The sequence below is a fragment of the Oenanthe melanoleuca genome, chromosome 3, assembly GCF_029582105.1.
Source record: "Oenanthe melanoleuca isolate GR-GAL-2019-014 chromosome 3, OMel1.0, whole genome shotgun sequence".
In the NCBI taxonomy this organism is placed as follows: Eukaryota; Metazoa; Chordata; class Aves; order Passeriformes; family Muscicapidae; genus Oenanthe; species Oenanthe melanoleuca.
This window is the reverse complement of record NC_079336.1, coordinates 31,928,105-32,050,000: the sequence shown is the minus strand read 5'-3', so window position 1 is coordinate 32,050,000 and position 121,896 is coordinate 31,928,105. Positions and strand designations below refer to the sequence as shown.

At 39.2% G+C, this 121,896-nt stretch overlaps 2 protein-coding genes across 4 annotated transcripts; one reads left to right on the top strand and one right to left on the bottom strand.

The window, feature by feature from the left end:
- Window positions 1–272: 272 nt before the first annotated feature.
- Window positions 273–21,256, bottom strand: TPBG (trophoblast glycoprotein). Its single transcript, XM_056486949.1, has 3 exons — window positions 21,040–21,256; window positions 3,817–4,432; window positions 273–3,407 (listed from the first exon to the last, which is right to left on the bottom strand). Exons 1-3 carry the CDS (start codon window positions 21,254–21,256, stop codon window positions 2,132–2,134), a joined length of 2,109 nt encoding a protein of 702 aa, XP_056342924.1. The 3' UTR covers window positions 273–2,131.
- A 7,324-nt stretch (window positions 21,257–28,580) lies between these two features.
- On the top strand, window positions 28,581–83,044 carry IBTK (inhibitor of Bruton tyrosine kinase). 3 transcript variants are annotated; one of them, XM_056487570.1, is made up of 29 exons: window positions 28,581–28,781; window positions 36,256–36,923; window positions 40,202–40,298; window positions 40,635–40,759; window positions 41,601–41,711; window positions 42,863–43,033; window positions 44,136–44,253; window positions 45,990–46,170; window positions 47,397–47,520; window positions 51,399–51,576; window positions 52,272–52,446; window positions 53,265–53,855; window positions 55,249–55,335; window positions 56,251–56,333; window positions 56,436–56,473; window positions 58,229–58,322; window positions 58,710–58,811; window positions 59,562–59,679; window positions 61,313–61,373; window positions 62,063–62,190; window positions 63,705–63,817; window positions 64,427–64,575; window positions 64,775–64,938; window positions 66,075–66,167; window positions 67,291–67,446; window positions 72,404–72,556; window positions 79,056–79,121; window positions 79,234–79,366; window positions 81,715–83,044. In XM_056487570.1, the coding sequence occupies exons 2-29, from the start codon at window positions 36,600–36,602 to the stop codon at window positions 81,838–81,840; spliced, it is 4,059 nt and encodes a 1,352-aa protein (XP_056343545.1). In that variant the 5' UTR covers window positions 28,581–28,781; window positions 36,256–36,599; the 3' UTR covers window positions 81,841–83,044. The 3 variants fall into 3 exon arrangements, with proteins under 3 accessions (XP_056343545.1, XP_056343544.1, XP_056343546.1); XM_056487569.1 differs by having other exon boundaries at window positions 67,288–67,446; XM_056487571.1 differs by lacking the exon at window positions 79,056–79,121 and having other exon boundaries at window positions 67,288–67,446.
- The last annotated feature ends 38,852 nt before the right edge of the window (window positions 83,045–121,896 follow it).

Below are 121,896 nucleotides of genomic sequence, written 5' to 3'. Positions count from 1 at the left end.
AGCAGTAATAGTTCTTCACACTAAGGTTTTTCACACTATCCTTAAAATATGGGCAGCTAATATTCAGATGGGCAGCCTGCTTGATAAGAATCCACAAACTTAATTCATATGCCGTTAACCAGATATTGCTCATACATTCAAATTACAGCAGGAGAAATGCTATCACTTAATTCACATTAATTGCAAAATATACTGACTTACAAAACAATAGTTGTACTTAATATCCATTATTTTTTTATTTTCAAGGGTAAATGCACATAAGTATATTTAAAAAAAAATCACTGCTATTAAACAAATCCAATTTAAAGCAGTAGAAAATTAGTCAAAAGCAAGTTGTGCTACTTGCTTCGTCTGAAGTCACAAGATGAAAAATGCTTTTGAATAATACCGATGCCCAAAATAGCTTATATGTCTTCAGACACTTTAAAGACTATTTTATATTTATGAGCTCCTACAAACATATATATCTACGAGAAAACTGTCACTTTTGAAAGCAAAAGGAATTAGCCAGCAATTCATAACATTTGAGAGATGCTCAAGAGCTTCAAGTAACCGTGACCATGGAAAAAGCTCCACAGATAAACTGGTATATATCAAGTCACATCACACTTTTACAGCTGGTGTATTTTTTTTTTTTTTCATTAAGAAACCATAAATAGATTAGAAAAAGTGCACTAATTATTGGCAGCCACTGCAAGGTTCTTGCTAACCTTTCTATTTGTGGTCCGAGTTGCATCTTAAATTAGGCATTCTGAAGGATTTTTTTGCATGCTTTATATATTTACAAGAAAATGCATTCCCGAGCAAGTAGTAAGCAACACACTATACTGAAGTGCACCTGTTAAATGCATTAAGATAAATGTAAAGTTCCATCAAGTAACTGGATGTAGATCGCTACAGAACCTCACAAGCACTTAGACCTTAAAAAGGAAACAGCAATCTAATAAATGCTGTATGTGATGCACAAGCCTAGAGCTTGCTGACCGCACGACTGAGCTGCATTTAATTTAGTTCAGGACACATAAGTATGTTTTTTTATAATAAGCAATTCCTTTCAGGTAAAATTTCCTTTAGCTTACCAACTCCACAATTTAATTTTTTTTTAAATTTGGTAGAGGAGTCCTTATGAAAATTCTATTAGCTTGTACCTTCCCAGGAAAGTGAACCCTACCATGTCTTGACATTATGCAGGTGCTTTCAGAGAGCAGTCTGAGGGGTTTGTGCCAAGTGGAACTGCTCTCGTTGTTTAATTCTCATTATAATTCTCCTAGCATATATCACAAAATCACCAAACATTTATGGCTCTATACACAATTGTATAAACTTTTAATCATATTACTACTGCGGGGCTATTACTTCAGAGACTATAGTGCTATACACATTCTTAGATGTCCATACTTTTCTCATTGAAGAGCAAACACGACAGTTCTTGTAAGACTGTTTATTGAATTTAACAGTTCAGACTGAGTTTAGATGGAGTTTAGATGCCGTTTGTATAAAAAATTCTGTCAAGTCACGTAAACTGCAATCAAAAATAACTACAAAATAGTAAGAGACTTACTGAGATCATAAATTTCCTAACATGTAAAACTATACAGTATTTGTGCATGCTTGATATTTGATTTCCTTCTGAAGAGCAGTTAAAAGGAGATTGTTTGGTTTTTAAAATCTCAAGATAGTCTATGAAATGTAATCATCGCATCTCAATTCAGATATACAAGATCAAAACTGGCACACAGGAACATGTAACTTTTTTCCCAAAAAGTTGAGGCAGCTTTTGTTGAATGGCGTCTGCATCAGTAAACGTTTTATAAACTCTGGTGGCTTTGGATCATCAGAGAGAATCCTTTTTTTTTTTCTTTTGACATCTTGAAAAAAATTTCCAACAGGTGCAGACAGGTAAAGAGGAAAATAAGTAGCAGCTTGTTTCCTACACACGGCTGAACACCGTGCCCAGCAGTCCAGTGTCTCAAAACAAAAATTGACTTGACATCACAGGGAGGCATGTCCCCCTCAAGTTACAAGCATGTCTGAGACTTTTCAGGGGAGATGGAAGCAAGCACAAGGGTAAAGCACAAGTCTACTTTTCATGCATAGGTACTTTGCACTGCCCTGCATCTGGGGCACTTCGTCAGACATCCGAGTTGGAGCTGAGGTTTGTTAACCTGGGGTCTGCATTGATCTCGTATCTGTAGTGGTAGCCCTCCATGTGATCCCTACAGGCATCTCTGATGTTGTGCATCCACTTTTTGATTCCTTTTCGGTTCAAGTACAAAACTAGGAGGAATATGGCCCCAATGAGAGCCAAGACTATCCCCAGGAAGACGTACGAAGTCTGTAGCTGGGAAGGCAGGTCTGTGGGCACGGAGCAGTTCAGGTCCGAGCCATTGATCTTCAGCAGGGCTTTGCCCAGCATCTTGTCAGGGGAGGCACAGGTCAGGGCTTCCTTGCCCTCCACCTGGTCGCTCTCCTTGAGCCAGGCCAGCAGGTCCTCGATGGCACAGTCACAGACCCAGGTGTTGCGGCGCAGGACGATGTGCCGGAGCGCGGGCAAGCTGCGGAACTGGGCCAGGGTGCTGTTCCACAGCACGCCCAGGGAGTTGTCGCTGAGGTTGAGGCTCTGCAGCTGGCCCAGCCCCTGGAAAGAGACGTTTCGCAGGCCCACCAGGGAGTTGTTGCTGAGGTCCAGCTGCCGCAGGGCGGGCAGGGCGGTGAACATGCCGGCGGGCAGCAGCAGCAGCCCGTTGTCGGCCAGCTCCAGGCGGCTGAGGTTGCGCAGGGCCCCGGCCTGCAGCAGGGCGGCCAGGCTGAGCAGGACGCCGTGGTCGCGCAGGGCCCCGCGGAGGGCCAGCTCCTCCAGCGGGCTGCCGCCCTCCCCGAAGGCCTGCGGGCTGAGGGAGACCAGCGCGTTGCCGCTGAGGTCCAGCTGCCGCAGGGCGGGCAGGGCGAGGGAGCCGGCCTCCACGGTCCGCAGGTGGTTGCCGCTGAGGTTGAGGGAAGCGAGGTCGGGCAGGCGCTGGGCGGGGAAGGCGCCGGCCGGCAGGTCGGTCAGGGGGTTGCCGGTGATGAAGAGGCTGCGCACGTAGGGCGGCAGGTCGGGGGGCACCGCCGTCAGGTTCCTGTTCACGCACTTCACCGTCTTGGCCGGCTCCGAGCACTCGCACAGGGCCGGGCAGGCGCCGGGCTGCGCCGAGCCGCAGCCCAGCAGGACGGGCAGCAGCAGCCCCAGGCAGAGCGCGCCGCGCCCCGGCATCGCGCCCGGCCCGGCCCCGCACGCAACTTTTCCCTCCGGGCGCCTCCGGCTCCGGGCGGCGCGGCGAGGCGGGGGCCGGCTCCGGGCAGCCCTTCCTTCGGGGGCAGGCGATTCCCCTCGGGGGCTGGCTCCGCTCCGCTTCCCGCAGCGAGACCTGCGGCAGGGAGGAAAGGGAGACAGCAGCGGCGGGGCGGCGCGGCTCCTCTTGCCCGCGCCCACCCGCCCTCCCCCCGGCCCGCGGCTCGCCCCCCGCCCCCCGCCCCGACACGCGGCTCGCCCGGGCGGCCCCGGCCCCGCGGCAGAGCGGGAGAACACGCGCAGGAACAAGTTTTCGCCCACTTCCAGCTCACGCCGCCACCTTCCCACCCCGCCGTCGACTCCACCGGAGCAGCACCGGAGGAGGAGGGTCTGACCGCCGCCGCCCACCGTGTCCCGCGGCTCCCCACCGGCCGTCCCTGCCCCGGGGCTCTTCCCCTCCGCTCCGCGGCCGCTACAAACTCCCGCCCCAAAACCCACCGCGGAGCGCAGCGGAGCCGAGCCCGGTCCCGGACCCCGTCCCTCACCTTCCGCCCCGCGTACAGAACAAACTCGGCCGGAGCTCGCCGCCGACTGCCCCCAGCCCCGCCGCCAACTCCGCGCCCACCGTCGCCGCGCCTGGCCCTGCCTCCGCTGGCAGGAGAAACCAAGCGCCGCCCGGCCAGGGGGAGCCGCCGCCCGCGCCCCGCCCGCCGCCCCCGCGCTCCCGCTCGGCCGCCGCTGCCGGGCTGCCTCTCCCCGCAGCCCGCCGGGGGCTCCGCTCCGCGTCCCTGCCCCGCTGCCCCGGCCCAGGTGGTGCTGCCGGAGCCTCACCTTGCCGCCATGTGGAGCCGCGCCATGCGGGCTTCAGCTCGGCTGGCTGGGCGCGGAGCGGGTCCCGCCCGCCTCTGAAGGGAGAGCCCCGCGCTCCGCTCGCAGCGCGCTCCTGTGCCTGCCCCGCCGCGCCTGCTGGGCGCCGCTCCCCGTGTTCCCAGCGCGGGCGCGCTCCGGCCGGCGGCAGGATGGGGAATCCCGCCGGGATTCCGGCGCGGGGGTGCCGTGCCGGCTGCTGGCGGCCACTGCCCCCTCCGCCTACCCAGGGATCGCCTTTCGGGCGAGGAGGGAACGACAGCGGCCACAAAATACACCCAGTGAGCTCCAAAGCTAAAGCAAATAAAAAAAAAAAAAAAAAAAAAAAAACCAAACCCAAAAAAAAAAAAAAAACAAAAAAAAAAAAACAAAAAAATCCCAAACAGAAATAACACCAAAACTACACTTAAACCCACCGGAAACTTTAGAGGTCTTAAAATAAATAATAATAGTGATTTTTAAGAAAAGAAATGGACCTGCAAATCGACAGCTCGAGATTGACACTTAAACTTTATTATGGTGAGGAAAAGCCTGTAAGTACCTGTCTGCGTGTAAAATATTTACCAGCTTCGGTCGCTGCGGCTGTCCCAGAACCGTCCTGGCAAGGCTGAACAACGCGGGTGTAACAAAGTCTGGTTTGCTTATGTTATTCCACAGAGGGGTATTTGAGGAATTCGTGAATGGTGTGAGTTGCCATGGGGGCTGTATTTGGCCACTGGTCCCTAGAAAGTGATCGAGGTCATTAAATAACACCTAATTAACACAAAAGATCCACCAGTGTATACAAATAACCAGTTTCAGCAATGTGAAACAGAACGTTTTGAGGCGATGACTCCTTTGGGCTTTCCTTTTCCTTCTGATGACTGCCTACACAAGATTTCCTTCTCCCCGTATGTCAGAGTTACACTCCTTCTGCTTTCCTGATATTCCTTTTTTTGGTAGAGTCAGCAGGAATCTCAGAGCTGCCAAAAGCCATAGGGGAAATGAACAGATGAATCCAGTATGAAGTCTTGACAAAATCAGTCCCAGAATCTGGAGAGTAATGAACTAAAACACCAGTTTCTGTAGGACTGTTCTCCTCTCTCTAGCCTGACAGTGGTGTTGCTGTGCAGCAAAATCTGGGTTTGGGGTGACAGGCAAGGGCTGTCCACCTGACAGAGCAGCATGCTTTTTACGTGAAGATTATGGGGAAAAGAAAATACGGAGTGGCTGAAGTAACAGTGATACAAATGAGATCTTGGGCTCACAAGCAGTTCCAGAACTTCGGGAAGTTTTTGCTTTGATGTTGAAAAATAGGTAAAGATATTCTGCATTTTGTAAGAAAAAGGCTTGTTCTTGTAATCTATGAACATTCTTTGAAAAAAATAAATACCTCTGCTCCTGAATTCTCCAACTAGACAACAGCCAAATTCAGTGATCAATAAATAGTTAACAAAAGGAGATGGCTTTTAAAAATAGGTAACTGAATATGTTATCAAAAATAAATCATAGAAAAAATACTAAATCAGCGTAACCAGAACCACCTTTTATAAAATGTTTAGATACAATTTAATTTGGAATTAAATAATGCAATTTAGAGCAATTACACTGATCTGATCATTGTGCTGACCATAGTTTTCCTAGCAGTTTGGGCTGCTCATGACTGCCTAGATGGGGCTGTGCCTCTTGTCCTTCACAGCAGGTTAGCTCTTTGGGCAGGGTATATGGTTTCTTTCCTTCTCTGTGGAGTGCTCACTGACAGGTGCTTGAATGTGTTGCAGTAATGCAAATAATAGATAACAAGTATTTTCCTATTTTTTAATATTACTCCAGTAGTAAATTGTACCTGCTAAAGCTGCTTAAGCTTGCAAGAGCAAGGAAACCACTTGTAATCTGATTTCTTTTCTTATTTAAATAAAATATTTCTTAGACACATACTCATGAAAAAAATTGTACTTTCTCGTGAATTCATTTATACTAAGTGGATTTCCTGGATGTGTTTGTAATGTATACTAGGAAAATGAAAAAAAAAAAACCCAGCCTTGATGTGGTTTCAGGTCAGTTTTGACTGTTAATGATTGATTTGTGAATTTTCATTGCACAGCCCATAGAAACTCATCTCGTGGTTTTTTGCATAAAGATTATGCAAAACCTCTGCCTGAGTTAAAGTATAATTAAAAATATACTGTCTTGGCTAAAGGACTCAAACGGGAAGTTAATTTACCATTAGAAACTGTTCCTGTGGCTGATATTTCCAGGGGTTGACTGGGAAGTTCATGTTAAAGGGTGCAGGGGTTGAGACAGTGCTTCAGTCTGCTGCTCCAGACTGAGGCTGGATGATGTGCTGGTCATCTGGAATCATGAAGGAAACCTCTGACCATCCTTCTCCAGAAGGTTAAAGCTTGCTTCATGTGACAGTGATGAGATCTGCTTGCTTTTGAAAATCAGAACTCCAGTAATTCAGCTTCCACAAAGTAAAAATGGGATACCCACCTAAGGGGCTGCAGAGTCACAGGGACAATCTGTGATAACTCTATTACTTGACCTTTTTGGCATTGCTATTCCCTATTTAAGGCTCTCAGCTTAGAAAAGAATAAAGTATCATTTGTAGATGCTTATGTCACTCCACTGTCCTTAGGAAAATCTGAAAGATTATTTTAGATATTGAAATTTAAAGCTGTTAATTAAGTTCATTGAGATGGATCCCACCTTAAATAATCTTCTCAATTCCCCCTTGGACACATACTGAACAATTCTGGATACCCCTTTTGAGTGGCCTGACTGCAGCTGATGTCCAAGGAGTTGGAATAACTTGAGGTAGGACTCTATGCAATAGCAGTCATATTTTTTAATTTTTTTTTTAAATTTTCCTTATCAACAGGGAGATTTTTGTTTCTTCTGTGAAATGTTTCTACATTGCCTCAACATTGCATGAAGATACTCAGCACTTCATAGGAAGTGACCTTGGAAGGGTATTTATAATGTGCTAAAGATAAGAAACCAAGTGATCAATTGCACAGAGACCAGAATTCTTTTCTTCTACCCAAAATATCTTCCCACAAAAGTGGAAGAACAAGCTGCAAGTTCCGTCTGCTTCCTCACATAGAGGGATCCAGCAGGTCCTCCAAGGGACACCTGTTTCCCTTGAGGCTTGGCTTCCTTTGAACAAACATCATCAGAGTCCTTAAGATTGTGTCATAAAACTACGTAGGCAACAAAATGTTGCCTCGAATTCTAGTTTGAATTTTATTCAGCATTCACATGTTCACACCCATAAACATTCAGGTTCCAGTTTTCTTTTTAGGTGCACTTAAATTCATGTGATAGTTTGATTTAAGCTGTATAGAAGACAATCTTCAAGGAATCTATGTTTGCATTTTCTTGAATGCTTTCCATTTTTTATATTGAAAAAATGGAAGTTAATTTAATACAAAGAATGTTGATTTTTAATACTGTGAAAACATATTGAAGTTTGCCAGAACTAACAGAAAAAAGATTTTAGCCAAAAGTAACCTTTTTTGGGGGTCTTTAAATATATTAATTGGGTGCTTGTCACAGTGCACAGTTCTAACTTCTAGAGACTCCTGCATGCTTAGCTGGAAATAAAAGGGACCATAGGAGACAAAATGCCCCCAACTGAAAAATGCTCCCAACACTGAAAACAGCTGAAACTGAAGACAGACTCTTTAGCTGGTCCCTAGGTTTCCCAGTAGTGTTTTATTATTAAAAGCTGTTACTCATATGAGAAGGAAGCAATGGTGACTTCCTCCAGCAAAACCAGCTAGCAGAGCTGGAGTCAGGAATGTACTAAAAAAAAAAAGATTTGGGAAGAGGACTTTCTGTATTCCAGATGCTGCCACTGTGTGCTTATCCTTCTGACAATGCTCCAGCTGAACATGTTTTGACATGTAGAGCATCTGCCACACGAGCCAAGCTGAATAACTGCTTACAAGTTCATCACAATATAACTGAGAGTTTAACATTCTTAAACAGGTCATGTTAAATTTTCAATCATACTTTTATTCTTTCTTTGCTCAGGAACAATGCATGTCTTACTTTTAAGTTCTCTTTGATGGATTCCTATATGAATTTTTAAATGGTGATTTCTTTTTCATTATTCTAATTTTAAGTATGCAAGTTTAGTTTTAAGACATAGGCTATTTTCCAAGTAAATTCTACTTAGATAATTCACTACAGCCAGTAAAACTCTTCCTTCTACAAAATAAGCCTTCTGATTTTAGTCCTTCTGGAAGGGCCAAAATGACCTGTTTTCTGATTACTCTTTATTACTCTGATTCACAGTGCAGGGTGGATGAGTAGGCTTCAGCTGAAAAGCTTGTGCATTCATGTCCTCTTGGGATGTCAATCTAGATGTCTGAAGGCAAACCTGGGAAATTGGCTGAGCAGATTATTTGTTGGATTAGCATTGCTCTGGGCCATGGTGACCTGCCTTGCTACACACAGTCATTCCCAGCTGATGCTGAACTCAAAATTCTATTTTTTTGACCCACTGGCAATGTTGTCTTCACTACAGTGTGTAAGGAAGGCACCATGCTGTATTGAGGTGCTGGGTTCCAGGTCACATCTGCTCATGCTTTCTTGGGGACTCTGAAAGGATGGCATAGGTTGGGGCAGTCCCTGAGCTGTGGTGGGGAAAGGAAGGGAGAGCTGAAATACACTCTTTCTTCTTTGTCTCCAAAAGCAGAAACCCAGATCTGCAGGGAATTTGGGCCAATGTGTTCCTCACACTTCTCTCGACAGTCCCACTCATTCCTCACTCTGCAGGCAGTGCTGTGCCAAGGTTTTGCAGCCTCTTGTGGTGCCAAGGGTGTTTCCTGGTTTGCCCTTGTTTCCCTGACAAGTAAGGGTGGCTGACTCCAGCACTCAGGGTTGTGGAAGCTCTAAACACAGAGGACTGCAAGCTGGGATTATTTCCATGGAAAGCCTTTTTCATGAAAACCTTTTCATCTGTTGAAACTGGAAGTCTTTGTAGGGAAGAGTTGAATTTTACAAATTCCCCATTAAAAAAAACCCAAAAAACAAAAAAGGCATATAAAAGGCTCAGCAGATTTGAGAACATATGGGGTTTGATTCTCCCCTGTCTTACACATTGTGCCGTTGTTTGCAATCTGACAAAGCAGACTTAAAATGCAACCTCTCTGCCTGGGTAGGATTCTCCTCCACAAGTATGATTGAATACACAATATTAAAAAGCTTGGTGAATCAGTTCCCTGCTTCTTTTCCTTCATGATTTCCTTCATGCCTGCGTTTGACCACTGTGACACATGTAGGTTGATACAGTCCTCTTCTACTAAACTCTTCCTGTCTTGCTTTGCCTTCCCATCCTTCTCCAACTTTAGCTGAAGACTTTGCTTTCTGGGCTACATCTGAAATGTTTTGAAAGGAATGCATTCTTAGAGATTGGAAGAGAGTGGGAGGAACAAGGGATACAGTAATTTTTTTGTGGAGGTGGCATATTCTGTCAGCAAAGGAGGAAGATGATACCTTCCTTCCCCTTTAGCATCACTGACTACACCTGAAATTCTGCATTCCATTCTGGCATCCTATGACTGGAAAAAATGAGAAGAAAGGGAGGAAGGGAGGAAGAGAGAAAGAGAGAGGAAGGAAGGAAGGAAGGAAGGAAGGAAGGAAGGAAGGAAGGAAGGAAGGAAGGAAGGAAGGAAGGAAGGAAGGAAGGAAGGAAGGAAGGAAGGAAGGAAGGAAGGAAGGAAGGAAGGAAGGAAGGAAGGAAGGAAAAGAGAGAAAAAAAAGAAATTTGAAGGCTAATGCTTGCTGGCTTATATGGAGACTAAAATAAATTTTAAAAGTTTAGGCAAAGACCTGCCCAAGCAAAAAGGCTACAGAGGACACATCTGTTTCAAAAAAGGCTAAAATTGAGTGAGGAGGGGAGCTAGTTGTACTTCAAAGTGAGCAGGGGAGATTGGATGATATTCAGGAAATAAAAATGCATGCTTAGTATAAAAAATAAACTTGCCTACACTATAGAATTCTTTCCTTAGTACACTGTATTAGTGGTAGTTTATTGTTCCTTGTTAATTTCAGAATTCATAGTAAGTTCCCTGTGCTACAATCAGCGAAATAAACTGGTGAAGACAGGACTCTAATACATGCTTATATTTCTGTCATGTCTGAAAAGAGTCTCAAATATCACAATGGCAGCTCGATGTATGTGAATCTGTCTGTACAAAGGGCAACTATTATTTTTTCCTGAGTGCTTCTTGTAACTTTAGGAATCTCATTCCCTTAGTTGATGGCTGTGAACACTTACAGATTTTGTGCAATTTGTGGCTATTACTTCAGTGCAAGAACCTCTCACTAGAATCCAATTTCTATGTACCTTGGAAGTTCTGTATCTATCTGTCATTCCAGTATGGTGACAGATGAAAAAGTAAAAGGGAACTAATGTGGTATTAATTTTTTTTTAAGGAATGCACTCTCAATTTTTTCTTTCTCTGTTTTCATGATGTCATAGCCAAGAATCACAAGATCCTCTGCAGTTATATGTAGAACATATATTTGTAGTCTGTTCTGGTACTCTTTTTCCAATAAAATTACAGTCTGGATCAAAAGATCTCAGCTTTCTTTGGCCAAATTTGCATGCTTAAAAATATGCTAGCTTTAATGATTTAGTGCAATAGTGAAGTGTGATTGCTTCATCACTGGCTAGCCATGGAAAGTTAATGTCACTGGGCTGGACTATTTCAGTATATTTTATGGGTAATACAATGTATTTTACATTACAAAGTCTGTTATAATTATCAGCTCAATGTTGTATAAGGTTTGAGGTCTACCCCATTAGGTTTATTATTTCTGAATGTAAACTGGAAAGACCTTCATTTCCAGAAAAAGAGCCAAACTCTTGCTATGGCATTGGAGCAAAAGTCTGCCTAGTCCAGTATATTGTTTCTTATTGTGGTCAGCACATATTGCTGAAGAAAAACATTCAATTCTGTTCCAGCATGAACTCTTCAATATTTTTTTCCAAAGTCCACTGATTTGTGGCTGAGGAACTTTTGAATCAGAGCTTGAAAATCTGCAGTACTATGAACATGGCCAATTCTTTTCACTTGAAAGATTTTACAATGAAAAGATTCTCCATTGAAATATGCTTCTGTTTCAACCTGAAGTTAGAAAACAAAATCATGCATCCTTAGTATTTTGAAGGTTTTTAAAAAAAGTAAAATAGTTACAAGTTTACACCATTTCTTTTCATTTTCTAGCTCTGAAAGACTTCGATCATAGTATGTCAAAAGAATGGGAAAAAAAATGGAAGTGAAGCTGTGGTCTTCATAAGTCTGTTTACATTCTGTGGCCAAACAGAGAGAGAGATATCAGAATAAAGGGGAAAAAAATTCTAAAATGTCTAAATTTGTAGGTATTGAACATAAGGGAAAACAGAAAACATTTTATTTTTAAGGATCTATTTTTGATCTATCTTTTCATACAATACTTTTAACAAGTGAAAAGAAATATTATTTGAATATTTTTCTGGGAAAAATTCTGTTTTTAACCAAAGGTAGTTATAACTTTCTCTGGCCATCTGAATATATTTATTAAAATATTTATTAAGAAATTCAAAATTTCCTGCCTTTAAATTCAATAGATGATATAATGCTGAACACATAAATTTTAGATATCCATATATTTGTAATACACATCAGAACCATTGTGTATGCTCAATGCTATTGAATAAACTGTTGGCAATGCACCTGCACAGGATACAACCTGCAAAGTTCCTCAGAAAAATGTGTTGGATGGTTTCATTAGGGCCTCCTTGTGCCATATTCAGAGCAAAAATGCCCTATAAGATGTAAAATGGCTTTGTGAAGCCCTTTCCCTTCTCTGGATGCAGATGGTCTCTACAGAAAATGGGGCATGGACATGGAACATTTTGAAGGGAATACTCGTTTGAGAGTCAACCATATATACCTGTGATTTTTTCATGGATATTGAGGGCAGCAGGAACTAAGTGAGACTGCTCTGACTCACATTTGGGACAGAACAGTCACAGCCTATAGCACAGACTAAGACTCTCAGCCCCCATATTCTTTTTTTCTACGAGTCATACCCACAAAAGGACAAAAGGAAGAACAAGGTAGAAGAAGTAATTGGAAAAAACAGCTTCCAGTTGTGTATAAACTCAAGGCATTATGGACACACAGAGGTTCCCCTAAGTGGAAGAAATGTATTGCTGGAAACACAGAAGAGTGGGGAAAAGATGGCAGCATCACAGCCTGCAATGGAGGCAGTGCAAGATAACATATCAAGGGTGTTCTTGCTAAGGATTTCCTTCTTTTAGAGATTTATGACATAAAATTAGATCCAGGCTGGCAAGAGTTGTTTCTCTTATGACTAGGTTAAAATATTCTGAAGTTTGGGATGCTACTACCAAGTATATAAACATGACACTTGAAAATTATTGTGCTGCTGGGGAAAATGGCTGGGAAGCAGTTGTTAAGATAGTTAAATAATCTTTCGGTCACACTGGAAAAAAAAGCACTGAAGTTTTCAGTGCTGTATATGCTTTATTGTTGCTCATATAGAGGTTGCTAATGGTAGTTGTTTACCATAACTGACAATTGATCACACTGGGCATGGAGGTCGTGGCTGCATTTCAGCTGGACTAAATGATACTAAGCTATCAGTGCTTTCTTGAATGGAAATCACTTTCAGTACTTAGTAGTAATTTTAATGTGAAAAAGAAAGTTTTTAGTATTTGCAAAAATACAGAGGCATGACTTGCTACAGTTATATATTCCTATACTAATGAATGAGAGCTGCATAATACTTCGGCATTTTTGAGGCTGCAAGTAAAACTTTTTTTTTTTTTTTAAATTTTTGATTTACCATTCTACAGTGACAGAAAAGTAGTTTTCTCCATTTTTGTACTTTCAGTATTTTATTTATTCCTTTCAGTCAACACATTCTTTCTGACACACTTGGACAAACTGATAAATCATGTACCTCTACAGAACTGCTGCACTCCAGGAAACAGAGCCAGGCAAGGTGGTAGGGAAACCAAAATAGAGCAGGATAAATTCATATGTTCTTCATTGTGTTTTTGACCAAAACTCTAAGAGGATTGTAATTTATTACTTACATGTAGTAGCTGTAGATTTTCTACATGTCATGACAGCTAAATCTCTAGTCAGCTGGCATTTTGTCCATCATTTAATATCAGTTTGAAAAATGCCTTCACTTTGCCAGTCTCATGTTGCCAAGTCACAGTTCAGAGCTGCATGAGAACAAAGGCAAAGTCAATTGCTGGAAAAATACAAGAGGAAAAAGACTGGCCTCAGACAAGATTTAATTTAATGCTGCTAGGACATCTATTGCTGGCTAGATCTGTTTCAAAATCCTGTATTCTTACTCTTCCTTCAGGAAATAGTATTTTAGCATACCTTGAATCCAGTGGAGCCACCCAATGGAAAACTATCCATATAATGATGGAACATTGATTATTTATATATTTGCCCTGGATGGTGTGTGGTTGTTTTTAAAAAGTGTTGGCCAGTGTAGAAAAGAAGCCTATGTAAGTAGAGAGGGAAAATATATTTGAAAAGCTGTCACAAAAGACTAGGACCAGCATTTTAACCAAGATGTGCATGGGACAGATGATGCTGTAACATATTGAAAGCTACAGGAAATGTGACACCCTGCAGATGTTTTTAATTGGAGTAAAAGCTCTGTAGAAATGTTTTAATCTGATTATAAAATTACTTATTTTGCAGACTTAGAAATAAATTGTTCCCCAGTTCAGACAGGACTAAAGTTTTATTGTTGTCATTTACACTGGCAGTACTAAGTGTGAAGCCTAGAACAATCATTTTGTTATCTCAAATCTCTTCCAGGTTTCTTAAAAGAATTTTAACTAATTTCTTCCTCAGTTTAAGGCCTTTGTTTGTTTTATTCAGGTTAATTGATACTAGGTTAATGAATAATCCATCAGCATGTGAATTCAGATTCTGTGTGACGATTAATTGTTTCATTCAGAAAAAAACCCAACATTTTAGCAAATGCTAACCTTGTTGGGGTTCCAGGCATTTCATTCATTGTAAGTAACTAAATTCTCAAGTCAGGGCACTTTGTAGGGCCTCTAATTATTTCCTTGTTGCAGAAATATTCTTGTCCTCAGTTCACAGTTGGGGTCTCCACAAGATAAATATATACTCCTTGTGAACTCCTGATGAGTAGAACAGCACTACTCAAAAAATTAAGGTTCTAGATATAATATCAAAATATCTCCCTTGGGAAAGGAAAAAATACAATTAGCAATTCTTATTATTGACTGAATTTTTTTCTCAGTCTATAAGGATAAAAAAAGGTTTTTATCCTTATTAAATCTCAAGTCTTACCTTGCCAAATGTAATCTTAAATAAGGTTTATTAATTTTTAAGGCAATGCCTTTAATAGTGAAACATGAATGGGGAGAATGCATCCCATAATTATTTTTCGATGGTAGCATCTTCTTGGAAGAAAAAAAAGTGCTGTAATTATTTAATCTAAAAATAAAGTTAATTTGTAGAAAGCAATACTGAGTATGTAAAAAGGTCAAATGTTGAGCTTCAAAATAAAAGAGAGCTAAATTTGTCAAGGCATGTGTTAATTGTATTTAGCAAAGGTCTTTAGTTGGATGGGGAAGAGAACTAGTTTTTCATTCAGTTGATTTAAAAAATAACCTTATGTCAAAGCTTAGACTAGATTTGAAGAAATCATATTTTTTTCCTTTAAATTATATTTGCTAAAGGCTGGGACTTTTTTAAGCTGTCAAGTGAATTTTGATAGGAGTATTTTTAGTTTGTTAAGCCTACAACTGACTTTCTGTATCTCAGTGGTTGTCTTGTTTACCTGCAATAATAAAACATTTCTGGTTCTAGAAATCTAACCTCTCCTATATTTATATACTCAGGCTCGTTTATATTTTTGGATCAGCCTTTGCATGTGGCTTTCTTAGGCTGTAGCCTCAGCCATTACACAGATTCCTTTTTTTTTTTTTCCACTAACCATTTCCTCTCTGCAGTGACATTTGCTCACCTGAAACAGGTCAAGATGTGTAATATGGAAATGTTTTTCGTGTTGATAAGTAATGTTGGACTGTTGCACACACTGTCAGATAGCTTTGGCAATCAGTGAGGCATTCACACTCTGTAAATTTTAAGTTAATCAGAACTTTTCATTTTATTCAAAATTCAAAATCCATCACTTATGTTGGCTGCTTTTGTTTCCTATATGATTGCTCCTTATCGACCTTCTGTAGCTATTTTCATTCTTTTGCATATGAGATTGCTTTGACTGTGTTAATATGATGAGACCTGCTATTTTTATAGGAACAGAGCATAGTTTTTCTTTTTTCTTTTTCCATAAGAATGCTATATAAAACACCTGGCAGCCTAAGAATCCCAGAGGTGCATTATGTGGAGCTGAAGTAAAAGTCTGCCTTTGTTGCAATGGGCAGAAATTATTTTGGGTGCAATGCATTATAAAATATATTATTTTGCTTACGAGATAGTTTTTTGTAAAATTACAATAATGCAAAAATAGGTAAAAATTTTTTTCAACAGCTTAGATCACTTGTTTACTGTTTCTTTTTGAAAAGTTAACATCTTTGAGCATTTTCCATTTTTGATGAGGCAGTTTTTATCATGTTCATTTTTGCTAAGCCTCAGATACAGTTCCCATTGCAGTGACGATAAACTTAATTATAGAACGGGAATAACTCTGCTGGGTCAGAACGAATTTAAAATTACAAAAGCTGCTTGACTAAATTTCAATGCTGATTCTACAAACAGCTCCATATGTTACATTCCTGTTCCTAGCCGAGTCCCAGGAAGGGAACTGCACTCCAAACTGGGCACTGTCTATACAGAGAGAGAAAGAAATCAGCCCTGTACTAGCATTTGCATCAATTGAAATATTTCTACTTGCCTGTTATTCAGTGTAAGAGTAACAAAAATATAGATCCTTGGAATAACACAGTGCTTATTTCTCAACACCTTGAGATAATTTTAATTTATGAAGACAGATAATGAATAAAAAAAGATTACGGGTACTGTTTTTTTAAAGAAATCATCCTGCATTTTTCCTCTGGAAGGCACTGATTCCATTCAAGCAGAGTTAGTGCTGAGTTCTTTTAACCCATTCATCTTCCTTAGTATTTTCTCAGTTCCATTTCTGGACTTTTCTGGGATCCTGGTTAAAGTTATTCACCAGATTGCACCTCTTAGATCATACCATTCTATTAATGATGTTATTCCTTTTTGGTACTTTGGTATCTAAAATGTATCTGCAATTTCCATGGCTCTCTGATACTCTCCTTCTGGACAAAATAGCCCCACAGCTGTTAAAAAGCTTGTGTGATAATGTGTAGAGCATTCCAGAGATGGCCAATGCTTTTCTTTAACTCATTATAAAGAGCAGCCTCTAGACAGTGTAAGAGATCTATTTAGTGTTAATGTTTCACAGAAATCATCAGATTTATGAACCCAGCTGAATCAGGTTTTTTTTAGTATCATCATTTCTTACAGTACAGCTTCAAAATGTATATTTTTGACAAGCTGACTGTTACAAACTTGTGCAGGCTTTTCCCCCCTTTTTTGTTTTTATCTAAATCCTTCGTAAGGAGAATTGGGATTTATATGTTTATCTTGCTTTAGAGAATTAAAATACTGATATCATTTGGCAGGGGGTATAGATTTAATGGGAGACAAAGAAGTATTCTGAGGTAAAAGGGCTTGTGAAAGGGGTCATATCTGTAGAGCTTGCCCACTTGCTTAGCAGCATGTAGGAAGTCTGACTAGCACTGGTATTATTCATAATTATTTCATAAGCTGCATATATGTAAGTGTGAGCTATGCACACACATTAAAAATGTCTATTGCTGCATGTACAGCTCTACAATAAAAAAAGAGCATTTAGATACATACAGGGTCACAAACCTGAGCTCTTTCCAGCAGCTGTAGTTTTATGGGGAGGCTGTTGTGCCCCAGGAGACAAAGGAATGCTTTCCTGTCTCCTTGTGCAAGGGACACAACGGGCAGCTGTTGGTAGCCTGGTTTCCTCATTGAGAGGCATTAACATTTTCAGTACTCCTCTCACAGCATGAGAGATGCACTGGTAGCATTCTCTCTTGCACTAAGAGAAGAAATTGCTTCCCTACCAGTTTTTCAGGTGCATGAGGCAAATGCCTAACACTTCAGGTATATTGTTATAGGCATTGCTGTGCTTCCTGTGCCAGGGAAGTGTGCTATAGAAAGAATTACTGCTGTTTACAAGAGTGACTGAGTACTCTGCTGAAGGTAACAGGATGACATTTGTTCATATGCTTTCAGGAAAAACTCTTTAAAACATTCTAATGGACTTTCTTTCATAACGTAGCTAGCTACATTTTAGGATCTGAGAAAAGCAATCTGAGATGAAGTGCATGAGGTTACACCAGAATTTTTTTCTGCTTTCTTGACTGATGGGAGAATAATGGTTTTGTTTATCTTTTGTCCTAGCAGCTGGCAATTCCTATTGTCCTTTCATCTCTAGATTGTTTTTTCCTTCTGCAGGACAGATTGGAACCACAGACCTAATCTTCTGCTACTTTATATCCTATGCAGCCACTTACTAGTGTATGTATAGTTCACCTTACCTAAATGACAATGCTTTAACAGAGACATAAATTAGAAGATACAAACAGTGAAAGCAATTTAAAGAGCAAGGAAGGAGATAATCAAGTCCCAAGGAGACAGAGAAACTATGTTCAAGTCTTATACCATCTGGACACAACTTTTTGTGAGTGCTTATGAGTTTAAAATATCTGTAGGTGCTGAGGCATCTGAAGGTTCAGTGACATATGCCATTTTTATGCAATGAGCAGCTGAGTCCCAGATCAGAGATTTACTAGCTGTTAAAGGGAGATACTCTTTAAAAGACTGCAGCAGACAAATTAAGCTTCTTAGTTTTCAGAAGCTGCTTTTATAGAAGAAGTTTTCTGTATTTTCTTCCCCTTCAGCTTGTCCTTTGCATAAAGCTTTGCTGGCTTTGGTGTTTGGCTATGTGTGAGACATGGCAAATGCTGTTGTGCAAGGGTAGTGCCTTTACTGATAATGAAGAGCTCTTTGTTGGACAGAGTTGAGAAAAATCTGTCTGTAATCTTTCAGGCTGAAAAAGACTGAATGCAAAGCTTTAAGTCATATAAAAGCAGGCTGGAGAAAGAAAAGGACCCTGAGGAGGGCTTGTAACAGCAATATCCTTGCAGAGTAACCAGTGAATCATCACATTGACTACATGATATCATTAAATCCCGCCTATTTGGGCCTGTTTATTACAGAAATTGTGGTTTGTGTCTCATCCCTTTCACAGCTGTGCAGCACTAGTCACTTAAAAATTCCTTAATGGGTTTCTTACCTCAGAATACCACCTCTGAAAATCTTTTCCCCAGCCTTGTTTTTCTATGCTTTGGTGAAAGGATAGCATAATGCCACTTAGTATAAAAAGTGCCTGCACTGGTAAGAGCATCATAAAGATTTTGTTGTGCTGCTATATAGCTGAGCCAAGACATGAGACAATGATGCTAGCTCTTTACTAAGGCAACTAAAAGACAAAAAAAATTTTTTTTCACAGGTTGGCTCTTTAAGGATGCTATTGAATTATAGGGAAAGACAGGCTCCTTCAGTGCTTTTTCTCCTTTTCTTTTTGCTTGGGAGCTGAACCAAGTCTGCTTAATGAGCTTTGGCAAGAAAAATGATCTTTGTTTCTTTCTTTCTATTATTTTCTATAAAAATAGAGCTGAGAGAATAAGGAAGAACACCTGAAATACAAATGGGTATGTTCAGAGAGAAATGACCAGCTCCCTCAAGATAAAGCAAATGTCAGGGCACAGTGGGCCTGGAGACTGGAGTGGCTGGGTCCACCCTGGGGCTTGCAGAGTCTCATAGCCAGGGATCCCACCACTACAGCCATCCAGCAGGGCAGGCCCCTGGGGTTTTCTTAACCATGAAATTGGTGGGTGAACTGATACCCAGCAGCTATAGCTGAGAGCTGCTTCCAGTCCTTCCTTCTTTTAGGATTGATTTTAATCTATGATTAATTTTAACATAATATTTTCATGGACTATTTTGCAGGACAAGGAGTCTGTACTCTTGTTGGTCCCTATTCCATTTACAATCTCATTAGGTGAAGGGCTGAAACAACTGGTATAGTGAGCCAATCTGGAGTTTCCTGGCTCTCACAGTAATTTTGAAGCATTTTTCCACTTGCCTTGGAAATGCTACATACCTCTGCTAAAACATCAATTTGCAGTCTGTGCAGAATTATGCTATCAGTGTTAGTGCTGATAAGAAAGATGTTAGAATGGTGCTGTGAGCTGTGTAACACAGAGCTGTGTTGTAGTGTATTCCACGTTTTCTTCCTTTTTACATATCCGGCCCACAAAATACCTGCCTCTCCTTCCTGCCCTCTGTCCTACACATTTATTGCCATGTCTGTGCTGCAGTTGCTCTGTTGGGTTCAAGCAGGTTTGTGAGGCTCTGCTGAAAACAAGATCTGGTCTGATTTGGATTAAAAAGAGGAGTACTTTTGAAATCCACATCACTTCAGTGTAGATCTAGTGATGTGGAACTCCAATATCTTCACTGATCTGAGAAGATACTTACTGGCTTAGTAAAATCTTAATCTAATCCTCTACGTAATCTGCCCTGAAAAGTTTATTCTGTTAAAAAAATAAATTTAAAAGCAGCAAGAGCAAGCTGATAACGCTGTTTTTCAAGAAGTAGCAGCCACATGTTCTGCAAGCAATTTACTGCTGACCAAACTCTGAAGGAAAAACAGCTAGAGAAGATGTATGCATGGTAAAAATTACTTTTAAAAATGAAGAATGAATGAATGAATGTTTTTGCATTTTTAACATCATTTTGAATTTCAAATACTACAGATTTTAATTCATTTTTCAAAGTACTGAACATTCACTGAATTGCCACTTATAGATTCTGAGCACAAGTCTTTCTATTTCACTTCCAAATGATGACAAATTAAAACAGTTCCATGTTATATCAAAACAGCATCAGAATTATTGCAGAGTGTCACTCTTTCTCAGTTGATGCATCAGGTCAGTCTCCCTGCCCTGCTAATCTATCCAAGCCTGGAATTGGTCCTGCTGCCCCCAAGTACCTTGGGCAGGAGCTGAACAATATTTAGCACAAGGATAGATTTTCAGGTAACTACAAACCCAAATAAATGTGGGACCATATGAACACATTCTCCTGTGTCAGAAGAATTGCACATGCTTAAGGGATAACTTCTGTTTCGAAGATCTAGCAACAGGATTGCAAGTTTGCTTTAGTCCCAATCAAATAGCTGGATGGAGTCCTCCTACTCCACATTATACCTCCAGAGTAATGGGAAACTTCTTATTTTCTTCTTTATTGGAAAAAAAAAAGGTGAAAGAATGCTTATAAGTGTCTTTCTTTTTCTCCTGGCTGTTGGTTATTAGCTGTCTTTCATATGAAAAGCTCAATGAGGAAAAAGGTAAGGCCAGGTAAGAGGACTGGCAAAACTAGGGAAGAACTAAAAATTTTTCTTGGCCAAATGAAATAGAAATCTCACATGCCAATTTCTCTCCCTAGTTTTGATTCTGTAATGTTAGAGTAGGCTTGCAAGTAGCTGACAGAATTTCATTCTGTCTCTAAATAGTACCATGACTATTTGAACAGCTAAATACAACATGAACTCATTTACTTGCAGTAGTCTGAAAAGATGTTTCCCTGGTTCTACTTCAGGAAAGTATACCGTATTCACTGGAAATTTTAGTTTCTTGGACTGTATTTTCCCCTCACGTTTTAAGAATAAGGCTATCCAAAACACTACTTAGAAATATATCCTGCCATTCTTGTTTTTGTATGTGGGACCAAAGACCAAACCTGGCTCGACAGTGGCATCTAGTGGCGCAATTGTGCGCTGCCCTTGAGAGAGCCGCAACCTCTTCTTCACTCTGATTAATGTGTGCTCCGCAGATTTGTACCTTGGGAGGTCTCCCTGCGGGCGACTTGAGGGTTTCTTCCATCCAGAATAGTTGAGGAATAAATACATCCAGCAGTTTGCACGGAAGATGATGTTGTTCTGGGGGAAGAGGTCCATGCCTTTAGTTCAGTTGCTAAGAAAGATTTGCCCTTTGCACATCTGAGAAGATTTCCTGTGTAATGAAATCATAAAGGGAGATTGATATCTTCTGAGAAAGTATTTAAGCTAGTCTGACACAGAAAGTCAAACTACATGAGCATAAGGTCTGTGAATTTGTGCTGGGAAGCTGCAGAAGAATGTCCCAGCGGAGCTAACAGGAACTATTTAATCACTTGGGTACTTAAATAGAAAAGGAGCAAAAAAATCACTTTCCCCACCCTGTTTCTAAATAGCTTCACTTTTCTTATGTTTGTGCTACTGTACTTGTGTGTGTCCACTACATTGCAAAACTCCAGCCTACTGACATGAAGATGTGGATCATCACTTTGATTCATGATCTGGGACACGAGATGCACCTTCCCAGTCAGAGAGGCATATCCTATAGACAGCCATGATTACCTATAGGGATGTTATCTATATATAATCCATGGCTGCCCAGCACTGAAGTGTTTAGAATGAATGTAAGGATAGGAGCTGGCTTGATTCTTGAGAGCAAACTTTTACAAAAATGAGATACAACTACGAGTGCAGTGAGATACACTACAATTGTATTACTTGGACTCCCATTTTTGCAGATTTTAGTGCCAGGGCATGGAGCCAGGTAGTTGAATTTACTGTTCATTTGGGAAGGAAAGCAGGAGAGAGTTGAGTGGGGTTTTTTTAGTATTTTTGTACAATTCATGCTGTCTCACAGACATTAACCTTTTTGGCTACAGTACTAGTAAAACACCCCTTTGTACTTGCAGTGTTGTACTAGATGTTCACACTGCATAAACAATGCTAGAAGAGGAGACAGAAGCCTATTTCACATCTGGAAATAAACAAAATTAAAAACTGATCAGAAACAATTACATTAAATTTGGGATTACTTTATTAAAACTTAGAAATCAGCACATTGTATGAAATCCATCAAATCTTGTTCATCCTCTGTGAAACTAGAACAAATAATAGAATTATATTTCCATTTATGCTCATTACACAGCAGTTCATAGAAATGCTGCTGTTTAACTTCTGCTATTCGAATCCTCAGCAGAAACTCAAACACTGATATCAAAGTTGCTAGACTTGCTAGACTGAATGTTGAAAATTATTAACCAAAAAATTCCTTGAAGGTGTTAATGGGGAAAAAAAAATCTATACATTTTCTGATATATTCTGTGTGAAATACAATGTATATATGTATGATTATTTACATGATAAATGATAGCTTGGTAAGTTGGAGCTATCTGTGAGAAGAAAAATGAATGTTTTCAGTTTTTGAGTTCTTTTTCCCCTGCAATTTGGTATATGTTGGACCTCTTGGAATGAGTCCAGAGGAGGGCCATGAACACAATCAGAGGTCTGAGGCACCTCTTCTGGAACACAAGCAGAGAGAGTTTGGGCTGCTCATCCTGAAGAAGAGAAAGCTCCAAGAAGACTTATAGCAGCCTTGCAGCACCTAAGAGGCCTAAGAGAAAGATGGAAAGTGATTATCAGTGAGTGATAGGACAAAGTCTAATGGTTTCAAACTAAAAGAGTGTAGGTTTAGATTAGGTATTAGAAAGAAATGTTTCACAGTGAGGACGGTGAGGCACTGGAACAAGTCACTCTGAAAAGCTGTGAATGCCCCATCTCTGGAAGTGTTTGGTCAAGGCCAGGCTAGATAAGGGTTGACCTGGTCTAGTGGAAGGTGTCCCTGTATATGACAGGGGGCTGCAGTGAGATTATGGTTAAGGTCTCTTCCAACCCAAACTCTTCAATAATTCTATATGTTTTAAAAATTGTGGAAAAAGGAGGTTCTAATTAATTGTATAATTTTACTTCTATCTTCATTTGCACTTTCATCACACACTAAAACAAAACTGAATCTCAAATTTTAGATATTGAAATATTTAATGTTTCTTATACAGCCTTTCATTCATAGGTTTCAACCTACTTTAGAAAGCCCTATTTGCATCCCAACTTCTATATCCCTCCAGTTCCTAAAGAGAGCCTGCAAGAAGGAAGGAGAGATCATTTACAAGGGCATGTAGTGACAGGGCCAGGGGGAATGCCTTCAACCTGAGAGTAGACTAGACAATAGGAAGAAATAACTTATGGGAGTGTAAAGAGGCCCTGGAACAGGTTCCCCAGAGAAGCTGTGGATGTCCCATCCCTGGAAGTGCTCAAGGCCAGGTTGGATGGGGCTCTGAGCAATCTGGTCTAGTGGAAGGTGTCCCTGCCCATGAGATTGGAACAAGATGACCTTTATGGTTTCTTCCAACCCAGTCCACTCCCAATTCTGTTTTGCTGAGGAGTCAGTGATCACAAACAGCTTCATACAAGGGACAATTTGAAACAGAAAAGTTAAGTTCCTGTTTTCAGCAGTCCCAGTAGAGACGCTTATTTAGATTGGAGACAGACCATGGTGGGAGAGAAGAAGAATGAATATTCTTCCCACTGCCTGATGCAATACTTAGCAAGCCACTGGTACAGCTGAAACTAGGTCAAGAAAAATTCCTTGAGCTCCGAGCCTGCACTCCACAAGCTCAACTTGCAAAGAAACCTGAGGTGCCAGTTTTTGTTGCAGAATTGCCTGCTAACTGAACAACACTGCGGTGTCATCTGGGTGTCACAAGATTTTTCGACTGTAGATGGCACTGTAAGGTAAGTGTAAAGGTGTGTCTCCAGCAGCTGTGGAGATTTTATTCTCTTGAGGTTTTTTATGTATCACTCTCATATCAAGAGAGCATTTTATGACTAAAAACCTAAAAAGAAGTAAGGTAAGGCCAGAGGAGACCTGTCTGGAGGTGATGGAAGGGAATGCCAGGCTATCTTTGCCAACACACTAATGCACTGCTACTGGGAGCCATCACCTTCCCCAACAGTGGTGAGTTGCTACAGGGATGGACATGAGTGGTGCTTCCAGCTGCTCCTGGCATCCCTGGGCATGCAGATGGAGCAAGACAATTCCAGTCTCCCTCTGCACCCAGACTGGGCACAGCAGGATCCTACTGCCAGCACGGCCACTATACCTGGGGCTCAGTGCCAGAGTGGGTGTCAGGGATAGCACCAGCATGGCTGCATCTGGGATTGAAATGGACAGAAAATCAGCTGTACCATAAACTGGATGTTCACCTAGTCTTTACAAATTTATTTTTTTTTAAAATCTTTTTCCTCTGTCATTGGAATAAGGCAAGAAAGGGAGTTTCTCTCTATTCCCACAGGTTCATGAGATAGAAACAGATCCTCTTTATCTCTTAATGCCATGGTCTTTCCTCTCCCCTCTCTGTGAGATTGCCAAAGACCAGCAGTGTTATTTGCCATGGCTGTAGACTCTGAGATTTGCACTGGAAAGTCTGTATGAAAGTCCTTGATTCTCTTGTCTTTTCATCCATCTCTCCTCTCCACAGAAGGTTGATGCTCTGAAATAATCTCCAGCCTTGCTCCTATTCAGGAAGATAAGGATGATGCAGGAAAGACTGGCCACAAGTTGATATTTTTGCTGCACTTTTCCCCCAGAATTAAAAAAAAAAAAAAATAAGCCAAACAACCATTTTGTTTAAAATCATGCTCTTCTGCAAAATATTTCACATCACAACAGATAATCCTACATTAACTTTACATGTACTGCAATCTCTGATTTTATTGAAGATTCTATTCTAGTAACTGTCCCTTTACCAGGTCCCACAAAAGTTCTTTTAGCACTTGTGGGATGCCAATATAATTTTTGTTTCATGTATGTTAGGCCCTTATCACAGGATTTTACAAAACGTTTTTTAAAAATATAAGAATTCTGAATAAATGTGGGACAATGCATTGTTACCACACACACCTCTTATCACTGATTAAAAAACTATCCTTTACAATAACAGAAAATCTACCTTGGGCATCAGAGAGGCTCCCAAGGTCTAATTAGTTGGAAATCTTGCAAGCCAAAGAGGAGTATATTGGAGTTTCAGACATGGCACAGCTACATGGAAGTGTTCCCAGTCATGCAAGATGAAGAACCTGCTTTGCTGGAGCCACAGTTTGCTGAGAGAAAGCTCCTGGGTGCTCACCACATCTTTATTTCCTTCTTCACAGGGGAACTCTCAAGTAGATTGATCAGTTTGGGAAGCCCATATCCATCGCCATTGTCATTTCCATGCTGATCCTTGGACTTCTCCACACTTTTCTTAGAATGTTATACATTAGGAATGTAATGATCCTGTCTGCTTGAGTAAGAGGATAAGCTTTGTTAAAGCAAGATACACGTAGTTTTAATAAATTTGGAGACACTTTTTTTGAAAGCTTTCCCTTTTAAGAGGTGTTACATTGAATTTTGCTTTATTAGTTCTGTAATACAAATTGTCTAGCATTTTATAATCTTTTTTTTTCTTTAAGTTCATTAAAGAGAAGGATCATGAGAAACTTATTTAGTACCAGGAGTTAAGCCTGGAGCTGATTAATTTTTTCTTCAGCCAAGTATTACTGCTGCCAATAACAGTTATTACTCAAGGCTCCAGAGGATACTGGTAATAATCAGACCAGCTAAGGCACATAAATAGATATGTGAAGGTGAAAATCTGTCACTTGACATTTAGTATAGCTGAAAAGGAAAAAAGTTAATTATTTTCATTTTTGATATATAGACTGAACTTTTTGATTACTGACTTAAAAAATAATCACCTTTTTTTTATACCCCAACATTCAGGATCAATTTCAGATAGAATAAAACACCAAGTTCTTTTTTTTCTTTCCTGTCACTTACACCTTCTCTTCTAATTCCTCCAGTAGCTTAAGTCTGGTGCTGACTACACTGGATGGGTGGATGGATGGATGGATGGATGGATGGATGGATGGATGGATGGATGGATAAGACTAACAGGTCACCAGAAAGCTGCCTAATGGGGTAATGTCCTCCCTATAGTCTAGATTTATCTCCCCTAACCTTAAATAAGCATACATATTTAGAGCACAGTCAATCTGTAATTCTTTAACAGTCAATGAACCAAGAAGCATATTAAGACAAAAATACACTCTGTAGGCTAGTTAAGTTGCTCAAAATCGATGTTCCTCCTCAAATTCTGAAGCTGGCTAAGTATAGTGGTTTTCCTTTTTAAGTGTAGCTCTTGTTTTCTTTTTAATGGATTAAAGTCTAGAGCTTCTATAAAAAGTAACAACAGCAGTTAGAGACAGATTTTTTCCTATGTTTATTTCTGATAATTCAGATCTTTTCACCACAGACTGAAAAAAGCCAGATGAACAGCTCTTTATTGGCAGACACATGCTACGTGTGTCAGGAACTTTCAAATCTGGCTGTTGGACTACCCAATTAAAAGTACTCTTCAGTGACTTGTTGCTGGCTTTTCATCTCCACATCCTGTAATTTTTTCCAAAAGACTTAAAATAGTATATTTTTATGCGACAGTCTTGTAATTTTCCACAGTAGAAAACCCCAAACCAAAACAAGTAATTTAAACAGAGGCTCAAGTTACCCTGTTTGAGCTACTTTTGTTTTACAATATTACTTTAGCACCTCAACTTTAGCTCTGTAAATCAAGCTGTGGCATCCTGCTTCTGTGAATGGTATTCATTAGTTTGCTGCTGCTTTTGCAGAGGCAGTACAAGATAGCAGGAATTTTTATTACTGACTTGTAAGTGGGGTCAATTAGAAAAACCTAAACAATAAACAGCAGGCAAAGAAGTTAATATCTTATTTTTCCATAAATATATTAAAAGTCCTGCAAAGAGGATAAAACTCTTACATGGAAAACCATTGCTAAAAGCCTTTGGTTATTCTGTTAAGGTTTTGTCTGACATGGACTCTATCAGGTCCTATTGATGACTGTTATTTTCTCACTTTTCTGTGTCCCTTGCTGCAGTTTTCTATTCTTTCTCTAGTATTTATTATGAAAGACCTGAGGGGCAGTCCAGCTTCCAGAAATCATCTTTTTCATATAGAATCTTTGACATTATTCTACTTTAAGCTTCTTCATCTTTCCACCGTGCTCTTTGCTGCTCCTAAGTCTGTCCAGGCTATTCACTTGAATTTATTATTATGCAACAAAGCATTGCTTACAACTGACTTCAGCTGTATTTGGACCTCTTTATCTCCCCAGATGGTCATTTCTGTTCTCAGGCCAGCTGGCAGCAGACTTGGAGCAAGGCCACCTCCGACCTTTATTTATGACTGAAGCACTAAGAAACTACCACCGGGAAAATAATGCAAAAATACATTTCATTGCAGGTTTAGTTAGAATGGTGAATGGCTGCTGGCAAACTAAACATTTATACAGAGAAGATCAGAGAGAAGATTGTATAGTTCACATTAACTGATAAAAATGCGTGAGAGTCACCTATATACAGTTCATCCTGCATCTTTCCCTAATTGAACTGCTGCTCAAGAACATGCATAACTTTTCCTTCAGCTGTTTGTGGTTTTAAAGATAGCTAGGTTGTTTCAAGGTCACAATGCTCACATCACATGGGATAATACTGTGGCTTTAAAAAACACATAGGAACTCTGGCCATTACATTAATAACAATATATCATTATGTAGTTCTTGGAAATTTTTTTTTTTTTTTTTTTTAAGGTGATGTGTGTTTGTTTTACCCTGTATTTTACTCTGGGTACTGCTTGTCTTGGGTTCAGCTTCCTGCCCTTAAACAGTACACCCTAATCCTGCTCCAGATTAATTTACAATCTGTGCCACCTATTGCATCACCAAAAGCAGCGAGCCCTCACGGAGCCAGCCGCAGGCGTGCAAATCCCTGCGCACACACCAGGTTTGCTTCCGAGGCTGCCCCGAGACGGCGTCAAAGCCTCACAAAAATTCAAGCTGTGTCTGATCCATTAGACCACTTGCTCTGTCAGAGAGCGAAACTGCTGCGGTTTAACAAGTCTGATAGGCACAGCCTTATCCATACTTTCTCTCCATGACTTTGAGGGGACCGACACGCTGGGAATTTCACTACTTGCTTCTGAGCCCTCCAGGAGGGAGGCCAGACCTTATCACAAACCCACCCCCTCCTTCGCAGCAGGACACGGTGCTTGTCCCGCCACGACTGCCAGGAGGAGGCCCCTCAGCTCTCCCGCTCTCCTGACAGCTCCTGCCCCTTCCCCTGCCCGCCCCAAGGAGCGACGCCCCAGCCCGCACCCGGCGGCCATCTTGCTTTAACCCCTGTGGCGCCACGGCCCCGCGCCGGGCCCCGCCCCTCGCCCCTGACCCCGCCTGTCAGTCAATCCGGGCCCGGCCGGAGGGGCGGGGCCCAGGCTGCAGCCGCAGCCAATCGGCGCGAGAGGTGCGGCGGCGCCGCAGCCAATCGGCGTTTCGCTTCTTCGTGGGTGCGGCGGCCGCTGTCGGTGCGCCCCGCTGAGAGCCGCGGGCCCCGCCTGTCGCCGTCGCTGTCGCCGGCGGAGCTGTCGCGGTAGCAGCTGCAGCCGTAGCCTGGCCCTGCCCCGGAGTCACTGAGGATGAACCCCCGCGCTGCCCAGCGCGCGTCCCGCCCTGCCCGCCCGAGTCCATTCATCTAGCGACTGGTGAGGGGCGGGCCGGTGCGGCCGGCGGGGGAGCCGCTCGGAAGACGGGTCCTGTCGGAGGGGTCGGGACGGCGGCGGTGGGCGGCTGAAGGAATGGGGAGAGCTCCGGGCAAGGCAGCCAGGGAGGGTGAAAGGGCAGCCGGCCACGTAGGATGGGAGGGGACCGGCTTCGTGGTTTGGCCGGCTGTGTCGCTAAGTCTCTTGTGTCGCTCGTAGCTCCTCGGCTACGTGGACGCGTGTAGTGCGAGTTAGAATGGCCCCTTGCCCCTCTGCCTGCCCCTGGCCTCTCTCTGGCTCCCCGAAGCACTTCAGACCTTCCCCTGCCTGACACTGGCAGAAGCCTTTTGCTGTGTTTTCATAGCTGTGGATTCAAAGAAAGCTTGTCGTGTTTCTCGTCTTCTTGGTGACACTTGTCTGTTTTTGGTAGCAGCTCACAGTGCTGCTGGATTGGACCAGCACCGTAAGCACTGGAGAGCCGAGGTCTCGAGTTATCTTAAAAGGATACTTACTTCCCTGCAGTCTTCCTAGGCGAAATACAACTCATGTTTTGGTTACGTGGTCAGTGTAGCTGTCTGTCTTCGTGGAAGCTGGTCACAGTTTGTGGCTTACAAAAAGCAGTAATCGCCCACCGACATCTGGTGTGGGTAGTCTAAAATAAAACTATACAAGAAGTTCACCGTTAATTAAAAAACGTCACTTTTTCCCAAGATGGAAGAGTCCTTGGTGGATTTATCGGATATATTTTGAAGTATGGTTAAATTCTAGTGCACACTTGTGGTTTGTTATGTTTAGCTTCCCTTTAGCATTATCTGTTTCAGTAAAGCCTATACCAAGATCTTGATGGAAGTGACTGTAGCTGCACTCAATGAACTTTTGTCTATACCACTTTGTTTTAATTTTTTAAACAATATGAAGTTATTAAACATAAGCAGTCCTGAGTATTTCTAGATAAGCCCAGCCCAGTATTTCAGTTTACTGTTTATGTACAATGATTCCCAACTAATAGATGTGCTCTGACGTTTGTAGCTGAATTTAGCTACCAATGGTACTTTGGTCTTTTTTTGACAGATGTGTCAGCCTTTAATTGGCAGTGCTGCTTAGCTCAGCTAGGAACAGCTGAATTAGGATTGTTGGATTGCTGAATGTCTCATTCTGATAAGGATTATGCTGTTGTTGCTGTGAAGGAGAAAGTTACAGAAAATCTGGAGAGAGCCTCTAAAGGTCACTTTTGGTGGGGTATACTTGTGCCCAGTGGTGCCACGGAGGCCCCATCCCAGTAAATGAAGCACCTTGGACCTAATGGGCATGGTGGAATGTGGTGTCTTTCAAAGCAAGTTGGTTTTCCTTCATAGCTTTACTTCTGGACTGGTCCCATTTATTTATAACCTGAGCGGTTTACTTGTTGTCTAGCCTGCTTTGAGAGCCTTGTGTGCATTCAGTCTGTCATTTGAAAATCATTCCTGGCATATAATCTGAGTCTTTTATGACATTTGAACGAATGACTGCTTTGTCCACTGTCAGGAGTAAAAGGGACTGGAGTTTTGATGCTTCTTCTTTGTGTAACTGATGCCTTATTCAAAGGCTCTGGGTGCTCTGCTGAAGCTGCAGCTGAAGGAGAAAAGAAATCCGATTTGCTTGTACTCACAAGTTGTTCCATAAACATTCTGAATCCTAGTGGCTCTTTCCAAAATTTTTCTTTACTTACTTGCTTCTCTTAAAACTTGCTATCTGAACTGGGAGCAGGATTCTATCTGATATTTTGTGCATTGAGGAGAGCAGAACCCTTTTTTTTTTGTGTCTCAATTCTCCTGCTATATAGTCAAGAAGAAGCTGCTTTTGTAAAGGTCTCTCCCTTGGAATTTCAGGCTGCTATACCACTAAGCTACTGCATAGCTTAGATTTACCTGTTTTTCCTTGTACATTCAATCACTTTTGTCCCCATAAAATACATTTTATGTTTTTGTCCATTCTTCAACAAATGCACAAGGAATTTCTGAACAGGTTAAACTATCTGTGAATATGTAATCTGAGCAGGAATTAATAGTCTAACTAATCTTTAAGGCTAGGACAATGTACTGCCTCTACCTGAAAGGTGTACTTGCTTTGTTTATATAGGAATTAATCTGTGTTTCCTTGAGAACATCTTGCTTTATGCCAGTGCTAAGCCTAATATATTACTACCTAGACTCAATTTTCTAGTCACTTTTGTCAGATTCTAAACTGTTACTTTAATATGTATTAGTGAAAGTTGCCTTTAGGTAAGAATACTGTCAACAAAAAGTCCTGGAAAAGTGGTAACATGACAGCAAATTCCCATGGCTTAATTTCTATAAGTCTTTTTTTATTAGCTTACTAATCAAGTAGTCTGTGTAATGAAGTTTGCTTTGAGTAAAAATATTTTCAGGATTTCTGTGCTGTTATGGTTACAGGTCTTTTGTGATGTTATGAAACAAATGTGAATGGACCAACGTGGAGAAATGTCAGCATGCTTGTTTAAAAAACAACCCCCTTCCATTCCACACTGGAAATATTTAAGATATTGCAATACCCTTATAAGGATGGACTTAACCTTCCTGAAATGTGTGGTGTTGCCAGTCATCTCTCACTTCACTTAGCAACTTATTATCAAAAGGAAAGGAAAATTAGTTTAGTACCTTCAGAAAAACCATATTATTTATTTTTTTTAAGGAAGGGTGTTAGGATTGACAAGGAGAGCTCTAGGCTTTTATATGAAAAATAGAAACCATTACTTAGTTCTGTTTTAGGAGACCCATATTAGAGGAGCTAGGTAGTTTTTCACCATGTGGATTTTAGATGTGACTGGTATTTAGTAAAATTAGTAACACTGAAAAAATAAATTAATAAATCCTGACAGAAAAGCAGTGAATGGAATGAAGTTATGCCAATTTTAAGGTCTTGAGAAATATGTTTTCAGAAAAGCAGCCCAAGGATGGATTTCAAGGCCATGTGACTAATTTGACAATTGAGTTACTTTAATGCAATGCACATTGAAGGTGCAAACCCAGCAATCTGTCTTTGAGTGGTGCTGAATTCAGAGTAGCTGAATCTCTTCTGTATTCTCTTTCACTTCCATGTAAGACCATTGTCTGTATTCAATGAAAAGCACAACAGCAGCTACCAGCCACTGTCTTGGTACCAGTATCCACATCCATTTTAGCCAGGTTTTGGTAGCTCTAATACCTGAGTGTAGGTGTTCATCAGGAAGAATCAGAAGGACCACGGATGGGAGTTCTGGTATCAAATCAGACTGGATGCCAAAAACATATATTGACACTGCCTTACCAAAATGAGGTGTGGGTTGGTTCTTATTTCCTGGTGCCTCTGAGCCAAGTGCACACAACCTCTGTGGAAATGCTTTCTGGAAAAAGAGAAAATTGGGAATGCGTTGATAGCAAATATGATACAGAGAGAAGTTTCTGGAACTTCACAGTGGGAGGCTTGTGCCAACTCTGTTTGCTGTTCCCAAATGTTGAGATTTTTTGTCTGCTGATTGTAGGAGATGAAATCTATCAGCATCATCCTTAGTCACAAAGGTATTTGTAGAATCTTTGTTCACTTCATACTCAGGAGAGGTGTGACAGCTTTGATTTTTGTAGTGACTCCTTGGGAGAAACAGATTTTTTAAAACAACTGCAGTAGGTAGAGAGCTGCTTTTTCAGCTGTAGGAGTTCTGCCTCCATAGGGTCAGATGACACATCTGACACACTCCTTCTTGGAGGGTGTCTGACAGCTCTAGTGCAGTGGTGCTTGGCGTTCTCTGAGGGGGAGAGCTGAGTGAGACAGCTCTAGCTACCCACTTGCAGAAGGCAAGGTACCACAAACACTTTCTTGCTACTGAAGAATTGCTTCCAAATTGGTTTCAATCTTTTAAATTTTCCTGAGCTGTGTAAATGTATAATAAATAGCTCATGTCTCTGAGGGTTAGAAACACACTTGCTGCTGATTTGGGATACTCTCAACACTGCTTTAACTCCTTCATATTTTGTGACTTTTTTCTATAATTTTAGCTAGGAATCAGTTTTTAAAAGTTATTTAAGTTCCAAATAATGCCGACTGTATTATAAAAGTGTTAAAAACATAGCCTTATTTAGCTTTTTATGTCTTTAAATAATTACAACATTAAGAAGACATTGGTATTATAACATGGATGTGATTTGTGCTGAGTAGCCTACAGAAATAAGTGCAAATAAAAGTGGAGACACATAATCAAAAGGGCGTCATGTTCTAGATCATCTTAATTCAAAGTTTAAAAAATGCTGATGCTTCATGTTTTGTGCTTGTTTTAGGTGCTCACTGTTCAGCTGGGACTCTGTATACTAGAAATAAACATTTAATAGCAGAAAGGTTTTCACACAGACCTGCTCATCGATTCACAATTTGGAAGTTTTGAGGTTTCTCTTAAGGACTTCCTTTGTGTAACAGTCAGAGCTAATTATCACCCTTTTTCAGATTTTGTTATAATGTGACAATAGTGTTTGTTACCAGTGTGACAGCCTTAATTGTGGAGAGGAAAAACTTGATTTACAGCCTTCTGTCTTGAGCTCAAGGTGTATATATCAATATACTAATATAGTATCTACTTTTGTAATGTTTACAGTAAAGAAAGGCTGGGTTGGAATGACTTATAAAGAAATAATTCAGCAGAGTCAGGTTTCACATAGCTGCAGTAAATGTCACTGTGATGGAGCTAGTGTGATAGGCAGATTTGTATTTCTGTTTACTTGCAGACTTTTTATTCTTTTAATGTTTCATTTGTTATTCACATTATTTTTGTGTTTGATTGGCTGGAGCTCAGGTGCCTTCAGTAAGTTTTTGTCTGGCCTCTCTGTTCCTTTCTTGTAATGGCACAAGTCTCAGGATTTGCTTTCTTCTGGATCATTTTCTCATGCAATTCAGTGTCTTAGATAGGTGTGGATCTAAACAAAGGAAGGTATGGCACAGGAGACAGCAGGAATGCTTTCTTGGGTGGTGGTGCCATTTCATACCAGTTTAACAGATTAGTCAACCTTATGTCTCCCTTGAGTGATTTTTCTTAATGTTCTTTTTATCTTTACCTTTATTTTCTTTTGTAGCACTAATAGTAATATTTAAACAATGAGCTATATTTAAGATGTGCTTTACAAGGCATGCATAAAATTTTTACTTCTTTCACAACATAATTCTATTGCCTAGTGTCATATTGGTAAAATGTGATAAATTTTTCCTGTAGATCTTGAAATGTTTGGGGTTTTTTGTAGGTTTTTTGTTTGGGTTGTTTTTTTTTTTTAGTGTTTTGTTTAGTTTTGTTTTTAATTATTATTTTTAGAAAGGTGTTTGATGTGCTGGCAGCCTGAGTGTGCTAATAGTTACCCTTTGATTTATTGGAGCAACAAGTCAGACTGTGTTCTTGAAATCAGAGCTTTTTTCCAAACCTGTTTACAGTGATATACTTCTCTTTATAGTCCGAAGCTTGAGAGGTCAGAGGACAAAAGTCCACGCACATATATGATAAATTTCTTGTGTTGCTGCAGAAGTTTGTAAGTTATTTGGAAAATGCCCTGTAGAGTGAGCTGAAGCGTGCTGTGACAAATGTAAGCTGAACAGCTGTGGTCATTTCTAGTCTTGGAAAGACTTCTGAGTACTGCCCCTGGTCAGGGATGAGGGACTACATTGTAGTGAATAAAAATTAGTATTTCTTCTTCTTCATTTGCATGCTCTTTGAACTTATTTTGAAGATATACACTGAACAACTTCCGGTCTATAGATTTGCATTCTGAATATTGTAACCCTTCCAAATGAAGTGGAAAAGTAATTGTTGAAGGCTTTGGTATGAGATATTTAAATGAATACTCTGGACTGGATTTTTTTTTTTTTTCATGAAAGTTTAGATTCCTTTACTAATGTTTGCTTTAAACTGATTGCTTGCAGCTTTATGGAAATCTTGTTTCTTAAAACAGGAGAAGGACTGGGATTTCTCTTTTCCAAACAAAATGACGTGTCTTTGCAAATAAAGATATTAAGAAAATATGGTTATACATTCAGTGTCTGAAAAGCAATGGAAGCCAAGATCAACCTTTTTGATAAAGTTGGGGTCAAGCAGTAGGATATGAACATTTATAATGACGCTAAGCTGAGTAGGATGGGGGAGTTGTGCTTGTTTTGTTGGTTTTTTTTTTGGTGTATGTTCCTGTCTTATCCTCCCCTTCTCCCCCATTCCCCACTTTGAGAGTTTGTTAACATTTTTAGTTTTATTTATTTAGCTTTCAGGATGGCATTGTTCAGCTTCTCTTGGAATATTTTACTTGTGGGTAGAACGACTTTAAATTGCATTTTGCACAATGAACAAAACCATGTACTGAATACTGTTTCACTCAGTTTGAAACTTACATGTGGAAGACTGAAGTGTGATTTTTTGGGAGTCATAATAGTTCACACTAAATTAGTGATATACGTAGGGATGTATGTAGTTCACTTTTTCTGTTTTCTGGGTTTGTGTGTGGTTTTTATACTGCAGTCTGTACTTGTGACACTTCTGACTATAACTGCAGATATTTCATAGGCTAGGTGGGTGCTTCTGTCAGGCCTCCTTTACTTTTGAGAAAAGGGATGCCAGAGAAAGATGTATATGCTAAAGATAAGTATGCACAGCTAAGCAGAAATGCTGTATGCCCCAGACTGTAAATATATTTTCATGAAGAATTCTTATTTTTGCTTCCTTTTCCTTCTTCTGTCTCCCTTACCCCTTCCAGCTTAGACCTTCATTTCATCTTGCCTGTTTCAGGAGCTTTATACCTTAGCCCTGCAAGAGTTCTAACAGCCTCAATTCATGTCTCTTGTGCAAGCTGCTTTTACTTGCTTTGATGCCATCCTCCAGCCCACCTTTGTGAGGAACTCTGGGAGTGGTGGAGAGGAGCCTTCCTATTGATTCTGCAGATTAGAATTAGTAGGGACGTGGGTGGGCATTTGGGCCAGGGAAGAGAAAGTGAGACAGGATCCTTTTAGTATGCTGTGAAGACTGGTGGTCCCTCCTTTCTACCATGTTACTAGCAATGCCTCTGTTAGTCGTGGTGTGCTCAGCAGGTGAGGGGATTTTTTGGTGGATGGCTTTTCCCCACACACAGTCTTTTAATTCAGTTCTTGTTTTCTGATCACAAAGTAATGATACTATTGGACACTAAACAGTCAGGTTCCTGAGGACTCTGAGGTTGGGAAAGCAAACTTTTTTGGATCTAGTTTACCTTGTGGTTAAAGAAAGGTAGGAGGTGCCTTTGGAGGCTGGGGTGGGGAAGGGAGTGATGCTTTTTTAACGTGACTGAATGTCTGAGTTTAAGCTCAGATGGCATGGGGAAGGTCAGTCAGCCCTTGTCACATTGTCTTGTCCTGTACTTGTTAGTTTGATATGCTGTTAGATCAATAGAGTTGCAGGGGAAAAGTGCTCTTGTTTACTAATCTGTTCTGGTTTGCTCTCTTTCAGGTCTCCCTTGCAATTATGGAGTTTTAGAAGAATAAGGTAGTGTGGAGGGGGAATCCCCCTCTGCACATTAGAGGTAATTCACTTTCGGAATTTTCTATGGACAAGAATATTTGTTATATAAGATGGTGAAATAAGACTTCTAAAAATATATATTTATAAATATTTATTTGGATCAAGTGCCAAACGTAACAGTACAAAGATTTCTAATGGCAGCTCAATAAACTTGGATTTACATCCTTGGAATTGCAATTTTTCTAAGGCACTGTGTTGTGTGCTGAATTGGAGTGCCTTGATACACTTAAGGGTTGTTCCCCTTAAGGAGAAGAGCAGCTTTAGAAGTGAAGATGAATTCCTACATGCCAGAGTGCACTTCAAAGTGTCGATCTCTACAGCATGCTTTGGATGTTATTTCTGTAGTTACCAGAGGAAGTGAAGGTCAGATCAAGGCCTTTCTCTCTTCTTACTGCTACAATGCTGCAACTATCAAAGATGCCTTTGGTAGAAATGTTATACATCTTGCTTCGTCTTGTGGCAAAAAAGGCGTGCTGGACTGGTTGGCTGAGACCAAAGGAGTGGATCTCTTGGCAAAAGACAAAGAGTCTGGATGGACAGCTTTGCACAGAAGCATATTTTATGGATACATTGATTGTGTTTTGTCATTACTGAAGGTGAGTGATTTGCAACTGTAGTTTTCCTTGGCATCTACAATTTCTAGAGTTGTATTGCTTATGTAAAAGTGTGTTTTTAAACTTAATTGAACGCCGCTTGAGGCTTGTCTTAATACTGTGTTTAGATTGCAGTGTATTGATTAACTGGAAGGTTGTCTCTGTTCATACAGATGTCTGCCTTTGCCCATGCAGAAATCAGAGCTGAGTAAGGATCCCTAATTAATTGTGGATTTTGTTGAAGACTTGTTTGTGTGGGTGATATCAAGCTCAGGTTCTTAAAAATAGAGAGTGATCAGACTAAAGATGCTCTGAAAATAGAACCTGCAGTAATTGTATCAGTTGATGTTAGAGAACATAAAAGAAGGGACAATTAAATAGAGTTAAGAAATTAATATGAGATTAATCTTACATTTAATAGATAAACAATTCAAGATATGGAGTATTCTATTAATTGAACCTCCTTTTCATTAGTATTTTAAACCAGGGCTTTTGCTCGGTCCTCCCTTATTCCTTTCTTACAATTGCTGTTCCTTTCCTTCCACTCAATGAGTTGTATATATTTTTGATTGTTCTTCCTTCTGTTCCTGCTTTTGCAAGTACAGCAAAGGGAAGAGGTGTTTGTTTGAGGTGTTCAGGGTCTTTTTACCCATGTGAGAAAATGAAATATTTGTGGTTCAGGGTTGTTAAAAAAAAACATTTTAAGGCAGAGAATTTTAAGTTTTGAATACAATCTTTTAAAATTATAGTAACTAGCCATTTGTAGATATAATTCTGCTTTCTACCAGACTTTAAACAGAAAGACAGTAGATCTGATAGTTTTTAATTCTTGAAGGCCTAATAACTGTTAAATATTTCTTTCGTGGGCTGTCCCCTTACAGAGTGGGGAAGTGTTAATTAAACTCGGAAGAAGTAGATGTTTTTATAAGCATTGTACATATGATTCTGTTCTCTAGAAAACTGGAAACTGTGTACATGATATATGAAAAAGTATTCAGTCCTCCAGTGCATGTGTATATATCTGTATCTTTGATATTTGCCTACAGGGAGCCTGTACAGGTTTTCCTTTTCTATCAGTTAAATAATTGAATGAGATTATTTTATTTTTTGCTAGCCAGCTCTGCTGATATTCTTCTAAGAAGCAGAACAGAAACAGCTCTCATGGAGAGTGCTCTCTCTTCCAGTTCCTTAACTGAAATCTGCCTGTGTGTTGTGTTATCAAAAGGAAATGCTCTTAAGGTATTGCAGCAACAACAGGAACTGACAGCATAGAATAGAATTATGAAATAGTTGAGATAGAGGTCTGAATGTTGTCTAGTCTAGCCCCCATGCTCAGGAAAGGTCAGCTAGAGCAGGGTGCCCAGGACTGTGCCCAGCTGGATTTTGAACACAGCATCAGACATCTCTGTTCAATGTTTTACTTTCACTGCAGTAAAAAGGTGTTTTAAACAGGATTTCTTCTATGTTAGTTTGTACTCACTGCCACTTTTTCTGTCACTGGGTATCACTGTGATCCCTACCCCTCACGTCCAGTCCATATTTACTATGTATGATAAGGCATGCTGTCCCCCTCCCCTATTCCAAACTTTCTTTAGGTTAAGCATCCCAGCTCTGTCAGCTTCTCGTTGAATGTCAGATGCCCCAACCATTATTTTCATGGTCTTTTTGCTGAACTTGCTCCTGTATGTCCTTATCTGTCTGGGAGTCCAGACCTGAACCCAGCACTCCAGCTGTGGCTTGCTAGTGCTGAGTAATGCTTGCTGGCAACACTCCCACCTGCAGCCCTGGATGCTTTCACCATTCTTAACTCTGAGCTTGCTGGCTTATGGTCATCTGGTGGTCTAGAAGAAGCCCTAGGTCTTTTTCTACTGAGGTGCTTTGTAGTCATTCAGCCTCCAGCTGTATTAGTTCACTGAGTTGTTCCTCCCCAGGGCCAGGGTTTGCATTTCCCTCTGTTGAACTTTGTGGTTCCTCTCAGTCTGTTGCTCCATCCTGTCAAAGTCCCTTTGAATGTCATCACAACCTTCTGACTTATCAGCCACTCCTCCTGGTCTAGTATCATCACCTTTGCTTAGGGAGCAGCACTCTAGCCTGTCATCCAGGTTGTTAGTCAAGATGTTAAACAGTACTAGCTCCAGAATCAGGCCCTAGGTTCTTAAACTAGTGTGGATGATGGACTTCTGCTGTTGGCTGGGGGCTTATTCTCAGACTGTATCTAACTACAAGATTTACCACTCAGCAACTGGAGTTTGTTCTTACAAAGTCAGACTATGTGAATATCCCTACAGCCTCTGTCTGCTTGTGAATATTTTAAACAACTTCCAGAATGAAGACTATCCAGCTGTCTGTTAAGTCATAAAAATAGGTTGGTCTTCTCTGTCATATGGTGAATTAATCCCATGCTAAGGTTGTCTTTATAATTTGGAGAATGTATGCTGTTGTTGTTCTGGGGAATGTTTTTCCAAAGAAAGTTGTATTTCCTGTGTTTACCTCTTAAGTGTGAGGTTTTATAAGGTTTCCTTTGTATTAGCCATGACCTCAGGTACACAGGTACAGCTGTGTGGGCCATTACATTCTAGTTGAGGACCTCTGGAGTTATTCACTTTTGGGAGGTGATTGATGGCACTTGACTTCCTTCCTAAAATCAATGCTGCTGTAGCAGCACTCTTTTGTATTGAGAAAATGGTGTTTACAGAGATTGTCTGTCTCTCTAAGTTCTAAAAGAATGACCCGTTTATACTTTGTGCCTCTGAACCTTCCCTAGTGCTCTCTTTCCTGTTTGTGTCCTCTTGCCTTTTCTCAGCAACTGTGGAACTGTTACTTGCTTGTTTTCAAAGTAATAGTAGGTTTTTGTTTGTTTGTTTGTTTGTTTTAAATTTTGTCACTTGTCTAGCTTGTCAAAATTGATTCTGTAGAATGCCAGTTTAAGAAAATGTATCCTCTGAAGCTGGTAAATTCATTTTTGGTGAATACTTGCAATTCCTAGATGTCAGTGCTTTATCTTCACATCCGTTTCCTTTGTGTTTTGCTGGTTACAGTTTATTACACAGTCAGTGTTAAGATAATAAAATCCATGTTAATATATCAGCAAGATGTATGCATGGCAGAACAGATTTACAGTGGTTTTGTTTTTTTTTAGATTTGCTTACAGTTTATTTGAATCTAAATGTTTTCTTTTATCAGTATTAAACTTCAATTAAAGATGTGTTTTGCTCCTTAAAGATTTACCTGGTTTACTTGAAGCTGTGCAGTTAAAATTCAGATCTCCTCTTTTCTTTCAGCATGGTGTTAGTCTCTATGTTCAGGATAAAGAAGGCTTATCAGCCCTGGATCTTGTGATGAAAGATAGGCCTATCCATGTGGTGTTCAAGAAAACAGGTAAGAAATAAAACTGTCTAATTTGTATTTTGCATTTTGCATTTGTTTCAACAATGTATTTATACATGTACCAGTGTATACAATGTTTTCTGTTTTTTAATTGGGATTTTATGAATTGTGAGATGTTCGATACTAATGTTGATCATCTGTACAATATTATTGGAATATTTTGTCATGATACCTTACTTCTTATATTAAATGTTTTTGAAGTTCAGTTTTAAGTAAAAAAAAAATTTACTCTTCGATTTTTACATAGAAATAGCAGTTGCTTTTTGAAATCAGTGTGTGCAACGCTAGTAAATTTACAAGCTTCAGAGAGGATCTTTTTCATTACAGATCCCACAGAAGTCTACACCTGGGGAAACAATATAAATTTTACTTTGGGTCATGGTGGTCAGCAGGGTAGACATCATCCGGAATTAGTGGACCTTTTTCCTCGAAATGGCGTTTATATTAAACAGGTATTCTTAGTGTATTACATAGGCACTTTTCTTGGTGAGGGGTATGTAAGGGGGAAAAAGTAACCAAGGAGTTACCAAGTGTTGAAGATTTCCATGGAAAAAGCAGTTCTTGGTGCCTTCCTCTCTCTGCCCACCTCCTTACCTCCCTGCAACCCCAATCACCATTACTGAAATTGTGGTTCTCTGTTTTGGTGGGGGATCAGGGGTGTTTGTATGATTTGCTTTGGATATGTGGCTTGTATATCATTAAATACATTTAAAAGCCTGATACTTCTCTAACTGTTTTGAGCTGCTGACTTCCTGTGCAACTGCAGTACTGAACTGAAGTGGAATAATAAATATGCTTGGTATATGTTGCATTAAACTTCATCTTGTGTTCAAAGCAGCATATGCTGCTAAGTGCATTTCATATAGCAGTACCTTTGTCTCTAATAACTTACTGTGACTTCAGTTTGAGAGTATTTGAAAACTTGAGCAGACATTCAGGGCAGACAGTCTGTGCTGCAGTCCTAACGTGTTTCCTTGGCATTTTTGAGGCAGCATTGTGGACCTTAAAACTCAGTCTTTTGAGTTTCTGTTAGCCTGTGGGGCTATGATTGATCTTCTAATAAACTGAAACTGTTCATCACTTCAAGTAGGTTAAGGCAGAATGTTATAAGTTTAAAGCAAGTATTTTATGTGTCCTATGATTTAATACCACTATCTTGTATTTTCATGAACATATCTTTATTAAAGCAGAACTTCTTCACAAAGTACTTATGGCAGGTGTTTTCAGATTATCCAAGAAAATTAATTTGTCCTATGTTGTCTCTTCCCCATCCATTTTTTGCTTTTTTTTCAGGTGGTACTCTGCAAATTCCACTCTGTGTTCCTTTCCCACAAAGGCCAAGTGTATACATGTGGACATGGACAAGGAGGGCGCTTGGGTCATGGTGATGAACAAACATGCTTGGTATGCTGTCTTATGTTATTTCTTGTACTCAGTATGATGTTTCATTTATTTCTAACAGCAAGTCTAAAAAGGGAATTAGAGTTTCTATCAGTATAGTTTCAAGATGAGTTTGCCATTCATTTTAAACCAAACCTCTTGCTTCCCACCAAGTAACAGAAAAACTTCTCCAGTGCTAATAGTGAGATGGCAGAGTAGAGGAATGTGCATTTGATTATACTTTAACTTCAAATTACTTCAAAAAACTTCAGCTAGGTGCTATGGTCAAACTTGTGTTGTGGCTGAGTTGATTTAAAGGCCAGCTGATGCTAGATAAGTGGAAACAAATGTTTTTTGACAGAGAAACAGCAGTACAGCAGAAGCTGTAGTGGCAGGAAGAGGGATGGTAGGGTTGCTTTTTACTGGACTTACGCAACTTCAGTGAAAAGTCACTGGTCATTTTCATTTGAATAGTACATTGTTGCAATGCACAAAAGTAAAATATGGGAAGACTAAGAATATGATAAAAACACAATTCTTAGACTTAAGCATCTTATCCTGCCTTGTAGTGTGCATTTCTTGTGAAGCACAGTATAGTGGAGAGTGGAGCTCAAATTTACCTATTTTTTTTTTTTTTTTTTTTTTTTTTTTTTTTTTTTTTTAAAGAAAGTAATTCTGGTAAATTAGTATTTTTTTCAAATTGCATCCCGGAATTGTGATGTTACATAGTTGAATAAAGGAGAAGTCATATTAGAGTGCATGAAGACTCAAAGATACATAACTAATACCTTATTCAGTGAAATTTCATTTGGATTATCCTGCATTGGAGGGATATATCTTTAATGTTTGTGATACTTAAAATGCCGTCTGATAGTTAATATTTGTTCAATTGTCCCGAAGATGTAATTTCCAATCTAATTTTAGAACAATTGGTTTAAAATTCATCTCCCCTGATAGCAAATGACATTTCCCTGATAGCATTTCAAATGAAAGTAATTCATCTTACTGCACTGGATGTGGCTGTTATATTAATGAATGTGTTGCGCATTCACATACATTTTGTATTTATTTCAGTGTTTGGTCATGACTTTCTGTTGGTGTAACTTCAGTTTCATAGATGGCCACTGGTTAGTAACAAATACGCTTTTATATCAACTTGTTTTTTCCTGATTCAGGTTCCAAGACTTGTGGAAGGCTTAACTGGTCATCAGTGCTCCCAGATAGCTGCAGCTAAGGATCATACTGTTGTTCTAACAGAAGATGGATATGTTTACACATTTGGTTTGAATACTTTCCATCAATTGGGTATTCTTCCTCCTCCTTCTAATTGCAGTGTTCCTAGACAGGTAAAAATAACATCAGTCAAAGCTTAATTGGTTGGTGGTGTTGTTTTCGTTTTTCTTAACAGAAAGGAAAATGTGAAGATTATAAAAATAACTCCTAAACTTCTTCTGAATAGCAAAGTTTAGTGTGAGTTCAGATAAATCTTGATTCTGTGATATCAACATCTCAGGTCTTAACTGTTCCGATAAATGTCTTAGTTTGTAACCTGAACAATACCAAAATTTTTAGTGTGAAGTATGATACAAAGTACAAGTGCCAAAATCCTTTTCTTCCCTCTTCCACAAATTGTTCTGTAGCTGAAGTATTAATAGGTATGTATCACTTGAGAATCAGGCTTTTAACTCCTTTTGAATCATTGGATCATGGCTCTTAGGGTTTGATCGTTATGTCCTTTGCTGGAAGCTCTGAAGTCAGTGCTTTGGGAAGAGTAGTGCCAGGGAAGAGGGGGTATGGGCATCAGCAACTTAACAGTGTTTCTATGCCTACTCTTTTTTATTGGTAAGTAAAGAAGCTTTAACTTCATCTGAAGTAGAACAACATGGCACTATCAGCATTGTGAAAGTAAAAAAGAATGATTGGCCAAAATGCAGCAGGATAGTGTTTTGGGATACCATGTGTTCTTCAGTAGTGTGATGACAGCTCTAAATCCATGGTATTTGCTGTGATTTTATCATCTTAATCTGGAAAAGTTAATTTAAATGTGAAGTGTGGAATTAGTAGTGTAGTTTTCTGCATTATGTTTAGGCCATTAGGACTTGCAAGTTTAAACTTCTACCTGACATTTTGCAGCACCTGAGTCTTCTGTGGCTGTGCTATACATGTCCTGTTCAGTCATGTTCAACATCTTACATATGAAGACAGCCTGAGGAGACTTGATTCCAGTTCTGATTAGATAATACAAGAAGTTTAGTTCTTTTTGTCATTAGTGCAGTAGTGTCCCACTTGACAAACTTCTGAAATAGCCTGATTTGTTAGACTGTATGTGGATTGATATTAGTGCTTCATTCTTAATGACTTTAGGAATTAAATGTTGTCAGAAGTTTGTACATGTGAAATTCACCTGTTGCTACTTAATATTAAGATGTACTTTGGATTTGTGCTTAGGTTCAGGCAAAAAACCTGAAAGGTAGAATGGTGATTGGAGTGGCTGCAGGCAGATTCCATACTGTGCTATGGACTAAGGAAGCAGTGTATACCATGGGGCTGAATGGCGGCCAACTAGGTAAGGTAGAAGCATTCTGAAAGTAAAACCCAGCCATTGAAAGATGTTGTTCATGCTTAACCTGTCATCTGCTTCTTAGAAGAGAAGCCTGGGTGAAGCTTTTTTCTCTCTCTCTTTTTTTTTTTTTTTATAACCAATCTGATGACATCATCCCTTCCCACTTCTTTTGAAGAGTATTTTTCATTCCTACCAGTTACTTTCACATTTTGAGATGATAGGAGCTAGTCAGATTTAGCTCTTATTTGAACTCTTTGTAACTTTTATCTTGCATGCATCTTTTGTCCTGCTACTGGAGAAAATTTCGCTGTTTGTGCTGGAAATTACTCCAAGGCATGCTTGTCTCCTTCAAGCAATCTGTCTGGCACTACCTTTAATAAATTATCAACTAGCCTTCAGTTCTCCTGCCTATGGCTTTTCATCAAGCACTGTAAACATGCCACTGATAACTTTTTCATACTAATTTTTTAAGTGAAATACTTGCCTATATCTAGGTTTGGCTTTTTTTCAGCAATACCATTACCCGAATCTTCAGTTAACTATGTCTTATTCTGAAGTCAAGAAAGAACTTGATATAAAAGATATATATTACCAACTAGTGAACTTGATTTGTTGTATGAATGGGGCATTTTAATTGCTTTTGTCTTTTTTAATAAACAAATATTGCTATAGTGGTTTGGATTAGCATTTTTGGTCTGTGCAAATAAAACTGTTAGCTATCTCTGGTACTTAGAGTTAATCTGCATCAGCTCTGGCCTCAGGTTCTAGCTCTTTTTGTGTTTCTATGTTAAAGTGTCAAAGGTATGTGAAAAAACTTGTCTTTGTCAGAGAAATATCTTACTAATGAGTATCTTCTTGTTTGTATTTGCCTTTTTTTTATATATGCACCCATCATATAAGCTTTTTTTGTGGTGGCTTGTGTTGCTGGGATTATTCTGGCTAGCATGTGGCCCAGTGCAGTACCACAGAAAGACAGTAATTGAATCTTAAGTGATATTAGCTGTGTCAGCTGGACACCATGGTAGGTGGTAAACCTTGCCCCCATAAGATGTTTGAGCATAGCCCTATGTTGTCTTTTGGCAGAGTGCTTCCAGCTGTAAAGGCAGCTCTGCTGCTTGTTTCTCGCTATCTGTATCCTGCTCTGCTCTGTGGTGCAGGCATAAGTGCTCTGCACACAGAACAGGATTATGCCACGGATGAGATTCCTGATACTAGGTTTCTTGTTGCAACAGAGCAGCAATGGCCTGTTTTTGTTTTATTTTTTTAATGTTTTCAGAGATCTTGCATTTCAGCTCCAGCTGTTTCTGTTTCATGTAACTGCTGCCTTCATGCTTACCTGCAGTTACAGTAATTTTTTTGACAGGCTTACTTTTTTGTCTGCCAGTGTCTGTAGTTTTGGCCAGTGTTATGGTATTTCTACTGCCTTGAATTTTCATATGATGAAATAAATATTGTTTCTTTGGAGTTAAAGCACAGAACCACCACATTAAAGAGCTTCCCTGTCAAATCTGCCTTACTTCATTTTTTTGTATCAGGTCTTGGTTATTGGGTGTTTGTAGTGAACTAACAAGAAGGTGTGGTGGGTCTCATCTGTCTAAATATTTTGGAGACAAATTACCCAATTACCTAAAAAATCTTTTGGAATTTAAAGGTTCTTCAAAGTAGTGTCATAAAGTATTCTTTGAGTGTGCAATGTGTGGAATGGCAAATAATTTTTTGGGGTGTGTTGTATTTTCTAGGTTATCTGCTGGATCCTAATGGAGAAAAATGTGTAACTGCACCTCGCCAAGTCTCTGCTCTACACCATAAAGACATCTCTGTGTCCCTGGTCTCTGCAAGTGATGGTGCTACAGTATGTGTTTCTGAAAGAGGAGATATTTATTTACTTGCAGACTATCAGTGCAAAAAGATAGCTTCAAAGTATGTGCTACTTTCTAATTTGTTATGAAGAACAATAGGGGAAGTATGCAACTGTAGTTGTATACTTGCAAGTTATTTTAAGGATTTTTGTGCGTAAAGTACAGAAAATACAGTAGTGCCCTGTGTTTTCTTCATTTGTAGTTCTTTCATATGAACTAGGGTTATAGTTTTTGTATGTTTCTTCATTTGTTTTTTGGTGTTTTTTTACAAGAGGCTAAGGTGCCACTTGCTGTTTGCTAAAGATATTTTAAAAGACACATTAGGAGGAAATATTTTGTGCTGTAAGTTTAAAAACACTGAAACTGGTATTTTTTCTTCCTCTGGTACCTTGAATTTGTCTAACTGCATCTTGGTAGAGACATTGAAGATCTGCTATTCTATTTATTTATGTTGTTATGATTTTGAATCAGTAATCTGGGGTCTGAGTTTTCTAATTAATGTGTTGATATAGTATATTATAAAAAGAAATTTTGGTTACAGGATGTTGTAAAATCATGCGGTCCATATGCTAAAACCAGGATGTAAAACCTGTTGAAGAAACTGGATTCCTGACTCAGGAATTTAGGAAAATATTTAATCCTGTTCTTTTTAACTTAGTTTGCAATGACAGGTTAGAATAGATTTTTTTGGGTTTGATTTTGCTGAGATAACCCCCTCTTAGTTTTTCAGCTTCACTTCAAATTCTAGCAGTATTTATTGACATATTACAGCTTAATGATTACCTTACACTTCATTTCTGCATGGCTGTAAGTAAAGGTGTTGGCACTTGTAGAAGCTTAATACCATGTCCTGTGCTCTTATACTAAGCAACTGAAAAAAGGTAATGAGTGTGATTTTGATCAGCTGAAAACCAAGATCTAGTAAACCCCTGAGAATTGAACTGCTGGGGTAGGATAGATGTTTTAATACAAACAGCTGAATAAATTTTTGTAAAGATGAAATCAAAGCTACATCATCTACTGATTTTCACTCATGGAATTTTGTGAAGAATTTCTAAATATACAATGTGATATACTTAAAAACAAGCAAAAGTTGTAGTCTGCTATAATATTAGCAGTTATGTTAATAGTACCGGTAGGATGAAACTAAACATAAGTAATTTTTTGGTGTCACTGTCTTGACTTTATTTTTTTTACTGCTTGTCTAAATGAAAAAGGTAACTATCATAGAAGCAACATTAAGTACACAATAGGGAAATACTAATTTAACCTTTTGTGTTCTTCCAGACAGCTGAACCTTAAAAAAGTTCTTGTCAGTGGGGGATATTTGGAATATAAAGTAGATACCCAGCATCTTAAAGAAAATGGGGGTCAAAAGACTTGCATTCTGGCACTGGATGAAGCTGGAAGGGTAAGTTGTCATAATTATAATTATATAGCAGGCTGCATAGTAATTAGTCAAACTTTAAACATAAGACAGGACAAAATAATGCATAGAAAATAACCAATTTCACAGAATCAGAGTATGCCGAGTTGGAAGCGACCCACAAGGATCACCAAGTCCAGCTCCTGGTCCTAAAAAGGAACATCCCCAGGTCCACATCCCACAGCACACCAGGTGCCTGAGAGCATTGTCCAAGTGCTTCTTGAACTCTGTCACTGTCAGTGCTGTGACCCCTTCCCCTGAGGAGCCTGTTCCAGTGCCCAACCACCATCTGAGTGAAGAATCTTTCTGCAATAAACCACCCCTGACAAAACTTTAGCCCATTCCCTTAGGTCTTGTCACTGTCACCACAGATCAGAGATCAGTGCCTGCCCCTCCTCTTCCGCTCTTAAGGAAGTTGTAACTGCAATGAGGTCTCCTCTCTCTCTCTTCTTGCCCAGGATGAACAGACACAATTGCCCTCAGCCCCTCTTCCCTTGAGGCTCTTCACCATCTTAGGGCACTCTCTAATAGTTTAATGTCTGTATTACATTGTGGTACCCCATACTGCCCCCAGCACTGGGAGGTGAGGCTGCCCCAGCTCAGAGCAAAGCAGGACAATCCCTCCCTTGCCCTGCTGGTGATGCTGTGCTGATGCCCCCAGGGTTGCCCCTCCTGGCTGCCAGGGCACTGCTGGCTCATATCCAACTTGCCATCAACCAGGACCCCCAGGTGCTGCTTTCCAGTATCTCATTCCCCAGTCTGTCTGTACATCCAGGGTTGCCCATCCCAGGTGCAGAATCTAGCACTTTCCCTGGTTGAACTTATGTGGTTGGTGATTACCCAGCCTTTCATTTGTTAAGGTCTCTCTGCAGGTTCTCCCTACCCTGGAGGGAGTCAGCAGCTCCTCCCAGTTTCATATTGTCTGTGAACTTGCTCAGTATCTCTTCCACTCCTGCCCCCAAGTCATTTATGAAAATGTTGAAGAGCACAGGACCAGGATGGAGCCCTGTGGAACAACCCCAGTAGTGACAGGTCACCAGTCTGATGTCACCCCATTCACTGTAACACTTTTGTGTCCAACTGATGGGCCATTTGGTCACCCATCCCATGATGTGTTTATTCAACTGTGTGCTGAACATTTTGTCCAGAAGGATCCTTTCAGAAACAGTATCAAAAGCTGTGCTGAAATCCAAAAAGATTACCGTTAACTGGCTTCCCTCAGTCAGCTACATGGGATACCTTGTCATCAAAGGAAGTCAGGTTTGATAAGCAGGACTTTCCCCTCATGAAGCCATGCTGGTTGTGACCAGTGACCTAGTTTTCTTTCAGGTGTTTTTCAACACCTCCCAGAATAATCTTCTCCACAACTTTACGAGGCTCTGAAGTGAGACTGACAGACTGTAGAGTGTGGGGTTCTCCTTTTGCCCTTCTTGAAAATTGGGACAACATTCATCAGTAGATGGAACTCTCTGGATTTCCAAGACTGCTCAAAAATCATCAAGAAAGGCTTTGGGATGACATCAGCTAGTGCTTTAAGGATTCTTGGATGAATTCCAGCAGGCCCCATAGCTTTGAAGGGATCCAGCTGGACCAGGATCCCACACAGTTTCAGGGTTGACTGGGAGTTGATCATTCTCACAGTCATGGTCCTCTAGCTCAGGGCGCTGAGACCCCCTTGTTGAAGACAGAGGCAAAGAATGTGTTAAACACCTTTTCTGTGCCTTTTCTGTGTTCCTGTTGGAGAGGTGACCATCCTCACCCTGTAATGGGCTGATGTTACTGTTACACTGCCTATTGCCATTAATATATTTGTAAGAACTCTTTTTATTTTTCCCCAGTTTGTTTCCACAAAGTTGCAGGTGATTTTTTTATACTAGGGCCATAGGAAGGTTACAGAAGTAATGTATATTAGCTTATTTTTAAATCTATGGACTTCTGATGACTTTTCAGTGAAGGTGTGAACTTTGTTTTTGCATACACATTAGTTATATAATGTATGTGGTTTAGATTCTTTTTGTTGGTGTTTTTTTTTCCCTTCCCATTTGTTCATCCCACTTACCCCAGGCACCTTTACACCTTTTAGAAGTTTTAAAGCCTTTGCTGAAGCATGTCTGTTTTGTAGATGAAATGTCCCTTTTATTGTCAAATTATTGCACCTAAACCTGATGAATCATTTAGTATTTAAGTGTAGATGCTCTGTTGTCTTAGAATTGGAATACCACGGTGAATTTATTGTTTTTTTCCCTTACTCTTTTTTAAACATTGGTTTACAGGATCCTACAAAATCCCTTTTCTCGATCTGCTCACTGAGATCTCAACCTTCACTGCCATCTAGTGGTGTTTACAAAGAAGCTTTTCCTGCTGAATGCCTTCTTTAAGAATGTTCAAAACAGAGCTTGTATATCAAAATAAGGAGCAATGTGTGTCGTTCTTACATTTGACTGAATTATATTTTGAGATACTATCTCTTCATTAGATCATTAGATGTGTCAGAGATTATAAACTTCCTATTCAGTATTTGATCATGTGAGTTGTAGCCTCTAGAATCTGTAGTATTGATAGGGCCTCAACATCTTTGGGACACTGCTTTAGTAATAAGAAACTACTTGATCTTCCTGCATGAGAGGAGCAATGTCCCTGTACATTTCATATCTTTCCATGTTGAATACTGACAAGTAGTGTGATCTTTAGTGCTTTCAGGCATTATAAATTATTGAGTAAGGAAATCTGGCTTGATTGCACTTACTTTAAGGGAGTATTGTTTAACCTAGAAAATAAAAAAGTCACAAGGTGAATCTTGTATATACCTACTTTAAAAGAAGACGTAAAGAGGATAGAGCCAGGCTATTTTCAGTGGTGCCCAGAGCCAGTACCAGAGGCAGCGGGCACAAACTGAAAGAGAGGAGTGAATTGGAGTATCTGAATATGGGAATGCACTGAGGATGGTCCTGCACTGTCACAGGTTGCCAGTTAAAGTTCTGAAATCACTATCCTTGGAAAAAATCAGAAGCTGTTTGGACATGTTCCTGGGCAGCTGGCTCTGGGTGGTCCTGCTTGAGCAGGGGGTTGGACTAGACAACCTCCACAGATCCCTTCCAATTTCAACCATTCTGTGGTTCGTAGGGCTCAAGGCAGGAGAAAGGAAATAGGTTACTCAAATTCTTCTTTCACCCCCTCCTTATGTAGATGCTTACAGACCTGTTCAGGTCCTTCAGTGGGAGAGAATGAAGGCTTGGCTTTAGCACTGCTAATGCCACATTTGGGCTTTCCTTTGGTTGGGGCTTTCTTTCAGGCATGTACAATGTACCTTGTTGAGGTCTTGTTGTGCATGCTGTGCTTCATACTCCTGAGGGTTTTGAAGTTTGCATTTGGTCATGATCTCCATTCCAAACCTTGACTGATACAGACAAATTTGAAATTCTTGTCAAAGAATTAGCAGAAAATGGCTAGCTTTGAATTTTGTCATGACTTATAAGCAAACCAGTTGGACACATATGTAAATTAAGAACTAGATAAAACTTGTTTCTTGGCTTGACACCTTTTACTCTCTTTGTCAAGATGTCAGTAAAACCTGTTCTGTAGATCACTGCTGTGAAGATATTTGAGTATTCAGAGAAGCTTTTCAAATGCCCTTCATGAGCAAATGGATCTTGATACCGTGATAGATTTTCCGTGTTTTACTTGTGGATTCGCATTAATAGGTGCTCATAACACTTTATCCTAAAATTTTGAAGAATGTCTTTCTCCTTTCATATGCAATTTTGTGTTGGCATGTTCTTGTGTTTAAAAAAGTAGTGTGTAATATGTAACTGTTTTTAAATGATATGAAGGTTTTCTCTTTCTTTAAAAATTTGGTATTATAGGTGTTTTGTTGGAAGTCATCTAACAACTCCATGAAGCAGTGTCGTTGGGTGTATGGCCGACAAGTCTTCATGTCTGATGTTGCATTGAATGGAAATGAAATAATGTTTGTCACACATGATGGTGAAGCCTTTACAGGGAAGTGGCTGGAAGAAGGGAAAAAAAGCTCAGAAAAGAAAGGTTAGCAGTGATTTCTTGGTGGTTTTTATGTACTTTTAAATCAGTAAAACATTTAATCTAATCTTTACAGCCTCTAACAGTATTGCATGGTAAGTTTGTTCTTTCCTCTGTGGCTGATAGTTTTTAGCATTGACTGCTACTGTACTCTTTCCTCAGTAATACTAAGATTTACTTTGCAGCCTTCAGTTACCCTTCAGGTGGCGATTTCTGGAAGAAAAGCATTTCTGAAGAATGACAAAGTAGGACAATGGTCTAGTGTAATGGTCTTGTCACATATTAGATGATGAGTCCCAAGAAAATTGGTACTGGGCAAAAGAAGGAGCATGTACTTGCTTGCACTGCTAAGTCTGTGAAACCTGTTTCCCAGACCCTATCTGTGCACAATTCAGGGTCCAAAGCAACTTCCACCTTATTAACTTGGCGTATTAATATTGCTGAAAAAAGGTCCTGATGTTTTGTTCTTTTTTCTGCAAGGAGCATACCTGTCTTGTACAGGATAAGATTTTAAGTGGACCTGTCAACTCTCCTCCTATATATTCTGTAAATAAGCAAGCTGAAATCTTCAGCGTGGTTTAGCCTTATTCAATTACTCCATCAGTGGACATAGAGAAGTGATAGTATTGCCTTTTTGTTTTATTAGTTGTATTTTAATTAGCAGGATGTTTTTATGATTTGTGTTCATTTTTTTTTAACAGAACTTGTATCAAGCATTCAGCATCCTTCATGTGATGTGTCCTGTGAGCATGATACAACCAGTGTGTATGAAAGAATTCGACTTCAGAAACTGACTTATGTCCACCGAGCTGTCAGTATTGCCACTGATCCTAGTGGCTGCAATTTTGCTGTATTACAGTCAGATCCTAAAACCAGGTATGTTTAAGATAACAGCAGCTGCAATTTTTCCTTTTTTTGTCTGTGATTGCAATTGAATAATTATTTTCCAAACAGTTTTTTGACTCATATAGAAGTTGCAGTAAATACAGTTACCCATATTGCTAGAGAACAGGTCTTTGTTAGTAATTATGTTGAAGTTATCCAAAGCCCTCAGTTTATGTATTTGCGTAATAATAAACAGTACTGATGTTTTATCTGAAGTGTTTAAGGAAGCATTTGCCATGTATTTCTTAACACACTCTGAGTTCTAAATACTGTAGAAATTCACCCCTTCAGTAATCACCAATAATCAATAAATAAAAGTAACAAATGAATGTTTTTTTAATTTGGAAAAAGGTGTATAAAGTAAAATAAATAAATAGTATACTGTACCATGTTTCTCATGCTCTCATAATAGTTTCCAACATTTGTGATAACTAAACATTAGCTTTTTTTCCGTATTGCTTTTGTTTGTAATATGAAGTACAGCAAGCGTTTCTGTGTTTTCATGTTGGAAAAACGAGAGTTCTGTTAATACTGGTACAGTTTGAAGGCAAAATACTATATTTGATATACTGAGGCTAGACAGGTCTTATTTATAGTTTATTTGTATATTTGTAGTTTAATTGCCTAAATACCATATTAGTAGTTATTTTTGTAAAGAATGGGACAAGAAATGTTGATCAGTGCAGCAGTGTAAGAAAAAAACCAAAGAAATCAAATGGGAACATCATTATCTTCTTCATTAAACATACTATGTAAAATGTGAGGGATGTTATAAATAGTGTTTGATTATGGATTTAATTTTGTTCTAGTCTCTATGAAATTCCAAGTGTGTCACTATCAAGTTTTGGCATGGATTTTGGCAAACTGTTAGACGAAACAGATGAAATGGACAGCATCCATGATGTGACTTTTCAGATTGGCACAAGAATGTACCCCGTGCACAAATACATCTTGGCCGTGCGCTCCGACTTCTTCAGGAAGCTCTTTGTTTCCAGCGACAGCCAGCTAGACACTCCAGACATCTACCGCAAAGATGAGGATGCTGTGGGATGTGATCTCTATGTGATTGAGAAAGTCCATCCAGATCTGTTTGCATACCTTCTGCAGTTCATATACACTGATACTTGTGATCTTCTGACTCATGGTTATAAGCCAAAAATCTCTAAAGAAAAATCAGATGAATATCAAGATACTTTAATTTCTAATCTCAGCAAAATGAGCTTTGATGAAAATGTCAGTGGAAAGTCTGCATTTGAGATTTATAGAAATAATCAAGTGCAAGTTATTAATGAAAAACAGAAGAGCAAATCTAAAAAGGGCAAAGCTGGTGATGAAGCTAACCTTATTAAAATGTTGCAAAGTGCAGCAAAGAAATTTGGGCTCAGCAACTTAAGTGGAAGGTAGGTGAAAGGAAATGCATTTATATTTTGATGAGCTCTCCACAGAGAGAGTATTTTTATGTAAGCTGATCTAACTCTAGTTGTTATAACAATGGTGGAAATTAAGACACTGATGTTAGAATAGAAACTAGGGGGAGATGATGGGGGGATGCTACTTAGGAACTGACTGAGGTTATTTCCAGTACATATAAGAGTTTCAGGTTGGTGGGTGGTGAGCTATTCCATCACTGTTTGGGCATCACTTGTTTTGCATCTACTCATTCTGTTAGCATTATTGCTATTTTCCATTCTTTTTCTGCCCTGTTAAAACTGTCTATCTCAACCCATTATTTTACTATTTTTTCCTCAGTTCTCACCCCCATCCCACTGGTGGGTAATGAGGGCAGAGTCAATGAGTGAGTGTGTGGTCTTTAGCCAGACAAGTTAAACCATGACAGTATCCTCTAAGGCATGAGCTCTGTGGGATTAGATACCTGATATAGATCATTTGACTTTCCAGATAGACTATCATAAAACATCAATACTTACAGTGTTAGAGACAGCTGATCTTACTGAGTTTTGGACTGTATAATTTCTGTACAGTGGTCTGTAGTCTATCAGTTTTTTCTCTGACAGCAAGCATGTTTAGTGTAAAACAACAAAAAGCAAAGTTAAATTCTTGTTCAGCTGATGTAATTTTTATGTTACATAGTGAAACAAATATAATTGAGATCAAATGTCTCTGTAGAACTGCATTAATCAATTTGGGGTTGTTTTCAGCATTTGTCCTTTCAAAAAAGGGAAATGAAATTTTTCAGGGTAGTTTTGTTCACTGTACTTCTTGCATGCACAGCCAAGATGTGAAGCTGCTGCTAAAACTCAGTTCCTAAGTAACATTTCCTTGGTAAAGTACTTTGCCTTAAAAGGTGTATTACTTTGTAATCTGCCAGCAGCACTCCTGTGTCCTTACCAACCCATTCACAAGCCTCCTTGATGAATTAGGATGCTAAAAAAGCCTGTGCTGAAACTTGCATCTCTTCCCCACCACTGTCTTTGTTCTTTTTACTGACTGGTAATGATAATGTAGGTTAGATTTTGATGCTGTGGTATTGAACTTTGGCCTTAACTATACAGTATAGGTTTCATCTAAGATAATACATATCTAATAATACATACATACATACATATTTAATAATAAATACATATCTAAGATGTAGAAAGAATGCCAGTTACATTTTACATCTGCCTTGAAGACTTTTCAAGTAACAACTGGCCCTTTCTATTTTTGTATGATGATTCATTTTCCTATTCACAGTATGAGCCCACTGAAGTACTGTTGCTTTGTGAAACTATTCCTAATGGTTTGAACTATATACTAATTGTATTGCTTATTATTAATGTTAATAATTTGCAGGCTGGATGGAGTAAGGTTAGAAAATGGAAAAATTAATGTTGTCAACAAGAAGAATGGAAACAAACCAAAGTTAAATCAGAAGAAATGGTAATTTTTTTTAATCATGTTTCCCCTACCCTATCATCCATCTTCTTCTTATGTCATCTCTTTACCTGTTAAGCCTGGGCTTAGGTTGATCTAGCTGCATTTTAATTTCTTGTGTGCAGTTGTCTCTATCATAGTAACTCAGGTTTTGAAGTTCTCTGTGGATGTTTATAGACTTGATTTGTAGATTAGTAATTGGGGATAGATTATGTGTGGTATATCTTTGTTTCTTTTTACTGTACCTTAATGTGTTCTGTGGATTAGCTGTGTCATAGAATGCTAATGCCAAGAGAAATGTTTTAGGTAATCCAGTCAAAAGCAATTTGACTTCTGTAAATCTGCTTTCAGTGACTGTAAGACTACATGGGTTGGAAATAACCAAATGCATAGTATGCTTTCTAATTTGTTTTTAGCAAAGTGATGTTTGTTTTTTAATTCTGTTGATGTGATCAAGTTACTTATACCTGAGGTACTAAATAGCCTATTTATATAGAAAAAGCTACCTTGCATAAAAGTAACTTTTTCACAGAATTCAGGTTAGTTCTTAAAAAGAATCATCAAGGCCTATGGTACCTTCTGATATTGAAGAAATAGGCAACTTAACATAGACCATTTAAGATTGACTAAACTTAACCATAATTAATTTATTTAGTCATTGCATTTTTGAAATAGTAATTGACTGTATTTTGAAGAAATATCTCAGATGGAATTTTTAAAGCTCATCTTTGGACAAAAAAATTCTCCCTTGGAAAGTCTTGTGCCAGTACTTTTGGGTTCATTTTCTGCGGTGTTATTAAAGTTCAGGTGTACTTTATTTCAAAGGATAAATCCTAACTTGTTAAAGTAAGCATTTATTTGAAAGTTTTACAATTTTTAGCTCTTCTGAATACAGTTCTGATGCTATTAAATATCTTCTAGTTCATACCTCTGCGATGTGACCCTGAAATCTTTAGATGGAAAGGAATTCCCATGTCATAAGTGTGTACTTTGTGCAAGACTTGGTATGTGTGTGTATTTTTATATATATTTATATAATGTAAGTTATATTGTCTTTTTTAACTGTCATTTTATTGCATCTTGAACTGAAATGCCTTTCTTTACAGATTATTTTCACAGCATGTTAAGCAGCTCATGGATTGAGGTAAGTTTTCCAAAATCATGTGTGGTGATATGTTGTTTTTGCATCAAATAAGTGACAGCTTTTCAGTTTTCCCTAAATACTAGGGAAAAGGCAGGGTTGGATTCTTTGATTCTGTTTGCAAGGAAAAAAAACCCACAAGCCACATTTGTGGTTACTCTGTATTTGTATTATTAAGATTGTGTATTAAATTAGAGTAAAAAATGTAATACTGTGTATCAAAGGAAATTACAGCCTTTGTTTTAAGGGTTTAGTTTGAATTAGGTCATGTATTTATAAAAAGCACTGACTGGACTGTTCTTATGGAATACTGCTTTGGATTAATTTTCATTTTCTTTCTGTGAAAGACCATACAATTTAAATCATATGCAGTTTGGAATAGCTTGTCATATGTACTGAGTCCAAGAGAGAACAGGATTGATAGTCAGTATGTAGAACTCCAGCTGACTTTTGCTGTTAAATGAAATAGAGGATATCAGGGACTATTCTACTTAGTCACCAACTGCTGTTTCAAAAGGTGTAGATTTTTAATTTGTCCTGGTTCTGATTTGCCTGCTGTGTGTCAATGCCCTGGTTGTTCCTGGACGTTGTAATTTCACTAAATACCTCTGTTGAGCTACTTGAGCACTATTGATAATGTTTATGGAAAGAAAGGAATGGTATAAGTGGAGAAGCGTTTTTCTGAGACTGAAAACTAAAGCAGTGTGCAGGAGTTCCTCAAATTTCTTAGATTTCTGGCAATACATTAAGAACCTGGTGAAGTACTGGCAGTTCTGTTCTGCTGTGAAACAGAACTTCACCTGTCCTCTAGGTTGCTGTATTGCCTTTTCCTAAGTCATCCCTAAGAAAACATACTTGAAATACTGTGAGACAAATAATTTGTTTAAGGGGTCTTTTTAAGTGTTGAGTTTCCATTTATATTGCGGTTTTGTATATCAGTAATATGTAGTTTATAAGCTGCCTGTTATTTTGTAAGTAAATCTAAATCAACCTGGATTTGTAAATAAGTATTTCGTGAAGGAAGGGCTGTAGATGTTATATAAAAGTCTTAATGTCTATAAGAGGTTTTTAAACCCTAGAAGGAAAGTATGTCAGTACCAGTAGTGTGTTCTAAAGCAAAGCATGAAGTATTTAGTATGAAGCATTACTTGGGTGCCACCTGAAGTAAATCAAAGTTGTTAAGCAGTGATGTTGCATAAACACAAATGGTGACAGTTATGTGGTTTAGTGGCAAATGTTTACTCTTACAAAAGTCTTACCTTAATGGTTAGAATGGTTTTCAAATGGAGGACTTGATGAGGGCCTTATTTTCAGAGGCATTAACAGTAGTGACTACTTCAATATTACTGTTTTTTGGGAACTTGAGATTTCATTAGATCTTTTGACCTGGAAAGGAAAGCAGTTCAGTACTTGCATAGAGGATTCCTGTAGTTCTACTTTTAGGCAATTGTGAGTAAAGTAATATAATAGAGGATTGTTAGAGTAGATTATCAAAGTGATCAAACAATGAACTTTTTCATGGGTGTTTATTCAGCAGTTTGAACAGATTTTACTTGCTTTGCTACAATCAATTCTTCATTGAGAAACTTGGACAGATTTTATACAAATGCTTAAGTAATTGTTTAACTTTGAAAATATGACCCTCAATCTGAGTATTTTCTTAATATAGTTACTGTCTTAATTTTGTATTTTATTCCAAGTAGTCAGCTTCTCTTACTCTATTTCTTTTTTTTTTCTTTAAATACTTCTGCCTTTTAGGCTACCTGTTCAGCTCTGGAGATGCCCATCCACTCTGACATACTACAGATAATTGTGGATTACTTGTATACAGATGAAGCTCTTGCCATAAAAGGTGCCTTTAATATATTTTCAACTGTAGCTCTTTCAATCTTTGTATTTTTAAAATAGAAATTCAAAACTTACTATGTTTGTGCTGGAGTTATATCTAAAAAACCAGAAATCTTAATTCTTTCTTAAGAGTTTGAGGGGCTAGCAGTACCCCAGGCCTTGTTTTACCTTTTCTTTAGCTTGTCAAACAGCAGTTTTCCTTTTCCAGCCTTCTCTTGCTTTGAAAAGTGGACTGTTGATGCTCTTCTAAGCTATTCCTTGTGCTGTGAAAATCCCATCAAAATTTGTGAGGCCATTATATTTGTGCTTTGGTAAAAATCTCATTGAAGCTGTATGTTTTATAGTTGCTTTTGATTTGCATATGGTGTTTACATGATGCTTTGTTTTCCAGATTCTCAAAATGTGGAATTCATATGTAACGTTCTTGTGGTAGCAGATCAGCTTCTTATATCCAGACTCAAAGAAATCTGTGAAGTAGCCATTGCAGAAAAACGTGAGTCCTTCCACATGTGCTGTAAAGGGCTAGAGAATAAAAATGGTATTTTTAGATGGTCTTGCCTTTTGCAGCACAGAATTTGTGTGCCTTCCTTTAAAGTGATAACATTTTAATGTTCATTGCATGGCTCCTAATAATTACTTCTTAAGTCTGAGCAATATTCTAGATTAGCATAATCCATTCCTTACACATCATCTTCATCTCATACTCCAATTAAAAAAAGTACAAAAAAAATAAAAAGGCTAATCACCCCCAAACCCCAATGAAACCTTTATTTCATTGAATTGAAATTTCTTTCCTTTAAAATATGATGAAATGAATCCTGTTTCTATTTCTGTCCCTGTATTTAGTGTTCCCTCTCTCCTCTTTCACTCCCCTTTTTTTTTCTCCATACTAAATTGGAACATTTGGAAGTTTAAAAACTGTTTATGCTGTATATGAAACTTGCTATTTTTATCTTTCTTTTTAATTTTTGTTTTGGACTGAAGGATTTTAATGTTTTGAAGCTGATCTGTTTGTAGGTAGGGCTTTTTAGTTCTGTTAGGCAGCCATTGCATACAAGCTACTACAACGTTACATGGAGCTTCCTGTAATTTATGGCCATTTGAACATTAATATTTTTTTTAGGAGTGGGGTAGTATATGATACATTCCAATAACCAGAACATGCTGCACAATAAGTCTTAAAACAGCTGCTTGATACTATAGCCAATTATCTAATTTAGTTTGTTGTGTTTTGTTTCTGCAGTTACCTTAAAGAATGCTGCTGAGCTGTTGGAGTTCTCAGCAATGTACAATGCTGAACAGCTAAAATTGTCCTGCTTGCAGTTCATAGGACTCAATATGGCAGCTTTGCTTGAAGCAAGGTAAGCAGGGATGCAACTGTGCTCATGTATTAGTTGTAATATTTAAATCTCCCAAAAAGGTAAAAGGATTGGAATAACTAACATGGACAGTTTAATGTTAAAATGCAACCTAATGCTGCTAGTTTAAGGGTAGGCTCATTTTTGCCAGTTAGAGAGAAAGAAGCTAGTTAAATATCTGTACCAGTTCAATAGTGCAAAACCATATGTTGCAGTTTGGCATGAAGAGCCTTTCTTGAATTCAGTGGACTTTAGCATTAGGTATAGTCATTTTTAGGGTTTTAAAGTGTTTTTGAAGATGCATAAAACTGCTGTGGGACTTTTCCCTCCTTTGGGAGGTTGCTTCTTGGGGGATGGGGATTATTGTGGGGACTTTTTGTTTTAGAATTGTTTAGTTATTTGGGTTTTTTTTTAAACATGGTTGTTACTATACATATTTGATTTATTTTAAGTAGGTGTGTTATATAGCTGCTTCATTTTCCAAAGAGGATGGACCTGCCATCTGGTAGTCTTTTTGCTTTAATATCTGCAGTGAGAGCTGAACAAATTAATTTATTATCCTTGCTTTCCACAGTGGAAAGCTCTAAAATTTGGAGAAGCTGAAGGTGTGCCTTCTTTCTCTTGATCCTTTTGGACAGGCCTTCAAGTTTCTTCCTAAGTACATATTCATCTTCTCAGAGCAAGCCTTATCAGCACTGATTGAAGTTCTTTTCTAGCAAAACCTTAAAAAAAAACACAAAAAAAACCCCAGCCCAAAAAAATAAAAAATCTCTGTTGTCTCTGTCCTTTTTGTCAGACTTCTTTTCACTTACAGAAGTTCTTAGAGCTCTGAAACAGTTCAGAATGCCAGCATTTCATTGCTGTATCACACAGTGGCTTCACTTGCATCCCAGACACAGGAGTTCATTCATGTTAGCAACTTCCCTCTTCACCTCTTTATAAAATATATAAACATTCTAACCTTTAATTTTGGAGAAAAAAGCCTAGTATTACTGCCTTAAATATTACTTGGAATTCAAATTTGTTTAATCTTAAGCATAGAAAGGATGTGCAACATTCTTATTATGATTAAGACTGTATCTACATTTTCGTGAAAATATGAAAATGTTAATATTGGGTAGAAAGGCTTTTAATTTGAAAAACTTGAGACAGAACTAAGTCCTGACAACTTTTTGCAAGGAGAACTGCTCACATGGACAAGAGTATTATGTTGAGTCAAGTTTAATGCTGTAGTATTATTTTTTGTCATAAATATCTGTGTTGTGTTTTTTATGGAGAATTTACATAGATTTGGAGTATTTAGATGCATGTCAGGGAGACAGTATAAGGAAATAGGTAAAGCAATGACCAGTTCTTGGTAAATTAACTATATAGGTCTATTTTGGCTGTGATCTTAAGCTGTGATAAAGGTAGGTGGGAAGGTTGTGTGTTTAATCCTGCCCTACAACAAAGGTATGGATTAGTTTTTATTTTGTGTTCAGTGTCTTCCTTTAGAATGATAATGGTGATTGGGTGATAATATCTGTAGGTGAGATTCATCCAAGATATTAATTTGAATTTTTCATTAATGTGCTTTTTTTTATAAGCTGCTAGGATGAATTTGGTTTTTAAGAATTAAGATAATTTTTTTTTTTAGGACTCTGGATGTCTTAAGTGATGAAGTTGTGAAGGATCTTTCTGTTTATTACAGGAAAATGGTAAGTTGTACAACTTGAGTGTAAGATGATTAGGTGTAAAATGAGGATAGATGAGTGATAAATATGTACCTGCTGAGTCTGTGGGCGACAGTCTGAAGTGGAACATCTGACTCAAAAGATAAAGTGCTATTATCACTCTCAAGGAGTTCATGTTTCATTATTCACTAGCTACTGCTGCAACAGTGTTGTGTCTTTTAAATTATTTAGTTATACACATTAAGCATAATAATGTTCTGTAATTAACAATTGTTGCATGGAACAGTGTAAGCAATGGAAAAGAGCATTCCTTTCTTAGAAGAAAGAAGAAGAAAGCTGCAAAGTTCAGGGTGATCATATAGATGTTAAAATCAGTAAGAAGAATAACGTGAAAATTGAACTGTAATGCAACGGTGAAAGCCAAGACACATTATAATCCGGTATTCTCTAACTGTAAAAAATAAATGTTTGCAAAATCTTGAAGCATTTCTTGCCTTAAGTTAATAATAAGTGAAACATAGGCATTTTGAGTCTATCACTTAAGATATTTCTCCAGTTTTGCTTAAAGATATAACTTGTTTGTAAACTTCTTAAGTAATTAATTACCTGGTCTGTGAAAGTGTTTTGAATGACCATCAGTTTTGGTTCTCTTTCATAAGTTTTCTAGCATACAATTTAAGAGAAACTCAATGTAATGGCTTTTACAATTACAGATTCCAGCTATGGTCAGGAGAGTAATTACTCCATATCCAGATGGACCTGACATAAGTTCTTTTGAGCCTGAAGATGGAGAGAACTTCGTCTTTTTAAGGGATGAAATGAATACAGAACAAAATTCTCAGTAAGTATCTCTTTTTCATCAATATTTTAACTAGAGGAGCTGTGTGTGGTATTAATCCCCATTTGCATTGGTGCCTGACTGCTTTTAAGTTCAGAATTGAAATATTAAGAAATGGAGATTTCAAAGACCATTCTCAGTTTCCTTAAGTCTTTGAAAAAGTCGCAAAACTGCAGCAGAGCACTTTCAATTTATAAGTAGCATGTGAGTAAAGGTTACAAAATGAGCATTCACAGTGATGTTTGGGAGTTCTGCATGTGATGAGAGTATCTGTATATGTGTGAGACTAACTGTGCAGTTCATTATACTTCACTGAATTAGGAGAAATCAAAAGAGAAAAAACAGACCTGAATGTTTTATATAGAACTGTTTGAAAAATTGTGATAATCTAAATTTCTTGTTATTAACAGAATTGTCAAGTGAAATGCAGAGCTTTGTACTATGATAGTCTAGCAGGGTAACAGGCTTCCAAATAGTGGGATACTATTGTCATCATGCAGAAGAAGCCTCACCTGCAGTATTGTGTACTGTTCTGAGCACTTGTGTCAGAAATGTTGCACTAAATGAATTAGTGTAGGTAAGAACTAGCAGTTCAAGGAAGCTGACAGTCTATTTTGTTTTTGACTTCAATCCTCTTAGTGTTTTTCAAGGCTGGGTGGTAGCTTCTAGGGAATTGGGTAGTCCAAGGGTTAAAAAGTAGATAGCTTAAGTATTGTAAGGTGGTGCTGCAGGAATGAATAAGTTGTTATATAGTTACTTAACAAAAAGCTGCTTAAAGAAGCTTTGAAATAGTGCATTGTAGCTGGAATTCATATAATTCTGAATATCTAGTAGTTTTGTTAAAATGGAAGAGGCCTTTTATTTGATTTCCCTCTTCCTAATAGCAAATATATGAACACGTGACATTTAGATAACATCACCCTGTATCTGCTTTATTGTAGAGCTATTATTATCATGATGACTGTTTATGTTGGGGAAAAGTGAGACCAACTGTGGCGTTTATTGAACTTCAGTAATTCAGGAGAAAGCAAGAGAGAAAAAGATGGAGAGTCGTCTGTAATTTGCTTTCTGTCAGTTGCTGTGATGTGTAGCAGGTTTAATCTGACCTAGATGGCAGTGCCAGCCTGTGCAGGAGCTGTATCTTCCTCTGTCTCAGCAGAAGTCTATGTGCACTAAAATAGTCCTGAGGATAGATCTAGATTGGAAAGAGTTTTTTCCTTTTCCTCCTGAATTCTTTTTTTCCCCCAAAATCATTATGAAATGGTTGTGCCAGTGCCTAAGCAAAGCAGGAGCAAGCAGCTAATGCCAGCTGCTGAGATCAGGTACTATTGCTTGAAGTATAACTGCTATGGCTGACTGAAAAACATGACATGGGTAGTTCTGAAACTCAGTTTTGTTGGCTTTAATGCATTCCATGTTTTTTTTTTGTTTTTTTTTTTTTTTGTTTTGTTTTTGTTTTTGGTTTTGGTTTTTTTTTTGTTTTTTTGGTTTTTTTGTTTTGTTTTTTTCCCTATTAGGGAAGCCCTTTTCAAAAAAGCAAAAACTAAGGCAAAAAAGAAGCCACGAAAACGGTCTGACAGCTCTGGAGGATATAATCTATCAGATATTATTCAGAGTCCTGCCTCTACAGGTCAGTGGGAAAGAGATTCCTTTCAGGTATAAAAATGGAACATGAAGTGTAATATGCAATGTAATTTCTATATTTCAAGAAAGAAATCTTAGAAAGATTATTTCTTTTCTATGGAACTCTATAGTTCAATTTAAATAGTGAATTCTTAAGATTAAGGGTTTTTTTTAAATGGTGTTTGTCATATGAAGTTTGCCCAAAGTTCAGATAAAAACATGAACTTCTATCAAATAAACATAATGCACATTTTCTCATGTGATTTTAGTAAGTGGAACATTTCTGTTAATTCATTGTAAGTTTTTTTTTCCTGAAACATAAATTAGCCACTTTTTATTGAAAAGATGGTAAAAGAATTAAAAGGAAAAGTGCTGCTGTTATTTATATCTTGTGAGACGGAGGAAGAAAACTGGGAGTAATGTTATTCTGAAAAAATATTTAGGATAGCCTAAAATCTGCTTATACTTACCACTGGCTAGTATTCTGGACTAGGTAAACTGTGGTGGTTTTATATTCATCATATGGAGTGAATAATTTCTGTGTTTGTTAAGCATTTATGTTTGTTAAGTCTGGCTCTCATGATTTAATAGTTCTACTATCTTTTCTTATTTCTAGGCTCAGTGAAATTGGATAAAGCTAACTCAGTAGAATCACTTCCAGAACTCTTAACATCTGACTCCGAAGGTAGTTATGCAGGAGTGAGTAGTCCCAGAGACTTGCAGTCCCCTGACTTCACAAAAGGATTTCATCCAGAAAGGACTGAGGTTGGATTTCCTCTTAGAAATCTTTTTGTTTGTGTTTAACTAGTCCTTCAAAAGCAGAGTTTATATTTTAGAGTCTTTCTGTGAAGCTGTTATACTTACAATGGAGTAGACAACTTTGAGGAGTTATTGTTTATTTGATTAAGAAAATAAAATTTAGTGTTTGTAGTGTTTGTTCAACAATTTTCTGCCTGATTTTTAGATGAAGGACAAAGTATGCAGTCATGTTATGAAAGCCTCTCACCCCAATAAGGAGATGAAGTCATACAAGGGAGCATCAGCATTGACGCAGTCTGTTCCTCAGTCCATTCCCAGTGCCAGACCCAACTCTGCAAGCTCTCCCAATTGGGTAGCAACCAGCTTCAGGTGCAGTAATACTTACAGTCACTGTTTTACACTTGGTAGTGAAAGCTAATAATGTTCTATTCAGATTAAAAGCTATCTGCTCTTCAAAATGGTCGTACATTACTTGACACATGAACTCAACATTTTGGTAATTTAATAATTACTAATTGAGAAAAGTAATGCTATATTTATTATTCTTATTTTTTAATTTCTTCCAGTCTGTACTTCTAATATCTGTTTTTTAACACCTACTTGGTTAATACTGTGTAAAATACTTGAGAGTTTTTTTGAATCATACTGTGTTTGAAGGCTTTAGAAGCTCCACTGTACTTCAAGATTTTTTAGGCATTTAGACTAAAACGGGCTGTAAAAGTCAACACCACAGGTTTAACAGGTACAACAATAGAAAAAATGAGTTTATTTTTTATCTTTAAGGGAGAGATGGAGAAAGTGCTGGTTATATTTTATTTCAAAGCCTGTCTTTGAATCGAGTTATAATGCAGCTTAGTTTGCAGATGCCTTTAAGTTCACATATTTCAATTTATAGTTTTTTGTAAAGCTTGGGAATGTCTAGATTTAATTCATGCTCATTTCTGTGAAAGTGTAAAATTATGTATGAAAAAGAAACTGATACATGAAGTTTGAGAATGTTCTTGATGTTGTGTAGTGCTCTGACTGCAAAAACTGTTTTGTTTATCATGTGAAATAATTTTAATCCTGTACTTCAAAGAGATCTAATTCAGCCTTCAGGACAGAGCTGCGAGCAGTGCCTCTCTATAACTTAGCATGAGCATTTTTACTACTAAATAAGTATCCCTGTTTAGCTATCTAATTTTTTTGAAGTAATCATAGTTTGAGGTATCTAATTTTTTTAGGAATCTAATTTTTTTAAAGTAATCATAGTTCATATCTTTTTGTTTCATAGTATAATGAGTCTTGAAAGTATTTTTATAGTGTGCTCTTAAAAATGTATATATTTATAAAAGTTTTGTCAGAAACATTTTATTTGAGGTTTGCCATAATTGAGGAAACAGACATAAATTATACAACCAGTTACCAATCCTATGTATGATTTAGAGGATTTCAGTGAGGGCTGGAACTGTGGAATGTAAGTAAAAATCAGTGCCTTGTAAGGTAACTTTTTATTTTTTATTTAGCCCTGCCAGCCCTCCTGCTATGGATCTGAGAACCATCATGGAAATTGAAGAAAGTATGCAGAAGTGTGGAACCACGCCAAAGGCAAATTCAAGGTTGGTAAAAAACCAAAATCTATAAAAAAGTGTGATAGGCTAGGTTGTTATGAATTTACTTAGTGGTTTAGGCCATTCAGTTTAAAAAAAGCAGGAGAAAAGTTGTCCTATTTGGTTTTGAACAGCTTTGTTTACTTCATTATGTTGTTTTTCTTTGAGCATACAAAATGTATCCCTTTGTTTTACTCTAGTCTTGTTTTGTCAAGTACTGCAAAAGAGCAAGTGAGCTAGTATCTTAAATAAGTGGCCTGTCCTGCTAAGCCTTTCTGTTTCTGACCAAAATGAATTAATTCTTGTCCATAGGACTTTGGAAATTACTTGTGCTTGAATACTGGATTTGAGGAGTTCATTTCTTGTCTTGCACTCTCTGACCTGTCCCAGAACCCATGTCTTGATGTTGACAGTTCTTCAGACAGAAGCAAGTGTGGTTCCTTCTTGTAGAAGCATCCCAAAAGATGTAGGGAGATTAATGTGCTTTTTAACAAGGCACTGTATTAAACCTAGTGTTGTTTAAGTGGTGACATATGGAAGAGAATAGGAGATGACTCTCATGGCTTTTGAGGTGTGGCTTTCTTGTAAAGAAGTTAGGACAGTACTCATGGGACCTGATAAAGGCTTGGTTGCTGGACAGATTCAGAAACTGCAAACAAAACAGCCAAGACTGAAGAATCCAAGTAGCTTAGAAAATTATTACAGATAGAAGAAATGACTCTATGCTGTTGTAAAAAATTGTTTTAATGCATGAATATTTTTGGTTTAAGGGTGCTAAGCTCGACAGTCTCTAAAAAATCACAAGATTAGAAGATAGTCTTAATCTGGTGGTAGTCCTCTTTTGGTGACTTGATTCCTACTCTGCATGTTTTCATATATGAACATCTATGTGAAGAATACTCCTACAATGCTTTTCTTTCTGTCAGTCTTGATATTAATTGATGCTTTTTTTTTTTTTTTTCCTTCCCAGCCACCTGAGCCCTTGCCCCCCTTTGCTTTTTGGCACTCTAAGCAAAAGTATTTTTGTTTAGGAAATAAGTTATTTCTCAGTTTAATTTACAGGATTAAAGGTGAGTCATCTCTGACGTCACTGGTCTTACATCTTCTTTTTTGCATTGTTCATTCACAGCAGAATGGTGTCTCATGGAATCAAGCTTTCTCAGAAGCAAAGGAAAATGATTGCCCTGGCAGCAAAAGATAGTGGATCAGTAGCTAGCAGCCCAGAGCCTACCACTCTAGTTGCTGCACCACCTCCACCCACAAAGGTTGCAAAACTAGGGAATGCATGGTATGTTATAAATCAAATATCAATTCTTTTACTTTGGAGAGTTTTTACATTGAATAGGCAAACTGAACTATTTGTATCTACATTTGGAAGTAATCTAGAAATTCAAAGAGGGTAGGGAAATGCAGTTGTTGCAGTTTAACAGTTCTTTGAAATTTTGCTCTGAGTCAGAAGACTGCATCTCATCTGGTGTTTTCCTGTGTACGATAGTTGATTTGCGGATGGTGTCTAAGTAAATCATAGAAGAAGAACATTGAGAACAAGCTCTGAAGCTTAGTTAGGAAGAGTTTATTGGAAACCATTATGAATGATGTTCTTTTCCTGTCAAAAACATAAAGAAAAATGTTAGCCCTTCTTGGGAGAAGATCTGGAATGACTTTGGACTAGTGCAAAATTGACCCAAATTAGGGATAACAAAGTTGCTTAGGTGTCTTGGAGCTGGAGGGAGCATTGGATACTTCTAAAAGTTTTTATGGTGTGAGGATGCATAGGAGGTTTAAAATTACTTGAATGCTGATGAGATACAATTTAAGGGTTTGAGTTAATATCTTAGTATCAAATACAAAAATACTGTATCATCTGTTCAGTGGACTAGGTTTATAACAAACATAATAAGGTGCTAGCCCAAGTCATGCTTTATTCTTCACTTTTAGTGTTGCTATTGGTTAAATGCATAAACAAAAATGTAGAAGCTTCAAACTATATAAATTTAATGGGTTTAATTATTACAGGATAAATACCTATTTGCATGCTCTAAGCAGGAAGTAAATGTTCATTTAAAGTTCATTTAAGTAAATGTGGCCATTTCTCCAGTTTTCTCTGTTCAAGGATTTTAATTGCAGGTTACTTTTGTACTGTTACCCTAGAAGAACTACCAGTCTCTTCTCTCTGTAGCTTACTTGATTGTACCTTGGAGCAAAGGTTTCGGCATACCCATCACAGTCACTCTTAACCTTTCTGTCTTCTCAACTGATTTTCATCCATGTACACCTAATACTAAAATTTAGGGTCTCATTTACTCCCCCAATCCCTTAAATTTGTTCTGATATAATATTGGGTAATGTCCACAATTTTATTTTAAAAAGGAAAGACAGTGAGTTGGTTTGCACTTAAGGATTCAGATTCTTCCTGATCTCTGAACAGTAATTGAGACCTTGACAAAAGGAGGCAAGGTTTTCAAGATTCATCTTCTGAAGTCTAGTGAGTGGATGAATTTGTTCCCTTAAAACTGGTCCTCTCAAATGCTTTGAATAACATGCTGCCTGGTTTACACAGGTGATTCTGCAGGTCAAGCTGCAGGTAAATTATTTGCCTTAGCTAATGGAGGTGTCACAGGGCTGTTACAGCTCTGAGGCTTAAAATTTGCTAGGAGAAACTGATGGTTGAGTCACATATTCATGAGCACAGCAAACACTGAATTATTCTATCCTTTATTATATTTAAAAAATAATATTCCATCCACTATTTGTAATCTTACTACTAATGTTATAATTATCTGTAAAGACAATGCAATATAAAAATACTAAAAAATAAAGAAAATTCTTTATAGAAGTAAAATTAAGGTGAAAGAGAATCTGCATCCTTTTATCAGGTGTGATGACAAAGTATGAAGGAAATCTTGAGACACCTGATGTCTTTTTTGCTTCAGTCTTTAACAGTAAGATCAGTCAATCTCCAGGTATCCAGCCCCATGGGCTGGAATGAAGCCCCCGTAATTCAAGTGGATAACGTGGTCAGTGCTACACCTGCAACACCTCTTAGACACACAAAGATCCATGGGGCTTGATGGGATTAACCCAAAGGTACAGAGGGAGCTGGTGAAGGTGACCACTGAGCCACTTTGAATCATTTACCAGCAGCCCTGGTCAAGTAGAGAGGGCCCAGGTGACTGGAGGTGAGCCAATATGACATCCTTCTAAAGAAGGATCGGAAGAGGAACGTGGGGAACTACAGGCTGTGAGCCTGACCTCAACTCCAGGGAGGCTTGTGGGCCAGAAAATCCTTAGTGCCTTAACATGGCATGTGCAGGACAACCAGGTTTCAGGTCCAGCCAGCAGAGGTTTAAAAAAGGCAGGTCCTGCCTGAATGGTTTGACTTATTCATACTATTCTTCTACTTTCTGATAGATAATTCTTTACCTGTTGGGTCTTACCTGAACTGCAAACTGTCTGTGACTTGTTTCTTGCTTTAAAAAGCAAATAAAGATTGATTTTTGAATATCCTTAGATAAATGTCTCCAAAAAGTATATTGTGCTCTTAAGGTTCTGATTAAACAGTTTTTGGAAAGAGCTGGGCCTGCTGTGTTACACAAACCGTCTTAGGTGGAAAGGCTAGAGTATATTTCAGGAGGATGGAATCCAATCTAATGCTCATGTGGTCACTGTGCGTGATTCCACACGTTCCTCCTGCGTTCCTCTGGCTGCCAATCTGGAAAATGCCGGTAGCTCAGAGTTCAAGCACAGAACCAGTGGGAGCTATATGAATTTTTAAAATTAGGCATCGCTGCTGGAAGAAAACATTTATTGAATAAACTTCAAGCTGCTTTAGGCAAGCAATCAATTATTTGATTGCCCCTGCTAGTTGTTCAAAGTATTTTTGTGTGTAAGGTAGAATGGTTGTATTACTCATCTACTCATCTACTCTAATATTACATTTGCAGAGTTAGTCTTTTAAATTCACAGTGGAGTATTAAGTGCGTTTGGCAGTCGATTGAGCTTTCCACACATGCAATATTGTCAAAAGCCATAGAACTTGTGTTCCAGTGAAATCAGATATTCAACTTGGATGTTGAATGCAGTGAAGCACACTTGCCAGAAGGGTGTGGGACCTTCTGGCTTTTTTTGGTTGACTGAAAGTCTGTCATACACTATGCCCTACCTTTTCTACCAGGCGAAACCCCCAGTTTCATAATTTTTGGGGAAACTGAACCTGTATTTCCTTCTTTGAAGAAAAGTGAGAGTTAGAAGGGGAAAATAAAATATAGCTCTAGTAATACTTTGAAAAAATGTATGAAGTTGACTGCATGCTGACTTTATTAGTTCTCTAAACCTACTTTGATCAAGGGTGTCTGAGTCTTGCTTGCTTGTTTTGGGCCTTTTTTAAGCTCAGGAGAGTCTATGGCTTTTCAAGACCAGAGGCATGAAGAAATTTGAAGTCTCTCTTGAGAATTAACAATTGTGTATCCTGGTGTCTAGGTTGTTGGTTTGACAGTATTCCAGCTTATTCTTAACATCATCAGTTGTTTTGGAACTCCATGCTTTGATGGTTTGCAGTTACAGCTTAGAGAAACTTAGTCATATTCCACTTAAAAAAAAAAGTATAAATTAGTTTTGCTAGTTTTGCAAATTAGATAAAAATGACAATTTATCAGACAGGAAAAGCTGAAATTTAGAGTTGTTACATGTTAGGAAATCTCTGTACCACTTTTCAGACAAATAATTTTAAGCCACAAATAATTGTTTTGGGTGGGCTCACAAACTGAGAATGACACAGTTGATTTTTTTTCGGAGATGTTGTTTGTGGGTTGGTTTTGGGTTTTTTTGGCTCTCTGTTGCAATACAGAATATTCATGGAAATGGGTAGATCAAATTAAAGTAGGCTACTTAAAATGTTAGTAGCAGAAGCGGGTTTTGTGACAGCAGATCCCATGGTCCATGGACTCAGTATAATAGTTGTGGAGGAGGTCTGGTCAAACACTTGGCTGAATTTCTGTGTGCCAGCTGGTGGTAGGAGTAGAAGATGTGCAAAATGACTCTGAGCCCCTCTACCTGGAGGTTCCCATTCTGTTTTCTATGTCTTCTGTGCTGCTTACCAAATATTTAAATTTCAAAAAAAAAGATCCAAACTTAAGTCAGGGTGGTCTAACATCAGACATCATGCAGAGATTTTAGATGCTTTCCTTGTAATGTGTCAGATACAATGTTGAACTTTTAAAATGCCTTTATATTTGTTACCTTAAATTGTGTCCCACCTAGATGTAGTTTGAAAGTCTTTGACTTTAGATGCTGCTCTTCTTATGGCAGTTGCACAAACAATTGGCATTGTATAAAGAGATTGTTTTACTTCAGCAGTTTTTATAAATGGTCTCTTGTTTCCTTGAGGAGATAATAAGCAGAGCTGTTCTTTCAGAATACATTTTGTGTATTTTGCAATATATGAGACTGCTATGCTTAGTAAAGTCAAATGTAAGCAAATATATGAAGAATTAATTCCAAAGCCTTGATAGCTAAGACAAGTACTAGTGATTACTGCCTTGAGTTCTGTAAACAGAAAGGCTTTGGGTTTGGGAAGTGTTCATAATACCTAAGATGCTAAATTACTATATTTTATTAATAGTTTATTTTTGAAAGATAATATGCAGTATCTAATTTAGTAACTTGTGCTTGGACAAGTAAAAGAAAATGAAGGATATCAGTTCTGTTGACCTTCACTGTGGATTAAAGGATTTATAGAGCCTCCAGCAGATATGAGTAACTCATTTAGTATCTTGGGAAGAAAAGATCAGCTATACTTGACTTTCATGGTGGTAAACTGCCTGTGTTAGATCGACAGTACCTGGAGCACTGTGATTTATGAAAATACTTTTCAAGGACTAGAACTCTCAGAAAAGGTACAGCTTATCTAAGACAAGCCATCTATGAAAAAAAAAATCTGCTTTATAAGAGGATGAGATGGCGGGAATAGGTGGGGAGGTTGGGGTTTGATTTTTTTTTTTTTATTCTAAAGAAATTTCAAAAATACTGGCTTCCTCTGTTCTCATAGATATTTATTTCCTGTTCTTTAAATATATGACCTAAAATGCATTTTAGCAAATAGAGTCTAGCAGGATAATGGCAGTATACAAAATCTAAGTAATAATGTATTTTTAGAAAGTAGAAAGGTCTCTTTGCTATCTGAATCATGGAATAATATGGAATCTTATAAAGTGAAGTGGTTTTGTTTCATTTTTGTTTTTAAAAAGGTCATCTTCATTACATTCTGCCTTGCCAAAGTCATTCCGTGATCTTGTGATGGAAGAAGAAAAGTGTATGAGTGTGAATAATTCACCTGGTACTAGTATTAAAAGATGTAGATATAAAGGATCTGAGGATTCATCAGTCCAAAACACCATAAGGTAAGAATGCAGTTTTTCTAATTGGTCAACTATTATACAAGAAGCACAATGACCTGTTAAATTCTGCTGAAATAAGAAAGAATAAAATTGTCATTTAAAAAGAGCATTCTTCTGATAATTCTGTTAATAAGATTGGAATACTCTTAAGAATAGGAAGCTTAAGGATTTAAGCCATTTAATGCCACTGCTAGTACTTTGTTTCAGGGTCAAAGTTTTTGTATCCGAATAGATGGATCTATATCACGTATATCTATATCTATATCTGTATCGTCATCTATATCATCATCTATACCTATATATCTATAGTTTCAGGCTCCAAACAAAATATGTCTGTATGAGTTTGTTTGCATATGTATGTATGTATAAAATGATAAACCTGTATTTTCTAACCTGTAGAAATTAGGTATTCATGAGCATTCAGATATGGCATTCATGAAACATTTTGCTAAGACGTATTTCTGTGTAACTACTGAATGCATAATACTAGTTTATTCAAACACAGTTCTGGCATTTCCTAATCTGAGTTTTCTTATAAGATGACTTAATTGTTTAAGTGCAGTTTTTCATGGATTAAGCAATCTTACAGAAACATTGGTGCACTAGTTATGTCTGTATTTTGTAATTACTGTGGGGCTACAGTTCTAAAGACAGAAGGCACATGTAAATTATACCTGTAGTTATTAGACAATATTGCTCTTTGGTCAAAACATTTTAGCTGTGCATCTTCTTGCTACCTCCAATAGAACCACTGTTCTGGGTTAAAATAACTGCCTAAGCTGAGGAAAGAATCCCAGCCTTATTCTTTAAGGTCTGTATGACTGAACTGTCCACCTACCTGCGTTCCTTCCCCCTGTCATCAGTAGCTTTGAATGCTAGACATTTCAAATATATTTACAGAACAGAGAGCCTGGAAATCTTACAGACTTTACCACCTAGTATCTGGAAGCACTGCAGCCCAGCTGACCCACAGTGGTAGGGAAGCCAAGTGTGACAGCACAGCTGGCTGACTGGTGCCTTCCCTGGCAAAGGCACAGCCCTGGTGTGCCTGTGGGAGGTGAGCAGGGCAGGCTGTGTGGCAGAAACCAGGATGAGCCACAGTCAGTGAGCACAGACAGGTGCATTGGGATCAGGCAAGGTTGACGTCAAACCTGCAAATCCAGTCAAGCTCAGGAACAGCAAAGCTGGGCTTGGCCATAGCTGCAGCATAGCTCAAGAAGGGCCTGAGGGACTGAGCTTAAATGCAGCTCTTGAGTAAGGCAGGGGAGCTTCTGTAATCCCTCACAACACTCTTCTTACAACACAGCTTTAGAGCTGCCTGACCCAAGTTTACACAGCTGTGCTGAGGGAGAAGTTTGCAGAGCTGTTGGTGCACAAGGAGCTGTGTCATTATCCAGCTGTATTTCTTATGAACTCCTGTTCCATTGTCCTCCAGTAACTGACTTCTCTGTGGGGAAAAGAAAGTTTTGCTGGGCTTCGCTTTTGGTTGTTCAGTCTAAAAACTGGTATTTCCATAGGACAGAAGTATTACATGTTTTACGGCTATATAAAGAATAAAATGAGGGTAGAAGTGTAGGAACGTTGTGTGTGGGATAGTGTCTGAGGAGAGAGGTAGGAGGCATTTGGAGTGTGTGTGATGGGGACGCATTCCTCAGGAACAGAATGATAAAGCTGAAGTGAGCTTTACTGTGGTGAGTGGAGGTGTGGAAACATGAGAAACACAAATCTGAAGAACAGTATTGTTCATTTAGTTTCTAGGACAATAATAAAACTTTTCATCATATGGGAGATTCCAAGAGCTCATGATAAGAGAATTTGCACTGGATCCTATTATTAGCTTTGTCACAACAGCTCTGTGATCTTCATAAAGTAATTTCTTTTCCATTGCCCTGTCTCGTCTTCGCAGCCTGGCCAGTCTGCACACTCTCAAAGTGCACTATTCGAGCTGAATCCAGGTCTAATACATTAAATGAAGATGACACATTAAGCTAGTGGAAGCCTAGTAGATGGCTAAATTGACTACCATCACTTTGAAAAGAAGGCCCCTCCAAAGCTATTTCAGGTTGTTTTCGAATTGTGTCTGAAGATGCTTATTTCTTTCTATTAGGTGTAAAGAGCCTAGATGACTAGTTCCTCTATCTGAATCTTAGGAGTGGATTTCTATTTTATTTTTGACTGTACAGTTTTGTCACAGTAGGCTGTGATTTTTACCTGTGTCATTTAAGTGCTATTTCTGTGAAGATTAATTATCCACATCCTTACCCCTTCCTTTTTAAGGGAAGGAATTACAAAAATGAAGAACATAAGCAGTTGTCACCTGTTAATGTTAGACTTGGTGATGGAATACTGAAGACAATTGCATTACTTAATGTTCCTGCTTTGTCCTTCTCCTTTGGATAAGCTGTGCACTAATTGAGCTGATCATTTTCTTAGATCACTGGATGAGAGTATTTTGGATCGTGACATAAGCATTCTTTCTTCTATGTACCATCACCTTCCAATTTTTGCAATACAGAATTTTTTTTTTAGGTAAACCACGTAATGAATTGTGGTAATTTGAACTGCATTTAATCCAGAGGCAGATCATCCCAAGAGCTGGGGTGCATGAATATGGCTGCATGGTTTCCAGGGCCACCTCAGCCTTGGGAGTTATGCTGTGCATGTGTAGCTCATAGTCCAAGCTAAAAACATAGGCCTGACATAACTTAGTTGTGGCAGCCTGAGTTGTCTTCACTGTGTTACTCCAGGGAGCAGTGAAGAGTCTTAGTGGAAACAAGTATTTGCAGCTTTGTGTGGGAATGGCCTAGTTCTGTCATGGCTAATAACGAGCTAATATGTAGCACATGATTCAAATGGTATAGAAAAACCCAGGAGGGTTCTGTAGGAGACCAGGCTTTGTCTTCTTTTTCTGAGAGCAGTTATTAGATCAGGGAGGCACCAAACCTGACCTGGCGTCTCATGAACAAATACTCAAGAACCACTGGGGAGCTGAGGGCTGGGACATTTTGGTGGCTGCACAAGAGTCATGGCAAGTTCAGCCAACTGAGTTAATCAGGTTGGTTCAGTACTGATGATACTTGGCTGGTTTATTTCCATGCAGAACCATTTATATGTCTGCATCAGTCTTAATTTCTAAGACTTCCAGGTTTCCAAGTTCTATATTTTTGTAGCTTTTTTTCCATTTTCCTGTGTGTGCTAGCCTCACATTTCTCCTAGTCATTTTGATGCCAGCTGAGGAATTAATTTAGCATGTTGAAATATCTGCAGTTGATTTTATATCTGGACTGAGTGTCTTGTTAGCAAGAAACACAGATGTACATATGTACAAACTGCTTCAAAATACCTGGACTTCTTCCTACATTTTAAAGCTCCACTGGCTTTAAATGAGGGAGATGACACAGGTATTTACTTACCTTTTAACTGATCACTAGAGTATGCTGTGATGCTGGAACTGTTAATTCCAGTTTTGGAAGATTACTGTTGAGGTGATTTTTTTTGTTGTTATTTGGGTTTTTTGACTTGTTTGTTTGTATAGAAGTCATCGGGTTTGTTAAGTGTAACAGTCCAATTGGGTTCATTTGTAGCAGTGCTATGACTTCTTTGGATTGGGAATGGTAATAAGAATTTAGCTGTCAAATCAGTTACTGTCAAATGTGCTGGAAGGGGAGTATTATTAAAGCAGGTGGAAAAAGAGATTAAATTGAGAGATACTGTCAGTATAAAAGAACAGATGACTGCCTCCATCTCCTGTTTGTCTTCCTTTTCTTTGGTTCTTTTCTGCTTTTTAATGTTGTTATCTTTAAATGCAGTAAAAGCTGGAAGCTAATTTATCATAGAATGGTTTGAGTTGGAAGGGACTTTCAAGATCATCTCGTTCCAGCCCTCCTGCCAGGGTAAGGGACACCTCCCACTAGAGCAGGTTCCTCAGGGCTCCATCCAGCTTGGCCCCTAACACTTGCAGGTGTGGGGCATCCACAGCTTCCCTGAGAGACCTGTTCCAGTGCCACACCACCTTCACAGTGAAGTTCCTCCTAATATCTAAACTAAACCTGCACTCTTTTAGTTTGAAGCCTTGTCAACATTACCTGTGCACCTTTCTTGCAGGGTCTCTTCATGTATTAGAAGGCAACAATTATGTCACTCTGAAGCCTTCTTTTTTCCAGGCTGAACAAACCCAATTCTCTCAGTTTTTCCCTGAATGGAGAGGTGCTCCATACCTTGGTGGCCTCATTTGGACTTGCACCAAGGTCCATGGTTTTTTTTTTTTGTGCTGAGGACCTCAGAGCTGGATGCAACTAAAAACAGTGCCCTGCTTTGAAATCACAGAATAATTTTGATTCTCTAGTTTAGCCTCTTGCTCAAAGTAAGTCAAACTAGATCATGTTACTCAGGACCTGGTCTGGTTGAGTTGTGACTGCTTCCAAGTGTGAAGATACCCAGACTTTTTTGGCAGCAGGGTTCAGTGGATAATCATCTCTATATGGTATTTTTATTTTCCCTTTTATTTATCTGGGATTTACTATTTTGCCTGTCTTGTGTATTGCCTCTAATCTGTCATTGTGCACCTCTAAGAAGATTCTTGCTTGATCTTTTCTTTATCCTGCAGTCATGTAGTTGAAGACAGCAGTGAGATACGCCTCCTTGCTGCCCCCCTTTAGGATTAACAAAACACATTCTTTCTAATCCTGGATTTGTTCTAATTTGACAGCATCCTTCTTGTATTGAGGAGCCCAAACCTGAGAATGATACTCTGTATGTACAGGAATAAAGGGGAGGAATCACTTCATCTGGCTGCCTTGCTGCAGTATTGCTAGCACAGCCCAGCATGCAGTTGGCTGTCTCTGCTGCAGAGGCACTGGCTGGTAACATCTTCCACTAGTTGCCAGCCAGGATTCTGCAGGTTCTGCTTTCTCTCTGCTGCTTTCTAGCCAGTCAGTCCCAGCCTGTACTGCCTCATAGGGCTGTTCTCTTCCAAATACAGCACTTTGCACTTGCCTCTGAAATTCATTGGTTCTCGTTGCCCATTTCTCCAGCCTCTTGAGGGCTTCTGAAAGGCACCCTGGCATCCAGAATGTGCACCATCCCCAGCCTCTCCACAGCCAGCTGTGGCTTGCTGAGGGTCTGTTATATTCTATTCTGTTCTACCAAACATGCTTAATAGAATTGGTTCCAGTATCAGTCCCTGAGGACCCCCACTAGTACTTGGTTTCCAGTTGGACTTTGTACAGCTAATCCTTCCAGACCATTTTCCACCCATCTCATAGTCCATTTACTCAGTCCATATTTTTCAGACTGAGTACAAGGATGCATGACCTGGCAATGTGCATTGTTTGTTTTGTGGGGAAAATTATGTTTTGTGACAAAAAGCTCAACACGATTATTTTAAATCCGTTTTTGATGATGGATGTTAGTTAGATTTCAGATTTTTTGAGATCTTGCTCTTACTACTTAGTGGTAGGGGAGTCATGTTTTTTGTTATTCTTGGAATTATGTTCTGGGGAAAATATTTCAGACAGAGAACTTGGTAATTACTGGAATTCTCTTAACTTTCTATAGATTTTTTTTTTTCCTGTTTTATGCAAGAGCTTGTGGTCACTTACAAAGGATTACCAAAGTGTTAAGGAAAACTGAGAGTGATTTATTGAAAAAGCAACACCCTTAGAGTTGTTTGCAGTGGCAGAGAATAATTCAAAAAATGTTTGCCAGCATTTCGTAACACTTTTGTAAGGTTCTGGAAATTACGAAACTATCCTGTCAAAGATAGGTATAAAATCATGAGAATAGGGCCCTCTCTTCCTGGTGTAGGATTTTTCTGACAAATATTCTTGTCTCTTAATGAATACAGTGTAACAAATGTGAACTTCTTTTTGCTGAGGGATTAACATTTAGTGACTGAATAAAATATTCTGTTAATTTTAGTTTTATGCTGTTCTTGTGAATGTGAGAGGTAGTTACAGGAAATGGACTGAAAGTCCATAATTTATAGGTTTACACTCAAATAATTTACTCTAGTGAGATTGCTGCACTGGCTCTTCTGCGTGAAACACTTCATTTGAATGCAGGACAGTTTAATTTTTTTATCTTGAATCTTTATCTTTTTATCTTGAATTTTTCCTTCTTTCATATTAATTGCAAACTTTTATAGGTAGTGCTGTTAGTGCATAACTCAGTTGGCTAATTTGCATGTAAAAGAGCAGAAAAGCCTTTTTTTTTTTTTTTTTTTTTTAATAAACAACTAGAAATGAAAATATTTTTTTTCAAATCCTCAGATGTTTGGAAATGCCAGAATTAATGCCCAAGATGAAATTCTATTAGGGTCTCGTAGTTAGAAATGAGAATCAGTATATTTTTCAGTTAAAAGCATTATATCCTAATGCTTTTCCTCTGTCAAAACCCTACACATTTGTTGTAATTTCCTACTGCAATTTTGTATTTCACAATATGATGTAGGAGAATGCTCTGCCAGTACTTTCCTTTACTTTCCTTTCCTACCTGTCTCCAGGTGCAACACTAGAAGTAACCCAGGTCTGGAAGACCATGTCCTGGATTCTCCACAGGAGAGTCATAAGTAAGTTATAGTGGCTTAGGTTCTGGGACTTTTTTTACTGTATGTTGTGCTCACCTTGATGTTGCTTCATAATGTTGTTTGGGTTGTTTTTGTTTATTTATTTTTTTTTCAGTCCTTGGTCAGCAGCATCACCAGCCAGCTCTCCTGTGATAGCACCTGTCATGTTCTCAGCTATTGTAGAGGAAGAACGCCAGCAAGAAGCTGCTCTTATTAGGAGCAGAGAAAAACCTTTGGCATTGATCCAGGTAAAGTGCTAAGTTACTCCTGCTTTAAAGTAACACAAGGAGTTTTCAATGGTTCTTTCAGAGATCAGTTAATAGTATTAGTTATGTGTTAGTACGTGTCATTTGCATAATGATATTAAATATAATTTAATAATAACTTCACACTGCTGTTTGATGAGGTAGGCCTCTATTAAAGTCAAAATGGCTGAGTCCATAATAAATGTATTTACAGCATCAGAGAATGGTTGAGTTTGGAAGAAACCTCTGGAAATTGTTTAATCCAAACTCCTGCTTAGAGCAGGGTAACTTTAGAGCAGGTTTCTCAAAGCCCAGCAGCGTTTGATTATCTGCAAAGATGAAGACAAATGGCCTCTCCAGAAAACCTGTTCAGGGACCATTCTGACCCCAAAAAAAAGATTTTTAAATGCAATTTTCTGTTTTTCAATCTGTGCCCATTGCCTCTTCTCCTGTCTTTGGCTATCACTGCACAACTCAGTTCTCTTTATTCTCTCCTAGCAGGTATTTATACAGTTTGATAAGATCACCCTAAGCCTTCGTTTATCCACACTAAACAAGTGCAGTGTGCTCAGCACCTCCTCAGTGTCAGATGTGCTGGGCTCTTAATTGTTTTTATGCCATGTCACTGGGCTGTTCATTATATCCATCTTTCTCTTGTAGTGGGAGGTCAAGTAATGAACCCAGCCCTTCAAGTGTGTCTCACCAGTGCAGAGTAGAGGGGAAGAGTCATCTGTCTCACTTCTCTGGCAGTGTTGTCCCTCACAGAGCACAGGAGACTGTCACCTTTCTTTGCCATATGAGTGCACTGCTGGATAAAAGGCTAAACTATCCACCAGGACCCCAGTTCCTTTTATGCTAGACTGTTTTCCAGCTTGTCAGCTACCAGTGTGTATTAGTGTGTTTCCCTTTTTTGAACTTCATGAGGTTCCTTGTAGCCCACTTTTCCAGCATGGTCTGGGTTTTTCTGAGTGGCAGCACGATGATGTGGTGGTATATCAGCCACTCCTTCCAGTTCTCTACTGCTCTTAACTTTGCTGAGGCTGCACTCTGTCTCTTCCTGTGGTTAATTGATGAAGATGTTAAACAGTACTGGCCCTAGTCTCAGTGTTGGTGCTGATGATTGGCCTCTAGCTGGACTCTGTGCCACTGTTCACAACCATTTGAGATCACCAGTTCAGCCAGTTTTCAGTCTGTCTCCCATGGCATTTATGAGGTCTGTTCTTAAACTTGTCCACTTCAACTCTTATTTAGTAATTAAGCTGTACCACTTTCTTGGAGATCACCTAGAGGTCACTCAGATTCTCTTGCCCTTCTTGAAGGTAGGAATGACATTTGATTCCTTCTAGTCCTCAGGAATTAACCCTTATTGCAACAATTTTCAAAGGTTTTTTTGAGAGTGATGTTACAGTCATTTTGGCCAACTCTGATCTTCAGGGCCTGGTATTGCTGGAGACTGATCTTTACACTTAAGACCAAGATAAAGGTCCCCAGTCTTTCCCATGTCTTTTTCATTCAGTAGTGGATCCGTGTTGTCTTTTGTAGAAGCCTCTTTTGTTGCCCTTCATGTTCCCTGCCAGATTCCACCACAGATGGGCTTTGACTTTCTTAATTCTTTTCCTGTGTGGTCACACAGTGTCTCTGTTTTCCTTCTGTGTCACTGCTTTCTGCTTCCATGTCTTGTATGCTTCCTTTTTGTTTGAGTTTTGTCAGGAGCTGTTTTTTTCAGCTGTGCCCCTTCTGCCATTCTTACATGGCTGGGAAGCTCATTGGCATTGTCTGTTCTTGAGCTTGGCTGAGGTGATCTTAAAAATCAACCAGCAGTCCTGAAACTTTCTTTTTTCTGGGGCCAAATCCCATTAATATTTCTGAGCAGACACCTTCATTATCTTCCATTGTGAAGTCCCAAGTTGTTTGCTATTTCTCTTTTTCCCAGCTTTCAGGATCCTGAACTCCAGTATCTCATTGTCATTGCAGCCAAGGCTGCCTTCAACCTTCACATCCCTGACCAGCCCTTTTCTTTTGTGAGTATGAGATCCATCAGAATGTCTCCCTTGATCACCTCCTTCATTTATCTGTGTTAAAATTTTTTTTACCAATGAGAAGATGTTTTAGAGTGCTTGTGTCCAGCTCTCTTGCCTTTCCAGCAGATATCAAGGTGCCTCAAGTTTCCCTTGAGGATCAGGGCCTGAAAACGTGAGGTTTCTTCAAGTTGTCTGAAGAGTGCATCATCTACTACTCCTTCCTGATGAGGAGGTCTGATGCATTCAGGGCCAGTAAAGCCAGTTCATAACCATGCCTGTGGTGTAAATGTAGACCTGACACTGACATACATGCTCTTTTCTTCTTTCCAGATTGAGGAGTGTGCTATTCAAGACTTATTAGTCCACTATGAAGCTTTTGACAACCCCGAAGAATTTGTGACTGTTGAAAGGGCTCCACAAGGACCTATAGCAGCACCTATGTGGAACAAGCACTAATTTGTACTCTTCACAGTCCTCCCTTCCACAGTTCTCACAGTTGTATGTGCACTTTTGAGACTGTAATTCTTCTTATAAGTAAAACTGGACTGAAAGGATAAGAATCATGTAATTTTAACATCAGCATTCAAACACTGCCCGTAATCACTAGGCATTTGTTAGAGAGAATGAAATAATGTGTTCACTGTGTCCTTTACCCACAGCATCTATTGTATGTATGTTTTGAGAGCATTTCTTTAATGACATCTATAATTAGTAATGTTACATGAGGCTGTAGATTGGGAATGTATCTGCTAATCTTAAGTTGTAAGTGTTTTTTTGTTAAATTAACAGGTGAAAAGCAAGTGTTTATTTTGTGATTTATTGTGGAATTGAATGTGCAGAATTAAACACCTTTAAAGTTTGGGGGGTGGTGTCTCCTTCAGACCTTCCTTGCAAATTGGGAATACTGGGAAAAAGTTTGTTCTTGAGCTTCATGTAAAAGTACAGTTTGACAATGCAGTTTTTCTTAAGTTACATGTGCAAGTCCTGGTTCTCTGGTTGCTGTAGCCAGCACGTTTTCCTTTTGTGCCCCAGGCTGTGCCTCTGTGTGCTCAGCTGTGCATGTTTGCCACTGCTGTGAATGAGCCCAGCCTTGGAGCAGCCAGCTCTGTCTTGAAGTAAAGCACACAGCTCAAGAGAATGTGGTGCCACTTAATTAACCCATCTGTAGTCTTACTCTGGTAAATATGGTACAGTTTTAGAACCACTGTGTTTGGGGATGATTCACTTGAAGGGCTGAGGAAATAAAAGATTGATGTATAAGTTGTAATTTGCAAACACCTAAGCTGCAAAGATTGTCGTAGGTGGCTTTCAGTATTGTGTTCCAAAGTTCTCTGTGCCTGGTTGAAACAAATTTATAGATACAAAAAAAGAAAAAAAAAAGATAGCCTTATTTGCAATATTTTGTCTAGTTTGTCTTGTTTGTATAGATGTGTTTGAACTTGTACTTCCTCAGTAATGTCAGTACTCGTGAACTCTGGAAAACTGGAATGAAGAGATCTACAGAAAATGAATGTAAAGAATTGATCACTGTGTGATAAAAGAATCTTGAAAAAAGTGATGTAGATATGTCTTAATGATTTCAGGTCAAGCTACACCAAAAAAACCCCCACAAAAATTGTAAAAAAACTGCAATAAACTGTAAAATCTTGATTTATACAAAGTTAGTATACTTTTATATGCTATCTATATATAATTAATGATTTAGGTAACTAGAGTAATTGATAGGTATTTCTTTTGTGTCTGAAACAAGAACTGTAGACACTTTTAAGCTACAGAGGCAAGGAAAGACATAGGCTTTAATTCTGTTTTAAATTCTATTGGTAATTCATTCACTAAACTGGTGATAGTACTTGCATTAAGGGCTTTACTTGATGCACTGAAGGGCCTTAGGGCCTGCTGAAACAATCTTCTGGTTTAAAAGAGAGTTTATGTAATGTGAGAAATATCTGTAGAAGCAACAGTTCCAGGTGGGGAACCTAATTTGTTATCAAATGTAAACTTATTGTAAATTTGCTAATTTGCTTTATTTTTCAAAATGCCATTGAAAATCTCATTCTCCTGAAATTTTGAGAGGATTTATGTTTCCACCATGCCGAGGAGCTTGACTGCTTTCAAGTTGTGGTTCTATTGTCACAGGTTGTTTGGCATCATCACTAGTTATACATAATATTCATAAACAGAAGTAAGGAATGATCAGTGTACCACTCTTTGGTAGAGCAGCTCTCTTAATGCTAAAATGTGTCACAGAAAGCTGGCATTTTCTAGCTCGAATGCCCAACTTTATGGTCTGTTTTTGTAATGCCAATTCAGCTCTAATTACATTTTGTCATTTCTGGGCTTGTTAACTCCTTTAACTTGCACCAAAACAGGGTTGAATTCCCAGGTTCTAGTTCACATAATGCAGCAGATCAGAGTTTGCAGTAAAAACAGTATTTAGGTAATAGATATATAAGTTCAAGATGTATTCCAGCTGTTTAATGTAAGAAGCACAACTTTACAAAAGGATTCTAGTGAAGTGTTTGTTGTATCTCAAAGACAAATGAACCATCCTCTGAAACAGTTTCTTGGAACAACTCTAAGCATTTTGTCTTTTCTCCTTCATCATTCATTATTCCCTACTTCAGTAACCTCTTAAAAATAGAGGGATAAGTAAAATTCGCAAATTTTTTCACATTCAAATGGAGAAAAAAAGCAATTTAAAATTTTAATAATACTGCACTAACTTCAGGACTTGCTGTTACTGTGTCAAGACATTTGAGGAATGTATAACTTTTCTGCACTGTATATTGAAATGAAAATGTAAGTAAAGTGGGAGACTTCAGTCAATTATAGAACCTTTGCTACTTTTGTTCCTCCAGGATAGAGGTTTTTAGTGACTAATCTGACAGTATTATTGAATGGAATTTCCATGTAAGGACTGATTGCACAACACTTCACAGAACAGCATTGACAAAAATATTACTAGATTTCCTAATTTAGCTTGTGTTGCAAATCCTGATGATACCTTCCTACCATATGTTTTTTAACTGAATTCCACGTCCCCTACCCTGTGGTTAGCATCATTTGTAAGTGGCAATAGGATATTTTAACTGCATATTTTGATATGAATACTTTTGAACTTCAAATGTGTCCATTTTTGTCCCCATTCCTGCCCCCTCCGTTTTTTTTTGTTTTTTTTTTTAATAATGCAGAAAATCTCTGGGCTCTTTTGACAGTGTTCAACTTGATTATGTTCATTGATTGTTCTGCAATTGAAATTATGTTCTGCAGCCCCTTGGCAGCCTGAACTCTCCTCCTTACCCAAAGAATTGCTAGCTCTGATGTAAAGACAAGTCAGAACAGAATACCAGTTTGTTAGATCATATTCTAAATATAAAGGTAAAAGATGTACACTGGCATAAAGTAACTTTAACCCTTAATTCTTGATTTGCAGATTGTCACCAGAGACACAGTTACTTCAATTAAAGTATCAAATGGTCTTGGAATGTATTCCATCCATTCTTACTCCAAGGAAAGTTTGTAAAACTCCACTGAGGAGCTTGCTACTTAAACTGAGGGGAAGGTTTTCTCTCTATTGCCTGTTGTGCTGGACACTAGTCAAGTGAGATGTTGAAGCATACAGAAGATGAACCCCTCCTGTCAAGTCTCTAGCTGTGGCAGACCTCAAAAATGCCAGGAGGGAAAGGACTATTTCTGTAGTGTTTCAGGTGTCTAACCTTGAAAAGAACTTTATTAATTGTAGAAGGCCAACAAATTCACACACACACCATGTATGTTTGAAATGAAAGGGTTTTTAGCAATGATGCAGCAGAGAACTTCTTGTGAGTTTAGGGAGTCCCTCTAAGGGTTTGTGTTGAGATTTTTCTTGTATGAGAGTGTTGTCTGACACAAGCTCTACCTAGAAAGTTTTTGCTTTCCAATAAAATTCTTCCTGAACTAGTATGCATCATGGCACCAAAAAATGCCATTTTTATAGCAGCTTTCAGAGAACCTGCAGCACAGTCCTTCAGCACTAGGAGCTCTTGAAGGCTTTGCCTGGAGGAAGGGAGTTGGACATGAAGAATGTGCTGGATATGAAGATTTTCCCCAGCTGGGGTGGCTGTTCTAGCAACTATTCTGCTTTCTGTTCTCTTTTCTCTTTTTTCTTCTTTTTCTGTTCTTAGGTTTTTCTCTTTCTGTTCTTTTTTTTCTGTTTTTGTTTTTCTTTCTCTGTTTCTCTTTCTGTATTTCTATTTCTCTTTCACTATCTTGTGTTCTCTTTTTTTCTCTTTATTTCTCACATAGAATATTATTTCTTTAGCATGACCTTTTGTCCCTTTTTTTGTGGCACCTGAATAACATGAGAAAAGAGATAACTTTTGCAATGGCTTCAGGTAAGGACTGGCAGGAACTAATATAATAGAAGCTGAAAATCTGCTCTTTAGATCAGCCTTGAAGAATGCACTCTAGTTTATCAAGGTGTTGCTTAAAGCATGTTTTATTTATGTGATTCAAGTGACTGAAATGCTCACAGTGTTCTGTTTGAGTACATATATAGATTTCAGCTCAGGCCTGGAACATGAAATGGGGTCTTAGTGGGTGTTGTGTGACTGAGCCGTGGTCACAGACAGTGACAAGTGAGGGGAGCCCGGCAGTCCTGGGGTGGCTTCTGAGGACAGTGCATGGGAGTTCTCTCCAGTTCTGGTGTCTGCCTGGACTGATATTCTGCAGCTGCATTCAGAGAGCACTTGAGGCTGCCTGAATTTGCATGTCTTAACCTTTGCAAAGAGGGAGGAGAATTCCTTGGTTCATGTTTTCATGGGAACACCATGAGTTTGTCAAAAGCACTGGCTTTGTGCCAAGTGCATTTTCTTTGTGTGGCTCGTCTCAGAGGATGCTTTTTACTGGAAATGCCCAAGCAAAGTCACACCCTCAACAGGATTAATAATCTCATGGATTGGGAGAACAGTGTTCTCATTCAACTGCAGTTTTTTGGAGAAAACTGATCCAGGAAGATAAGAAAGTCTGAGTCAAGTGATAGTTTAGAACAGATCATCACACTCCTCAATCTTGATTTAAATGAATTCTTTGTAGATCAACAGAGTTTTAAAACACATAATTTTAATGTTTGGGGTCAATTCTTCCAAGTCATGCATGAGCCTTTCAGGGATAATGAAGGAGATACAATTGTTAAAAGCCTGTGTATGTTTGGGGGATTTTTTCTGGTCTCATTTTCATAAAGGATGTACGAAAAACAGATAAGCAAGCAAACAAAGGCAAGTTCACCTTACAGCAGACTTAAACAGATCCACTGCATTTGCTATCAAGTAATAATGTACAGCTGGAGGAAAGTTTTCTCCCTAATAATAATAATAATAATAATAATAATAATAATAATACTAAAAGGTCATAATTTTCATGAATAATTCTCAAATAAGAATGTAAGCAGGGAAAATGGTTAAAAAAATTTTTGTATTGTTCTCAGTACTTTAAGATTTCTTTTCTTATTGTGTTCTCCCTTCTGTATTCTTTTAAAGTTTGTTTCAGGAAGATAGGGAGAGTGCAACACCTGAGGCTAGATTCTCAGCCAATTTTTCTCAGTAGTACACTGTTTCCAGATTTGTCTCCTCACTCTGAATGCCATTAAAGTAGAAGAGGAGTGTTCTTCCCGTAGTCATTTCGCCATCCTGTAATTCTGCAGGAATATGTCACGTATGTTTGTCAGGCAGTGGACCCTGACTACAAGGAAATGGCTGCCTGTGCTGTAGGTTACGTGGCTGGGAGAGTGCCAGGTGCCCTTTGCTTTAAGCACAGCCACTGTACCTGAGCGTGAGCACAGACCCCTGTACAGTAGGTGAAGAGGTCGTGAGAGCTGTGCAGGGAATACAAGCTGCTTGCTCCTGCCTCCTGCTCATCTCTCTCCAGTCTTCATGACTCATCAGACATGACTGCCTTCAGTGTGACTGGGCTTCTAGGGCAATTGTTTATCTACTGTTACAGGTTTCTTCTGAAGGGGACCTCTCTTTCTGCAAATGTCATAGATGGCAACACAGCACATGGTGATGAGGGCTGTGCTCGTGCCATTTGGTGACACAACACTGGGAACAACTGATATGTTAGCAAAAAAAGAAAATAGTATAAAGGGTATATTTAAATTTTTTCTGTTTTCCTTATACACACATACAGATTTTTTTGCTCACCCTGCCTTCTCTATACTGTCTCTATTGCAGTAGAAGGCAAAAATGTACAGAATATATCTGTTTTTCCCACTATACAAGGCACAGGGCCCATGTTCATGCACACTGCAAAAATGTAACTGGGCTGTGAGAGCAGCGGGGTTTCCAGAATCACATCTTTGTGTTACACAAATAGCTGACAGCACGTGGGCTGAAGGAGAATGTGTGTGCATGCACGTGTGCATAGCTGTATTTGCTTATGGTTGTAGAATTGAATTATATTGCACCACTTCAACAAATACAGGTAATGTGTTATCTCTTTCCTCCATCTCTATGTACTCAGTGGTAGTGAACCTTTTCATCTGAACTTTATCTATGTGCTTTGCAAATGTTAACAATTACGTCTCACTGTATTTGTGAGGTACACTAACTTCCAGGTGGTGGCTGTCAGCGTGCAAGTAAGAAGTTGGTTAGTCTAAGGCTAAGCAGTGCATTTATGGTCAAGTCCTGAAGAAGAATCTGGAAGTTTCTCCTCTTTTTCCTGTCCCATGTGGAGCCTGTAGCTTTTCTGGGATCAGCTATATAGGTTAAATGCTGTAAGATTGAATGCCTTTCAGCCAAGACGTGTTCCTCTCTTTCTCTGACCCTCTCTATGAAACTAGTGCATCTGCTTCCAGAGCAGGCTGGCTCCACAAGAAGAGGTGGAAATTGCACTCCCAGGGCACTTTCTCTTCTCACTGATGGCATCAAAAATGAGGTTTTGGCTGGAATTTGGCTGAAAACCCATTGTAAGTTGCAAGCTGCAATTACCTTTTATTCATTCTCAGCTTTTAGTTTTGAGCACCTTCTTTCCTAGAAACAATAAGCCCAGGTTTTACTTAGTCCTTTTCTCCCTGCTCCTTTGCAGCTTCAGAATAAGTAGCAATAACTGAAGGTCTAGTATTGATAAATCTTTGGTGGACAAGGAGATAGAAAGGTTTATGTGCTGCTGTGCACTGCAGACTTACTCTGTGAAGTGCTACTGGATGTGTTAGAAATGCACCAACTGCAGCAGGAACTAAAAGGCTTTCACCAGAAGTGGCGATGACCACGTGTGTGTGTGATGTTTTGGTTTTTTAATGGAGTGGATTTAGCATAAATATTCTTAATATTCCTAATGTTCCCATATAAAAGTCTTGCCTGCATAGCACTCATTAAGCTGCATTGTTCAGATCTCAAAATGACCACCTTAATTTCAGTAATGTTCAAGTTCATGTAGTTTTGAAGCTGAATTTAATTTCTCTGGGGTTGTGCTTTCAAACCTCCTATAACTTTGAACATAAATAAGCCATAAGTCTCTGATGATAAAAAATTTAGCTCATTGAGGGGCTGAGATTTAAAAAAATTCTCCCTGAAAGGAGCTATATAGAGTAATATTTACACTAAGTACTGACTTTGTGAAAAGCAGAAGAAAGCTGGCGATATCAGAGGCATCACAAGTATGTGCTGGCTCTCAAATGTGCCTTTCTCCTGGTGACTGTAGTACACAGCCTTGGCACAGTGGCTGCAGTGCTGGATTTTCCACACTGACTCTGTCAGCTTGTGAATTACTTCCATAGTTTTCTTCTGAAAGCTGTGATGCTTTCAGTTTTAGATACAGGAGGTGCCTGCTGATTCTCAAGGAACTGAGGCAAAGAAATCCACCAAGGAGCACATCCAGTGTATCAAAGGGCAGCTCCTACACTGGGTATAGTGGAATCCATCCTCACCAGAGCTTTATACTCAGTATTTTTTCTCTTTTCTTCTGTCTCAGGTGATACACAGTCATAGTGGCATATGGCAACAGAGATTTTAGGCCCATTGAAAAATAATGGTAACTACTGACCTGATACAAACCTTTGTTAGAGCATGAAATCTCTTTTTGCAAGATCCCTCAGAAAATCTTTACTAACACCTTGCAGAATTCTTGGGTGTTTCTGTGCCTCTGCAGGAGGCCTCTGCAGATTTCAGAATCTACTCCCAAGTTGCTGAGATGCACTTGTAGCAACTTGGGCTGAGCACAAAAAGGAGAAGAGCAAGTTACAAGGACTTTTTTTGTTTCTTTGCTTTTGAGAATATATTTTCCCCTCCACAGCATAATCTTGATAATGATTTTTTTTTTCTGTAGCTGTTTGTGTAGTAGTGTGCTGTGCATGAGGTGCCTGTCACCCATTTCTTCAGGCTGTGGAGGTCCCTCTGGATGGCAGCACAACCTCTGGTGTATCAGTCACTCTCCCCCATTTGGTGTCATCTGTGCTGGCAGTGCACTCTGCCCCATCACCTGGGAGCCTCAAGGTGAGCCCCTCATTTGGCTTTTGTTTCCAGGTGTGTTGGGTGCTGCTGTGACCTTTGTGTGAATTATTATTTGATTTTTTTAATTTCATTTTTTTTGTAGGCTGGATAATAAAAAATGCTTTTGTTTGCATCAAGACAAGAATTGGGGCCTCCAGCCTCTTTCTCTTTCCCTTTTTCACTATGGTAAGATGGGTATACTGGAGATAGGAATTCTGAAAAGAGAATTTTTTCAACAACTGTTTTTAGACAAGGAAAGCCCAGGAGCCTTATCTACCTGTGTAGCCAATGCAAGGATTGTTTTGGATACCTTTGAAAGGAGCAATGTAGTGGACTGAAAATCAATGCTTTGCCTTATCACATTTGAACTCATTGCTGCTTTTTTATTTTTGTCTTAGTCTAACTGGGTCCTCCTGAAGGACTGTAAAGCTCTTTGCTTTAGCTTTGTGTCTCTGGATACAAAGCTGAAGAATATTTTGAAAAATGAAATGCTTTTGAAAAATAGTTCTCTGTAAACCCATCTGCTTTGGTCTACTGCTTCACAAGGTTTTTGCATGCAAGAATCATGACCTGCCCCAGCTGTAGGCAAAGGAATGTAGCTGTGTGGAAATAACCAACTTGCACATTCTGCTCTTTAATAAATTGTGGACAGCTTATCATGACCAGATATTAACTGAACTGTGATGTATGGTTCAGGACTTCTTTGTGTTATGGGACTGGGGGGTTTTTTGTTGGTTCATGACCCGTTTGTTGGAGCTGGTTTTGGGATTTTTTTGTCATATCTATTGCTCCATCCACCACCCACCCCTACCCCAAGGGAAGTTACAGATGAGAAATGAGAAGTATAGAGACATTTACTATGGTTAGGGATTGTGGACTGGCATATGAAAGGTGTCCTCCCACTTTAGTCAAAGAAAAAAGTAGGTTAACTCAAGTAGGAGTAGCCTGCTGTGCATTATTATTTGGACACTTATTTTCAGCAAGGATGATGGGATCAGGTAAAAACTGTCGAAAATGTCACTTGCTGTTTCATTTTTGTCAGTTCTGGCATTTGGGAAGAAACAAGAACAGTTCCATGTTTTCATTCTGGAAATATTACTAATAGCTCATAGCAGCTGGAGGAGATGCAGTGGGTAGAGCAGGAAAGTACAAACACATGGCAATTTGAAAGATTTATCATAGAATAAAAGTTGATGATCTTTTATTTATTCAGAATATCAATCAATGTCCGTTCCGGAAGAAGGAAGATTTTATGAATAGGAATGTAATATTTCTTTAATTAACTTATTAGAAGTGTTCAGAGTTGAATGTTTGTAATGCTGCCTTGGACTCTGAAGCAATATGCTGGCATCCAACAGTCAAGAACTGGCTTTTTTACTCTTGCTCTTTTTTCATAACATCTCTTTTGGATTCTGCTGTTGACAGCATAATGATGATTAATTTCACTTACTGCATGTTGAATCCCTTTTAACCTTGCTGAGCAGTTCATGGGGAGAGAGAGACTAAGTCTTAAGTTTTGTGAAGTCCAAGTGTAAGGAAGAGCTGGAAAATGTCATAGACTCCTACATCCTGCTGAGCTGTACACGTAGAGTATTTCCCTTGTGGCTCCCCAGACTTTCTTTATCAGGTACCAGTTTGTCAGACCAGTTTTCCCAAAAGTTCCTGTACCTTGAATATCTCCAGAAAGTATGGCTGCTTCTTCATGTGCTCCCGTGTGGTGGTGCAGCTGTGGCTGTAGAGGCAATGCATCAAGCCTGAGCCTTTGCAACACTCCTGGCCTTCTTCTATCAGTTTAACATATTTTGGATCAGGCTGAAAGGGAGAAAAAAAACAGCAGATCGCATTTCTTTTAATGTTCTATGTGTTGCACTAACTGAAACATGGTCTTGCAGTAGTAACATTACCAAGGGCTGTTTAAGGTTTCATGGTAGTATTTAATGGCAAGTACTAACTATATAGTACCAGAAAGCTTGCTTTAAAAGGAAATTTTAAAAAGGCAAAGATAGTTTTCTCAATAATTCCTCTTGATGCTCGCCATGGAGGTTACAGTAACTTCTAGGCAGTGCCATGGAGGTGCAGGCTTGTAAGCAGTGAAGAGTGGGATGGAGAGCTGGCAGAAACCAGGAGCCAGTTTCCTCCTCATGCACCTTCACATATTCATTTCCATGGTAGGAAATGCTTCCTAATGAGCAGAGCAACTTTTGGACAAAATTGTGTTCTTTCCCTGTGGCTAGAACCATTTCAAGCAGATAAGTTGTCACAGAGATTCTTTTGGTTTCCCCCTGTTTTGTGTGAGACAGGAGTGAGAGGCAGAGTTCAGTGTCCTGGTCCTGCTTCTTCTTTCACACGTGTTGTTCTCACCAAGTAAAAAGTCCTGAAAGCTGTTTTCAGTTTCTTTATGTAAGATCATAGTGCCCCGTTCAGGGAGACTGCATCATTTCTCCCTCTGTCATGTTTTGTTGAAGTGTAAATTTAAAAATCAAAGCACCTGTTAGGGTAGACTAGCTGACTTGTTTATACATTTGTGTCATGGTTTAATCCTGGCCACCAACTCAGCCCCACACAGCTGCTTGCTCATGGGATACTTCTGGTTTTCTTTTTTCTTTTTCTGTTTTCTTTTCTATGCTTTCTTTTTTCCTTTTTTACTCTTTTCCTGTTTAATTTTTTCTTTGTTTTAATTTTTTTTTTAACCTGTAAAGATTTGTCTGGAATTAGTAACTCTAAAATCTAAACCCTGCTGCTAGTGCTATGAGCTGTCATTATCTCTTTGGCACTTAACTTGACTTCTGCAAGTACCATGACCACTTAACCCAGTGTCATGGGCTGAATTTGGCAATTCTGACTTTTCAGAAATAGCTTTCCTGCTCACAGTGGCTCAGGCTTTTGACAACCCTATTTTTTTTTATGATCCACTCATCTTTTAAGTGATGCTTTCAACCTGGCTCAGCTTTTCTTGTGTTGTCTTTATGGGCACTGAGAGGAATTCCTCTCTGGCAGGGCCAGTCTGGAAGAATAATAAATGCACCCTCTTGGAAATCTCTGCTTTATTTTCCTGTTTCTTTCTAGTGCCTGCCTTTAAATTCTCCATTAGTTGATATGGTGATGTTTTCTGTTTGATTGTGAGGTCGAAGTTCTTGTTCAGTTGATGCGTTTTCACATAGCAGGGTCACTGTCTCAGCAATAAGCCATCTACCTTTCAGTCACTTTAGTGAAGTACCTGTTTGGATTGTGATATTTTTTCATTAAAAATGAAACAGAACAAAAAAATACTCCTCAAAGCTCCCTCAACCCAGAAATCAACTAAGTGGAAAAAGGAAAAAAAATCCTGAACCCAAAAAAACCCCCGCTACTCATTGCCTATTATCCTCTAATATCCTTTGCTACTAGTTTTTACCTACTCTTAAAAGTTCTGGCTGGCTCTTGTCAAGCAGACATTTACTTCAAGATGTTCTTTCCAAGTATTTGGTGACCATCTCTTGATAATGAAGCTGATGTGCAGCCCAGCAGCTCGCTGCCTTTTCCTGGAGTGGTACTTCTGCTCTGCCTGGCAGATCTCAGGCTGTGTGCTGATTGCTACTTCATTCACTGCTTTATTTTCCAGGATGTGGTAGCTGGCTTCCTGCTCCCATCAACACTCAAGCTGCACTGTGCTGAGACAGGATCCTGTAGAAGCTTACTGCAATTGTTTTCTCAGGTGGCAAGTGTACTTGGAGGTATTTTTTTTGAGAAAATATCAGGTAGTTTTATAGCCTAGATTATTGCTCTGATAATGCAGTAGCATTTTGACCTCTTTGGAGTCAGTGACAGACAATGTGTAATTTTTATACTGTAACTGACTTGTAAATAACCTGGTTTTATTCCATTTTATATTTCTCTTTCTATATCTTAGTTTTAGTGTATGTCTCAGGTTTAGTTACCATATGCTTTTTTTTAAATTTTATTCAGAAGCTGTGGCTTTTCCTCCCTATGTGAAATTTCAACCTTCTCCCTTTTTCATGAGTCTAAGTGTTGTTTATAATAAAGCCCCCAGACTCATCTTATTGTAGATTTAATTTGCACTATTTAGCACAGACTTTAGCATGGGAAAAAAAGTGATTATTTTCTCTTTGGTTTCTTTTTTCCTGTCCATTCACAGCTGTCTTTTTTTTGTTTGTTGGGGGTTTTTTTAGAACAGTATGACTAACCTTTACTTTTTACTTATTGTGGCTTCTTTAATGTCATCTGTGAGAAATCTCAAAGTTATCAGCAGTTGAATTTGTTCCTGAAACCCCTGACATGATGATTCTATGCATAAGGTTTTTTCCATGAAGTTTTCTACATGATGTCACTTCTTTTCTAATTTTATTTTTTCTGTATCTTGTACATTTGCTATTGACTGAGTGTTGTTTTTTTTCCTGTATCACTTGCATGCCCCTTTCTCCTCAGTGCTCTTGTTTGTGTACAAGTTTGTTTCTCAGGTCTGTGCAAGTCTCTACTGTTTGCTAGAGTTTGCATCTTTCTGTGCTTTCATTTCAGCTGCTGCTTTTTCCTTTTCTGTTATTAGCTCCATCTGTTCATCTCTGGAAACTGAGTAGTTACACAAGCCTGTCTTTTTTTTTTTTTTTTTTTTGGTAGCTTGACAAAATATTATTGTGGGGTTCCTTCAACATCTTGATAACCCTGTTCAAAATGTCTTTTTTCACACATGCCATTTTTCTACAGCTTTAAACTGCTTTTGGAAGGTTCCCAGGATTCCTCTCCCTCACTCCCCACAATATTCTGTTTCATTTAAATGCCCTGGCATTGTGCTGCACCAGTTTTTAATTGCTGCTTCTTGCTCCACTTAACTTCCCTCTCCCAATCTTTTTCTCTCTTCTTACTGCAATTGCATGGTATCTCTCTTTATCTAGGGAAACACTACTCATTATACATCTTCCCTTTAAAGTTAATCTGCTTGCAAATAAGAATCAGATCTACTAACATATTCTCATTGGTTATGTTTTATTTATGCATTTCTTTGCAATATTCATAACATCTCATTTCATGTCTGTTTCTGCAGTCTAGATCTATACCCAGCTTTCCTTCACCAGGGAGTCACAATCACACTCCTTTTTTATCCTAGCCTTCTTATAACTTCCAGATGAAAACAATTGTATTTTTTAGCCCACATTAACGTGTTTTTTTTTTGGTTTTTTTAAATACAATGTATTAGTGGGATTGACGTTTACAATCTTTTCTGTGCCTCTACAGGGGCCTGTAAAACTGTGGTCAGACACATCTCTGGTAACAGTTTTCTGTTCCCACAGTGCTTAGCTAATTGTTAGCCAGCACATTTGGACAGTAAAAGCCATTCCATACACACCTGGGATTTCCCCTTATCTGATACCCTTTAATGTACTATCTCATATGTAAGTTTTCAACAGTTAGTGCTAGTGTTTCAAGAAGCTTAATTAAATATCTGTGAAATCAGATTCAGAGAAGTCAACGAGTCTTGAGTAAGATAAGGGAAATCAATAGAGGGACTCTCAGCCCAGGAAAATAAATCTTTCAGCTACTTCCAGCAGAAAATCTCCAGTACCAAGCATGTCTCCTTTATCCTGTCTTGTGTAAATGACACATAATTTTGGAGAATGGGGATGCAGGTTTTTGTGAGAAGCATGTGTAGAGCCTGCTGTGGGATGCTCAGCAGTACATGAACATATCTGTCTGGCCATGCCATGGGCAGAGATGGACAGTGCATGGAAAGTCTCTGCTGACTTGTCTCTCCTTTTAGGCTTTACTGCAAGTGGCTCTTCCAACATATAACTTCATGTTATTACCTTCCTGTTCTGTTCTGAACAAAGGAAACTACTTTATATTAAAATTAAAAAAAACCAGCCCTGTGGATTAAGAATTTCGAAACTCAGCAAATTTTGAGATTGCAACATTAACCTAATCAAATCCTGATCTAAGTGCAAGTCCTGGACATTTACTGCACACAGGCTACTATTCAAAAGGCACCTGACAGATCCATAAGTCCAGTAAAATACTCTGAACAGTTTTACACTAGTGGGTTGACTTTGAATCTTGGTTATCTTTGAATCTTAACTTCAGCTTCCAATCACTTGCTTTGTGTGTTTATAATCCTAGAGGTTGTAACTGAGTAACTTTGTGGACTAAATGTGCTGGATTCCTATGATGGTTTTCACCTTTTAGCTATTTAACAGCTCTTGATTGAACATTTCTAGATTTTTTATTCTTTTCTTCTTGAAGTCTTCTTTGAAATGTGAATATTTGTGTGCTGTGGTTTGCTACAGCACTCCACAAAAGTCATAGTATAACCAAATGCTGAGATATATAGTTTCCCTGCTTTTCCCATCTGACTTGTTGACGTGTACAAAAATCCCAGTAACCCTTCAACCCCATACTCAGTGTTTATGTTCATGTCATCGTCCCAACTTTCTCATCATCACTGTTTCCTTGGTTAGTCTCTCATGCTCACATGTGGCTTTCATTTTTGACTCTATATGTATGATTTTACATCAGTGTGCAGAGTTCTGTATTACTGCACACACAGAGGCTGCCTGTTGCAGTCAGAGGGCACAGTGAGCTTTTGGAGCATCTCCTGCTCTGCCAGCAGTAGAGAGATGCCTGTCAAAGTGGGCTGGACTTGCTTTCCTGTGCAGGTTTCTGGGCACAGGATGAGATGAACACATTTCCTCCAAAAAGTCATTTCACATGTAGAAAATGCCACCACTGAAGAAGGTCTGGAAAATATAAAGTAGTTAGCCTCAAGAAAAGAATAGTAATGGATCTTACAAAGAAATAGAAATACACTGCACAGCTGGACCATTGAGGACTTACCTTAAACACTTGAAAAACCCTTGTGATAACAAGTATGAAGCCTTGCCATGACCTCCCCAGGTAATCTTAATCACTGGTGTCTTTAAGAACAGGCTGTATGAAGGCAGGTGTAACTAACCCCGATCAGGATAAGGTGAACTGGGCTCCCATCCAAGCCTTTTCTTGGTGCAGGTAGCCTCCTGCTGAGTAGTTCACCTGAAACCATCATCAGCACCCTCCCAAAAAGGGAGCACTTTCTGCCACTGCTGACATCTGTATGAAACTGAGACCTTTATAAAGAGGCAGTTATGTGAAAAGTTCTGCATTAAAGGCTGTAATTAGTGCAATGAGCTTTTAGTATTTTTAGTGAGGAGCTGTAATTAGTGTTTGATATTCATGAATCATGCAGGTAAGCATTCAGACTTGCCACTTATTAAGAGCACTAGCAATTTTTTCAGGACAAATTATTTTAGAGTAATTAATAACAACCCCAGAGGGCTACCAAATCTCCACAAATGAATGCTTGGAGGGAAAACAATTACAGAACTAATAGACATCAAAACATAAATCTCATGTGCCATGGCTGAATAACAACATTTGACTATCAATTTTTACTGCTTGGAAATGAGTTTTCTTTAAGCATAGTCAGAAATTCTTTTAATTATTTTGGTTTATTTCTGGAAGTGGCTTTTAATATGCATCTCTGTACTTAAAGGGCCATTCAAAGTAATTAGAGCTTGGTGTTGTATCAATGAAAATAATGTACTAACTTTACTTTGCCTGTGTGAATTTGCATAAAACATCCTTTTTTTAATCCCCATCACATTCTTAGAAAAGGATGACTGTGATTTGGAAAGTTCATTAACTGAAGCAAGAGCCAGGTGCTTTTTTCTTGGCAATCAGAAGAAGAAAAGCACATAAGTGCCTGGTTTCTAGTGGAGAAGTACAATAGCAGTATAGATGTGCAAGTGTGCATGAAAATTAAATTAGGTTGACACAAGTGCCTGATTTAATCTGCTCCATTTTCACAATTTATTGTAACAGCACAGTCTCTGTAGCCGTAATCTTCTTCATATAGTGTCCCCAGCCCCCTAATTTCTCAAAAATACTCTTTCTCAAAAAGCACTTCCTTTTGAGTCAAATCATCTACAGAAGCAAAACCTAAGGCATTCTGTGAGAAGTGTTCTGCAGTGCTGAACCTCATAATTAGGTACAGTAGCTCTGGATTTCAGTTTAAATTCTTCTCACCTGAGTAAAACAGAGGGCATGAGACTGTTTTGGTAAGAAATCACAAGATCACTTAGAGTTCATACATAATAGCTGACTTTCTAGTGACCTTTTCTTGGGAAAAAAAAAAGGTAGAAGAGAAATTTTTGTGAAACACAGTGATCAGGACTCAATCAGACTGTACTACAATATTTTTAGTTTAAGTGCCTTTCTTGTGGTGATGGTTTCCCAAAGTTTTTTGTACTCACTACTAGTTATAGTTAGTTCAGTCAAAGTAACTGTGGCCTGGCTGATTTTATTTTATTCCCCCCTCTCTTTTGAGTGTCACTAAGAAGGCTTAAAAATGAAGTCTAAGTGAAGGAAATAAATGGACATTGATTGAGAAAAGAGCAATGTTGAGCAGGCCACAAGAGAAATGCAATGTTTGTTTGCCATTGTGAGACAGAGTGTGTAGCACATGAATTTAGTGCACAGGCTCAGCTTTTGCAATATGTACCATTTGTATCAGCCCAGAATAATGCAATCCACTTGTGCTTCATCTCAAGGTGGATGAGGGGACACTCACTTTGCCATAAAAGATGATGCTTAGAAATCTGACAGGGCAGTGGAATGTTGTGTTGGTCTATGGATAAGGCATGCACAAAACAAATCAGTTTTTAACAAAAAGCAAAATCTACTGTAAAAACATCCTTTTTACCTTGAAGAAACTTCCTTTCTGCCTTCAGACCTCTTGTCCTGTCATCCCATTTACCTCCTCAACAGCTGAACTTGCAATTTCCCTCTGAGAGCATCTCCTGTGTCTGCACTTTGTAGATCTGTTGTTTCCCCCTTATTGTGAGAATTATACCCACTGACAGCTCTGGAAAGGTTTATTTAGATTCTAATTAAGCAATGAAGATATTTGTGAAGAATGGTTACAAGATGTGGTTTTCCCTGGTGTCCAGTCACAGCTTTTGTGCCTCCTGTTCTTGGGAGGAGATTTGGTGCATCTCTGAATCAGGAGCCTCTACCAATGAGGCTTAGTTGTGAATTTGGAGGTAAAGAAGATTCTGAGGCTGGGGCCAGAGCAGGGGTCTGTGAAGGGTTTGAATCTCTCTGTGCCAGCACCACTGACACATACCAGGAGAGCAGAGAAATCAGGATTTTCTTGTAATTTCCCTTTTTTTTGGACTTCTCCAAACCAGCAAGGGGATCACGCTTCTTGGCCTCACAGTTCACAGCTCCATAGGACTTTTTCTCTGCTAGTCATGACTACAAAAATTATTTCCTGAAGCCACACCACTTGCTGACACAGGGCAGGAATGTGAAAAACAAGAAGGCTAGACATCTCAGAAATGCCAAAGGTGAAAATCCCTGCATAACATGACTGCTTTTTATGGCAATTTAGCTAGTGGAAATGAGGGGGAGAGCCAAAAAGCCTTTCACAAGTTAGGTTTCCACAGACCACGAACAAACAGTGAGTTCTTGGTCTGGAAACTGTAATAGAAACTGGCTCAGACAAGCCAGCCCAGAGCAAGATCCTGTGGCTGTACTTTCCCTCATTATCCCTCCCCATTTCACACACAGACACAGGAAAGCACCTCAAAAGTCACTGCCTGAGTTAACACCTGACCACTGGTGAAAAGTGCAGCCTTAATTCCTGGCCATTCCCTCTAAATCATCAAGGAAAGGGTCTCAGACTGTGTAGTGGTTCAGATCTGGGCAGCTGTAGAAGCCTTGTCCAGGGTAAGGCTGTGTGCACTGGCATTAGAAACTGCTGGAAAGAAAGCTAGTGTGGTTTTGTCTTTGTGGGTGAACATGTCCTGAATACATTTTGAACCTATTTCTGCTCTAGCCTGACCATGAACATTTCCTCTGGAATCAAAATTTCAGTCTGATTTCTTGCTGTATTTCCTCATTTTCCTTCCTGTTATACTTTTTTCCCTGTCACCTTCCTATGTGATTCCATTTCTCTTACAATTTCTTCTCATCTCACCATCACAGTGAATATTTCTTCCTTGTTTTGTTTCCAGAAATGTGTTTTTGAGACAAAATGCAATGTAATTTTTAAAGGCCCCTCCTTTCTGCTTTCCTGCTTGCTGTGTCTCATATCTCACACCTCCAGTCTCCCAGCAGGCATGTTTAAGATTTTCATGTTTAATATAACCAAAGTGTTTTTACCAAGTCTGAGGCAGTCATGTAAAGTAGTGAGGATTACAGCAATTTTGTGCTGTGTACAGGGACTGATGCTGGTTGCTCTGGAAAACAACCTCTTTCTCTGCTGAGTGCCTAAGGGTATTATTTCACAAAATGCACACCTACTTAAGAAATGTCAGTCTGCAGGGGAGCAGCTGGAAGCCAAAGCATGTTATGGCTCTTTCCCTGCTCAGCTGCTCTCTGGCTGGGGTATAGCTGGGGTTTGCAGCCACCACAAAGAACATATGGAGCTGTTTGAGAGTCTGGGGGAGGAATGCTCCTTCTTGGCTTTTACTGCCAAATGCAGTGGCAGTATCTTCTGATTATGTTTAAGCCACTTAGTCCCCAGCTGTGATCTCAAGGTGGGCAGCACTCTGTGCCTGCTGATGACTGTATTTCTCAGAAGTGTGGAGTGGGTGGGAAAGTTTCCAGGAAAGAATGGATTTGTCTTTGGTACATCTCAGGTATGATGCAACTAGTGCCCTCATCACTAGCTGTGAGCAGGAATAACCAAGTCCAGGTCTGAAAATACAGTCAAATTTGTGGAGTGTTTCATGTCACATTGACTTAAACAAAACTGTAATTCTGAAAAGTTCAGAATAAGAAAATATCCCATGGATAAGGGGCAGTCATGAAGGCATGGTTGGTTCCCTGGGTTGCTGAGATGAGATGTGCAGTTTCCAGTCTAGCTATCCTACTAACATAAAAAGGGCAATGTCCTATCAGTCAGCTTTGCAGATCTTTATTAAAATGTACATTTGGGAAAAAAATCCAAATACTGGGTCATGCCCACCTAAGGCAGTTGTGTTCACAAACTGTTTTTGTTTAAATTTCTTAACCAAAGTTTGTTTGCAGTGTTTTGTCAAATGGCTGATGGAAGACTAATGTTCAAGAAAGCTGTGCAGCATGACTTTATTTCTTCACTACAAAACTCGATGCAAATGAGTACTGAGAGAGCACTGTCTGCTTTGGAGTCAGATTAATCTTGCTGAAGCTCGTGCAGCAGAAAACCATAAAGCAAAATCACTGTAGGAAATCTACTGCTTGAAGAGTTAAGCCAGAAGAAGAACTTCATATTGTGTGGGAAAGACTGGGTTAACATGGTAAGCATGCTTTGAGGACATTTCTTTCTTATGGATATTAGCCCTACTTAAACATGAAAGGTAAGAACACTTCAGACTATGTATTTGCAACCATTATCTCAGTTAATTGCCCATTCAAATTGAAACATTTAGAGATAATCTCAATTGTGTAATTAGAGTTATTAATTTATTCTTCTGATTTTCCTGCACAACTCATGATTCCTAGATTACTTTGAACTTTCTTCCTAAGGCTCTGGCAATTTAAGGATCTCTTTTATTTCCTTATCAGTTTGGTGCTGTGTGGGGAAGTCTCTGTGTACATGGAGTTGGTATTTTGCAGTTGGGTGAATGTGTGCAGTGATTACAGATCAACACTACTGTTAATACCACTAGTGGAATGAGCACTGAAGGAAAAATAATATTTCCACATAAACAAAAACTAGTAGAGCCTGGGGAAAGGTGTGCAACTGAGAGATGTATATACAACATTTTCTAATCTCCTTTTCACACTGGTTATAGTGCTCAATACTTGTTAGTGTCATGTGGACCTGGAGATATCTTTACATTCTTCTTTCTCCATCAAAGGTATTTTTCCATTTTGTGTCTTCCATCAACAGTGTCTTAAATTTGATGGTTTAGTTCCTCTGTAATAAGCCTGGATTCCTCCAGTGTCTCACATCCAGTTGCCACCAAGAAACAGTTACTTTTATTGCTTTTAAAATAACTGTTTGCTATCAATATTATTAAGTAAAACACAGTATGAAATGAGTGCCACTCAGCAATGACCTTACTGTTGTTTTTCTGTTTTGCCATTCTCTGCAGAAGTTCTCACTTTATCTTTCACCAGTTTGTATCAGCAGTGACTGATGTGACAGGACAAGATGACAGAGCTCTGCTCCCTACCAGCCAGCTCCAGCACTCATGGGTGCTGATAACAGCACTGGGAAGTAACGTGGAGGGAGGGCTTGTGCTGTGCCTGCATTGCTGCAGGCATCTCTGAAGTTTCCATTTTTATGAGATTGTTGAGGAAGGGATGGATTTCAGATGCAGGGGATATTTTACAGGGCATTGCCACTGCAGTGTGCTATGAGATATTTGTGACTCTTTTGATTGCCTTAGGGCTATGTCTGGTATCATGAGTCACTAATTCAAGTGCAGAATGTTCTAATGGCATATTAACATTAATGAGGAAATACTAGGAAATCTGAAGACAGCCTGAGCACACCAGTAATTCTTCTACTTGAAATTTTGATGAAGTAATGGCTAACTGGGCATTGAAAGGTTAGCACCATTGAGGCAATAAAATTCTTTTTCAAGGGGTAAATGGTTTGATTTATTGGACTCTTTCTGTAATTTGGATATTTTTTCTTTTAGTAAGTAGATCCTATTTATTCACTCTTGTTGTTTTAAATTCGTCATCATTTTTATCTATCTCTGTATTTTTCTCACGTGTTTAGGAAGCCTGCAGTAAAATAAAGAACATTTTAAACCCCCAAGCTCATTGTTTGAAAAGTATTTAAACACAATTACTGGAGTTGTTGCAAGCTATTTGTCATAGAAGATATTAAAACTCTCACCTGGGACCTCAAACCTGGAAGACTCATGCTGGTTTTATTCTTAAATTAGATCATATTGCCATTCAATGCAACTGTGGTATGCAGCATATCTTGGTGTTTACAGCTCAGTTGTGTTCACTAATTAGTATATTTCTTCTGATTTATGTGAACTTTCTTCTGATCATGATGTTGTCAAAATTATTTCAATATTCTACATATAATTTCTTTTAAATTTAGACCTAGGTCTATATTTTAAATAATCTCTTTAGTAAAAGGGATTTTTTAAAAATGTTTTTCAAACAGGGGGATAGGCTTTCTTTAACCACCTGGTCTTCCTGTCAGCACCCAAGACTAAACTTTTCCATCTGAAGACATACCAGCAGTGATTGGCCATGGCACAGGAAGACATCTGTTGGAGAAGATGAAACTGAGGAATCTTGCAAATATGAATGCTCAGATTCTGGGAATTGTTGGGGAAGGTAAAACAGGAAAGCCCTAGTTACTGAATTACCATAAACACAATAGGATGGCTCACCGAAGCTAATCCACTCTTAATTAAACAATGCTTTTGGCCAGAGGGCAAGGCCAAAAGACACAAAAGCCTGACCCACACCCAAAGATTAGATCTTAGAGTTTAGAATGTCACATGCTATGCTAATGTAACATTTCCTATAGGCTGTATGTAAATGTTATAGAATTAGTATTTTGTATTAGATTGGTTCTTAGGGATTACAATATTCATGATGGAAGTGGATTTATTGTGTTACAAACGGGAAGTCACTCTCTTCTCTCTTTCTCTTCCTATCTTTACTCCTTGCTCTTCTTCTCCCACTCCTCCTCTCCTCTCCCTCTCCCTTTACCCCAATACCCTTTTATCCCATTACTCTTCTCCTCTTCTTCCTCTCTTTTCTCTTTTCTTTTCCTCTTCTCTTCCCCTCTTTACCTTCTTTACTCTCTCTCTATACCCTCTTTCTTCTCTCTTTCTCTCCCCCTTTTTATCTCTTTAATCTGCACGTGGCTGTGCCGAGCAGCTCCTAGCAGACTCCCTTATAGTAAACTGCAACTGTAGCTTTTAGCATTTACAGAGCGTCTGAGTCTTGTTCCTCGCGTCCACCCTGATACAAAGAGTCCAGGAGTCTCCTGCAGACATCCAGTTAGAGATAAGGAGGATCTCCATTTTGGAGGCTGGATGGCTCTGAAATGGATGTTTTCTAGATTTTCAAAACATCATAGCAAATTGAACTCATCAGGCAAAACAAACACATTAAAAATGTATCCTTTGTAGAGCATCAGTTGATTGGTTTGAAAATTTTCTGAAATTTCTGAAGCACCTGTGTGGGCCTTGGTCCATCCTTTGAATGCTTCACATGTGGCCTGGTGTTCCCTGTGGATTGGGTGCCCATTTCAGATCATGCAGGGAAGAAATGGGAGTAGGTCAGGTGTTTTATAGGGCAGGACACTCCTCTGGGCAGTGCAAAAGCAGCCTAATCCTCCTTACCTGAACTGAATAAGCCCTCAGAGGAAGAGTCTAAGTTAACAGCTCATCTTAGAGTTCCAAAGTTACTCTAAGGTAAACAATTACTGCTTGTCTTTTTTATTTATTTATGATTTCGTTTTAGTTTCTAAACTGAAAAGGCTCCGTGGCAAAGGAAGAGCAGCTGAGCTGCCTGTCAGAGAGTCAGAGCTATGACAGATTTGAGCTTATCCAGTGCAGCTGGGATGCTCTCTGGGCCAGGGTGCTGCTGGACACTGCTTGTGCATGGCTAGAGGGCTCTGCATCACCAATTCAGCCCCACTCAGCACAAAACCCTCTGGAAACCTGAACACACAGTGCTCCATGTTCATGCTTGAAGGACTTTACCCATTGTGCCAAAAAGCCCCGTCAGGACTCACTGCAAGTTGCCTGCAGGGAGCAGGAATTTGTTTGCCACCATGATTGCTGGCTGAACAGACTTTGTGAAACTGAGTTGAATACAGATTGTAGCTTTTGGAGAATTAGATTTTCTCTGGAATTTTCAAAAGTTAATAACTTCAGAAATGCTTGTGGGTATTTATTTAATCTGCATCTAAGTAGATACTTGTAAAACACAAGTCAAACACTTGAGAGGGTAGAAATCCAGGTCAGGGTTATCATCTGCATAAAACACTTCATTTGGCCTGTGAAAAACCAGACACAATTTTGGTTTAGTCATGAGATTTTATTGTGCAAAAGCTCTGTTTGCTCTGCCTTCCCAGATCTGCTGGTGGCAGTGGGCTTTGGTGCAGGAGAGTTTGGGACATAATGCTGTGAAATACTTCTTATTGATATGTGTTTGTTTATTATGTTGGGGTTCTTTTCTGAAGGAGAGTAATAATTGTCTATTAAATAGCCATCAACCATATCTGGCAATTGCTTTTTGACTTTTAAACAAGAAAATTAATATTTGTGCGGCGTTAAAAACCAGTTGTCTCTGGTCCTCCACGTTGGTCCTCATTACTGTCAGGGACTGCCTATAATTTTGGTTAAGACTTTAAACTTTAAAAAATAAGTAATGTAAAACTTTGTCTTTTTTTTTTTTTTTTTTTTTTAAGTTACATGAGAAGGAGTAAACACAGTTTTTTATTGCTTGCTGGGATCAAATATCTACAATTGTAATATTGGAAAATGCTCTATAAAGAGGCCATTTGAACAGAAATAAGTCTCTGTTCAAAAAAAGTGCCACCATTCATTAATAAGAAAAGTTTTAATGGCCTCATAGTCTCATTAGAAAAGATTTGTCTCTAACCAGAATGCTGAGCTCATCTAAGATAAACATAGCTTATGATGAAAACAGAAATATTTTGCAGGCAGAAATTCATGGCCTTGCAAGTATCTACAAAGGAATACTTTACTAAAGTACTTTCCTTCTAATGGAGGAATTAAAAAATCATTGCAATTATGTCACTTTAGAAAGAAATAAATCAACCCCCTCAGGCCCTGTAGTACAAAAACGGGTAAAAATTTCTAGTGCAGACCTGAAATGATAAAGAAAAACTAAAGAAAAACATCTCCACAGCGTAGAGGCAGACAGATTAGAAATAAAATTTCTCTTTTGCCTATATAAGCTGCAAACACCCTTCTTTTTGCATCTTTAAAAACATGCAGGAAAGAAAAGTGGCTTCTTAATTTTGTTTTTTACGGTATATCTAAGTTAGTTTGATCTGTAGTAATTCTTTGAAAGCACTGACAAAGATGTGGGTGTTTTTGCAGAAAGGTATTTGTAACATCATTGCTTGTTTTGGATGAATGTATCAGGAAAAGCTTTTCAGCATGGTCTGTTCAGTATCAACCTGAGATCATTAAGGAATCTTCCTGTACATGGACCACCCCAGTTCCCCATAAACCAAAGCATAATGAGGTGAAATGTTTGTCTCCACGTATTTATTTACCGCTCTTGGATGGTTCAGAAAAAGGCCCAAATAATGTTTTTCCTGGTCTGAGAGGTAGCTTTATTGTCCTCTATTGGAAAGTTCATGTTGGTCCAGGAAGCAGGATTTGGACTTCATTTTGTTAGAAAAACATGTTTTACTGCATTCTGAGTAATTTCCGTTGGCGACAGTTGTGCTTTTGAAAGAAGGGTAAATAATGCTGTGTGGAGCTCCAGCACCTCTCATGGGAAACCTATCTCTTTTCATTAACTTATGAAAACATAAAACTAGGAAATGTGGCTATTGTTTGTGAGAATTGTTGAGCTGTTGAGGGTACAGATGTCAGCTGCAGCTCTTACCAGCTCTCGGCTTATCTCCGTTGATTTATATCGATGCACCACCACGCTTTGGCCACTGAGGCACTGAGAGGGGGTTTGAAGGGAAATACTACTCTGTGTCAAAACAGCTATCAGCAGATTAAAGAGGGAGGAAATCCAGAGAGGAGAAATGGGTCAAACCATGCAGACTGTGAGAGGTTCTGTTGTTCTCCCTGAGACCTCTGGCTCCCACAGAAGAGCAATGGGAGCAGGGAGGACAACTCAGCCTGTACTGGGATGGTGCTTCCATATGAGTTACAGATGTATTTCATATTCAAAAGCAGGAATTGGCAGAATGATACAGGCACTCAAACCCAGGGCTTTAAGTTTTAGGCAGGTTAGCTGCTGTGAATCATTAATAGCTGCTGCTGATTTTTTGTTCCTGGACTTTGAAGTCAATGTTCTTTTGAAGTCAATGATTGAGACTGACAATGGAATACATTTTTCTTCCTTATTAGAAAATGTTTAAGTTTAGAAGATTGTGTGGTGTTTGGCTGCTTGGAAAGTTGCATCTGTGTGATGCTTTTGGCATCATCATTTTTTGCTTGTGGTGGGTGATGACGGTTGCTCCAGTGGAAAAATGTCATGTGATTCTTGTCTATGCCTTCAGCACAGTGGGGATCTTGTCTTTTTTTGCTTGACCACAGATGAACAGATATATGGTTGGAGCTATCTGCTGAGTTTTGTATGCATGTATGCATACTTTGAAATAAATCAAGTGAACAAGGAACAATAGCTCTCTGAAGCTGTGTTTTCCTTGGCTTTGCAGTCAGTGCCTGGAACGAAGTTAAAGCCAAATATCTGTAGGGATGTCCCTGAATGCAAAATATGGGCTACCCAGACACCCTTGATGCTGTGTCTGTTCACAAGGCTGTGGGCCAGCCATCTGAAAGCTTTTGGCACACCCTGTCTAGTGGGCTTGAAGAACTGTGTTTAACAAGTGCACCACTGCATGGGTTTTGAGGCTGTTGAGTCTTAATATGCAAGAGTGCCTTGCCCAGCAGGTGTTGGAGCCTCACTAGATTCTGAAGTTGTATCTGTGACAATTATTATAGGGAATAAATAAGGAAAGAACCCTATATGCTGACGGGTCTCTCTTGGACTTGATGGACCTGGTGTGCTTTCCAGCAATTCCTGCCATGCTAGGTGAAAATTTTCTCAAAAAATTCTTCTCTCCCCTGTCTGTTAAAATGGATGCAGTACTTAAGGTGTTTGTCAGTTATCAGCAGGCAGAGAGGGCAGGGAGACAGATGGCATCATTGCCCACATTCTGGGAGATCTCCCCTCTCCCAGGATACTGGCCAAGCAAGGAAACAGTGAGCATCTGAGTCACTGAGTAATTATTCAAATGAGTTCTAGAATCTCAGGGCAACTATAACACCATGTACCTAATAAAAGAGTTTTTAAATACAGATTGCATGACTTTCTTCAGAACTCCAGAGAATCCCTGGGTGTGCAATAAATAGATTGCATGGCTTTCTTCAGAACACCAGAAAATCCCTGAGTGTGTAATAATGCAAATTGTGTGTCTCAGATCTGTTCTTTTACTGGTGGGAAAAAATAGGAAAAGAAGGTAAGCAATGAAACAAAAGCATGTGCTCAATACTACTGGCACAGACCAGAGTAGCAGCACTAAGGAGAGCATCCCAAGTCTGCAGGAATTGCTGGGTGTCATTCTTGCTGCCACAGATGGCATCTTTACAGCACTGGCTTCAGTGGGACCTTTGGTGATTACAACACATCAAGATTTCACTGTTTGTTCTTGCTCTAGCCGCACCCACTTGAAAGTTAAACATATAAACACTCAGATAAAGCCACCAATTTCAGCAGTTCCATCCATGTGTGTAACCTTAGGTGTGTGCTGAGATGGGATTGCCTCTCCCACAGCACCCACTGTGCTGCACTGTTTGCTACTGAACTGCATAAAATAACCTTGTTCACAGGCTTCTGGAATGTCAGTGAGGTTGTTTAGATGAGTGTTCAGATGAGATAATTTCATCTGAAGCCAAAACCAGATATTACTGAAGATAAAATGAATGATCCTAGAATCTACTCCTCGGGGCTGAATTTCATTGGGATGGATTCTGAAGACTGTCTTATCTTCATGAAAGAGTTGCTCGAGTTTAAATCGATTGAGAAAGTTTATTCAGTCAAATGTATCCTACCCACTGTGTGGACACTGCAAATAGAATGAAGGGATTCTTTGGCAGATTTTGTAGTATAATCAGCTTTTGAACTCAAGGAAACAAGACAGGCTGGTCAGATGGAGATGCCCTGAGACCTGAATGAAATTTATTAAATTGATAATTAATTTAATTCCTTGCTCTGCTCTCTAGTTTCCTATGGGAATTTGAGGTATGCTTCAAAGCTGACTATTTCACTTTTACCCAAGATGAAGATTGCATTGCTGCGGCTCCTCTGGAACTAGAAATAAATTCCATTTACCCTCAGCATTTTTGGTGCTTATGCCTACATTTTCAGAGTGGGGATAGCAGCACTTTATCCTCTCAGGGATCTTGTAATGGAACAAGGATTGCCAGTAGTAAGTAGCACAGATACAACAAAACCAATTGCCACACAACTTTGAAGACAGTTAAATTTGTGCATTTAGTGCATTTAGCTCAGATGGGTGAAACTGCTGTGTGACAAGAAGAGCTCTGAGTTATTGAGAAGGCCTGATGGATGGTGTTTACCTTTGCCTTTTCTTTCCAGCTAACTCCTTCAGGGGAAAAACTCTCCAGTTTTCTGTCAGCTGTTTTGCTTTTCTCCTCTTACTCTTGTGAGCTCTTGCAATCCCATTTGTTTGTCCATGAACGATTCAGGCCATGATTGATGAATTGTTTGAGCATGATGGTGGAGTTGAGAAAAGTCAAGACTCAGACCAGAGCCCAGGGGAGATTTTGTTTGCAAACCTTTTGGGCATATTTCTTGTTATTGTTAATGGACTACATAAAATCCAAATTACACTAGGAAATATGAAGAAGAGGAAGAAATAAGGAGGGAAATGATTGAGTGTGGGCAAATTAAAGGAGCCAAGATGGTGTTCATCTTCACAGGAGAAAAGTTTCATTTTTTTCTAGCTTGCTTATGAGACTTTTTTTGTGATTTTATTATCATGTGCATTCAGTGCTTTTAAAGAAAAGGGGGCAGGGAGTTCAACAGAATTTCCCCATGGTCACTGCCACTAGCTCTTATTTGCTTGGTTTTAGAAAAGGAGTCAAGCACTGTTTAATCAAAGGACAAAAATCCAAATTTATCTTTAATCCTTCATATTGTTCACATTGTCTCACTCTGAGCATGCTGCCAATAGGAAGGGAGGCTGTGTTAGCTGCAGAATAAAGAGATGTTGTATTTGTTGGCAAAGCAAATTCCTAATTATTTTCTTTGTTCTGCTTTGGCATTCTGTTTCTGAGGTAAGCTCCAGAGAGATTTCTTGGAATTTTATGGACTGTTGGCCTAGAGTAAACGGATGTCTTGAGATTTCCAGCTCACCACTTGGATGAGAACATAAAGGTCTGCATGTCAAGAGAAAGACCTGTCTCTTATCTGCTGTGCTGGAGAGGATTTATTGCCTTGGAAAAAGGAGATGCTTTCTATGCAGCTCTCTTGGAAAAGTGGCATTCCTAAGCTTGCTTGTTGGCACCAGCCAAGCAAATGCCAGGAAACACATAGTATTCTTAGAGGCACACAGCTTTTGCTTTGAATTTTCTGCAGGAATTCTTTAAAGTAACACCCTCTCCATGATTTACTGCTCTGAAAATTTAACTATTTATAGCAGGCTGGATATCTTCAAATAAATGACTAAAGAAAGTCTTTTGCTTTTTCTAAGGTGAAGCTTATTGGTTTGGGGTTTTTTTTTAATTTAGAAGCAGTATTTCTAGAGCTCCACTATAACTATAAATGATATAAAAAGATATAATTTTCAAACAGCATTTTTCAGCTGTTTTTTTTTACTCTGAATTATGGTTCTCCCACATCTCTGAGACCTGTGTCCAGCTTGTGAAAATATATGAATTTTGATAAACCATATCTGTAGCTTTTCCTGTAGTTTTTCCATACACTGTACTTTAAAAAGCTTGGAATTGAATAAAGCCAAGGATGTGGTCCCAAGATACACAATAAACTGCATTTTTTTTTTTGTGTAACCATATAAATGCTTTTTTTTTCTCCCAGTCTCACAGTCATGTGTTTTTTTGAGCTTTTCAGAGCATTGTATTTAATGCAAATTATCAAGAAATGTGTATTGTGAAATGTTGGAATGGGGATTGGATGGGGATTTTTTTTTTTTAATGTAGATTTTTCTTTAAGGACTAGACATCCTTTCTGAAGAGGCTTTTAAGCACTTAATCTTTCCCACAGTTATTCTTTGCTTTTGCTCCTGGAATGCTGACAGAAAAAGAACCCTGAACTTCAAAATGCATTTTCACTTCCTGAATTTCATTGTTTAGTGGGTTTTATAGTGGAACATTTGCTATGTGGTCCAGTTTTGGAAGCTTTTTATGTCTGCATCTAATTCTAAGCATATATGTGCCTTCATATTGGTGTGTTGCAATGCTCTTAGCTGGCTTGCTGAATTACAGACAGAATGCCCAGAAATAACCCTTGAATTTATGTAATTCTTACATATTCTACACCCCCCCCAAACTGGCCTACTTCTCTCACTGAATATTTTGAGTGATATTAAGCAAATTGCAAAAACCATATGAGAAAAGCAAAATGACAGTGAATTCAAATCTATAAGTCTCCAATATGTCGATGTCCCTCTCTAAAGAGGCATAAATTCATCATCTACCTAATGGCTAGAGGAGTGCTTCAACAGCAAAAACAGAATACTGATGATAGGATGAATAGAAGTTAAATATATCTACACTGCTGCCTGGATTGACTTGCTTTCCTGCAACCCAATAAAAATTTTAGAGAATTAAATAATTTTATTCTCCATGTGGTATCTGACTGTGCTTGGAAAAAAAAAAAGAGGCAAAAATGGTACAAACTGTGATGTTTGCACTTAAGTTTTCTGCAGAAGTATCTTGAGCACACATGTATGACAGCATCTGTCTCCCCAGCTATGAGTGGAAATGAAGGGGTGTTTCACTAACATGAGTTCAAAGCTCAACATCATCTAATTTGGCTGCTTGATGAGCTGCACTAGACAGTGTGTTAGTTTTCATAAACATATGAAGAATATCCAGCATGTTCAACAATAAAAAATGCAAACAGAGAACATTCAGGATTCTTCCCCAAAAGCTGTGAAGCTTTGAGTGGGCACCATTAAAGGGTTTGGGAGTGATGAGACAAGGATGTGTCAGCAAGGATGTGTCATGCCCAGGGTGCATTTCTGCTGGGACTATCAGCCTCATCCTCACCCGAGTGTGCCACGGGTGTGTCTGTGCCACCCATGTCCCAGCTGGATCCCTGGGCTGACCAGGAGGGTCTGTGGCCCCAGAGCCTCAAAGCAGCAGTGTCTTGGCTGAGCCCCACAGCCCATCCTGCCCCACAGTGTCCTGGCTGAGCCTGCAGCCCATCCTGCCCCACAGTGTCCTGGCTGAGCCTGCAGCCCCATCCTGCCCCACAGTGTCCTGGCTGAGCCTGCAGCCCATCCTGCCCCACAGTTTGTAGTGGATCTGCTCTTGGTGCTCCCAGTGGAGATGTGACTGGGACCTACAGCTCCTCTCTTGAGCGATCTGCCTTGTGCCACCTGGACAAGGGGCTCTCCAATGCATGGTTAGTTCTGCTGTGAGAAGTTGCAACTGCTCATTGCAATATTTCCTTTTGAAATGGAAGGATTATTTAGCATTTGACATTTGTTCACTGTTTAACTGAGATTCTATTACAAAATGCCAATGTGTGCATGTGAGTGTGTTCATGCCCAAATCCTTGGTGAAAGGTGTGTGGGTTACTGGCTTGTGGCTGCATCACTGAGTCACCTCAGGAGCCCTCCAAAACAACCAGCCCAGGAACTGAGAAGCCTCTATGGTTTTGCTTTAGTTCCCCTACAGAGATCAAAATGGGAAATATTGTGGTACCCTCAGAAGACTGATTTGATTTTTTACTTTAGTTTTTGGCAAGGCTGGGTTTTTCAGAGTAGATTAATACTCCCTCTCCCCAAGAGAGATATCATGATATTTCCATTGGTTGTAATATGTGATTTAGATTCCAGGCAAAATCAGGACCAGAGATGATCTGAGTTTCAATAATAAAAAACCTCTCTTTTCTGAAGGCATCAGCTGTGATCTACCCTGCAGTCACCAGGGAGAGAAGAGCCCTCCTAGGATGCAGAAAGGGAAGAGACAGACAGAAAGAGGAGAAGGAAAAATGGGAGAGCTTCCCACTAGTATTGGAGTCCAAATTTCTCTCGCCTCCACCACACCAGGCTGTTGTTAATTAATTATTTGTTGGGAAATACTACATCCCCATAGACCCTATGTCAGTGCCATCTTTGTCCCTTGGAGTTTTCTAGTAGCTGCTTTCTAGGTTTTTCCACTTGTTGCTTGCCACTCAATTTTATAGATGAGAGCTGCTCCTGAAGCAGTAGATATTTTCCTCTTCACTCCTGTTGCTCTGCTGTGCTGAGCTCTGTTCCTCCTGATGTGCATCCTACAAGGAAGGAGCCATCTTGCAGTTTTTGAGGGCCCTGCCAATGACATTTTTCATCCCCAGGGAAGTGCTGCCCAGCCCTGTGCATCCTAACAGATTTTGGGGAGAAAAGGTAATTCAAGAAAAGGGTCAAGAAGGAGCAGCTGCAGCAGGCTGATAAGAGATCAAACTCTGCTGAACAAATGCAAACATCCAAACAGTGTGGAACCAGCAGTGCATGGCAAGTCATGTAAAGCAGCAGGGAACTCCTTCTGTCCTGAAAGTTCACTTGATCATGACACTAGTCTTTAATTCTTTTCCCAAAATTGTCAAGTTTCAGGTCTGTCATTTTCTCTGACAAACATGTGCTCTTCAGAGCTGGTTCCAAGGAACAGTAAGGTAAAATTACTGTGTCAGGAGGGAACTTGAGAATCCCATGAAAGAAAAATCAAACCAACAACCAGCAAGGAACCTCCAAGCTGATGATTCCAGTGAAAAAGCAGTTCTAAGTTGTGCTAAAGTTTAGTGTAGAGTTGTAAATTTCAAATGCACCTTGAAACCTCCTTGCTTCCTCTGCTTGGAGCATGGCCACTACTTTTGCTTTGAAAACTTTCCTTTAAAGCTGTTTGCAAAAGGTGAGTATACAGAATCACAGCTTTTATAAAGTGCTATGGAAGCAGAAACTCCAGTGCTGTTTTTGTCTTCACAATGCTTGTCTTTCCTTGTTATTCCCACAGAAATACTCAAAGCCAAAAATTCAAACCAGAACTTATTGTTATAAGATAATGCATATAATTTCTAGCAGTCTGCTATCTGTGTTTTTCCTCAAATATCTCAAACAGCTGGTTAAAGACTCTGGCTAGCAAGCTTAGAGTTGTGGATGTAACTACACTGTTCCAGGCTGCACAGCTTCTTAGGGGCAGGAGCCTCTAATCTGTGTCCCCAGGGGGTCTTTTGGCCAAGTGCAAGTTTTTGACATGATTCTTCTTTATGGAGTATGTGAGAATTGGTTATTATTTTATTTAGTGAAATTTTAAAGGTGTGAACACACTGCTTGGTTTTAATAATCTCATTCCATGTTAAAACAGCTTCAGAATGAATGAAGTGGTGCCTCAAGCCAAAGCTGAGGTGAAACTGGAAGCCTCCTGAAAAACAGACAGCAGTACAGTTTAACACCTAAAGATGACAAAGAAGGAGCACTTGGTTTCACAAGGCTGTTTTTCCTCTTTTTTTCCTACTTATGTCTATATGAGCAGGTGAGTCCTGGGGTAGAGGCTGGGGCATTGTTCTTTGATCATTTGACTGCCAGCATGGTCTCAGGTGTGATTTTGGACACCAACATGGGTCTCAGTAGTGCTCTGACCTGATCCAGGCATGTTTTGGCCCAGGATTATTCCTGATAAACAATTTGGACAGGGATATTTTTTTGTGGGAGAAAAGAGGGGCAGATGGGGTATGGGAGAGGGATGCAAAGTGTAGTGTAAAAATCTGAGTCAGAAAACTTCCTTGTAGCTTTGGTTACCAGGTTTATGTAAAAACATCTGTTGGCTTATAGTGAAGGACAGATCTGACTCTTAGTTGCATCTTCACTTAATGTGACATCATCAATCAACTTTATTATTTGCAACCACCTTTTACTTTTTTTCCACCATTTTAGAGCTCTAGTTTCTTTCCATGACCTCCTTTCCTTGAATTGCTGTGCAGTGTTTGCCTCCATGTCCTGGGCTCTAGCTGCATCACTGAACAGCAATTAGCTGGTTACAAAATTTGTAGGGACCTGCAGTGAGGGCTAGTCCCCTTCTCAGCAGCCATAGCAAACTGTTTATTAGCATCAGCCACAGTTTATTAGCCAAGACTTACCAAAAAGGAAACTGGGCTGTTATTAAAACCAATGTACTCACAGAAACCAAGAAGTTTCACCATCTCTCTCTTAGGACATGATGGTCAACTTCTGTTGACATCAATGGAAAGATTCTTCTTTTTGAAAGAACCACTGAATTGGACCATTACTCAGAAGGAAAAGTCACAGTTATTAAGTCACTCACGCTTTTTCTTATGTTTTCCTTGGAAGTCTGAACTGTCAGGCCTTCTGAGAAGGATCATGTCTTAGGCTGATGGACAGTGTCTGGTTGTTTGGTACACCCCTGGTCTGCTGCCCTTGTTGCTTAATTCTAGACTGTGCTGCTGCATTCATGACAGAGTGCTAGCAATGAAGTTGCACAGTTTTTATATGGCAGGTCCAGTGTGCAGTACTGTTTGCACTTGGAACACATGCAGGGGTAATTTGGAGGTAGTTATAAAATTACTAATTATTTTCCAAAGATGAAGTTTCTTCTGAGGTGGCAGCTGTGATCTGCTACCCACCTACATCTCCAGCAGCTAGTTTTCAAGTGCTAATCTGTTGTGCTGGATGCCATCCAATCGTGACAGTTGTGGTGAGAACTGAGTCAGAGTCTCTGGTGGCTCTGAATTGCCATCAGATGTGTCAGAACTATACCACAATACCCCTCACTTCTGAGAATAAGCTGATGATGGTCTCTATCAGGGTCATGTCCCTGTTTGTATCCCAGTAGTCAGGCCTCCACTCCACATTTCTGTGACTTTAGATCTCATGCTAGGTTTCCATTATTTTCCCACAAGTACAGCAGGAGGAAAGAATGTGATACTGAGAATTATATTTGTGTCTTAGCTGTGTGAGTTTCCATCAGCCTTACTGAGATGTAGCAGAGGTGGTTGGTGGAAGCTGTTAAAATGCAAAGATAAGATGAGCTGTAACCCCCTCTGAGTCACTGAGCAGCAGGGTCAGCAACAGAGCTCTGTTTTTCCAGCCAGTTTAATTAAAAAACATAAACTATCTTGGTTCACTTACTCAATACCAAAGCCTTTGCTATAAAATCAGACAGCCTAGGCTTCCCAGAAGCAGAATTTTCCTCTTTACTAGTGCTCTGTTAGGAAAAAGACTATAATAGATTTTTTGCTGAAATAAGAAAGTAGAAATGTTAGTGCAATTTGAAAAGCCTGACTAACCTGTGCCCTATCCTTTTCTACTCAGTTAAAACATGCTGGCCTTCTCTAAGGGCTGTGGGGTCCTGCTGGAGGGTCACTTGTTACTCTCCATGCCCAAATGAGCCCCACTTGGGCTCTGTGAGCTCCAGAGGACTTTAATATGTAAGAAGGGATGAGATTTGATATATAAGAAGAAAATTTCTGGAGCCTCTACAGCTTCCTTTGGAAAAGAGTCTCTGTTCTCCACTGGGGGAAAAAGGACCTTCTGACTTGTTGTTGAACTGCAGTTGCATAGGAAGAGATTTGCTTGCACAGATCTTTTCACTGGGCTGTGCTCTTCTTCGGCTTGCAGTGTATTTAGTGGGTTTCAGCTCCTTGGATGAAGTGGAATAACAAATGGGATTTGCAATCTGTCACAGAAAGGTTGCTATCTAAGCAGCTTTTTCCCTCTCTTAGGGAAAAAAAAAAAAAAAAAGAAAAAAGAATGAAAGAACAAGTTTCTTTTTCTCAGCTTCAATTGAACTGGCACTTACCCTTTGGACATTCAGTACATTTGAGTTTTCAGTGGTTGACTGTATATTTTTCCCTCTTTTCCTTTAAGTTTAAAGCATCCAGGTTCTCTTCCTATGGACGTGACTGCAAGGGGTTTTGAACTTGAAAAGGCAAAGATCTGTGATGAATCATTACAGTCTTCAGAAAATGAGACATCAGTGGGAGCTTTTGATTTTGGCAAGTTTTAGAAATTAGACACTTTTTTCACCAGTAACCCAGCTGCTACCCTTAATCTAACTGCTCTGGGATGTTCTGTGCACCAGTGCCTGCTGTCTGAGAACCAGGACTGAGGATTTTTTATAGCAAAATCTCTCCCAAGGGCCTATGACGTGAGACAACTTTGCAATTGCAAATGAATTTAGTGTAACAGCAGAGTTTCTACTGAGCATGTTTGTGCATTGGGTTGAGGGTGTCCTCACTGGTTCATTTTCCCAATGATAATTAAAGTCAGGCATGTCTCTTTATTTTAAAATATGTATCTGAATTTGTTTAGGAAGTGTTCATCTACTTTGATGGTACCTTCACCAGCTTTTAAGACTAGGTAAGCATTTCTGCATGATGACAAATTATGGCAGTGTAATAATAATAATTTAAGGTGGGGGAAAATCCTAGGAGATTGCTACTGGTATGGATTTGGAACGAGATGGAATCCATTTTATTGCCAGACTTGTGTTTAGCAGTAGTAAAATCAAAAGAATACAGATGTGGCTGTTGAAGATGTGCCAGTGGGAGATGAGTGGTTGGATGGGTGCTTGATGCAATGGACATGGGAAAATCCATGGCAACTAATTTGACCAAATTCTGAGTAGCCTTTTCCCCCATATCATGGCAGGACTGATGACAACATCAATAAGTCAAAGAGTTCCTTGTTCTCTTTTTTATTAGTGATAGAAAGAAGTAATAATAACAAAAAAAGCAGGACACATATGAACTAGAGAATATGTGCTTTTACACCAACACACACAGACAAGTTAAGGTGACAGATTAGTTAGCAATTCTATGGCAAATGTAGGTCAGTGTCCAGAAGCCTTGATCTGTGAGTCCTCCTGAGAGAATATTCTGTTCTGAATCACCAGCCAGGCCTTTTGCTTTGCAGGGTTTGTCAGCTCTCTCAGCTGGTGCTCCATGTCAAGTCTTGATCATCTGTTTGTGATAACAGGGGTGGGAATGCCAGAAGGCACAGATGAACTCCTCAGAAGTAAGCACTCTATTTCTGTATAAATACCTCTTGCAAAAAAGGGAAAAGGAGGAGAAAATGCAGCAAATCTGTTATACAGTATCAGCAAAACTGTTGCTAAATAGAATGTTTCTATGAGCAGTCAGCAGATGCTGTGGCTCAGATATTGGCTTGGTGACTGTAACAAATTATAGTCATAAGACTCAGTTCACTTTTACCATCTTGTACTTGTTTTAATGACAAATAACAATCTAGTTTTCAAGGGGGGATGTTTGAGGATTTTTTGTTTGAGGTTGGTTTTTTTCAGTGAAAATTCATATTCCCTTCTGGCATTCACCAGACTGCAACTGAAGTCAACAACAGACAGCATTGTAAAGACCTGATTATGTATTTCTCATTATTGATGTGACTTTGCCCTCTCTCTATAAGTTCCTTATATCTCTTTGCAGGCTTTTGTGTTTAGACTCTTCCAAGGGCAACAGCTTAGTCTATATAACATATAATCAGTTTAAATTTTACATTAAATACCTTTTTAGGATTATTTTCTTACTACCCAATGTAATTTTGGGGCTCTGCAGATATGTGTAACAGTCTTAACTAATAAATTAAAAAAAATGTTGGTTGTACCTCAGGTTCAATGAATTCCTGTTGTCCAATTCATGTCAAAGCAAGTTAGTAGGAAAAAACTTCCATTGGGTGCAGCAGAATTAGATCAGGCCCTACACCTTTGACAAAACTCACATGGCTTGAAGAGCAGTGAATAAAGTTATAATTTGCATTTGCTTGCAAAGCTGAGAAAGGAAAACATTCTGCAGCTACTAAATGGAGTTTATGCCTGAATTGCTTCTGGTTTGAACTGTCCAGGGAGAACAGAGCACACTGGGCACACATGGATCTAGTCATTGTCTGCAATAATCAAGATAGGAAAGATTTTACTCTTTCAGACTTTTCATACTTCTCTCCAAATATCTAAAAGAGATAAAACAAGATCAGGAAGAGAGACATTTTTCATAATTATCCCACTACCTTTTATCCTTTGTAGCTCTAATTTTAAGGCAACAGCTCTTTCTGATGAAGGGTCTATGTACCACTGCTGTCAGCTGAGAGATGCTCTTACTGAGCAGAGCTTTTACTGTGCTCTGGGTTATCTTCTATTTAAAATGCTCTGGACTAATGGCACTTATGGCAAACTAAAGCAACCTGCAGAATCCAGCCTAGAGGGAGTAAGAGTAAATAGAGGTTGTCTCAGATCATGGGGGTCTGAAGTGGATCATATTTATATATATTGTGGGCCCTGCCCATGTACAGGATTTAATGTTAATAGAAATATTTATTAGTGTGGTAAAATGAGTTGAATTGAATATGTTTGGAGGCTCAACTTGCTGTTTGCACTTACAAGACACAACCAAATGTGAAACATTCTGCTGATTTTGTGGCTGACACCAAGCTGGCTGGTCAGTAGGCTGGAGGGAAGGGATGGCATCCAGAGGGACCTGACAGCCTTGAGAGGTGAGCCCCTGGGAACATCATTATGGTAAACAGGGCAGAGTGCAAGATCCTACAGCTGGGCTGGGTAATCCTCAGTATCAATACAGACTGGGGGTGATCAAACTGAGAGCAGCCCTGACCAGGAACACTTAGGGATATTGGTGGAAGAAAAAATGAACATTAATCAACAATAAGCACTGGAACCCAGAAAGCCAATCCATTCCTGGGTTGCATAAAGAGAAGGGTGACCTGGCTGAGAGGATTTTCCCACCCCTACTCCACTCTTGTGAGGTGCTACAAGATAGAGCAAATCCATGGGATAGCCACAAAGATGATCAGAGGGCTGGGGCTCTAGAAGGTTGTAGGGAGAACTTAAATCATCCTTCCACTTCCTGAAGAGAGCTTATGAGCAAGACAGGGACTTTCTATAAGGGCCTGTATTGGTAGCACAAGGGGTAATAGTATTAAACTGGAAGAGGGTAGGCTTAGACTGCACACAAGGAAGATATTGTTTTTATGATGAGGGTGATGGTGCTTGCAAGATTTGCCCAGAGAAGTTGGGGATGCCCCTCACATTTCTATAAAGCATCTGATTATCTGCTTTCCTATTTTAATTTTAATTACAAATCACATGTGGAAAACACCTCCAAATGTATTTAAATAGCTTTCAAAAGTATGGGTGAATAGATGAGAGCTGCCCTGCTGCCTCCTGAGCCAGGGAACTCTCCACCCTGCAACCATGAGGGGCAGCTCTCCAAAGTTCCTCATGTCTATATGGCCACAGGCTTTCCTCACTTGTTTGTTCAGTGGAACAGAAAATCCCATGAAGCATACAGAAATATTTGCACTCTGTTTGCACTTTGCTACACTATGAAAATTTAGGAGGGGGCACGGGGAATGCATTCTCAGCAGGTGAAAATGGGCAGGGCTGAGGTGAAATGACTGGTGTTCTGCTCTGCAGAAGCTGTGGGGTTGCCACTGTCCCCTAGGATATTGAACATTAAATACAATTTCAGGGTAAATATGAGGGTGAGTTTTTAGGGAAAGTTGTCATCTTACCTCTGTTTGTTACTAGCAAAAGACTTGTGGAAAACAGATGAACCCTTAGAGAAGTTTCTGAACTTGAAAACTTATCTATTATCCAGTGGCTACAGTGATTCAAATTAAACATATTGCTTCTCCTTAAAAGAATTTACTTGCTATAATATGCTACAGCCAGTGAAGTGATGTTTGCTTTAAAAAAATGTATTGGGAACCTAAGATGAATTATCACTTATGCCTGTCCCTCTTCTACTTGGTATGTGGGAACAAACTTGCAGGCAACATTATCCCTAAATTAAAAGAAATGTAAACTGACAGGTGCAAATCAGGGCTGTACAATTTAATCCTCGTTGGAGATTATGCTTTTCACCTGAATTTGTATGAAAACAGGTTTGAGATCCCCAGTTCAGATTTTTAATCAAGAATGAATTGCAAGTGATATTTGCTCAGTTGGACAGAAATAATATTCATGGTTGTCTGGCAAAGGCCTTGGTTAAGCAAAGTGTGTAGAGTAAATTACTGACTGCACAATACACAAAAGTATTCAGCATTTGGACACATAGCCAGTGTTTCCACTTTTGTTTTAGTTTGATTGATCCTGTGAGACACTGAGCACAATGAGGACCAGGTGCCCAGCAGACAGAATCCATATCAATAGGCTGAGGGTTTAATATTGGTTTTGACTCAGTGATATTGAGAACAGCTTTCAGCTGCTGTGACAACTCCTTACATCTTTGATGCACCACATCATGCTGAATGGTAGTGATGAGTCAGGATTCTTCTGCCTCCAACAATATTTGAGCAAACCTGGATAAAATTAAAAGGTACCAGCTGCTGGGCTCAGCTGTGCCCTGCAGGGGATCTGCTGGAGCCCACTGCCAGCTCCTCCCTGCTTATTCCTAATGCCTTCCTATCTTCCCTTTGCCCTCTCTTCCTGGCTTTTAGACCACAAATATTGTCTTCCAAGGTTTGTTGTGCAGAAATATTTGTCTGTACAGGAAAGTGCCCTAAATTAACTGGCTACTCCAGCAGGGGACATTAATTTAGTAATAGCTCGTATCATCTCCATTTGGATTCTATCTAGGACTTTGAGACCTGCCCTCCCACTGAGAAATCAAAAGCAGTTGTGATCTTTCTTGGCACTCCTGGAGTATGAATTGTGTCAAAAGTGGCAGTAAGTGGAGGTGAGCAGGTCTGGAGGGACATCTGCTTCCAGGCTTTCTCCATCACCACCTGAGATTTGTCTGCAGTTTTCCAGGCAGGGAGGACCAGGGCTGAGGCAGAGCAGATCTGCTGTCCTTCAGCACAGTTAGGAAGTGCCAGAGTTTGGTTTACACACTGTGCTTCCAGCAGATGAAAGAACAGATCTGAAAGGGCTGTGGATGCAAACAAATGTTAAGACCAACATTTTCAAACACAGCCACTGCATGCCCATGGGCTTACAGCAGATTTTTGGAAGCATTCCATGTTTCACAATCTCCAAAGGGAGCAGTGTTTATTGAATGAAGCCCCTCTTTTTAGCAGTTTTGTTCTGTAGCAGAAGGTGTAGCTTTTGTGCCTGTTTTTGTAAAGGCTGGAGAATAGGTTTAGGTTTTTAGCTGC

Coding starts and splice junctions, on each gene's coding strand:
- TPBG (XM_056486949.1), bottom strand. CDS start 21,256: ATGGACCTCTTCCCCCAGAACAACATCATCTTCCGTGCAAACTGCTGG. Junction 4,433..21,039: donor AGATGCCACTGTCGAGCCAG/GTTTGGTCTTTG, acceptor TATTTGCTTTAG/CTTTGGAGCTCACTGGGTGT. Junction 3,408..3,816: donor TTCTGTACGCGGGGCGGAAG/GTGAGGGACGGG, acceptor TCCCTGCCGCAG/GTCTCGCTGCGGGAAGCGGA.
- IBTK (XM_056487569.1), top strand. CDS start 36,600: ATGAATTCCTACATGCCAGAGTGCACTTCAAAGTGTCGATCTCTACAG. Junction 52,447..53,264: donor CAGTCAGATCCTAAAACCAG/GTATGTTTAAGA, acceptor ATTTTGTTCTAG/TCTCTATGAAATTCCAAGTG. Junction 62,191..63,704: donor AATACAGAACAAAATTCTCA/GTAAGTATCTCT, acceptor TTTCCCTATTAG/GGAAGCCCTTTTCAAAAAAG.